Below are 121,896 nucleotides of genomic sequence, written 5' to 3' on the forward strand. Positions count from 1 at the left end.
CCTCTCACAGGCGATCGCTCCACCGTCCCCCTTTTCCAGGTTATAGCAGAGGCAGCTGAGGGTCACCTCCCTGTTCTTGGGTCTTGGTGCCCCATGTGCATCGCCGGCAGCCGGGAGCATGTCCCTGGCCAGGAAAGCCGTGGCTCGCTGGACCGCTTCCCACCGGGATGAGCTGAGCCACTAACACAGATGATGCCTGTGAGATGCCAGGGCTGCAAGAGCAGGTCATGGGCTTGATGACCCGGGAGGTCCCTTCCAGCCCCGGGTCCCTACGTCCCTGCCAGCCAAATCCTGAGGTCACCCTCAGGCAGTCCCTGTTCCAGATTTAGGGGAAAGGGAGAAAAGGCTGGGTGTAAGCCAAGGAGCCAGCAGAGAGGTGCAAGCATGCTTCCCTCTCTGTGTTTCTGCTCTGCCTGTGTCCCCTCTATTTCTCTAGCCCCCCCAGCTACCCCTAAAACTGGGGAGTCTCACTGATATATTCTTACAGGTCCTGAGCAAGACTGTTCATTAAATCCAGCCTTAATAGGGACCAGGGCTACACACCACCCTCCGGCTTGGTACACAACTGCTTATTCTTCGCTTTCACTGCTGCCCACCAGTTATTCTTCCCCAAAGCCCAGGCTTAGCCCAATTTGAATTAATTGCAAGAGTCAGATGTCAGCTGCTTTTATGTAACACTCCTCTGTAATTCCATCTACTTGTTTCTGCTCCCCCACTAATTTATTCACTACAGGTTTGTTTAAACCAGCCCAGCCTTTTTTTTTTTTTCTTTCACAAGGTCTCTTTGTAAACTGTGTTCCTAATCCAAGGACTTGGCATTCCCCAGGTAGCCGGGGTGAGCGGGAGCAAGCCCCAGGGGACCAAAACAGCGGGGCGAGAGCCTTTGCGTGGGTTTCACTATGCCGAGCGCTGCTCGTGGCTTGCCTCCTTCCCTAATTACTTCTATTTCACCGTTTTCTTCTACTGCTTCAGCAAAGAGATAAGCTAGACTTTTGAAACAGAGAAAAGAAATCCCTTGCAGCATTAACATATATATATGTTTTTATTTTTATTTTTTTCAAAGATGTGTTGCGAATTTTTGGAGAACAGTAAGATGAAATATTATCCTATGTACTTATTGATCTCCAGGAGATCTAATACTTAGAAAAACAGTCCTGCCAGAGGAGTGGGAATTGCCCTTCATGTCCTCTCCCTGGCTCGGCACGACTGTGTGCCGAGAGGTGCCGGGACACACCGGCAGTGCAGGGCCATAGCCCCTGGATGCACGAGCTTGCCGGCAGAGCTGCAAAGCCTGCAGAGCACACTGACCCCGCTAATGAGCTGCTTGGCTCTGCACGCTGAGAAGGGCCTACCTCTCTCTTACAGCACTCCTTCAAATAGAAAATGGCTCTTCATTTAGCTCTTGTGTTGACAGGGCTTAAATTAAGAGGCAATTCAGGCGGCTCTCAGAGCAAGAGATGCACGCGAGCCCTTCTGAGCAGGCAGCAGGGCTTGTAGGGAATCCAGTATCCCAAATTCCTCCAGAACTTAGTGGATAATTACCTTGGGCTTCATCTTCACGTTATGGTTAACCCCATCTCGTACTCACAACTTAGTCCAACCCCACCTGCCAGCAAACATCCTGAGCAGAGTTAGACGTGGGCTATCCATCACAACACCGTAAGAGTCTCAGAGTGGGTTTTGCAGTACCTGGGCCCTTCAAGAAGAGCTATGAAGGTATTAGGACAAAAAAAATCATCTTATTTGCTTATCGATTTCCAGTAAAGTCTAATAATTAGAAAAATAGTCCTGCCAGCTTGTGTGTGCCATGCTTACAAAGGAAGGAGGCAAAATCATTCAGAGGATGACAGTGCTTCGAGACTCATCCTGTAATTTCTCTGGCCAGACAGACAAGTCTCCCTGCAGGTGGTATTAGTCTGTGTCTCGAGGGAGAGAGCGGAGAGCATCAGCGTCGGGAGCCCCGGGCATCCCTGGGGCACACGCAGGGCCAGGAAAGGACTTCACAAAAGATGGGACTGCCATAGACAGGACCACGAGGCCAGCGCTGTGGTGTGGGTACCAGTCCCCTGGGCTAGCTGCGGTGACATTACAAGCCCATACACGATCTCGCCCCTGCCAGCATCACCCGCAGCTCCTGTTTGCACCGTCAGGGAGATGCTGCCATGAAAATAGCTGGTGCCATGTCTCTGAGCATGTAGGGCGAGGCTCGTCCTGCCACGAAAGGACCATCCCTGCGGCCGGTGCCGGCACAGTGGTGAAGGTGACGCAGCCGAGGATCAGATGTGCCTCCTATGCGAATAAACAGAATATTTTGCTCTCCACTGATTCCTAATATAGTGCCTTCTACCATCTGTAAATAGCACACTTAAGCAGCAGTTTATCAAAAATAAGGCTCAGGAATTATCTGAAATCAGCCCATGTGATGAAAGGCGTGTGAGCTGGAGGGCCGCATCCTGCATGGGAGTCTGAGAGCTTGAAAATAACAGCAGCGTTGAAGTCAAAACACATTTGCTGCACTTTGCTGTTGTTCTGCTACCCAGACTCTGAGCAAAACACCCCTGACCCCTTGACATTACAGTGCCAGGCACAGTAATGGCTGTAACCAAAGGCTTGCACACTTTGCACGTGATCGACAAAGTAATTGGGAGGCTTTTGCAAGCAAGCTGATATTTTACCTTTGGAAAATCAAACTTTGAAACGTTCTCATCCCAAACAGCTTGTCATTTGTTTTCTTTCTGCTTCCCAACCTTGCTTGCCCTTCCTGCTGAACTGCACTACCCTTCCTCGTGGCTGCTCTGTTGCGCTTCCTTTGTTGACCTGTTTGCTCCTCTACATCTAAGAAAGCTAAAGAAGTGTTAATTGCTGGAGTGCATTGCACTTGCCAGAGATTTTGGGGATCTCCTGGAGCTGGCATCCCAGCACAGGCATGCAGAAAGTGCAGGGCTCCATGCAGCATGCGTTAGCCCAGGCAGGGCAGGCATCACCACTTCCAGCGCTGATGGGCACCATCCTTGGCCTTCAAAAACCATCCAACCTGTTTGGTAGGGAGGGCAAAGAGATAAAGCATGATGGCTAAATACCAGACAGATGGGTTCCCAGTCCCCGGCTGCTGACCATTCCCACGGTGGTTTCACGCTGCGGGACAAGGACCACGTCTCATTCAGCACATGTGCGGTGCTCAGCCCCAGGCAGCAGTCCCCGGCGTCTCAAGGCTTGCCTTGTGTCCTTGGTATTTATCAGAGGAGCAATAATTGGGGAAAGAACTGGGAGGAGGTTCTGCCCAGCAGCCAGGCGTGCTGCGGGGTAGGAGCAGAGTCATTTGTAGAGAGACAGGCTCAGTGCACGGAAAACGCCAGGGAAGGGAGGCTCCTCTCCTTTCGGCTCGAGTTAACTCTTGTGTGGGTCAGGAGCAATAACTTCATCTTGCCAAGTCTCACCGATTAGCATTCTGCTCCAGTCTGGGTTTCATAAGCTGGTCTGACTTCGTAAGATAAAAAAGTAATAACACTGCCCTCTATTATTTATTAGCAGCCTTTATGTCTCCCGGCAAAAAAAGTCCTTCCTCCTCTCTGCCTTCCTTGCTGGGTTGCTCCGAACAAGGCGCGATGCTGCCGCTCCACAGGCCCCGTCACCCAGGCTTCCACAAGGCTCTAGAAAACTTGTCTCGTGGCTCAGGAGTTGTATTCCAGACATGACAGGCGCTCGTTCGGCTCCTGTCCTGCCTTCCTGGATTCCCCGGGGTGGCCTCGTGCTCCAGCTGCAGGCAGCCTGGGACAATTCCCCGCACCCGGCAGGGGAAAGCACGGCAACTGGGGTACGGCTAGGTGGGGTCCCCACGAGAGCACTTGCCTTTTGCCCCGATTTCAGGGCTATTAAGCTCTTACATTTAAATTATTTTGCCTCCAAACTGTAAAATTACTACTCCAAACAAAGCATGCGTTTGTTGTTTGACCTGGGCTGCATGGGTATCTCAGATGAAGCTGGCTGCTGGATTTGTGCTGGATCCTTTGGGGTCCTGTGGATGTTTTTTGAGTAGACAGGAGTCCCTGGTGTCCTGGCCAAGTTTTTCTGGGGTGTTTGCCCCACCTCGGAGCTGTGCACAGTGTCCCCTTCTCTGTGCTCAGCGCGGGCGCAGGGGACTCGAGCTGCCCGGCGTGGCGCCGGCGTCCCTGCATTGCCCGTGGTTTGTGTTGACTGTATTGACTGAATTAATTACAGCTGAGGTTCAATATTGAAATTACTCAGAACTCCAGATAGCCAAGCTGAATCAATTAGTTTATTAGCGGGAGCCAAAGCCAGCCGAACAGCAAAGGGACATTGCACCCTCAGAGAGGAGGCACAGCAGACACCCTTCATCAGAGATCGGCCTCACGATGCGCATTTAAAGAAATCTCTGTGGTTTCGCCTGACACCGAATCTTTGTTTTAGCCCTAATACCCCAAACTGGCAAGTACATAAATTAACCTCTGCTGTTTGCCGAGGCTGAGCTGGCTCCTCGGACAGCTCTGCAGGAGCACACAGCATCCTCACGTATGGCAGTGCACTGAGGGTGCCGTGTAACCCAAACAGAAGGGAGGCCTTGCTGTCTGTGATGTCTGTGACTCATGCATATGATATTTCTAAGCCCCAAATATGGATCTGAATAATGGCAATAAAAAAATATCACTAACTAATATAAAGATGCGGGACTCAGGTTAACGTATGGATATGCGCCATTGGCATGCTTCAACAAGGATCCTGGGATTTCCATCAAGGAAACGCTCTCTCTAACATGCAGATGCTATACTCATTTTGCTTGCTGCAGCATACCCTGGCCATGACACTGGGAATTAAACAACTATTTCCAATTCTCTTCAACTTCAGGTATGTCTCTGCCAGGAGGTATCAGGTAGGAGTTTATCTCTGCTTCCAGTGTGCTTGATGCACAGCCCATAGGTGTTTTAAAACTACGGGCTTTAAAATCCATCACCTTTTCACCATCACTGCTCTAGCTGTAGCTTTGCTTTGCTCTGCTCTAGTTTTGCATATGCAAGCGTCTGGCTGGATATTCACTGGGTTTTTTGCCGGAGAAGCACCTGGAGGGCTGGCTTTGCTGGGGCGTAGCTGGCTCCTTGCAGGTGGCAGGGGGTGGCATTGCTATAGCAATCGTCACCTGGGAAACCGAGAGGTATAGAAATGCCAGAGCAGTGGTATTCTCTCCCATTTCTTGAGTAGGTTGGCTCGGTTTGGCATCCAGCCCTGGCATGGAAACCCCAAGTAGAGCCTAAAAGTAGACCCATCTCCATGCCCCATCCTTGCAGTTGGCCATGGGACGTGGATGGCACAAGCCACCCTTTGGCAGATGGCCACCATGGCCCATCAGATGTCTCTTGTAGGCGTAGAAGAGGCTCAGGACCAAATGGGATGGGCTGTGCCCGAGGGAAAAAATCCCCAAATGGAAACATCTGAGCCCCGCTGAGGTCAAGACTTCAGCTCCTTTCCAAGCAGAGCCTCCTACTTTGAACCAAAAAACCTCTTTCCTCCTCCTGAAACCTCCGGGAGCAGAAATTTCCCAACCCGCACACGGCCTCCTAAGCTGCCAACATGTGTCTCACTTAAATAAGATCTTCACAGGGATGCTCTTTGGATCCTTGCAGTTTTATTTATTTAGTTGGTTTAGTTTAAGATTAATCAGAAATGGGGGAAGAGCCAGAGACACACAAAAGAGGCTCTAAATAATTCTGAGTGATTGAGAGCACCATGATTAATGGGATCTGCCGATGCCATTCGGGTGGAAGCAGCCTTCCGAAAAATAGATTTATGTTAAATGGAAAAATACAATAATGTCATTCACAACAGGAGAAAACATGCGGTGGAAGAACCTGCCTTGAACAGTCGTCACATATAATTCAGGCTCACAATGAACAAAACTTAACTTCTCTAAGCTCTGTGTGTCCTGATTCTAAATTCATTCATTATATTTGATTATCTTCTGTCCTCCCCAAGTGTAATATATTATTTCTTACAGAATTCACCATGCTTCATATCAGGCATGGTTTAATATTTCATACAGTTCATTAAATAACACATTCAGTTCAGCTCACAATGCCTTATTCATAATCCCATATACATCCCCGTGAAACCACAGAGAAACAAAAAAAAATTGATGTATGGAGAAACGTAAGAGCAAAGTGAAATGGTTCTGTAAAAGGACCCTTTGCAAGCCCAATATTTAAAGGAGCTTTGCAAAAGGAGAGGGAGAGAAGATGGTCCTGGGTCCCTGTCTGCTGCGTGGGCAGGAGAAGCAGCGACGGGAAGCGGGGCTGCAGGGCAGGACAGCTCAGAAGAGGACGTCTGGATTTTCCTTTTCGTCTGGTCACGCTGAGCAGACTTACTCTTCCTCCCTCCTTCTGCACTCCAGAAATGAAACGGAGAGAGCTGCCTCTCGTCTCATGCTGACCTCGCAGATTTGATTAAACCAGTAAATACGTATTGCCCTCTCGCTGGAAGCAAGCTAAGAAGATGGTGAACTGATATCCAAGCTTGCTCTGGCGCAACGAAGGCTTTTTACAGGCTGTGGGTGATTTTGGGTGCCTGATTTTATGTTCGGGGTATCTGACCGAACTGAGCTGAGCGAGCCCTACCGCTGCAAGGCACTCTGTCTGCTTTCGTCAATGCGCCGGCTTTGCATCCCGCTTCCATGAACTTTCAGCTCGAGAACAGCTCATCCACAGCTTCACACTGGGAGCGTGTTATTGCACGGCAGCCCCGAGCCCCCACGGAGCAGGCGGGAGCGGGACCATCAGCTGGGCCGATGCAAGATTTTTCTTGGGAGTTTGCTCTCTAAAGCTCACGTGGACCAATCTGAAACAGCAAAGCAAAATTCAAAGACTTTCTCACAGGCTTCCACGCAGTGAGTAGCATCTTCTCCTAAAGGCCGGTTCCTTGATTTCAGGGCAGAACTTTGGCAGGAGGAGACCAAGGGGAAATAATTCACTCCAAGCACAAGAAACTTTTTTTGGCAGGAAGTTAGAAATATCCAGTAGTGGATGGGAATTCCTTCCCTGCTCCAGAACACAGCAAAATACTGCAAATATCTCCAAGGAGGGTGAATCTAGTCATTGCATCCGCAAGGATACTCTGTCTGATGGGCAAAGGCTAGCGTGCGGCAGAGTCAATTATTTCTTTATGTGATTAAAATTAATAATTTATACGGGGACGAAGTGACTTCCTTGTAATTTCTTGTGAGCCGCGATTCCTCCTTGGCAGCACTGGGGATGCCGAAGGAGACCCGAGGAAGAAATAATGGGAATGGATGAAGATGCCCCTGTGAAGGGCAGAGCGAGCAGCCCTCGTCCTCCTGCTACAGGCGGTGTCTGCTGCCCCATGAATGTACGAGCTCCGTGCTGGGATCAGACAGTCACCCCAGCAATAAATATCCCTAGCTAAACTGTGCATACCAAATGAAGATATACATTATACCCAACCCTCAAGAGCTGCAAATATCATCCACTGTTCCCTACCAGTATTGTTCTGTCCTTGTCAGGAGGACCCTGTGGAGTGCCTGAGCGTAGAAAGGAGGACGCGAGGGGATACATCATTCAGAGGTCAGGAAACAGCAGCGTGCCAGGCTAGGACTGTCCATGCCACTGATGGGTGTATATTTTGGGGCATGTCTCTCTACTCCTGCGTCTCATTTTTTTTCCTCCAAGACCTGCTTTCTCTATTTATGCACAAGCTGTCAAGGCGAGGACAGTCTCCTTCATGGTGTCACACCCAGCAGAAGAGGAGCCTGACTCTGTGGGGGCCTCCGGCTCCCACTCCCCTGCAATCCTTCCCGATGGTAACATGCCAACCTGCCAGCAGCAGATAAACCGAATCCTGCAAAAATGCTGGTTTTGAGCTGTTTGCTTATATACATATTCACGCTCAATTCTTTTTCTCCCTTTGCAAAGGCAACCTGTCTCCACCGATAATGCAGAAATAGTTGGGAGTGGCTGTATTTAGACGTCAGGGCCTGTCTGCAGAAAGCATGCCAGCCCTCCGGGTAGAAGGACAGAGACAACATCACACAACGGAGCTGGCCAGTTGCAGATAACTGCTAGCAGAAGCAACAGTTTTATTAACATCTCACTGGCCCAAATCCGCTCCTCGCTCCCGCCTGGTGCTCCATCTGCCGCGATGGCGGCCCTTTCGCTCCGCGTTAACGCACTCCCACAAGCAGCTGCTTCGCGGCGGCTCGCCAGCGCGCCGGCAGGAGCGGTGCAAGGCGCTGCGCGCGCACGAGCCCGGCAGACCCGGTGGCCCCAGCGGCGTGGATGCAGGTGATGCTCGTCGCCTGTGCCACCCTGGCTGGTAACAAGTCCCCAGGGTGCATCTTACGTGTGCCCTTGCCCTCCTTAGTGCCACTTTGCACAAGTGTTTCCTTTGCACAAGTGTTTCCTTGCTCTCGTCATTCCGCCTTCCTGCATCTCTCCCTCTCTTTTCAGCCGTCCGTTGCCCTGATCCCAAATGCCAGAAGGTGTTTGGTGTTGGGTCTCACCCCCCCCCCCCCCCTAAAGATGAAAACTTCCCCCAGTGTCTGGCGTACCCAAGAGTTAGGGCTGGGAAGAGGAATTTGGACTTGCGCATTCCAAATGGTGGCGGATGGGTTTAGCTCCAAACTCTCTTGCTTTTTTTTTCTCTTTCCAGCTTAATAATCCTGCCTCCATCAGTGGGCTGGATTTTCTGCCTTTTTTCCTTTTCCTCCTCCCACCAGATTTGCTTGCTCAGAAGAATTACAAGAACAGAAGGTGAAGCTAGATCTTCCTCCTTTATTTTTATTTTCTTTTTTTTGGCATCCGTCCCTTGCTCTTTTGCCAAGCCGCTCCAATTCCTCTTCCCCAGTGCCCACGCTGCCTGCCCAGCCTGCCCAGTGTGGGGGACGCGCGGCGCCCATGGAGCACGGTGCCGTGCTTGGTGGTCATCAGCTCCTCCGCGGCAAGAGGAGGGGGCGGCAGAAATACCAACCCAAAACCCAGAGGAAGCACCTGTGTGGGCTTGAATCACCCTCTGATGAGGAGCCGCTGAGTCAGGGGCTGAGCCGTGCCCACCTGCTGTCTCCCAGCTGGTGGGAAAGGCTTGTCATCATGGATGGAAGACCATGGTGGAGCTCCATCCAGCCTTGGAGCTCTCCACCTGCATCCTCATTCCCTGCCCCAAACCCATTCAGCGTGTTTAATCATCCTTCCCACCTTTCTTCTAATCCTTCCCAGCTCTGTGACATCCCTTTTTCACCTGTGCAGCATTCAACGTGTAGGTGCACAGGGGGTTTATACAGCGACGGCATCATTTTTTCTGTTTTGCTCTGTTCTTCTCTGAGTAATCTCTAACATTCAAGATGCCTTTTTTTTTTTTTCAGCCGATCTCTGCTGAGCAATGAGCTGATGTTTTCACAGAACTATCTATTATAACCCCAAGATCTTGTTCCTGAAAGTTAATAGTCAGCTCAGAGCTCATCATTTTATTTCTGAAGTTGGGAATGGTTTCTCCCACGTGCACCGCTATTTATCCACACTGAATTTCTCCTGTCATTTTCTTGGCCAGTCACTCATCACAAGGTCCTTCTGCAATTCCTCACAGTCAGCCCTTGTCCTTAATATCCTAAATAATTTGGGAGCATCAACAAAAGCTGTCATTTTGCGCTCCACTCCTTTCCTCTCCTGTTCCAGTAAGCCTCCACGTAGGGTCTAGGAGAAATTTTGGGGAAACCCGTGGACCCACAGGAAAACTGTCACTCATGGAAGGGGATGGGAGGGAAGAGCGCCTACAGCTGCCCATGGTCCCAGTGGACATCAAGCATCTGGGAGCAGTGGGGACAGGCTCTAGGCAATCCAAGCAACAGATACCTGGAGGGACAACTTGTTTTGATACATTGCCCCCAAGATTTATGGGAAATGGGATTGAAGGGCCTTTAATGACCATAACGAGTGAAAACTTCCAGTGGGGGAATGGCCGTGGTTTTCCTACAGGAGCAGATGCTCAGCAGAATGGATAATCTCCAGGGAATTGTTCCAGAAGGTGGATGGAATAAAGTGATTCACAGTATTAAAAAAAATAAAATAAAAAGAGAGACATCAGAGCTCCTGGAAGCTGTTCAGTTGGCACTGCAAGGTCTGCGAATAACAGACGCCCAAGGGAACTAATGTTTTAAGCCAAAGCAATTTGGGTAACAGGACAGGCTTGGGGGGGAAAAACCCACAGTGCCAGATTTTGGATTATGCTGCACATCAATGCTAAAAAGGAAGACACACATGTTGCGAATGTACAGCCGAGGAACACATTTTATAAGCATATTCCTAATGTGGCACGTGGTCTGCTTGTTCCTGTTATTGATAATAACTAACTATGGCTTCTCCTTTAGCTCTTTCTCCTGCTCTTCCCCATTCAACTGTGGGATTTCACAGGCCAGTGAAAACATGTGATCCAGGTTCTGTTAAAAAGCTTAAAAAATTTCCAGGTGAACATATTGGCTATTTTGAGGGTCTGCCTTGAACTCGCAAGGCTTACATTGCAGAGCAGTTGTGTCCAGGGTGGGACGAACCCACTTGGTTCCTGTAGTGGCATCCAAAAGGGAGGGCTGGAGAAGCATCCTCCATCCAAGTAGCCTAGGCATCAGCTTTATTTGATCAATAAGGCTGTGTGGCAAGAATGGCAGGACTCAATCTGTCCAGAAGTACTTTTCTTAAAAATGTGAGATGATGCTTTGAGCCCCCGCAGAGTTGAGAGTGTGTGTTTTCCTTCTGCAAACCAAAATCAAACCTCTCCATTCCCCTTTATCCCCACGAATAAGCCCAGAGGAATCACTGGGAACCTGGTGATAAATGACCTTTTCTCTGGGAGAGGAGGAAGAAATGTTCTTCCCCTTCCTCCCCCCCCAAATCCAGCCTCTGTGCTCTACGCGTTTCTGCCTATGTAATACGACGAGGGGCACATCACTGCTCTGACAGCCCGCTTCAGCAGGACCAGCAGCGCAACCCTGGACAAAAAATTGGGAAGTTTTGTACATCTGGCCAACCCTTAGTGTTGTGTCTGCTGGGAGTGAAGCAGTACAAAATGATTGACAGCCACCAGCATATCCCATGATCCTTTATAACTGTGTTGGTCTCATTCGAGTGAAACATTTTTTTGCATGGCTAGCAATATCCTCGGTGACCTTTCCGTACCTGACCCCAATTGTATCTGAAACTTCTAAAATTTATTTTATTAAAGTTTTTGGGAAGCTTTATCAGGTTGGTAAAATGACTTCATCTGTGTCTGAAATTCATGTCCCAGCCCTGGGGGACCTGGGAGACCGCTGCCTGAAATGCAGACGGTCTGTCACTGCTGGGAAAGGCCACGTTAATCCCGTTGCTACCAGGCTGTGCTTCCCCCAAGAGCTGCTGTAGCACCCTTCTCCCGCGAGATCTGGTGCTGGAGCAGGCTGCTCATCTTCGCTGACGAGCTTTCCGCAGCCAGGTCTCAGTTCAAACCACTCTTTGGGGGTCCCCAGCATCGTCACTGCTGGTTGTGTCCTCGGGTTATTGATACAGACGGTTCTTGTAGCTTGTGTGGTGTTTCTCCTGGAGCTTTCACACACGAACATCTCCCTTCTTTCCACATTCACAGCAGTCCCCATCTGCTATGGACCTCTGCAGCATCACAGACCCCGTGCTCTGTTAGTGTCAGCCTTAAAGGGCAACAAAAAAATCAGGTATCTCTGCATCTACCCATTTCCACTTGGAGCCCAGAGATGTGCTGGGTGATTTGCAGACTAAACTGAAGGGGTTTGATGGTTCTGGTCCCTAAGAGCTGATGCACGAGCCATCGGCTAGTGGGATGGTGAGACCACCCCGAGGAGCAGCCCCTTGGCTGGCCATGGGCAAGGTTTTGCAGGTAGGATGATGAGTTTCTGTGGGGAATGGCTTGGCTACGAGCTGTGTAGTTTCCCGTGTGATGGGGAGGAAAGGTGCCTGGGGGGAGAGGGAGCAGAGCAACGGGGACAGAGCAGCTCCAAGTTGAGTGTCCAAGGTGGATGGCAAAAACACCATCAGATTTCAGGTTCTGCCCCAAATCTCCAATAACTCCATTTTTCATCACCCTACGGGGAAACCCACTCGATCCACTTAATCAGGTGCCACATTGGGCCACCTATCTCCACCGGCCATATCCAGATGGGGCCGAACACCACCCTCGAGAAGCACAGCTCCTCCTAACACCGTAGGAAGGCAACCAGGGCAGCCAGCTCATCCCTCTCCCCGGTATATCCCAGGAGGGAGGCAAGGAGCTGGGCCGGAGCCGGGTGTCAAGCCGGGGGCGGCGCAGGGGGATGGAAGCCCAGCTCACCCCCGTCCCCTGACTCACGGCGGGTCCCCGCAATGCCGCGGGGCTCAGCGTGACAGCTCGGCTGCCTGTGGTCGTCTATAGCAACTGAGCCACCTTGGAAGGCTGCGCTGCCTGTGTGGGCTTGAAATTGTGTGGTTGTTTTTGTTCCCTCTCGGAAAAAAAAAGACAATCTGATTTGTATGTAACTCTGAATAAATTCCTTGTTAACCTTTACAGCCATCTGGAGGGAGAGTCACTCCTCGCTGCAGAGCGCACCGTGGCTGTAGGAGGGAGCGATGCTTCTGCCGGCAGATTTTGCAGGAGCTGGAGGCACCGTGCCGGGTGGGAGCTGAGAGCCCCGACTCAGCCTGGGCAGAGCCGGGAGGTGGAGAATGTTGGAGTTCAGAGTGTCCTGGGGTCGTCAGGAGCCAGCTGGTGTGTTGGTCTGTCCCTTTCACTCCCAGCCCTGGGCACAGGGGAATGGGAATAGCTTCTCACTGCTTGTCTTAGGTAGGAACAGAGATGGAAAACCCCTTTCTGAGAAGTCCCGGACTGACAGCATGCCGGGATTCTCCATTTACTGTTTGGGTCACGCTGCCACACTCCCTGCGTGCCCCTAGCCCCGCTGAAGACCTGAGCTTTGGGGTTTGCATTTGAGGGTTGAGGGTTCAGGTCTGCTCCAGGTACTCAGAGAGTCTCTCCTGTCACATGGGAAGAGCTGGATCAGACCTGAAGGTCCACCCGATCCATCCATGGTCCCCAGGACCATGATTCATCATGCCAAAGCCATCGCCCTCCTTAGACTTCTCTGCCTTGGAGCAGACCCTGCTAAGTCTGCTTTGAACCCGCAGGGCATTCGTTCTCCTCCAAGTGCTTCTTGCAGAGTCTCATCTCTACTGGCACTGTGTCTGGCAGTCATCACCTGCCATCCTTGCTATTCTGTAGACTTTCTGGACTGACAAGACTTCAAAGTTTATCACCTCTCAGCTGCAATTGCAGCATCCAGCTGGGTAGTGACTTTCTGCACGAGCCTGGTGCGTCCCTTGCTAAGCATGTTTGGTGCCGTCTCCTCCCACAGTCGGCTCAGCACCCACGTTTTCCCACCATGTAGATGACAGCTCTTGAAATCCTTCATGCTGGTTCCTCCTGGCTGGGCTGGCATCCTGGTTGCAGCATTGTCCCAGGGACACAGGGTGAACCAGCAGCTCCTAACCATGATGCAACAGCAGAAGTCCCACAGGAGCCACCAGTGTCTGGATGCCGACACTTTCCGGACACTTCTATAGCTCCTAAAGCTTTCTTGGTTTTTCACATTCGACTATGTCAGGCATGAGGAAAACACTGCTTCTCCCTGGCATTTTGGGTTAGCAAGGGGCTGGGAGGGAAGCAGAGGACCCTACGGAGGAAAGCTGCCCGTGCCATCTCTATGGGGGATTCTCTGGTACAGGGATTTCCAGCACCTCCTCTGGGACATACGTGCATTGGGTTGGATTCATACCTGCCCAAAGACCTCAAAGCACTTCCCAAAGCAACAATCACAGTAACTCCCTTTAAAGAAGACCCCCAAGGTGCGGGTCAGTGGGCACGCCGGTCTCTGATCCTTGGTGTGGTGGCCCTTACCCTCAGGTGGGCTGCCTTATCCCAGTGTAGCACCTCACGCTTGGCTGCATCCCTGCCTGGTCCCCCGGCAGCACTGCTCGGCAAGGAGGGATGAGCAGAAGGGAGAGGGGATGCTGGGCATCCATCCGCCTGCTGAAGGCAGCCCCGTGGCAGCCCGGACAATAGGATGAATTACAGTTCCTGCAGATGAGAAAGAGAAGGGGGAGAGCTAGCCAAATAAACACAATGCAACTTTATTTTCTTTCTTTCTCTGCTCCTTTTAAAATTTATAAATATTTTGAAAACTTTCCAAAGGGAGGGAAAAAACAGCAAGTTGCACATTGGTGACTCAATGCAGTGTCACTCTGTTCATTAAGAAAGAAGGAAATCAAATCATTACTGGAATTAATAAAGAAGAATGTCTTGGTTGACTAGGACAGGGGGAGGGGGGTGCACTTTAAACGGGTCAGTTACAACAACAGCATGGCTGGTTTCCAGCCGTGCTGGGCTCTGTCTGAAGGTCTTAATTATAAGCAGCTCAAAAAAAGCCAATGAGAAAAGGAATTTACAACACAAAAGAAATAAATTAGATCTCAGATGCCTCTATACATATTTAATCATTGGGATGCTGATGAAGAGGAATCTTTAATATTAGCTGCCACGATCCAGCTTTGCTCATAGAGGGCTCTGGGGCAGGCACCTTGCCCGGATGCCGGCAGATTTGGCCGGTGGAGGGGATGCTGCCATGGTGCACGGCTCTCGAGGCACGGCCGCCAGCCAGCAGCCAGAGAGGAGAAAAACCCGACCTTTGGGTCTGGGAATTCGGCTGGAACAACGGCAGGATCAGGCACCTCCCTGGAGCGCTCTCCAAGCACGATGACTTGGCCTTCAGAGATGCTGAAGGTCAGCAAGATGCTCGCTAAGTCCAAGAGCATCTAAAGCCCTGCAGGCAGGGCACCCGAAAACCCTAGCTGAGCCCTCAGCTGCCGCGAAGCACAATGGATGATTGCAGCTCTCTTTCATTTTTAAGCCAGTCTCACTAAGTCCTCTCTGAACTCATTTAATTCATTTTGCCATCTTAGCTCTGATAACCGCAACGATTATTCTCCTTTACCCCACAGCAAATTCTGACTCTCCTGAACCTTCTTCTCATTTATTGATCTCCTGCAACCTCCTGGGTAACCGTTTCCACTGTATCTTCTTAAGGCTTGGTTTAGATATTATCTTTCTCTGCTTCTGTTTGTGTTTGCATAGCGCATCTTCATTAATTAGGAAGTCTTGTCGGACAGAGTGTAGTCTTCGGGGAGTTCCTCTGGTGATTTGTTTACAGATGTCAGGTTAGCAATAAATTGGGAGAAATAATTGACCTTTCCTGTAAGACTTTGCTAATCCTGTTTCTTCTTAACTGTTTCCAATTTTTAGTGTACTGCGGTGTTTTTCTTAATCAATTGTTCAGACTGTGAGAACATTAAGGGAGATGCGATCAGGAACACGTTGCGGTGATGCAATTTTAATGATTCATTCTCTGTTTCTCATTAATTCATTGCATTTCATGTTTCTTCAAGTGCTGACTTTGGAATTTTTCAAGACTTTAAATAGGGGTTTTTTTAAAACAATTACAGTAGCTTTCTTGGTATGAGTTGTGTTGCTGTAGCAGGCTGTGGGCAGGATCCACTCGGCGGGCACAAGGCAGGTGCGGAGCAAGGAGCTCGTCCCAGCCTCCAGGACCTGACGTTGTGCCAAAACAGTTTCCAGCTAACGTGCAAGGAGAACAGTCAGCAGAACATTTCTATTAAAAACTGTTACTTTTAAACAAGTTAATTTCCCCCATGAATCAAGCCATGGTAAAGAGAAATCCCCCATGGCAGGCTAAGTATAATTGTGATACTCTCGTTAGAAGTACTCAGGCTGAATTTTTTTTTTTTTTTTTAACTGAAGAACTCAAACTTTTGGAAGTTAAACGACTTGGAAGAGATCCAGCTTTTGTTTTAAAGGAAATTGTTCTGTTGTTACATTACATTACAGAAATTATAAAAATGTTTCAGAGTTTGAAAACTAAACCTGGGGAAATGGAACATTGCATTTCATGAAAAATGAAAATATTGGGGCTTTTCCATGTAAATTCTTTTAAGAGAGTGATAACATCCTTGTTCAACCAGCTGCACTAGCTTCTAATGCTGCTACTAATATGCAACTGCAGGTCCTTACTCCTGATCCTTGATAATTAGCAAAACAATGATTAAGTGTTCTGTAAGGAAATCCTTTCTCCAACTAATCCCCTAATTAGAAATTCAGAGATTGACTTAAATTTATCAGATACAGTCAATTCAGTGCAAAACCGTCTCTCCTACCAACGACAATAACCCACAGCCAAGCAGTTCTGCTGTGGCAGGGCCAGATGCGATGTGAGATCAGGTAACGCGTACCCCTAATCTGCCTTTACGCAGGCTCTTATGTCACGTTAAAAACACTGTTAGACCCATCAGTTTATAAATCACGCGTTCATTAGTACAAGCTGTTATCTTGTTTCACACAAAGCTGTCAATTTAAGGCAACATTGCAAATTATGTGTTATCTCTGGGCTGTAATTGCCTTAGGGATGCTCTGTGTTATCATTTCACGGGGTGGGAGACACCAGCAGTGTCCTCTGCCAGGAGCACCGGGATGAGGAGGTGTGATGAATTTTCCAGTTCCACTGCTCAAATCACCACCACTGATTTGGGGCATCCTGGGTGCAGCTTGTCCAGGAGCAGGATGTGTCTACATCTGCATCTAAATTATTTAGTATTTTTAACTCAAGTATGTCCCCTGTAAGAAATATTTAAATGAAAAGCCAAGCCAGTGGAGTAAGATGCAGCATCTGCCATTCATCAGGTGGAAGGAGACTCTGGATGTTTAGTTTAGAATTAGAGTCATGTTTATAATTAAATAAAAAAACCTCTCCACACATTTCAGGCAGTCTCTCGCCAAAGGCACTCCTGTCCCCTTGGGTTTCCAAGCAAGCTTTGGGAAGACAAGTTGGTGGCTGAGCCTTTGTAGCCAGGAAGTAAATCTAGTTTTCTTGCTCTCATTCAGGAGTTTGGGGCTTATTGGGCACAATTTTTTGAGCGCCGCTCCCCAGAGCACAGCAGCTTCGCCCGGCTGACATGTCCAGCGTGCAAAGCCCCTGACTTTGGACTCATTTCCCAAAGCTCTTCCTTAACTGGTCTGCACTGGGCAGCAGTACAGGTCTGCATGTCTGTTTGCAAACTCACAGTCCACAGAAAGCCACTCTCAAGGGCGCTGAGCACCGGACTGCTCCTGTGCCTGGGCAGAGGCTGCTCACCGTGCCGCGTCCTGCAGGCAGCAGTCCCTCCAGCTATGGCTTTAGTCAGGTACTTGGGGGAGAGAGATGCTAATCAACATGCTTTGCTGGGCCTTTTATTTTATTTTTTTTTAATTTAATTTAATTTAATTTTATTTTATTTTCTCCCCCTTTTCCTTTCCCTTTTTCCCTTTTCCCTCTTTCCTTTTTCCTTTTCCCTTGTCTTTCCCTTTTCCCTTTTATTTTGAGACATCCCCCCATCCCAGGTGGCAGGGGCTTTCCATGCAGCATGCACGCAAAGCCGGGGCTCCGACGGCACCTCCACGGTGGCTGTGCCCCGTCCCCAAGGACAAGGCAGCCTCCTGGGAGACAGCAGTGCCGCCTTTCCAGTGGGCCTTGTGCACCAGCGATGATTATCTTACTCTGTCCTGGGAAAACCTTCTGATCTGGGAATATTTCTTGCCTGTTCAGGTCTACTGTCGCCGCATACATTTGTGATCGCACTGTCACCCTCTGTCCAAAATCACTGTGGGGAGAGATAGACAGAGAGACACATCACTGCCTACGTACTCAGAGGGACGGATGGCATCATTGTCACAGAGATTTATGCTGCTTAGGACAAAAAAAAAAAGCTAACCATGTTTAAAATGAGGCCATTTCCAGCTGTCAGAATAACGGAGCGTGCCGGGAATGCCTCTGCCTTTCTTCAGTTGCTCATGGCTTTGTCATGCTGCTCCCTTTCAGCAGGAACAAAACTCCTCCTCGCCAGCAGACAGCTTGGAAAGGATCTCCTGCCTCCTCCCCAGTTAAAAAGTGTGCTCTCACTCCCATCTGAGAGGGTGATTTTAACTATAAACTAAAACAGACCCATCTGGTTGGGTGGCAGTCCCAAACTAATGGGTTTGGGTCATTTTTCCTCTTAATTTCAGGCTTAGAGTAATAAAAATGATTAAACTCCGGCACCAGTGAAGCCTACCACAAACTGTCCCTCGCTGAGCTGCTTTAGTGGCAGTACCGTCTCTTCTGCTTTGGAAGTACAGAGCAAAAGAAAAGGATAATGAAACCCCAGTCCCATGTCTCCAGCCCTTTCCCCAGTGTTAATTCTCACCCTTCCAATGCGGTGTCATGGTGAGCGGTCAGGTTCCCACAGGCTTTGCCTGGAGGAGCACAGTGGGAGCCGTCCCCCTTTGGGTTTGGGTTCATTCAGGGTTATTTTTATATATTTCTATAGTTCATGCCTGTTTATGGGTGACACTCTCCCATTGGTCTATGCAGTTAGTTGTGCCACAATTATTAAGGTTTGTTTGAGGTTCTCTCTGTACAATATGAGTGTGTTCTTTAATGGAGGGGAAAATCATGCGATTGCACAAAGCTAAGCAAAACTTAGGCTAAAAGAAGTCAGTTGTTACATAACTAAAATAAACCCAAAACAACAGGATAGACAACAGACATCTGACTGCTTTACAGCTCGGACAAGCTGCAAGAGTCATCTGACCCTAGAGAAAGTTGCAATTATAGCAAAAGTTTCTTAAATAATTTCTGCAAAAATTATTAAAGCTAAAATAAGTATATTTTAGGATAAAATACGTTCAAAATGAGACAAGGCCTGAAAACTCCTGAAGCTGGTGTGGCTACTTACTGAAGATGCTTGGCAACACCAAACTGACTGGGGCAGAGGGCTGCGCTTCTCCGGGAGGTACAGTGAGATATTTGCCATCACCAGGCAAGAGCAAAAAGCTCCAAATAGGAACATGGCAGAGAAGCAAAGGGGTTCAGGCCCAAACAGTGCAAATAGAAACGAGAATATTTAACGACAAAAGCCTTTATTCACAGGGCTGCATGCATCTTCCCCAGGTATGCACCAATGCATCTGAGGTCTCAGGTATACCCAGCTGTTTTCACTGCTTGGCAACTCCTTCATGATCTTGCAGGCTCTACTCCTGTGGCATTATTCCCGCATGAGGACCTTAGTGCCTACTTGCCAGCCAAAAAAAGAATTTCCAGGACTGTTGAGGAGGAGGATTTTGAGGGAAGAAGGCCATTAAGCACTGCAGGTGGAGGGGTCGCTCCATCCGTCCCTGGCTCCCCGGCAGGACTGACTGTGCTGTTACATGGCAGAGGACCGCCATCTCTGCACAGATTTAACCATCTGACAAATGGAGGACCCGAGTGAAGGCATGTGAGTTTAGAGCTTGTTTTATGAGATTGACCATACAATAAATCTAATAGTGCTGAGCTCAGCAGCCTTCTCCAAGCAACTGCAACTAATGACTACCTCCAGAATTGATACAAGTGCAGCACGGTGTGATGTCTGAGATGCTGTAAAAACAGAAATCTGCAGATGTAAAAACTGCAGCGAGCCAGTGGTGGGAGCCAGCTCTTTGCCAAGAACCATTAGCACACCTGGGAAAAGTGCCTGAAACTTCTGGGCATGCATGGTCAAATACAGAGAGAGAGGTGGATGGGCCATCCTGGGCAACGTTCAACTGAGACCTGCATCCCCCCAGCTCTTCCCGGCCATCTCCATTGGAGAGGACGTTGTGTGGAACCGGGGCCCTTCCCAGCAGCGGTGACACTGTGACAGTCTCCACACAGTGTTTAAAACCAGTGCCTTGGGCTGCAGCCTCCCTTTAGGATGACCAGAGCCTGAGTGCAGAGCCCTCGGGGGGGGGGGGGGTCTTTCTTGTTGGGTTGACATGATGCAGCTACAACGGGTAGGAAAGGACAGAGGGAAGGACAGCCCTGCTGCATTGCCATTGCCTTGGGAAAGCAGCCAAGAAACGCCAGCCCCAAGCCACAGCTCCTCCAAACCCCTTCGCAACCGTGCTGTAAAGGCTGTGCGCCCCATTCAAACAGCTCTGTGTCCCATGGATGGACCTGAGGGGACCACGGCATCTGTGCTGGCTCTGCCTCTACCTGTCACGAGTGAAAGTCGAGGCTAGGCACACCGTAGCTTGTTTTTTCTGCTTCCTTAGAGCCCAGCAATGTCTTGGGTTGTCTCAGTAGTGTTTGCGGCGGGTGGTGGGGGGGACATCTCTGTCCTCATGATACCTGTGCTCCACAGCTCCTGCTCCCCAGCCAGACCCATCTGACAGATGATCTGAGCTTGACCTGATTGTGGATCTTCTGCTGACTGGAAATAACTTTGTCTGTTGGTAGTGGCGGTGGTAGGAAATGTACCTAACCCCTCCCATCTGAAAATGTCAACAGGCCTTCGGTGGGATGTGTGTTGGGGCTCTTGGGGGGCAACAAGTCCCACGAGTAGTGGCCGGTATGCGCATGGCAATGAGCACCATCTGCATCCTGCAATACGCTTTCAGTTGTTTTCCTTGTCCCCTGTCACTATTAGCATTTGTAGGCTAACAGAATGAGAAAAAAATCGGCGAGCTTTCTGCTCTAATCCTGTTTCCACTGCTGATCCTGTGTAGGTTCGGACACCTCTTTGTCACTTCTGTTCCCGCAAGCTTGCACCCCCCCCCCAGCAACTTGTAACATCTGCGATTTTGCAGACTAATGACATTACAGAAGCAATCAAGCACCATGCTCCAGGGCCCAAGTTAATCTCCTCTTCCCCCTCCAAGGAGAGCCTTGCACAGCTGCCATGTGCACCAATGGAGACCTGCACTTCTCAGGAGCCAGGGTGGACCATTGCCCAAGACCGGACACTCACTTGGTAAATCAGTGCCCTCACCCAGCACGGCAGCGACCTCCTGAGCTGTAACACCACGGTGAGTGAGGTCTGGCCAAAGAAACAGAGGATCCCTGGGGCAGAAACAAATTACGAAAACCCAGCTACCCTCCATGCACAAGCGGAGGGTATGGCAGGGCTCCTCCCTGACTCAGGTACAGCTTCTTCATTAAGGAAAAGCAGCTGAAACTCACATAGTATCTACCAAGATACTACGATATCTATATTCAAGATCTAACAGGCTTCCCCTTCCTTTTCCAGTCTAAATTTGCCCATTTATTCAGCTTCTGAGTGCTGACAATCCCTTGTGCCAGTTACTCGTGTTGGAGAACGAGCCTGTCCAGCACTGCTAGTCCTCGGCCAGAAGCTCTGACCCCACAGAAATAAGAGAATTTGTGCTTCTTTGATTTGTGCTGTGCCTGGCTGGGAGATGCTCTCGCCATCCCTCTGTGTCACAAGCAGAAATAGTAATTGGATGGTTGGCAGGCAATCATCATGCATTTCACATTTTTAATAAGCACTTGCAAGAGAAATGATCCGTTCATCTTCTCAAGCTTTCCATGAGGACACATAAAGCTGTAGAAAGCCTGCAAGCCCCTTCAGCCAAATGCCCGAGCACTAACACTGCACAGAGCAGGCCTCCTTCGACGGTGGGTTGGAGGAATCAAACCAAAACGGCACAGGGATCAGTTCAGTGCAGCGTCCAGAAGCAAATACCAGGGTGAGCTCATCAGCTCTTGCCCACATGAGTGTTACTAAAGGGATAATTTGGGCACTTTTGTTTTAAAAAGCAAGATAATACTGGGTCTGTTTTTAAAAACAGTCAGCAATCATTGTATTAACAGAATGGTGCTGATGATTTCGCAGCAGATGTGAAGATCCCCTAGTTATACTGTTTTAGGGTCATGGCATATTGGGTCTTCAGTGTTGAGAGTGTGTAGCATGTTCATTTTCTGTGGGCATGATAGGACCACTCCAGGGATGTTTTGATTTAGCTATCAGAGAAGCACCATGATTTCAGAAGGTCCTCGATTACACCCATCTCAAAGCCAAGACTCTTTCCAGCTCCTCGTTCTCATGTGCCTTGCTACCTTTGCAGGGCATTCCTGCCTGATCGATGACCACAATGCCAGCTCCACAGTATGAGTTGAACTCTAAGCTATCGCAACACGAAGAAAAAGATTTTTTTTTTCCAGAAGAGTCATGTGTAACCTTTGAGAGGTGTCCTGACTTTTGGATCGCATCTGTCCCTCCATCCCCTGGTGTAACGGTGCATGAAAATTAGAAGGTGAAGACATAAGCAAAGTTTAAGTACAGAAGCAAAGCTGAACTCTGAATTGTGCAGTCATTCAGAGACAGCTTTTCTCTGTGCCCTCTGCGGGGTACTACCTTCTCATCTTCCTTATCCTCATAGCAAAAATGAAAACCAGGGCACATTTTTATTATCCTATGTCATCTCATGCGTTGCACAGAGCTTTGATACAAGTGGGAAATGGGTGTTGTTTTTCTCATACAAGGCTGGATCTGAGATTGCCAGGAGCATCGCTGTGCAGGGCTTGCTTTCCTCACCCATTCCCCCAGCTTTTGTTTTTCCTCTGAAGACTCACCCCAGCCCTTTGGTGAGCTTGTCCTGTTTGCCCAGGAGAGGACCAGAGAAGTGGGGTGGCATCTGTGGTTCCAAACAGTGTGACCCAGAGAGGGAAATCCGCCTGCCTCTGCCCCTGCCTCTTTCCTTCTCCTGCTGAGCTCCCCTCTGAGCAGCTGAAGATCTGCCACCAGTCCCTGGTATACCACAAGACCGCAAAATCAGCCTGGAAAACCACTGAAAAACAGTATTGCATCCATACATGCATATGCACACCGCTGAGCGAAGAAGGGACATTCATGCTCAAGCCTAGTTTTATTTGCTTATAAATGGAGATAGTTATGGCCACTGCTTGAGGTGCTGCACGGCTTTTCATTCAAAACCATGAAAAAGCACTTGAAGAAGAAGGGATGCAACTGAAAGTGGGGCATGTGGTCTAGGAAACAAAAACCAGTTACAAATACTTTGGGGCTCCCCACCCATTTGGCCACAGTTCCCTGGCGAAGGGAAGGCATCTTTCTCCAGCAAAAATGCACAGAATGACAGCTAAGCACCGGTGTTTTCAGAAATCCTTAGGCAGGAGCACTGGCACGTAAAGCTGGTGGTCCAGGGGACATCTCTGCAGCGGAGCGGTGCTCTGAGAGCAGAGCGGGCTACGGCTCTGCTTGCGCTGACAGAAATTAGCTTGCAAGGAAGCAACTGCAGCAAAGATGTGGCCACATGGACTTTGCAGTGCTCTGGCAAGGACAGCGCATCTCCAGGGTACTTGGAAGAGTTTCCATCTGATGTGCTAATGCTCAGCAAAGCCTCTGCACTCTTCTTCCCTGCCGGTGGTATTCTGCTAGCGTAGTTCGGCAAGCACAGGGACCTAGCATGCCTTGTCATCACATCTTTACTTGCTGTGTAGATATGGCCAGGTACCTCACAACACAGTTAAATGGACACAAAATGTGAGTGGAGAGCAGTGGCAAGTAGCACTTCAAAGGTTAGGTGGCCAATTTTGTTTCCTTGTGGAGTCTCAGTATCTATTTACCCCTTTTCACTGGAATACAACAATCCTACATCTGCAGGAGTAATACATTGGCACAAAGGGACCTGAAACCAATTTTTTTTTTCATTGCACAAATCAAAAGCGACATAGAAAATGCAGAATGAGACAAAACACTGGGCAGTTCCTAAGATTTTGGGGCTGATATTTTTGGAGGAGCCTTGTGGAGCTGCAATGCCATGCACTGCTGGCATGTATCCCCCCCCGGGCACGCTTTAAAATCCTGGCCTTAAAACTCAGCTTGAACAAAGTGCTGCTGTTAGTACTTTTAGTAACAGCAATAAAGATTTTTTTTTATTGTTGTTCCATATAGGAATTTCACAGCGTGTCCCTATTGTTATTTTGAGGTCACTCCTCAGATCCAGCTGCTACAGCTGCAATAATTGAAGAGGGCAACGCCGAGCGTGTTCTGCACAGCATCGGGATGGGCTGTAGCCATCTATAAAAAGCTCTGCTGGAGTGGAGAAGGATGCTCGAATTCCCTCGATGTGGAAGCCTTTGGAGCGCCCGTGGCTGCTTCCAGAGGAGGACTGAGCTCTTGGGAAAGAGCTACAGGGCTTCACGCAGTGATTTCTCTAGCAGAGAGCCAGGAGCGTAGAGATGCGTGGCAATACCTGCGCTCCCAGTCGGCTCCCAGTCCCCGCCATGCCCCCCGCCTGCCCCGCGGTGGCACGGGGAGCTGACGGTGACTTCACGGCGTTCATCCAGCCCGGGAGTTCAGCAGCTCGGCCCCTTCACCAGAAGGGTCGGGGCACTGCGCGAGCTGCTCTTTTAACATTCCTGAACATAAATCCTCCCTCTAATACACCGACAATTGATGTGCACGCTGTTTCTCTTGTAGCTCTGCAACGATGCCCATCTGCCAGGGTGGCACCGAGCCCACGAGGGTGTAACGCCAGTAACGCGGCTGAGGTGCCAGCTAAACAAGCGCGGAGGGGAACAGCCTGCGCGACACGGAGAGCCAACAGATCCTCCTGTTTGCAAACAGTGCCAACTTTGGGCAACTCGCTTCACTGCAGAGCGTGCATCTGGAGCAGCTCGCGGGCACTACACCGCTGGCACGCGCCTCGGAGCTGCCGCTTTTCTGTCCGGTTGCCTCTGCGCCGGCATTTCTGCACGTGGGCGGCGAGCTGGGAAGGGAAAAATATGTTGTTCGCTTTTCAGACCAAGGGCAAATGATAACTCATTGGAGCAGAGCTTCTCAGGCAGTTTTTGCCAAAAGCTGGCTCATCAGATGTTCCCGGTGCTTTTCCTCCCTCGTTTCCAGCTGCTAAGCTGCCCATTCTCAGTATTCACTTTCACCGTGAGTTTTTCATGCTGGAGGAAAGGCAAAGGTAGTCCCCGTGGTTGCAGAAGGTGGATTCATTGCTCGTTATACAGGCTCTGCACTAAAAAATGGTCTTCATTGGGAAGCACGTATGGAAATCACTACCTTTGAAATGTAAGCCTTGATGGGAAAGTTGCTCAGGTCCTCATGCCAAGAGCAGCCGCCTGCCCACGGTGAAGGCAGTTTTGAGATCAGAAGGGGTGGCAGAGATGGCTGATGCTATTTTCGGGAAGACTTGAGTTCCCAAGTGTGCAGATACCCTCTGCCAGACCTTTTAAGTTCCAGATAATTGGAAGGGATCATCTTGCTGATGGTGCTTGTTCATGGCCTGGTGCTCTTCACTGGCAACTGGAGATGGTAGGAGTTGGAGCGAGGATTTGTTTGATATTAGGTATCTGTCCCAAATCATTATTTTCTGCATTTGCACTAATCTTTCTCGGAAAGAGGCAGTGCTATGCAGACATAACGATGTTCAGATCATAGCTGGACTTAGGGAAATACTTGTCATCGTGAAATCTATTTTATATGGGTACCAGTTAGCTTGGTCGTGTAGCTGAAAGGCATGAAGGATGAGTAGGAAAGCAACTGTGACTAATGGAAGCTTTTCTCAAATGTATGTAGTCATAGGAGTTAATGAAAAGAGGAAAAAGAGCTGGCTCTTGAACTCTCCATCAGGAGAAGTGAAGTGTAACGCTATGCAGAAAAAGGAGCTATCATTTTCAGATTCCTTTCCAGCAATTATTTTGTATTTTCAAGTCTGTCCGAACTCCCAGATCAGCTTAGGAAACTGTACTTTCTGAATATTTCCTGGAAAGACCCAACACTGCTGCAAGAAATCCTGCTCTCACCATGTTCCTACTCTTCCTTGCAGAAGCAGCAAGCACAGGGGAGGATTAGCTGAACTCCTGTCCTGCTGGATGCTTATCCCAAATGAACTATTTTATCACCCTAAGCCTGGCTCTCGCACCTCTCCCTGCGGTATGTGGCTGCCACTCATGCAATAAGCGGCTCAGCTACCAGTTCGAGCCACCCTTATTTATTGCATTAAGGAGCGTAAGTCCGAGCAGCTTAACTTCATTGCACTAGGAAAGTTTGCAGGAAAGGCCCCTCTATGAAAGCAAACAGAGGAAAGCAAGCAGCACCACAGCACTGAAAAAACTCATGGTTTATGTGAAAAGTTAGAGCTGGATGAATTATTTCTGGCTCTTTGTAAGAGATGACTACATGCTGTACAGTGGATTTTGAGGTCTTGCAAACAAGAGCTCCCTTCCTGCTCTTCAGTCTGGGGAGTAAGTTTGAAGAATTACTTTTTCTACATCTGTGGATTAATCAGCACTTAATCGAGGCTCTGTCCTCGGCGGGTCGCTTGGCACATGGACCGAGCACACAGCTCGCAGCCTGGGAGTCTCTCCACTGCTTCCCGTATCCTCTAGACCCAGACCATGTTGCTCGTGTCATACTGATCATTTAGTTAGCATCTGTTTCAGACATTTAAATGGAAAATGCCTCACATGATGCATTTATTTGATTAATGCAAAATATGTCCTCCAAATCCTGAATTCAAGCATCCCAACTGGAGCTTTGCAGCAACCCCCCGTGCCAAAAGAAGCCTTGGGAGTTCGTGCCTTCCCAGGCTAGAGGCAAAGCATGGGTTTCTCTGGCCTGGAGGGAGAGGAGCACTCAACCTGCTCAGCACCCGGGGTGGACTGTGCACCTCACGAGCCCAAAACCCCAGGGCTGCCGCCAGCCGAGGAACCACAGCGTGAGCGGAGCTCTTGGCACGTCCAAACCCGCCAGTCTGTGGAAAGGCAAGGATAAAAGGAGCTTTCTTGAATTTGGCTCTTTTATTCCAATTTGGCTCTTTTATTCCAGTTACATAAAGCTATTACCCAGCTTCAAGAGAGCTGGCCTATACCCTGCTGGCTTCAGCTTGCATCTACCCTGACAGATAAGAGCAAAGCTGCCTGCTTCCATCAGACAGCAAACAATCTGGGTACAGCAGGTGCTTAAAATATCCGCAGGAAGAAAAATCAATTAAAGGAATGAAGGGCTGCTGAGGGAGGCCAGGTGGTTAAGGACTGGAGGAGGGTGAGGATAGGAGCTGGAAGGGCTTTTATGGGTGGGGGGATGCTTGGGTAGGGTAGAAAGGAATAGGTGGGGGGATGGTGCTCTTGGCTCTGCATGAGGGAACCATCTCTCCGCTCCTATGTGTAAGCTGAGCCTCTGGGCTCTCTCTGTTCCTTTTATCTCCCCTTGATCCCCATTTCAGGTCTGGAAGGCAGCTTGTTTGTAACCTGACTGCCTGGGTCTCTGGTGTGGGAGTAGGGAGACCTACAAGGACTTTCCACCTGCTTTAATTAAGCTGTTTTTTAGCAGGAAATCTCCTTGGGTAAAATCTAGCCCTTATAATAGTTAATAGCAAAACTTTATTGACTATAGAGGAGCTAGGATTGTCCCTAATTAGTCTTTGATAAGCCTGTTATTTTTTTTCCTGGTTCTCTGGACCCAAGGGCTCTGACTGTGCAGCGGGGCTCGCTGATCCTTGCTACAAGAAGATTTGCTCTATCTTTGCTGGGGCTGCACAGCCCGGTGTTCTGTCCCCATGCTGCAGCAAGCACACAGCGCAAGCCCTCGAGAGGCTGCGTCTCTGCTGCCCTTCCCAAACTGCCACGTGTGCCTTGGAAATCCTTGCAGGCACGCCGGGGTGGTGCGTGCTGTCCGCAGCAAAGGTGCATCCAAGCCGAGTGAGATCTCTCTAACGAGTAACTGCTTGAACCCATCCCTTGTGTTTCTACCTTCTTTGCCAATATGGTTTTTAACCTGCACCCTTGTTTGGGGTTTCAGTTTTAAAATCAAGATCACTGCCAGCTGGGAGGCAAGCAGCAGCAGGAGCTGTGGGAAAAGAAAGTGATGGGTGAGGCAGTTTTGGGGATGGGCAGGGCTCCAGCAGTGCTCTGGCTTTATATCACCTTCCTTTGCTTCTTCTTTTATAGTGGTGGTGAAAGAGCCAGGCTGAATGAGGCTGGGGTTTTACTGTTGAGGTTTTTTTAAAGCTTCTTCCTTTTTCCTTTTTTATCAATAAGCCAACTTTGAAAGAGAGGCAGCGAGTTTCCCAGCTGGTGTCTTTGGGGGTTCTTGGTGACTGTGATAACCGTCAGACATTTATACGGTTTTGCATTTTGTACGACTGAACCTACATCCCAGCTTATTTATCAGAAACTGTGTTAGATTCTGGGTGTATATGTTATATTCTGGCTGTTCCTTGTTTTCTAGCTTTCAAATGTGTTGGAGAGGCCCATTGAAATCAACAGCAGCATCGACAATGGTTTTGCTGTGGATTTCATCATCCTGGTATTTCGGTATAGCTGAGATGTATTTGTGGACGCAGCTGAGGAGCGGTGTTGGACATGCACCCTGGGGTGTGTAGCTGGCTGTTGGGGGGATCCAGGGCACCCAACGAGCACAGGGGACACCTCCACATCTGTGGGACCTTTGGGCAAATGAGTCAAACCCTAAAGGCACTGTGGGCTTGGTGCTTCCCATGTGCATCTCCTGTAAATTATGGTCTGGAAAGCAGCAATGTACCTTTGTGGATCTCAATGTGAAAGTCTCAGCTGGCATTGGAGGAAAAAAAAAAAAAAATCTGCAAGACATTGCTAGCCTCTAAAATTGAGGGGGAAATCCTGGCAGTGTGACCTCCCTGGGGTTCAGAGCTGGTGAGCGAGACCTAGCATTTATTTAGGTTTAAACCTTCTGATATTTGAGACCCTCATTTTTTGGGGGAGCTGGATGCTCATTATTGAATGCTTGGAGTCAGGTGCTGCCACCAAAAGCATTGGTCTCCCTTGACCACTGGCAGAGGTGGGGTTTCTGGGGCTGCACTTCTTGCCTGCTCTCTCCCATAGGCAGATATTTACACCAAGACAAAGTGGGGGCAAGTTATGCCCCACGTGAGCCGTGTTGCTGTAAATGACTCCGCAGAGATGCAAAGCAGTCAGTGGTCCATGGGCCCTCTCCATCCCTGTGCCACCGCCGGTCTGGGGCTCTGGGTGGTTGCAGAACTGGGGTATCGTTCCTGCGGTTCAGGTGGCGATGGCCCTGGGGAGGCATCCAGCACAGGGGGATGAGTTTGAAGAGCTTGCTGTTGCATGGAGCTGCCAGTTGTTCAGAACAATGCTGACGACCTGCTACAGCCTGCCCAGCAGCACAACCAGCAGATTTGTAATGACCAGGAATAAACGTTTTGGTGAAATGCCGGGGTGAGCCTTAAGGACATTTCAGCCCTTTCCCCTCGGGAGATATTAAGCAGACTGTTTGCTCAGGCAGCAGTTGATGCCGTGTTGGCCTGGCTAAACAAACAGCTGACTCCAGTCCAGACCTCCTTCACAAAACCATCCATCTCTCTCTCTCCTTTTTTTTTTTTTTTTTTTTTATTTTTAAAAAATCTCTGCACTTTCTCCATGCTCTGCAGCAATGCTCATGCATCTCAGGCCAGGCAGCACACCCAGGCTGCACCTAGGCATCAGATCGCATGGTGAGGGACATCTGAGGCAAGACCCTGCCTGCTGACTTCATGCAGAGCCAAAATTCAGCCCACTGAGTACCGGGTGAGATTTGTCACCTTTACTTTCCAGCAGTGCAGATCAGTCCAAGTAGTGCCAGTGGATTTGCTGCCCTGAGTCCCGGCCAGGTGTTTTGCTGGGGACTTTGCCCCATGGAGGAGGACTTACTGCTCATCACAGCATCATCTGCATTGGGTCATGCCCTCACTGGCACCTCGTGTGCCCAGGACAACCCCCAGAGCTCACCGGTCAGCCCCATTTGTTTAGGGAGCAATCCCTGCACAGTCTTCTCCCCACCGGGCGGGCCCCCAGCACACTCATCAGCTCTCCAAAGTTGATTAATGAATTCACACCAGCAAATATTTATCTCGCTTTCACATCTGCATGTTCTTGCCAAAATAACTTTATTTCTTACGGTCGGTCCGGGATATCCTGCCAAAGGCTGAGATGGGCTGCAGGGGCTGAGCCTGGCTGACCCAAACCCCTTGCCCCGGGGTGCTGCCTTCAGCTGCTCGGTGCAGGGGAGGCAGCTCCTCGAGAGAGCAATGAAACACAGCAGCATCCTCCTAACGAAGGGGTTAACCCACAACCTCGCTGACCAGGTGCTATGTTGCACTACTCGCTGAGTGTCCTGCAGCTGTTTTGCGGCTGATTTCAGACTGATCTCAAAGTTGGGAGACCCCCAGGTTGGTCTGGGTCTCTGCTGTGGTGCAGGGCAGCACAGGGGATCCTCTGGGGCTGTCTGCTGGGACGGGACCCGCTGCACTGCTGGGAGGGTGAAGGCTGCACGTGAACAGCAGGACTTCAGCGGGACATCCCTCGTGAGCCACTGAAGGATCTTCTGGCCGTTCTCAGGACCTCTCTGGACTGGAAGAATAAGGATGCTCAAACCCTCCAAGATCATCAGGTGTCTCTGAAACACATGAAGATGTGGTCTTCATTGAAAGACCTGGGGCAAACTAGCTGGGAGACTGAGACCAGGACATCCCCACGCCACCTCCTCTGCAGCCTGGCCAGCGCGGGTAGGTGCTGGACACGCTCTTGCTGCGCTCTGCTCAGTCTCCAGGCTTTCCTTGCAAGTCACCTTTAAACGTTTCCATCTACATATGCTCCCGACACCAACATGCTGTAGCTGGAATACAACGTTTTTGCCATCAGCCATGGACCTGCAGGTCCCTGATGTCTCCTGTGCCTCTTGCCCATTGGAGGCAGCTGTTTTGGCATCTGCCTCTTGGGGCTGGTGGTGGCTCTGAGCTGCGATAAGCTGCGGCATTTGGGGTGTAGGTGAAGCAGATCACAGCAATCGTGATGGATCTTGGTGGCCTGGAGAGCAGAGCAGCCTCCCATCCTGCCCTCGCTCCCCATGCTGGTAGGGCAAGGGAGCGGGCAGAGGGGTTGGTCACTCTGGGAGAGGCCATAATGAAGTGAGAAAAGTTTCCTTTCCAGTGTCTTGTTGAATTTTTAGGGTTTGATTAAGGGCTCTCCCTGAAGCAGGCAGGGACATCAGAGGCATCTTTAAAAGGGGAAAAATAGATGTTGCCTGCTGTTATGCTTAAGAGAAAAAATGATGGATCCCAGAGACTCCTAATGCTCACTCTGGCCACTTTAAAGCCTCTGAGATGGCAATGTCATTAGCTACACAGCAGGACAAGCATTATCTCTGCCTTCCACCTTCCCCAATGGAGTCATCCAAAACCACAGAAGCACCAGGAGATGATCCCAGGCGGGTGTTCTTGTCACTGATCCCTGCAGCAGGAGACGGTGGGCACAGCTGGCTGAGACGTGGGCTTTCCTCATCCCACCCTCATCGCCAGCCCAGAGCATGAAGGACACTAATGCTCTGTAGTCACAAGAGTTATTTCTGGTTTTTCCCAAATTCAAAAGCATTTCAGAGTTTTCCAACTGCAAATCACAATCATATTAAGGATTGTTTTTCATCCGTACCTGCACAGACTGTTTTAGAGGCTTACAGAATCTAAACCAACTGGCTGCCTGGGTTAACGTACCCTGCAATTTTGGGATCTGGTGAGCAGGAGTACAGTAAATACTGAAAGCCATCAGACCGAGGTTTCCAAAGGACTCTCTAAAGAGATTGATTTCCCCAAACCCCTGTGACTGCAAATGGAAATTTCATGCCAGCTTCCTTTCAACCAGCATTTCCCAGGGAGTCTAAATGTGGAGCTCAGATGTACTTGACAAAGTCGAGACTCGCAGTTCCCCCGTTAGCCGCTGTGCCGAGATCCCTCTCCTTCTTAGCAGTAGCTGAAGTACACGGGCTGCTAGCAACGACATGCTGTTCTGCTCAGACATGCCATGCTGTAGTTTTTTCTGTGATTCAGGATGTCTGATCATGTTGTTTTTCCTGTTGGCTCCCTCCATGTATCCTCCATCTCCTTTTTTTTTTTTTTTTTTCTGACTGAGGGTAAAATCTGGCGTCTCCAGCCAGAACTCCAGCACTCAGAAGTGCTGGGATCTGGGGTAGGAGGAGGCTCTGGCTCTGTTTGGCAGGCTTGCGGGAGGCTTAGGCTGGGAAGACGCCCTTGGCAGTTGGGATTACCCAGCGTGGTGGTGGAGCTCTCCTTCTTGAGAGCTTCCACCTCCGGGCACAGCACCAAGTTGGGCACAACACCCCGACCAGCACAACGCCGAGGCTCAGCCTGCTCCCAGCCGGTGGGCGTCTGGCCCTGGAGCAAAGCCCGGCCCAGGGATACGTCGCCGCGGTCCGTCCCTGCAGACAGCAGCGGCCACGCAACTCCCCTGTTCGCACCCCCGTGACACCCCATCACTTCACGCGCGCTGGGGTGATGTGGCAGGGGGTCTTGCTGCTGGTTTTCAGAGCCTCTTGCAGGGCTGAACCTTGGGTCGTGGCACCAGGAGTTTGCCCGTTTGCCGCCGAGGATCCCTCTCCGCTGTCCTTGGGATGTTCCCAGGCTTTATGGGATGGCTGGTACGTCCCAGGCGGTGGCTGGTCTGTCTGCCCAGCTGCCCCGAGTCCCCTCCCTGGCAGGTCTCTAGTGAGGGAATGGTCTATGATAAGAATTGGAAATTGGGCAGATGATGCATCAGGCACGGATTTGGGGAACCTATGTGCTTTTCCCTACTTATGCAGGTAGCAGATCTGTGCTCTGCTGCTGGTATCTCCCTCCCGCTCTGGTTTGTCACAGCCCTGCGTGTCCCTGCCCAGACAATTTGTGCTCTGTGTAACTATGGTGTTTTTCCAGGGCTGGATATTAACATTAGCGAGGAAGGACCTGATGCCAGGGAGCTCATCGGGCTTCCTAAGTGCATGCAGCAGGTGAGGACCAGAAGGACAGACACCCTGGAGCCTTCGGGTGGCATCCCTGCCCGCCCATCCTCATCTCACCGGTCCTGGTACCTACCTGGAGGCGAGCAGCCAGGTCGCACCAGATGATCAGAGCACATGAAATGCCCCATGGCCATGGAAGGGGTGGGTGCTCCAATGTGCAGGGCAGTGGGGAGCACAGGGGACCCCTGCCTGCATGGGGCACCCTGACCAATTTGGCTTTAAGCCAAAGAAGTATCGTGTGGGAATTTGGATTTCTCCTTGCGATGATAGCGATCGTTCCTGTCTCATGGCAGTGAACTTCAAGAATAGTCATCGTCCTTTACCACCTCGGATGCCGGAGCAGACAGGCACCATTAGCTTGGCGTTGGCGGTAGGGAAATGGGGGCAGAGAGAAGGTGCTGACTCGGCACGGGCTGGTGCAAGGCCACAAGCAGCTCTCCTGGTCCTGGCTGGGACACGGCCCCTGCAGCCGCTCATATTACGGACTCGGGAACCTTTCCCCAGCTCAGCCCAGAAACACTAAAACAGGCTCTGCCTGTGCTTGCCCGAGGCCAAGCGTGCACTCATGAGCAATCACACGCCACGGAAGGCAAACTCTGTAGAATAAGGCCAGAGAGCACCATGCCCAAACCGTGTCAGGCAACATTGAAACAGCACTGGCTCAAAAGAAAAATCAGGCAGGATGAAAAGAAACAACATAATGATGTCAATGCAAATTCAGGCTGAAATGATGTGAGTGAAATCCCCAAAGATGCGATGCCAAGAAAAATAAAACCCAACAGAATGTCAGAAACCCAAATTGCAACAAATAACATAAGGGGGATGGGGAGGAAAGAAGAAGAAAAGGACTAATTTTGTGGAACAGACAGAAGAAAACGCAGGCGATTGGCAGAGGCGAGTGGCATCAAACCAGGTGGTGCAAATCCCAATGCCAGCCAGTCACCGGGAAAAAAACCCAGAGGAGATGATGAGCAATGCAAGGCAAAACCAGGGCAGAGCGACGCTGCGCAGAGCAGAGATGGGGCCACGTGGAGGCACAACGGGCTGGGAGTGACTTGCAAGCCAAATAGCGATTCAAGGGTAGGAATAAACTCGTCTGAAGAGCAGAAGGTAAACTGCAAAGCGGAGCGATGTCATGCCGAGCGCAAACAGCCAGGGCTCCTGGAAATGCAGCTGTTTGAGCTGGATCGACGCTTAGTGACAAAGAAAGCAGAGCTGGGATGAGAGCTGGGGACAGGGACCTGGCTCCGTGCACGCCGGGGCATCGTGACTCCCAGGACAGGGCTTGCGAGGTGCCTTTGCCACGGGGCTGCCAAACACTGCACCCGCCTGAGGGAGCTCAGCCACCCCGTTCTGCAGATGGGGAAACTGAGGCACAGGGAGAGCAGGCAGCATGACTTTCAGGTGCCTTCCTTGATGTTCTCCCAACCCTGCTGTCAGCCCGGGGCCAGGACGGGAGTGGGAGCATCGCCCAGATGCAGCCCTAACATCACCGTCCCGTCCCCGCCACTTCCCCTCCTCTAAACCTCTGGTTGCCTCTTACTACAACTGAGAAGCAAATTATACAGCAAACCTTGATTTCTGTATTTGCCCTGATAAAAAGCACCAGTAAGTGCCTGGCCCAAGGTCAGGCAGTGCCGGGGAGGTGGGAAGGGCAGCGTGGATGCCAGAGCCGGCTCCAACCGCTCCTTCCCGCAGTGCTCGTGCCACGCAGGCAGCCCTCCCCAGCACAAAGCCCTCGATGTTAAATTCATGCTGCATGCCTTACAATAAATGGAGCTGCGGAGACAATAGCAATCCTGGTACATTTAGTACATAAATAACTTTAAAATATCAGTATTGTGGAAGGAAAATCTCTGTCATCTCACTGCAGTACTTTTCCATCAATGCCACGCGCTGCCTGCCCCGTGTTTTGTGGCTGGGCAGGCAGGGATGCGCAGGCAGGAGCAAGGCAGGGCTTGCACGGGTAGGGCCAAGCTCTTTGTCTGGAACCGGGGCAGCCGGGGAGGACGTGGCTTCATCTTCCAACAACTTCACCCAACATTTTGTGTTTGGGTTTATGCTGGGTTAATTTTGTCCTATCACCCTGTAACGAGATGGGGAGAAACCCTCACCCCACCCGTGAGTGGGAACTTGGGCTTAAATGAGGGCCTGGCTCAAAGCAGCAAATATACCAGTTTTCATTCTAATTTAATCAGGAAATCTTTGCTCTTGAAGGCTAAGTGACAGCGTGAAAGCTGAGAAGTCACCTGGGAGGGATCTGAACTGATACGGACAAAGCCCAAGAGAAGCCTCTCCTCCTGCTCATTTTCTTCCTACGCTCTCACCAGCCTGTTCCTGGGGGCTCGGGGTCAAGGACCAAAACCGCCCTGTCCCCATCCCATTCCATCCCCTGCCTCTCAACCTCCTTGCAGTGGGGACAGGCTCATAATAGTGCTACCAAAGCCGTTAGTCATGCGGGGAACATCACCCTGCAGTGGGATTCACCCCTCCTTTGTAAATAACTCCTTCCTGCAACCTCAGTTGGAGGATTATTTGTATCTGGCATAAATCGTCCCCAGCAGGAGAGTGATGGGAGGCCACAATGCTCTGGAGAACACCCTGGCGTGGGAGACGTTGCCTTCCGTGGGGAGATATGATGGGTTGGCTCTGGGCTGGAAACACCCTGGGCCAGCCCTTGGGTCCAGCATCTCAGGCACCGGAGCTGAGCCTGCCTGGGATCGATGCTCTAAAGGAAAAGCCTCTCACGCTGCCAGGCTTCCCAGAGCCCCAAACCCAGACTAAAGGTGGGTTTGGGGGCTGGCAACTCTCAGCCCTGCCCAGGCTCAGGGGCACATAAGCGTGCTGAAGGATCCCTCCAGCGCCAGCACTGCCGGGTCCCCTCTCCCCGTGCTGATCAGGGGCTGCTGCTGGGGTCTGTACTGGCGTTTGGAGTCGGCACTGCCTCTCAGTGCCAGGAGTTTCATCCCCATGGGTCCCTCGGCGCCTAAATGGCTGTGCTTTAGGACACCATAGGAGATGTAGCTGCTATGCCAGCCAGAGAGGGGTCCGGTGGGGCAGCATTTACCAGCTAGAAGTTACTTCCCTTCCCTTTAAATGTTGTGCATTGAAGCTTTTAAACACCAGTGGCTTCTGCAAATTAAAAAAAATAAGCGCAAGAAAAGGAATAAATATTTAAATGGTAAGAAGCCCATTTAGCCTCTCACAAACATCTATATCCCGGAGCAGTTTCTCGACGAGCAATTTGCGTTTCATTACAGGGAGAGTGGACATGTGCTAGCAAAATCCATCCTTTGTTTATACCTCCAGTGACCGAGGCGCTAAGCAGCCTTCCTATCTTCTTACAGCAGCCTCCCAGCAAATCAACCTGCTCCATGGCCCATTAAAACCTTTAATCAGCCACCTTGGTGACTCGCAGCAGCCGAAACACAAACAAACAAATCCTGCCACAGCGTTAAGAGGACCCAGTGCCGGACTTTTGGGAGCGAATCCTGCTTTCAGCGGGGTTTGGTGCGATGGAGGTCCCAGCAGTGTCTCGGTGCCCCCGGGTGCTGCCTCGTCTCTGTGTGCGGGGATGAAGATGCTCCCCAGACGCTCGCCCGGCAAGGTGGGAGGGCACGTCCTCCGCGGAGCCGTGGTGGGACCAGGTATGGAAGGGGCTGCGGACAGGCTTCTCCCCTGGGAGCGAACTCTGTGGCGTGGGCTTTGGGAACGTCCCGCTGATGCCAACTGGTAGGGATGGAGGTCAGGCAGGAGCAGGCAGTTTCATGGGGCTGCATCCCACAGGGTTTTGGATCTGCTATTCTCCTGGTTCCCAACTCCCAAGTGGAGAGCGATGGAGAGGCTCAGGCTGGCAGGGATGGGACTCAGCCCAAATCCTGCCCAAGCCCTGGCTGCTATGGGGGATGCAGGAGCTCGACCCTGTTTATCTTCTGCAATGATGACAGGAGAGGTGGGAGCAGCAGCGTGGCTGGTCCCCAACCCAAGAGTGGCTGGACTTGTCCCCAGCCAAACACCCGCACTCCAGCAGAGCAGCAGGTAAGCAAGGAAAAGCCAGCTCACACTGATGCTTTACACCGTGATGTTTCCCGGAGCCCGGATCCTCTGCCCCAAACGAGCGGTCTAATTAGAGCCTGCGGTACAAGGACTGCCCACATGCAGATACAGACCCTACGTGCAGCTACAGACCTGAGGAGGGGACGGCTGGGTTTAATCAGCCCTCCATGCTGAAGGATTAACAGCAGCAATCTTGTTTCCAGCCAACCTCCAGATGATACAACATAATAAGACATATAACAGCCTCTTGGAAAAAAGAAAGTTATAGTTCCCACAGCAACCGTAACTCAGCCATATTACACACATATATATATTAAGGCATAAATTTAACAACATATATTTTAATGCAAAATACCAGCAATGCACACGGGGACAAATAACAGTGGTTGAGGGATCCATAACATTTGGCTCTCCCCACTTCCCGCTGCTTGAATCGCACCGGCAGCGGCACGGCGAGGAAGATGAAGCTGTCCTGGGTGTGGACCCTCTTCCTCCTGCTCCCACGTTTTGGCACAGGGAGCAGCCCGGGGACACACACACACGTCTGTCTGCGTGCACAGACACCCCTATCCGTGCACCTACAGGCGGTCACCCACATGCGCGGACGTGGCGCAACGTATGGAAAAGCTATATAGTGTAATAGCGCATCTCGTGGGGCACCAACAAACGTGCTTGGATGCAGCAAGGATTTCTCCTGTTGCTCATCAGGCTGAATGCAGAATGAGATCCTTTCAACAGCTTTCTGGGGTTTTTTTTCGACTATCTGGTGGAATTGCACAACGGGGATATAATTCTCTATTACATTTTATGAAATGGCTCAAACCCATGTCATTTTAGCTCATTTTGCCAGCCGTCTTCTGGACGCCGGCAGCAAAGCATGCGCGGTGCTTTCCCCGCTAATGCCACACAGGTTGCTCCTGACGACTTGCAGGGGATAATTGCAGCTGCAGTAACAGAAAACATTGTGCCGGCAAGTGCCAATCTGGTTGCTACCTCTCCAGGTCCCCTTGCAAACGGAGGTCCCCTGCTCTGGTCCCCTGCAAATGGAGTGGTGCAGCCAGCGGGACACATCCCGGCCACACCGTCACTGCTTTCCCTCTCAGTCACCCAAAACCCATCCTGGAGGAAACAATTCCAGCTGGGAAAAAAAGAAGGGGATTAATGCATGTCATAAAAGTGCATGAGAGGCTCTGAGCATCAGGGTCCTGATGTGGCACAGCTGTGACCGGGGCTCCTGCTGCTGGGGGCAGGTGGGTGCTAAGGAGATGGGTGCTAAGGAGGGGGGAGCCGCCTCATTGAGGACCTTCCCCCTTAGCTTGGGAGTTGCATTTAAGCTTTGCTCCTTGCTTGAGCTGTGGGGTGGTTTTGCTAAGTGTTTTGCCAGCTCTGTTTTGTGGGCTTGGTCCCCAGGTTTCTGCTTTCTTCTGTCCATTGCTGTGGCTGGTGCTATCAGAGGGCTGGCTCCGCTCACCTCCCACAGGTACGGTGGGTCTGCGCCCTGTGGGGGGCTCTGCTGCTCTGCGGGGGGTCCCTGAAGCAGGGAGATGCTGGCTTCCTCCTCTCGTAGCGTTTTATGCCTATGTCTTAACTCTTCATGGCTTTATATCATCTTGATATTGCAATAACAGGAGCTGAACTACTGGCTGCAGTTATGTCTGATGTTGCCTGAGTGTCTGTGGTATAAGCACCTCCATTTGCACTTAAATTAGTTTGCTTAATTGCATCATCGCCTATATGGCTGTGTTATGGGGAGGGCTGGTCTGTGCTATGATGCTTTGTAGCACTGCCATGTCCCCTCTCCTGAGCTCCAGCAGGGAGGCAGAGCTGGGACCTCTGCAATTCTGAATCCTGCACTGCCTGATTTAAAAAAAAAAAAACATATATATATGTATGTGCACTGTTTACAAAGCAATCCCAGCTAATCTCTCTATCTAGCCAGGGCTTTAGGATGTCCTTTCAGCACGGATTTGTAGAGTTTGCTACAGTTATTTTCTAAGAATGCATTACTCGGGGTTTTGGATGAATAATGTAGGTCCTTGTTCAGCAAGTTACTTACAAATGTCGAACCTTAAACCGCTGAAGTCAATGGATCTACTTGTGTACTTAAAGTTAGGCACAGGCTTAAGTGCTCCAGTAAATCAGGGCCTTATAGCCTAATCTGGCACTCCTAATAAGGTCTGCTGATATAAATAGCAAATGGTATTGACCCAAGGGTATGTTTGCCTTGGTCAATGCTGCATTCTGCAAGACAAACGCTGATGGTGGCAGCAACCAAACCAAAATGTCTGTGTGGCTCCGCTCCGGGTGTCCTCAGCAGACATGTGGCACAGCCCCCCTTCCAAGAAACGCCGGGTAAACTCAAAGGTGCCAGTGCTCCTGGCCACGGGTCTGTGCTTTGCAACCCTGGGGGGCTTTTCATTCTAAACCCCCGCTCTAAGGAGGAGGAGGTAGTCCCCTCTCTCCCTGGACGTGATGGATACGTGCGCCGAGTGCCCTTCCAGGAGCAGCTGAGTTGACCTAAGGGTTTGCTGCTGCCGGGAAGGGGATGGGAAAGCTTGAGCACAAAAGCTCGAGCTAGCAATACTGGCTGGCCAGGGCCAGGAGCTGGCTGTCCCCTGGGAGGTCCCTCTGTGCTGTGCGCTGCTGTTCCTCCGCCACGGAGGAGGATGGGGCTCTCCGGGAAGGGTTTTGATGCCTGAGCTGGGCAGATGTGCTGCAGAGTCCCTTGGCAAAGCTTGCAGGAATAAAATCCCAGCTCTGCTCCCTGCAAAACCCCAAGGTGAGGGTGCTCCGGCAGCGGGGTCCCCCTGACAGCCGCTGGCCCCGCTTTGGCTGGTGCTGGAGAGGTGGATCTCTGGGCTCGCCCTAAGGCGTGCAGAGCCATCCCATCTGCAGGGGCAGCTTCACCCCTGAAGGCTGAGCTGAATAAATGGGAAGCGCAATAGATCTCTCTTGGATGTTCCTGGCTCAGTGCCCTTGGCGGAGCCAGGGCTGCGGCTCTGCCCAAGTCAGCGGGAGCGTGATGTGAAATACTTTGGTCTTGTCAAAAGTGATTTTTTTTTTTTTTTTTTTTTTTTTTTGGCTCATGTGTGTGCAGCATGTGTGCTGCCAGTGGGGTGGCACAGGCAGAGGGACCCCTTGGAGCATGAGGGACCCATCTCAGAGCACAGCCCACAGGCACAGAGCAGAGGCAGTGTTTCAGCAGAGATCTAATTAGTGGTTCTAATTAGCCCCGATTTCCTTGTCACCTGCAGGTCTCAGCTACTGCTCAGGCTGCATTGCGGAGCTCAGATATCAAGGGCTACATATGGGCAGGGGATCCCTCACAGCAAAAGCACCCTGGGATGGCACAGCCCTCCTCACCTCTCCGTTTCCATGTCCCCTGCTCATCCAGCCTACCCGCAGGGACACCGGCGGGTGCAGGGGAGCAGGCAGCGAGGGAGAGGAGCACTAATTAAACTCTTCTCTAACCTCCGCCGTGCTTTGGCTGGCAGGGAGCTATTCCAAGGGGAATAGAGTCATGGTAGAGTAGAAAAATGAGGGCATGGGGTAGAGGGACAACAAGGCGTAAAAATCACAGCTAGGCAAAAGAGGATGGAAAACACTTGCAAGCTGTGAGCTTTGCTCTCTATTTTTTTCTTCCCTGAGCAGCCCTGGGAAGTGATGCTCCCAGGTCACAGCCAGCCCATCCTTCCTGGCACAGCTTGTCCCATATAAGAAACAAGAACCAAAGTCACGTCTTTATCTCAGACCTGTTGGGAAGTGGCTGGAACAAGCAGCACAGTGGTTGGAATGCCCTTTGGACAACATAGAGCAGGAGAAAGCAAAGCCAAGCTTAAAGCCTATAAACCCATGGTTATCCTGGTGAAGAGGGAGTCACAGGCATGGTGCAAAGCAGAGGGAGAGTCCGTGCCCCCTTGGAGAGGTGGGTGGGCTCTGGCTGCAGCACTGGGAGCCTGCAGGCAAAAGCCTTCATCACCCTCACGCTCCCTTCCCCGCTCTCCAGAGAGGCTCGTGCTTCCCATGATTGCTTGGACAAATTCTTGTGAGCGAGCCAGCAGCTCTCCTCTTGTCTCTTGTAATTACTGTCCCAGTGTTCTCCTTGAGAGACACCATCTGCTACTCCTCCATCACCAGTCATCTTCCCATCTCCCTGGCGTAGCCCTTTCCCTGGAGAACGTGGCTAATCGTGCTAATGGTCCATCTCCCGAGGTCCCGCGCTGCTTGTTACGCTCAATCAGATCAAAGGCGGCTGCTCCATCGGCTGATGCACCAGCCATGCGCTCGGGGGGCTCTGCTGCACCCCCCAGCCTTGGACAGGACACGCTGGCCAAGAAATGAAGAGCCAGGCTGGTGCTCCTTGCTATGAGCAATGGGAGCTGGTGACCCCGTAAACCTCGCCCCCATGCCTTGCACGGCTGCTGAGCGGACCAAGGCTGCGGCTGTAGGGGAACCCCAGGACCTTTTCAGAAGTCAGCTGGGGGGGTGAGATGTCTCCGGGGAGTCAGGGGCTGGGTGAGGATGGGCAGGCTGCGGCAGACATATGGGCACCAGCCCAGCGTGGGGTGGCTGGGAGCACTGGGGTGACACTGGGTGCTGTTTGGGGGTGTAACAGGTGAAACAAGCAGTTTGGGGATCAGAAACAAAATACATTTTGGAGAGCTTTGGGGCTCCCAGGAGCAGCAGGGCCGGGCTTCGAGTCGATGCACCGGCAGCGGTGCAGGCGGGAAGCGGTACAGCGCTCGGCTGCACAACAGTGCCCCGTGCTATTAGTCTCTTGCTTTTAATCAACAGCAAATGAGTCTCTGGGGGCCTATTCTCTCACTGCAGGATACCAGAAACTTTCATTGAAGTCAATAGAAGTTACTTGTACCCTTAGGCAGAAGACTGTGGTCCTGGGAAGTTGCTAGGGAGCCGTGATTTATGCTGCGTGTCGCAGACTCGACCAAAGCTAGCGCCTGCCTCTTGGTATAATTCAAAACTAAATGTACATTTATATAAAAAATACAGTAAAACCATCGCATTTTATTAGGGGAGGGCGTGCGATAAATTTTTACGTCAAAGCTTCCAGCAGCCAAAGATGAAAAGCGTCTTCAGGAAAATCACTGCCATGGAGATAGGCTTTCATCCTGCCGTATCAGGTGGCTCGTTTGTATTTTTAAGGAATCTCATTAGAGCATTAAATGATCTGTAAAGGGTAAAACACCATTTTTTTTCAGTGGCTCTGGTGCTGGCCAAGCTTTGAGCCACCACAGAGCAGGGGGTGGCGGACACGCAGTCCCGGGCACACACCAAGACCATTGAGGCTTGCAGCCCCATTCCCAGCCTGTCCTCAGAGCCAGGTGAGAGCGCTCGTTGTTTATTCATGCTGGCAAACATCCTCCTAAAAGCCCCTATAAAACTGATTTTCTGTCTGTTAATCAAAATTATTGTCTACAAAAATACACGTGCACCTCCTCCAGAATTTATCCCAAAGCTTTAGCTGTGTATTTATATCCCTGTGCCTGCAGATGAGCCAGGTGCCGCCTGCAAGTCTCCTCCGTCCGGTTTGCCCGTGGCTTTGCATTGGCACGTACACGGTCCCGTGTGCCGAGCACCGCGTGCTGGCTCCTTGCAGGCAGCATCCCACCCTCCGGGCTGGGAAATCTGGCTCCTGGCTTTTGCTCCTGCAGTCTCCCCAGTCCTGCTGTCCTCGCTTCATTCGCTTTCATCCAAGAGCTCGCACCCCTTTCCCCTCGTGAAGGCGCCTGCTTGCCCATCTGCGAGGCTTTGAGAAGGGCTTCCCGGGCTCCGAGTGGCCCCTCTGCTCCAGCTTCTGCTTTCCCCTCCCAAATCCCACGGCATGACTTTGTAAGGCAGTTGTATGCTGCAAATGAATGATTTTTAAAGACAACCAAGCACATAACATCAGAAATTCTTAAACTGTTCCAAGGCCAGAAATAAAATCTATACCTGAAGTCATGGAAGTATTTCAATGCAATGTTTCAGGTTTAAAACTGCTTGGGAGCTCGTGAGGACAGTTTAAGCGTTTACAAGCTATGAGGCTCACTGTATGAAGGAAGAAATAAAATGCTCGGGACAGCAAGAGATGAGCGATTTCACAGACGTTTGTCCCTTCTTTTAGCAGCATTTCAAGGACATCTGGCACCACCTGGACTTGAGGAGCTCAGTGAGTGCAGCAGCTCTGCGGAGGAGCTGGGAGACCTTCCGTAACAAGACAATGCACTGAGGGGACACGTCAGCAGCAGGGATCAGCCCTGGTGCAAGGAAAACCTTTGCAACGAGCCCCAAAAGCTCCTGTTCACCCCAGTCTGAAGTGTGCGGTTGTTGCATCTCCAGCGACCCTGGGCCACCCGCAAGAACCAGCCCGGCTGGGCCGGGAGAGGCGCGGGGAGGGAGCCGATCTGCAAACCTCTGTGATATCTCTGTTATTCTCCATGTACTGGCTCCCAGAAGCATGCAGTTAATTCCCGTGAAATCTTTCAATTCATTATTTGATAAGAAGATTGGTTTTCACAAATGAGCAGCTTTCAAAAATGTCTGAGTATACATAATCAGAGCCTCCTGAACTTAGTCAAGGTAGGACGTAAAATAAATAAAGGTGTGTGGTTGCTTTGCTTGCACGCATACCGTATTTTTAAAAAATGAGTAAGTCACAGAAAATTATCCCTGTCCCTGCACACGAAGGACTTGCAAAATTTGTGAAGTACTCAGTATTTTTTATGAAGTGTTTCTAACCCTCTTTTTTTTGTGAAGAAAAGCTTGGCAGAGGAGAAGCTTACCTGTTCATAAATTAGCAGGCAATTTAAAGAGGATGTACAGTCTTTATTTTTTTTCTCACTACGATTAACCCAGCTCAGGCTTTTAAAATATTTGGGGGTGGTAGGCTGCAATGGTGCTGCAGGAGGGGAGATTTGGCTGCCAGGCATGAGGCCGGGACCGGCCAAGCAGCAAATACGGCTGTGCCCGACTTGCCTCCATTGCATCACTTGGGTCCCTGCCCTGCATTTATAACAGGGAAAGGAGAAGCGTCGCTGTGTCATTAGCTGCTGAAGTGCTGACTGATGGAGCCTGGGAGCATGTACCAAGGGCAGGATCATCTTATACGTGGCCTGGATCCTATATTTTTCTGCTGGCTTTTGCTCCCAGGCTCCATGGCACTTGGCTGGGCCATGAGCAGCCCAGCTTTGGCAGCCTTTGCCCCCCAAATGCGCTCCTGGGTTTCACACCGCATGGCTGCCGGCGCTGCCCGCTGCAAAGCTCCGTTAGCTGGCATTTTAGCCTCTCATTAAAAAGGGGGAGGAGGCTGGAAAAAGGAACCTCAATTAAGAGAGGTGAAAGCTAAAACATCAAAAAAAGCTTTTAATTGAAGAGCAGCCCTGCAGGGAAATGCAAAGGCGAGTCGCTTGTTTGGCAGTTTTACAGATTATGATAATGTCACACTTTTAGGAGAAAGGAGAGGGGAAAAAAGCTAGCTGGGGTGGTCAGGAGCTTTGAAGAAGTAGGACGCGTACAAGAAGAATGAGAGGGAAGGGAGAAAGCACGGCTGCGTGTTGGCTGCTGGCTCCCCGTCGCAGCCTGCCTCGCAGGGATGGCCCCATCCCTGGGACCCAGCACCTCCATCCCTCCGGCCAGCACCCTGGTCCTGGGGTGCAGTGGTGCTCCTCGGAGTTGCCCGGCTCAGCCGGCACACAGAGAAGCCCCATTTGCCCTGCTGAATGTGTGCGACTCCCCAGGCTAGGGAAAAGTTTCCCCTATTTAATAAAAAATGTTAAGGAAAAATACAGTTTCCTATTAATCATATCACGTGGTATTGGCGCAGCAGCCCCAGCCAGTTTGCCGTGCCTGCCCGGATGCCGCCTTGGCAGCAGGGACCCAAGGGAGCAGGACTGCTGCTACAGCCCTGCAGCTCTTCTCTTCCCTATTTTCATTTGACTTTCTTTCTTCTCCTCTTTCCACTCTTTCCTCTCTTTTATAATTCTAGCTGCAATTTTTTGTTGCCCTCATCCTGTCCCTGGGGACTCGCCCCAAGTGGGGAGGCACAGCCAGCGGCAGCGTTTTGCACAGAAATGTCTTCTATGTCTCTAGTTTATGACCTGGAGGAACAATTAAAGGGAGGTTTGAATCCCCCCTCTGCATCCTTAGAGAAACCACCCCAAAGCTCCTTCCCTTTGCAAATGGGGTGGGAATAACTCAGATAATTCAGTATTTTGCCATTGCTGGATTTTGTGAGCTCAGATTTTTGCTTGCAAGGATTCACCGCTAATAATTCCTGGTCGGATCTCAGCGTTCACTCTCTGACATCCTGGCTCCCTGATTACTGCTCCCAGGAAACATTGCCTTCCGCCGGACAGGGTTGCAATGGCTTTTGCCCACGAACTCAGAGCTCTCAGGAAGATCAACATTTTATTTTCTTTTTTAGGATACGGTCACCAGGGTTGAGTTTCTCTGATTACGAGCACACTGGCACTACCCCGTCCCTGTGCTCACTCGCTCATGCAGAGAGCACAAAGCCAGCACGGGCTCGCTGATGGGAAGCACCTCGAGGAGCACAAGGTATGGCTCAACCCCAGCTTAATCAGTCTCAAGAACATAAATACTCCCAGGGGAGGGAGTTACGGCCGTGAAGGTCCTGTAGCTCTTGAGATTCACCTAGGTTTTATCTCGGCTCTGAATTAGTGGGAAGCATCAGCTGCCATTCTCATTAGAAAGATGCTTCTCTGAAGGGCACGTCACAGCGAAGAGGTGGAAACCTTGGAGCTGCTGAAATGGAGAGGGGTGCTCCCTTTGGCAGTGCCTATGCCCGGGGCTGAGTTATCATTAATATCCTAGAGAACTGATTTGCAGGCAGGAGCATTAATAAAATTGGGATTCTTTACCAATCTGATCCCGTACTGAGAACCACGAGATCAGTGGAGGATTGTGAAGAATAACACTGAAATCACAGAAATCTCAGGGCAGGCTGGGAGCCAAATCCAATGCCGGATTTGTGGCAGGTCAAATTTTAAGTCATCTTTTCCCTAAAAGCCTTTTCTAGGTTTCATGCTCATTAAATCAAGGGAGGAGACCTCCACATCTGACCAAAACTAATCAGTCCAGCTCAGTTCTCAAATTCTGGCTGGCACACGCTTACAACGAGATGCTGAGGAACAATCTGCAGCTGGGGAGTTATTAGCAAAAATTATTCAGTGAGTAGTTTGGAACAAGGAATAAACTTGAGAAACTTCAGCACTTGTTGGCTGATCACAGGGAAAAAGAAGAGAGAGAACTTGTTGCCTGAATTATTTGTGATGAGTTAATTACGCCAGCAAAGGATGATGGAAGATAGGAACAGCAGTCAAAATTTTCTGCCTTTTTCCACCTACGCAGTTTTCTTAGATCCATTCAAAATTAATGTGGTGTTCAATATTAGACCCTCTCAAGTGCCGGGTGACTCTGAGCCTAAACATTTTTTGATTTACTACTCTGTCCAGTAGTACTGTGCCTTATTTTTTTGGATCTCTCCAAGATGTAAATCAGGTGGGAAGTGAAAGGCTTTGATAATCCATGGTCCTGCTTCTGCAGGGGAAGGTGACAGCCCTCCCCAGATGACCCTAAACACTTCAAGATGGGACACAGCTTTCACCTCGTAAGATCAGCCTAGAAATAATGCAGTCATATGAAACTAGAAAGCAAAATGCAAAGCCCAGGTGATGGGAGAGGAAGATGAGGCACAAAGACCATGAGCTGAGAGCTCCTGGGGACATTTAGGGTTGGGAGACATGAGGCCAGGAGGACCATCTCCCATCAGGGTTGAGATTGGTGAATCGAACCTCCCTGCAGTCCTGAGCAGATTTGTTCATGCTCAGCCCCTCAAGACTGGCACTGGGCAGGGGCGTCTTCTTCCCAGGTACTTGCAGCATTTACACAGCTCTAATTTTCCATCCCACTAAAAACTGCAGATCTCACAGGAAAGCTGCTTTTCCATGAGACTTCCCACTGCATCTTGTACATCCCAGGGGGCTACAGAGCACCCAGCAAGCTCCAGTATGTGTAGGCTATGCTAAATCCAGAAGCACACAGGGTATTCCCCATGGGGGCGGGGGGGCATTACCTGCTCTTGTGCACAGAGCAGCTACCATTCAAGCGGAGATGAAAACCCTGCTGGGATCAGCACACCTTTAATTAATGGCAATTTTGCAGAAAATACTGTATGTCCAAAATGACCCTGTGAAGAATTGAGGCATGTTCTCTCGCTCTGTTTTTTTTTAATCATCACATGCACTGGGATTTATTGAGACATCCAGGCTGTGTTTTCTGAGCTTTAGGAGGCTCTTTCTATTACAAATCCATGGATTTTTATGCATTTGGTAATGGATTTCTGATGAAATTTTGAAACTGGAAAGAAGCCACTAGCAGGGACTCTTCAGGGCATCACTCTTGGCACCTAGAGAAAAAAAATGGAGAGGGAAAAACTTAATGAAAATATATATTTGTATAAACAATCAATGAAGATCGCGTTTGTGTGTTAAACAACCACCTTGAAATTGGTCTGTCTCAAAGGACTGAGCAATTGCAGACTACCTTAGCATGAATGATTTATGACATTCATGAACTTGGCAACTGCATCAGTTTTCCTAAACCTGGCAGCAAACACCACCTGCATATTAAGTGAAGATTTATGATTTATAAAACTCACCTCATTATGCAGAGGAACATGAATTGTCTTATGTGTGCAGTCTATAACTCCTGGGACAGATGAAAAGGCAGCTATGACACACAATTTATGTGTTCTTGCTGCTGAAGTTGGTGAGGGAAAAATAGGGAGAATAACTAGGTCTTTGAGTCGGGTATCTTCAAAGCTGTCCACATCCCTCTCCCTCCCCCCAGAATGATGCTGTGGCTAAAATTGCCTGCTCTCTTGGGGGGGAAAGGGGAGGGGGGAAAGCCTTGCAAGATTAATGGTGGAGGTCATTTGAATCAATGTACTAAACGATGCCCTCCTGCCAAAAACCACAGGGATAGGAAGCATCTGAGATGCCTCCATGGAAATAACATGCTTGGTGTTGAGCTCATTGCTCATATTTCTCCCCACCCTGTCCTTTTCTGATCTTTCTCACCCAAGGACACAGGTTCCCAGCTTCAAGGAGTGAAGAGTTTTGGTCTCAAAGAGACCAAAACGTGGCATGTGGATAGGTGTGGAGCTCATGTCCCCCAGAAGGGACTGAAGCAGAAAGCACGTGAGCCAAGGGTACAGCTGGTTTCCCTCATTTTGGGTCAGGAGAGCATTCAAGAGGCTTGAAAACAGGCAGAGCTGATGGACTGAAAAACGAGTGACATGATCCAAAGAGAAAACACCCCAGGGCAGAATTTACCCCTGATCTATCATGTAAGTTTGAGTGAATCGTGGTTTGTATGTCTCATTTCCTCATTTGCTTAAAAAAACGTGCCCAGAGAGCAGATGCTGGTACAGTTTGATAGGTAGTGCTGTTGGGGAGCTGTCTGAGGGCCCTAGAGCTCGCTGGTTACTGCTGAGAGCAGGAGAAATCCAGTCCAGGGCTTCCTCTGCATGCCCAGGGCATGGAGGACACGGACATCCCCTCCCTCACTGCCCCGGCTTGGGCAGGGCTCCCACAGACTGGACAGGGGTGTCTGCTGTTCCCAGGCTCCTGGATGTGTGCCCATGGAGCGGTCGCTGCAGCAGGGCTAGGACCCCCGCAGGGATGGCAGTGCAGGGACATCACTGCTGGGGGCCAAGGTGTGATGCCTACTTGCCCCACCAACCTCAGGCTGCTCCTGGATCTGGCTGGTGGGTCACAGGCAGGACACAGGGGTGTAACGGGGGGGATCAGGCTCCCTCTGTGCCTCCTGCTATGCAGTAGGGCAGCCACATATGGGTGTATCTGATCTGGCCAGGCGGCACCTTCCCTGCGTCCTCGCCAGAACCATCTCCTTTTGAAGGAAGGGATGTGACCTGTGAGCGGCAGTTAGAGCACTCTCATCTGACCTGGCCCCTCAGCCACGCAGCGTGTTGCTAATTACACCCAGGGGTTTTGGCTTCTCTTGCAGGAGAAAAACATGTGCGAAGACTTTGGGTTTGTAATTGGCTGCAGCACTACTTAAATCAATTTAAGCCACCTCTGTGCCTGGCCTGGCTGCTTGTGTACACCCTGTGCTGCTGTTGTCTGTGCAGGGAAGTGAGCTGGGGAAAGCCAGCCTGGTGAAAGGCGAAGGGGCAGAGAGCCCTCCGGCAACCCAGGTCCCCGCAACCTGCCAGCCAAGCACACCCTGCCCCCAGGTAAGTGGGAGCTCCCAGAGATCAAGATGTGGAGGTCTTGGATGTGTCCTTCAGCAACAAAGGGGTTGGCTTGTGCTAAACATGTCTGTACCCTAGCATAATGACGAGGCTTGGCTGAGCAGGAAGGCTCAGCAGAAGGTGAGGCTGAAGGCAGTCAAGATGTGTTCTCCTGCTTGGGGGGCACATAATTCATTGTTTATTTTCTGCAGTAAAAACCTGCATTGAAGCGCTTCAAAATATATGTTGGTGCTACTGGAAAGGAGGGAGCCAGCAATGTGAATGATTTTATGTTTTCCTCCCTCGTTGTCTTATTGCCAAGGTAGCAGAGAAGGAGCATTTCTTCTAAGCACAAATCAGGCATTTTTCTCCTCCAAATGTTACCCTTTTGTTTCACGCCTGTCTCATGAAGATGATTTCAAAATGAAATTGTTGGAACTGTACGTATTAAATAAATTGCAGGCTCTACCTGGGCCGGGTGTGTTGGCAGCATCTGATCCAACAGGAGCTTCCTGGCACGGGCCCTGCCAGGCAGGGAAGAGTCTTTCCCTCCTGGCTCTGTGTTCAGACAGTCAGCACAAAGCAAAGCGTGTTTGCACAGAGGAGCTGCACGAGGTTCATGGCATTTGTAGCTTACAAAGGAAAGGACATGTATCTAGGAAATAACAAAGGAAATAGCAAGTATGTATCAATGCAGTGATTTATATTGTTTTCAGAATAAAAAGCTGTGTTCTTTCTCAAAAGACAAAGGCGCTGCCTCGGGACTTATGTGCTGGCTGGGGAGTTTGGCATCCTCCAGGCTGCATTGGGAATGGAAAGCGATGGTTCTCGGCTGGTGGATACAAATCCAGAGAGCAGGTTAAATTAGCACGGGTAAAAGGACAGTGGGCAATGGGCACTGCAAGGAACCGCTCAGAGGAAATAGCGTGGTAACACACCCTCGTGATGGCCTGGAGGAGGGAGTACAGAGCACTCTAAGTTCTCACGGCTGGAAATTTGGTGACTCTGCAAATACCAGAGAGGGCAAAAAGAGCAGAGAGGCTGGGGAGGACAGGAGGCTAACAGCAAGTGAGAGATTCATGCCAGCAGAGGCATGCATGTCACAGGGGAGTGATCCTTCCAAAGCCATTTAATGAGGGAGAAATTAGGGAAGCAGAAATGGGGAAACAGGTTTGGGTCTCATGCTGGGATGCTGGAGGGTATGTGGGAGAGCTAATGACCTATTCTGAGTCACTGGGCCAGAGCAGAAGACTGGCATGTGCTGGAAAACCCCACCATGAGCCAGGGGAAGAGGATGAATCCAGCCCTGCTCAGCAAAGGGCAGAGGGGAGATTTGTGCCAATGCATGTGCAACCTGAACCCTTAATGGAGGGGTGCCCAGGGGCTTCCCCTGCCTGCAAGGTTGGCTGGCTGAGCCCCGTCAGCCTTCCCTCTGTGGCACGGCTTGGCTATGGGTGACCTTCAAGCTAGCCTGTCCTCTCGGCAGGGCTGAGACCAGCCTTCAGAGTCGCAGCATCCTTCCCAAAACCACTCTCTCTTTGTACCTCAGCCACTTCAGATCAGGGTAAAAAAATCTGCAGAGTACGGCATTTGGAAGTTTTCACTTGTAATGCACTAATTGCCCTCATTATTATGGTTCCTGGAGGCACCTCAGATCCTTATTAAGGCAGCTGCAATCATGTAGGGGTGAGATGCAGTTTGCTGGTCCCTCCAGTCGCCTGCATCCTCAGCTGAGTGACAGGTCGCTGCCACTTGCACTGTAAGAAGAAGGTCTGGTGAGCTGCTGGCAGACTCACAGGCAGCCTTCGCAACTCTCTTGTTGCTGGTTTGTTGCTTCTATGTTGCTTTCTGATTTATTTTGTGATGCTCTACAGGCTGATGCTTGTTGCCAGCCCCACTGGAATCATGGGGGTGAAACCAGGGAAGCCTGGAAGGATGCTGTGGGGTTCACCAGCTCTGCATTGAATACCTACCCCAAACCCTCATGTCCCTGCTGCGATCCCCCCGAGATGATTACCTAGCCAAGCATCTGGCTGGCGGTTCATTACAATACTGGTGCATACAAACTGTTAAATACCCAAGCCAAAGAGAAACGCCTGCATCCCGTCCACCTCTGCAAATGGGAGGGCTTATTTTTGCCCTGCCGCCCTCTTCTCATTGCTCCTGTACACTGCAGCCCACCTCTCCCCCAGCCATGCCTTCACTAAGCATTTGGGGATAACCCTGAATTCAAATACGACTTTCCTCCTGTGCACCAAGCATGGTGGGACTCAGTTTGTGATTCACCCTGACATAGGGTGCAGGCTGATGCCATGCAGTGTTTGATCCGTCACTGCTTTTTCTATTAGACTCCATTTCGGTAAGCAGGAAAGTGCCTGAAGTGCAGCTGTTTTGGTAGCTGCTTCCATGAGCCTTTTCACACCGGTTCACCTAAAGTCCTGCCATCATCGCTGAGGATAACTCCAATGCACCTAGCAGGCAGCGAGCAGGAGCTGCCCTCAAAACCCTGCCGATGGGAAATAATGAAGGTGGAGAAGCTAATGCAGAGCTCCCCACAGGCCTTGTCACACTGCCAGCAGTCCCGGCCCGCCTCGGCACTGGCAGATGCCTCTGACATACTTCTTCCACTGAAAACTGCATGTAACCTCTTTGCATTTTTGCCATTCACAGTGACATCCTTCTGAGACAGATGCCTACAGAGCTGACAAACACAGCCAAGTGGCTTGAGGCTTTGTAGGAAAGGAGTTACGGCCCCGCTTTGCTCCTATGGGAGTCAAGCAAATGTTCTGCTGCTGATCTCTGTGGGAGCAGGGACAGGACATCCACGTGGAGGCCTGTGTTTGCAGCTGCCAAAGGGCTGCCCCGCTGCGAGACCAGCCTCTGTGGTGCTTCAAGGCAGCCTCACGTCTGGCAACAGTTAACAGGAAGGAAATTAATTGGGTCCCCGCAGGGCAGCTCCTTCGCTCTGTTTCTGTGTCGCTGTGTTGTGGGCAGCTGGTGCCTGGTCCTCGCTGCAGATTGTCCGAGAAAATCATATCGCCTTGCCCTGCAGTCCCCTCCCTGTCAGACCCTCACAGTTTTTCCTCTTGCCCTAGGAAGGCTCAAGGGCAGGGAAGTGCAGGCCCAGGACCGATCCTGCCTGATGCAGAGCATCCTCTGGGTCACTTGAAGGCAGCAAGCTGGAAGCTCTGGATCTCTTGAATGGGATGCTCAATATGTCAACCCACTGCCTGAGCACCAAGGGGTATGGCTGTGCATTTTGCCAGTGCTACTGGCTGCACAGCACGACTTGGGGAGCAGAGAAGATGAGCATCTCACATTTAAGGAGTGGAGACTGAACTTGCCTGCTGGCCTTTCCCCAGGGGGTTCTGAGGGCCCTCGCTGCCTGGAATTTGCTGTGCCTGGAAGGCAGACACACAGGCACTGACACCTAAAGTCAGCCAGACCCCAAGGTGCTGTGCCCAAGGCTGCTGCAGGTCATATCTGTCTCCTTACAAGCAGCCGGAGTGGGGATTTTGCGACCTTCAGAGTGGGAGTGTTTCCTCTTTCTCTTGTTTTTACCACCTCTGCAGACTGCTGAAACAGGTTCGCCTGTTGCTTTGTCAGTAGCTGTCTGAGCGGCTCCTGTCATGGGCCAGGGTGAAGGCCTTGTTTGCTGCTGGATGGGACAGCCTGCCTTCCTTGTCTTGGAGATGAAAGGAGAGCGGGGAGGAGTAGTGCAGACAGAGCTCCCGGAGAGCTGCTTCTAAGTGCGTTAGTGTTTTAATTGCAGCCTTGCCGATACTTGGGAGTTGTCAGTGATGTGAATTAAGCTGTCATTCTCCCAGGCTTATGATTCAGAACAGCCTGAAAGCAGCGCTAGTACGGCTGGCTGCTGCCCCTTTCTGGCGACGGGAGAGGGTGACACTTGTACGTACCCTCCTACCTTGCTGGATTAGAGCTGGCCCATCCCAGGACTCCGTGTTTACATAAGCAAAGATGCCTGAGGGGTGAACTCAGGCTTTTGTGAGCAATGCAGAAACAATCTGACTGAAGGGTTCTCACGGGTGTATGCTAATCCTGGCTCAGTTATATTGGCTGGTATTTACTGGGCCTCAGCGGTGGTTCCTGACCCTACAGAATTAACCTGCTCAGGCAGCAACAAGCAGACACAGCCATACCCTGCCTGCCCTGCCTTTCCCCGCTGCCTAACCTGCGGGCAGATCCCACACCCGCAGTGCTGGTGGGGAAAAGGAGCCACGGCCCAGGCTGCCTCCTCCGGAGAGCCGGTGCTGGGTGAAATGGCGAGCTTCCACGTGCAATCCAGGAGTCACTAGCAAACTAGAAGGCAGCCTTTTGTGAAGCAGAGAGCGAGGGTGAGCACGTGTTGGTGGAGCACCAGCGCTGGGTTGCGCGCTTTTGGTCTTCAGACGTGTTTAGCTGAACGTGCCTTTGAGAAAAGGGCATAAAACCGGCATGACTGGGGAAGAAACGAGGACACAGCGCGGTGCGAGCGGCCTGCTATGTGCCAAACCCACACAGCCTTGCTTCCGGTTGCGCCTCCAGCATTCCTGGGAGCTTTACGCAGGCCCGGGCCCTGCACCGGCACGCCCGGGGAAACGGAGCTCGCTCCCGCCTAGCAGGAGAAGACCTCAGGGTAGGCCCTGTCCCAGGTTCCCGGGCCCCGGAGCACGTTTCAGCCGAAGCAGCAGGCCCGGCCCGCTCACAGCCCCGGCAACTCCGGGACCGACCGCGGCCTGCCCCGGCCCTTCCCGCGGCCTCCCGCAGCGCGCACTACCGCGCATGCGCGCAGCCCTCGGCGCGGCCACAGTAGGATGGCGCCGCCCGCCCTCTCTCCGCGCATGCGCCGGGGAGGGGGGAATGGCAGAGCCAGCAGCGCATGCGCGCCGGCCGCCCTGACGCAAGGCCGCTGCAATCGCCGTGCGCTTTATCCTGTCCGACCTTGAGTGCGCGGGCCGCCCGCAGGACCCGGGCTGTCCCGGCCGTGCCGGTGGGTAGCGAGCCCCTCCGGCGCCCGTGTCTCGCCCCAATCCGCGCCGGCCGAGGTAGCGACCTCCCTCACGGACTCAGAAAGGCAGCGCGCAGCCGCGCCCCGGGTGTTGGTGGCCGAGCGGAGCCCCGAGAGTGCGCGGAAGGATCAGGCGATCCTCGGAACAGCCCGCGCCGGGGGGTCCTGCGCCGCGATCTCCCCCCCCCCCCCCTCCGCGCCCCACGTGGGTGGAGATTTCCAGAAGAGCCGCGGCACCGCACGTCCCCTCGTCCTCCCGCGCCGGCCCGGCCCGGTCCGCCACCGCCCCGCCATGCTCAGCGCCAGCCGCGCCGCCGCGCGCCTCCCTCTGCTCCTGCCGCGCGGCGCCCCCGCGACCCCCGGGCCCGCCCAGGTGCGCGCGCGGGTCGGCGGCGCTGAGGGGACGGGCGGGGGGGGGGGGACGGGACGGGTCGGCGGCCCTGAGGGGACCGGGGAGGCCGGAGGGGGCTGTGGGGGGGGACGGGGGGGGGCGGAGGGGCTGTGGGGGGCACGGCGGGGGCTGTCGGTGTGAGAGGCCCGGCGGGGGCGGGCCCGGCCCCGGGCCGCGGTCCGGCCTGCTGGGCTGTTTCGAGTTCTGGGTAGATTTTATTGCAGCGGGGTGTTAACCGGGGCGCAGCAGCAGCAGGCGGTGGGTGAGGAGGGGATAGCGTGTTTCACGCGGCTGGGTCTGTTTTCGAGGAGTTTTGTCGTAATGGGGCTCGATTCCTCACACACGCCCACCCCGTGTGAAAGCTGACAGCGGTGGTCAGGCTGGGAAAGGCAGGCGAAGGCCTTTTGTGGACGGGCACCGACACCAAATCCTGCAGCTACCTGCGCTGGACGTGCTCGCCGCTGTGTCCTGGGCCGAGACAGAGCAGGTCTCTGTTTCGGACATGGTGCTGGCCTGCTCTGACCGGGCCCTTGTGCCCTTACCCACTCACAGAGTGTGGCTAGGCCAAGTGTCTTGAAGAATTAGCAAAATATTTATGTCTTGGTGTGGTCCCGTTTGTGTTAAGATTAAAAAACTCATTCTCAAAACAGGAAAAGGGATAGTGCTTTCAGAGTTCTCCAAAATAGTGATTTGCACGTGGAAAGTTGTGGCCACTGCAAGAAAACTTAAAGAGTTGCTGCGAAATCTCGACTGCAGATTCTTCAAGGGATGTCATAGGTCATTTGTGGCTGACCACACAAAAAGCTTTGAGAAATGGGGTTAATGTTTATCTGCTGCTGTTCATTGAAAGCTGAAGGTTCAGAGTTAATTTACTGAAATGTCTTTTGCTTGGTAGCATATTTGTAGGCTATTTTGTATGAGTGAAATAGCTCAGTTCTGGTAATTCAAAGCAGGGTTATGCCAGGTGAGTAAGTGTAGTAATTGGGTTTTTTATTGCAACCTGACTACTTCTCAAATTATTTCTTAATTTGCACTTAAGTTTTAAAAATAAAATATTGTAGTAGGACTGTGTCACTTCAGAAGTTGTCTACCTTTGAAAGTCTTGGCTTGAAGATTATTTAATGTTTAAAATTAAATTTTCATTAGAACGTCTTTATTTTATAGACATTCTGGAATGGCCTCAGTCAAAACGTTCTCAGAGCAGCATCCAGCAGAAAATATGCGTAAGTGTTTCCTTGTTTTTTCATGTTTGGCTGTTTGATATTTATATTTACTCTTCTCCTGATACCAGAACTGATTATTGGAGTCAGAGATGGAGTAATGGAGCAAAACCAGTAAGATAAAACTAAAACCTATGCATATCAGTTTTCTAAGGCTGTTTCTTTATCTCTCAGTTTTTTTCCAAGGGGAACTTTAAGAATTGTTCTTCCTCCCTTTTCCCACCACCAGCAGCATCCACAAAATGTGGATTGTTGAGATTTGTTTGATTAAGAGAAAACCAAACAAACAACACAAAACCAACCAACCAAACAAGAATACCCCAAACATTGGTGGAATGACTTGTTTTAGACTGGCATGAAATGAGGGTAATGAGTGGCTCCATTTCACTACAGATAAAATTTATTTCAAACAGCTTGTGCATTTTATTCACTTGTTTTTCTTGTTGCAAGGTAATGGGAAAAGAGTAGCAGTTAGTTGTGTAACTTAGTCAGATGTTTTGTGGCTGATGCTGATTCAGGACACAGAATGGGAAATGTGTTTGTGTTGGGAAAACTGCCCAGTTCTGGCTAGTACAGAGAAAAACCAAGCAGTTGCACATTTTCAAGATCGCTGCTTTATGTTACCTGAACTGGAGTCAGAGCGACTTGGCATCTTGGGGAGTGAGAAGGTGATATCCTGGTAATAAACATGGTCCTGCTCTACCTTCAGTATGCTTTCTTCATCCCAGGACATGGTCTTGTTTATAAGGCAAAACTATGATTCAGGAGTTCTCTCCAGCTTTGAAAGGGGTAGTACACACTTCCTAGAAAGAAGGAGGAGATTCAGATTTGTCTTGTGTAGGGACCACTCCCATTTTCAGAATTAAATTAGTTTGTTGCTCCTCAGGATGAAAAAGATGGTTATCTTGGGCTCTGGCTCAGAGAACCCTGTGTATGGGTTTAGTAATTTGTTGTCTTTGTGTATTCTTATCTTCATGCTAAGCAGTGATAAATAAACCAATACAATTTATTATTAGCGTTTTGACTCCAGGTGGATTTTTTCAGCATGTTCTAACATCAGAAGTAACACAAAACAAGTCCGGGAAACTTCATGTGTGTAGGGGCGAAATTAGTTATGGCTTTGTTTTATGTCAAAATCTTAAGGGATGTGGAGAGTATATGTTGTACAGATTATTCTGGTGAAGAGTAATGTTTTATATGTTTAAATAAATAAGCAGGGATTTAGCTATAAGTGTTCTGATTGAATACAGAGGCACAAGGTTAAATTCCTGTATGAGGCAGAGAACAGCTTAGGTCAGAATACAACATGTATTTTCTTCAACATCTGGTGGAAGAAATCACATTGTCCTGTCTTCAGGATAGAAAGCTTTTTTGCTATCTAGTTAGTTATTTTTCTTTAGTAGTAATTTTATTTTTCCCATAATATTCTTTACAGCTCAGAAGCAATTAAAGGTGCTGTTATTGGAATTGATTTGGGTACAACAAACTCCTGTGTGGCAGTTATGGAAGGAAAGCAAGCGAAAGTAAGTAAAAAATGAACACCAGCTTGCAGTAACAGTATTAGAAGTTGAATGTCCAAATTAGCATTTTCAGAGGCAATGTTTTTTGATGGCATCCTGTTACATTTTTTACATAGGTGCTGGAAAACTCCGAAGGTGCCAGGACAACACCTTCAGTTGTTGCATTTACGGCCGACGGCGAACGCTTGGTTGGAATGCCAGCAAAGCGGCAGGCAGTAACTAACCCACACAACACCTTCTATGCTACCAAGCGTCTCATTGGGCGGCGCTTTGATGACTCTGAAGTGAAGAAGGATATGTAAGTGAGGGTGGAGCACAATTCCATTTCCAGCAGAAATGCATAAAATACAATGGTGTATAACACGACCTGTTTTAAAATATAACCCGCTTTTGGGTGAAATAGTTAAGCCCTCATGTCTCAAAGGTTCATTGCTTATGTTGTGAGGGCCAAGCTGCATTTTGCTGTGTTAGTTACTGATCTTTTTAGGGTTTTCGGAGAAGTCAAAGGTCCACCGTTTAGTCTCTCTTCCCCCACAGCCTTGCTGATGCTGTGCAAGATGGTCAGCATCTACCAAAGGAGACTTCTGTCATTCTTGAGGCGTTTAGAATCAAAGCTGTATGATCATATCTAAGGCTTGTGATTAAATGGTGTAGCTGATTAAAAGCAGTAGTAGTATATTGGTACTTTTGGGACTCCCTGGATCTGAGGCTACTGTTGGCAAGTTCAGTATTCTTTGTCTAGAACTTGTACATGTTCATCTGCTGATACTAATTGTAGGGATTTTGTGCTGTATGCTGATACAGAAATTGAGTGTGGAATTCTTCTGTTTTTTAGTAAGAACGTTCCATTTAAAATTGTCCGTGCCTCCAACGGTGATGCCTGGGTAGAGGCTCATGGGAAACTCTATTCTCCAAGCCAGATTGGTGCCTTCGTATTGATGAAGATGAAGGAAACTGCAGGTTGGTACAGTTTGGTCTTTGCTATCTGTGCACACAAGTGTGACCTTGGTACTGGGCCATGGTAAAGGGAAGTGGCTGCAGCCATACAGATACTTTTTTGGCATGGGAATCCTTATGTAGCAGGCCCTTATATGGGGCAGATCGTGGAAGGGTACAGTGATGGGCTGTTACAAAGCCTCAAGGAAGATCCCTGCCTACCTCAGTCTGGGATTTTTGGCAAGATGTTAGTGCTTTACTTAAAACATATTCTTACCAAAATTGAATACCAATTGAGTTGATACTCAATTTTAATTGAATTGAATGCACACTTACTCAGAAGGGGGAGCTCCTTTTCCTTGTAAACTGCAGTCCTTGTGCGTCCCAGGCTGCAGCTGAGCACGGGCTGTGGCTTTGTTCTTATCCAACTACAAGATATGTAGCAGGAAAGGGAGTGTTCACCGACCCGATTATTGGGCTGAATTAATAGCTTCTTAGCCAATGGCGAGTTTGAATCTTCACTAGCAGAGAATATCTGTTGGCGTAGAGATTTTTTTTTCTCCTTTTCAATTCCTAATGTAGTTTCTGGGGAAATTGAGTAAAATACACAGCAGTAATAGTCATTAGCTGCCTTCTGCAGCCTCGATTGGTAAACGTGCATACAGTGGTAGGTGTTTGGAGGGCAGGACTAAAGTTTATTACTGAAGCTTCATCCAAAGATGATATTTTTTCAGTATTAGGTCCTGGACGCTTGCTAAAGCTCCACCCAAGAGTAAAATATGAGTATGTGATATGTGAGCATCTAGATGTGATGAATCTGGCTTACTCTGAGGATGGTGTTCCTCTGCCTTAAGCAGGGGTCTGCTTCCTGTAGGTTTGTTGGCTTTTGGCCTGCATGCTACATGAATTGAACTATGGAATGATCTGGCTTTGCAAGCAACGCAGAATAATGCAGTATGTAAGATCTGTGTGGGGCTAATGCATAGGCGTAAATCCTGTCTGGATTCTTACTGCATCATGCACATTCTTATTTTTCAGCAGGTCTGAATCTGTGTTTGATGACATCCTTCTCTATTTTTTTGAGAGAAGTTTGTGGCCTTAAGTTAGGGCGTAATACATATTTTTTTCTGACTTGCTACCTCAAACGCTTGTAAAGTTAGTATATATACATTATCTGTACCATATAAAGATTACCTACAGCAGACTCTATGAAGAGGACAAAAATGAGTAAGTTTTAAGTGCATCACATGTTGAACACTCCAAAGAAATGGAAAACAAATTCACTCTCACACACTAAAAAGACAAGCTCTCAGATGAATTCTCAGACTCACTAGTGGCGTCCAGTTACTGATTGAATTGCAGAGGTGCTTTGCTGTTCCGTCAGAAATCCACAAACTGTTCCATGTTATGTGGAAGGACTTGCTTTCTTCACAGCTCCCTCTACATTTTCCCAGAAAGCAGCAGGTTCTTGAGCAGCAAGCCTGTCTTCCGTTCTTAGTTCAGGAAAATTATTTCAAACTACGTGGTAATAATATTGTTACTCATAAAGATAACTTTCTGTTTTGTCTCCTTTTTCCTCCAGAAAATTACCTGGGACATTCAGCAAAGAATGCTGTGATCACAGTCCCTGCTTACTTCAATGATTCTCAGAGACAGGTATTCACCAAACTGTAAGATTTTGGGGCTTATAAATTGCATTGTTTCTCTCAGTACTTAGCATTCTTCCTCTTTTTTCCTCAGGCTACGAAAGATGCTGGGCAGATTGCTGGCTTGAATGTTTTGAGGGTGATTAATGAACCAACAGCAGCTGCACTTGCCTATGGTCTGGACAAGTCTGAAGACAAAGTGTAAGTGCCTGTTCATAACACCTACCCTCTCTTAAATAAGCATGCTGTAATTTGCTTTGTAAATGCCTCTTCTGCTTTCTGTTTTTTAAAATCATTGGTTGGGATTCTGCCAAAGTAGACTCACAGCCTTGAGTCAGTGCTATGTAATGTCATCTCTGTTCTATGCCAACCATACTTGTTAAAGGAAGTGAGTTCATAACTTGCAGCTACAACTTAATTGACACTCAGCTTTGATAATTATGTTACTTACTGGTAGCAGTGATAGGTGTGGCTAAGGACAACTGGGTGAGAGGCTGTCACCTTTGGTGCTAAAGTGTAGCACGAGAGATGTGCTGAGGTTTGGTGCCTGCTATCCACAGCTTGCATCATTTTCCCTGACTGCATTCAGTCACTGTTAAGGGTGGTTATATAAATGCAGGTTTTTTGTTACAGATTTTGTATTTCTGATGTGGATTATAGTGCTGTGAAAGCCTCACATTTTGAAAAACATGTTTCATAATGATTCTGGTGTCCCTGCCCTTGTCATTGGATGCTAGTGTGTCTTTTTTTGAAGATGGAGGAACTGCCCTCTCTGAAATAATGGGCGAGGTTAAGCATCATGCAGCACGTCTTTCAGAGAAGACTTCCACATGGACTCGAGTGCTCAAGGAATGCATATGGTGTATAATTTGTTTACTGCTGTCTTTAGAGAGGCCTTTAACTTTTGTGGACAAGCAACATGAATTCTGCATACTTCATCTCCTAAGGAGAGTGATTTTTGAGCCACACAACTTTGTCTAGAAAGTAATGTTTTTCTGCATCTGTTCTTGTAGTATTGCAGTCTACGATTTGGGTGGTGGCACTTTTGATATTTCCATTTTGGAAATCCAGAAGGGAGTCTTTGAGGTGAAGTCCACCAATGGTGACACTTTCTTAGGTGGAGAAGATTTTGACCAGGCTTTGCTACAGTATATTGTTAAAGAGTTCAAGAGAGAGGTAAGGTATCTCATCAGAATTCAATGTTGTGTTATATTGTTTTTCAACCTTGATTAACTTCTATAGAAGAACAGGAATTATTTTTAAATTATTAGGACTTGGTTTGTAATCTATGGCACAGTTGAAATTTAATAGTATTAGACACCTGTTAGCCTGGCTTCCAGTTCTTACACTTGTTTTCTTGAGGTGGAATATTCCTCCCCTGAAAGACATAGAGTGGCAGGACTTCTGCCTTTTTTTCGTCTAGTGTAGCAGGACTATGCTATACACTATCCTATATACTGCTTACTTTTAATAATAGAAATTTGTGGTCCAATTGAATGTGTCAGCACAGATGCGTACAGTACAGGGTTGGCTGCAGGAAACTGCAATGTAATTCCAACTCCTTTGCCAGTCCAGTTTTGCCTTTATATTCTGTGATGCAGCAGCTTTTCCAAGCTTTAATTGGTTACTTACTGTATAATCACTATCAGAGCAGAGTGGGCTAGCAGATGTTTTTGAAATGGTAAATATATTTGCCAGAAGTGAGAGAGATCAGCAAAAGTGCATATATCGGGCTGTACTTCTACAAACATCTTCACAGTCAAGAGTGATAGGAAGGTGAACTGCAATGAAGAAAACTTCTCCATGACTCTTGTGCAAAAGCTGAGAGTCTGTTAACCCATATCGTTTGTTGCTTAGATGGGTGTTGACCTGACGAAAGACAACATGGCCCTTCAAAGGGTGAGAGAAGCGTCAGAGAAAGCAAAGTGTGAGCTTTCATCATCTGTGCAGGTAGGTGGCTGGGTTCAAAGCAGTCTGGTGAAACATTTTGATACACTGAGTTTTGCATTATTTTTGTTTACAAAGCTCTATGAAATTGCTTTTTTCTTGTGGTGGAAGAACAAGCTTCTGTGCAACCAAATGGCATCACTTAAACAGGAAGTCCTTTAGCAGGGTAGACTGTTTAGGAGCACAATTAGTTGTTGGAAGCCAAGAATGTTAGCGGGTGCTGGGTTTTGCCTTTCTTCTGGCACCATGTTTTCTCATCTTGCAGGGAATGTGACCTTGTTCCCAACTTACTATGTATTTGAGAAGTATGATGGGCATCAGGGAATTTAGCTGCAGCGAGTACTGCTGGGTTACTGGAAGCGCTTGCAACTTTGTGCAGGCAGTTTCAAAATCTTGGTGCTACTCATTCCACTGAAACAGCTAATTTGTCTAATAACAAGAAATAATTTCCGTAAGGAACCTTTGCGTATTTCCCTGTAGAAGTGTTGTCTAGACAATGGGTGACATATAACCCCTTTTTTCCACTGCTTTGTATATTAATGCATTCAAGCATGTTCTTTATTCACTACTGAATAAGGAGCTGGAGAAGCAGCAAGTTGGGGGTGTAATAGTCTTGCCTAAGTGAAATTAAGGTCAATTATATAGTAATTGAAATGGGGACACTGCCAGTTTCTAGGTTCTGAATAAACATATTTTTTTTTGATGGTGGTCTTTTTGTTGGCCAGTGGGGAGCTCATAGCAAGGAGTTTAGGCCAGTCACAATGGATGCATAGTTCTGCCAGAGACATAGCAGGCTCTGTTTTACTAGCTCAAGAGTTGGCAAATACAGTCTGTTCATACCAGGAAAAACTGAATTCCTTAACTCTTTAGCAGTGAAGGGAAAACAACTTGGTTTTGGCCCTATTTTCTGCTAATATTTTTGATCATGCTATTTATAAAGTGAATGCGCACTTCTAGTCAGTAACATGGGGTTAATTCTTGTTGTGTAAACTTAATCTCTAGAGCTTAAAGCATTAATGTTTTTAATGCTTTGCTTTGTAGTATCTTTTGATGTCAGCATGACTCAGCACTTGAACAAGATGGTTTCAGTATAAGGTTTGCTTTAAAAATCCAGCATGTGAATTTGTAAGATGATTCACAAATAGCCATGAAAAGGGGGGATTATGGTCCCTGGCACTGATGAACTTTGTGTGAAATGGCAATGGACTGGCTGTCAAACACGAGTTGTTTGCATTTAGAAAACAGTCATGAGTCACTTCCTTCAAGTAGCTTACCTTACATGAAATGTTAGTCATTTGGCAAAATCTTTCGGAACTCTGAAGATGGGCTTTCTTCTGTGTTGTGCCAAAGGAAGAGGATTAAGGTTGTCACTTCTAATGTTTCAGCTCTTACCTCCTGGCTGTGATAGAAATTAAATTGTTTTTCTTAACAATAAAAGACCTCAGAATAACACAATATTAAAATTGGAACTTAACAGTTGTAATGGTGAGATGTGTAACAAAGTAATTTTCCTATCTGTTGTCTGAAATGTCAAACATATAGGTATACCTTTTGCCACTTAAAGACTGGGCTGCAGAGTGAGCAGGCACGTAGATGCTTCAGTACAGGCAGAATAGAACCTGTAACTTGATCTAAAACCTGTATGTAGCTGCCTTATTTGCCATTGCTGTTTTTCACTTTGTGTCTGATTCTGTGCTGCAGACTGATATTAACTTGCCATACCTTACTATGGATGCCTCTGGACCAAAGCACTTGAACATGAAGCTGAGTCGCTCGCAATTTGAGGGCATTGTAGCTGATCTGATCAAAAGGACGGTAGCGCCATGCCAGAAAGCCATGCAGGATGCTGAAGTCAGCAAGAGTGACATTGGTGAAGTCATCCTCGTCGGTGGCATGACCAGAATGCCAAAGGTATGAGATAAGTCGCTGTTACAGGCAAAGCTGGCACAGCTACCCAGTGCTTTCTGTTAAGGGTGATCTGTAACAGAAAAGTTAGGAATCTGATAACTTCAGAGCTCCAGCAGCTGAAGGCCCCCAGGAGCAGAGCAGACGTGCTAAGTAGTCACAGGAAAGCAGTGGCAAGGGACTCTCCCATCCCGTTTAATTAACTCAGCTTGGATCTGGGGGCTGTAGCTGAGTTGCACTTCACAAAGACAAGTGGGAGGTATCAGGATTTGAAAATTCAAGTTGGCCTTCTGATGTGGGCCAAACATAATCGGCATTGTTCAGATACGCAGAAACACAGGGTGTTTTCTCTTGTTGTGGACTTCAGCGTGTGAAAAAGGTACATTTCAATGACAACAACCTGTCAAGTAATCTTTGCCTTGCAGTGGGTATCTTCCCCGTGTAGAGCACTTAGAGCTAGCTGTGAAGAAACTGCACAAGCAGAACGGCTCTGCTGCCTGCTGGTAGCATGTATTTGGCTGCCTGTTTGAGGCTGGGTGTTGTCGAGCATATTTAACTGGCTGTTCCAAACACTCGTTACCTAATACCTGGCTCTTGTATTCTGTGGTGGTAAGCACCAACAGGTAACTTAGAAGCTTGCTCTGCTGACATGCACAGTCTTGCAGATAAGGTGCTGTCTGCTGGTGATTTACTGTTCTTGTTCATAGCAGTGCAGACTTCTGCTTAGCTCCCCTGAAGTCAGAGCTGAACATGTATGTACACTGCTCTCTTCAAGGGTACAGCTTGTCCTTTTCTGCAGAGATCATCAAAATCTCATTCCACACGGATCAGTCAGGCTTGGACTATTTGTTTGCTGTTAAGATTTGTGATTTGCAGGTCCTTTGTAGGATAGTAGGTGTGTACGCAGTCCTGCTTGGGATTGATTTGGGGTTTGGTGGTGGGTTTTTTTTCTTCCCTGTGTTAAATGAGCCTCGTGGCTGGAGGTGGTATTAGTGAGTGCAGAAGGTCACCCAGGCAGGGGAACCAGAGCAACAAGATAAACAGAAGCTGCTGCTCTGGCCAAAGCTCAAGTGGAGTAACTGTGCTATACCTTCCCAAAGTCCCCGCTGTTCCAGCTGGATAAAGGAAAAACTGTGTGGTTAGCTAGGTATAAAGTGATGAAAAACACTTCTAGAAGTAGTGAATCCCTTCCTGAAACATTATATATCCTTTGCGAGTGGAAGACAGTACTTAAATGTTGATTTTAATTTTTTATTGTCATTTTTACTTTTTTACCCCCTATTTATAAGCCCCAGCATCTGTGGCTTTGAGTTTACATAATGCTTTCCTGAGTGCCTGTAGCTACAGCTCTGGCTCTGAGATCAGCGCCGGCATGTTGCACACAACACAGAGCCTTCTCTCATGTATGTTGTTGTGTTTGCTTCACCCTGCTAGGAGGGGACGTGCCATCTTTGGAGCACTCACGTGGCCAGTGCTCCAGGAAAAGTACAGTGGGTGGTTGGAAATAATGTTTCTTTTGTACTGTAAAATATGCCTCCAGAGGCGGAAGACTTGCACTTAATTATATGCTCATACATAAAGTGTCTTCCTCTGTAATGAGCGCTCCCGGCAGATGTCTCTTGGCTTCAGTGCAGAGGAGTTGGACATTTGCTTACAGCACAGTTTTCCAGGCACATCATGCTCACCTGTGCCGATGTGTGCCTAACAAGCTGCGAGTGGGAACCAACTCCTACACCCTTCTCTTGTAAGGTAGAGGAGTGGACTACTGAGCTGTGCTCTGGTGCAGACACCTTACTGCATTCCTGTGTGGATACTTCAGCAGTAAATCTGTTGCAATCATGAGCATGTCCTTCCAAAAGGGCAGAGCGGTGAAAAGCTAGTAACACAGCTCAGGCTGTCTGCTGACATAGCAAATCTATTTCTCTGGTGAAACAGCCCATTAAATAAAGAGTTTGAAAATACTGTACTTCACACAATTTCCTTTTTTTGTTTCCTTTATTACACACAAACAAGATGAACTGTCCTTCTGCTCTGGATATTTTTTTACCTTCCCTGTGCTCTGCCTCCACAGCTGTACCGTCCTTGACAGCTGTGTTCTGCCCAGTGTTGGCTTGTACAAGTTCCCAGGGAGCAATCCTTGACTCCTGCTTAATAAGCATGGAGTGATCCCTTCTGAACATGGCTGGGCTACATGAAAGGACTGATGTAGGTTGACTTGCAGCTGGCAAACTTGATTGCAAGAAGGTCTCCGGGGAAGGGGTTGTCTAGACTGAAAGGAGTGCATTTAATAGGGCGCGTGGAAGATGGGGAATTAGGGAGCAGTCACAAGCCTGAAGCTCAGTATTTCTATCATGCCACAGGGTTACATGGTAGCAGGAGCATAAGGATACAAACCTTTAGCCCAGGCTGGCACCTTCTTGTGGCCACAGCACTGGGTGGTAATGGCTCACTCTGCATATGAGCTGTGCTTTCTCTTCATTCAGGTGCAGCAGACTGTACAGGATTTGTTTGGCCGTGCTCCTAGCAAAGCAGTTAATCCTGACGAAGCCGTCGCTATTGGTGCAGCTATTCAAGGTGGCGTGTTAGCTGGTGACGTTACTGATGTGCTGCTGCTGGATGTAACTCCCCTCTCCTTGGGGATTGAGACGCTGGGAGGTGTCTTCACAAAGCTCATCAACAGGAATACTACCATACCAACTAAGAAGAGCCAGGTACAAATTGACTCTAGATGGGTGGGTCTTTTGTGGTGGTCTTAAACACCCAGTGAAGGCTACCCAAAGCATGCCAGTAGATAGTCTTGTCTCCTCTCATCTGGCAAGAAGCAGCAGCATAGAATCGGGTTTAATGTCAGCCACTGAGTATCTCTGTTGATTATTAGTGTGCCCAGGAGGGGAGGTAAGTTGAGTTAATGTGTGCCAAGATACCCCAGGATGTTTGTGGCCTGGTCAGGATTGCAGTGTGTATGCCATGATGTTAACTGTCAACACATCATTCTGAAGAAGAATTGTGTGGACGCCTTCTGTAACTGAGCAACACACACATTTGAGACCACCTTGGTCTGCGTGCCTCAGAAGGTGTTATTTTTTTTCCTGTGTTGTAAGGCCCTAGTAGACTTGGGTGTGATCCTTTCTTTCACTTTGCCTTGTCTGGGTCTGCTAGTGTGTGCTCTTACTGATAACGCTTGTTCTGTCTGGGGCGTGGGGTTGGGGCAGGAGCCCTGCCACTTCAGGAGGAAATGTTCCAGTAATGTGGCTGGCTGCCACTGGAGCCTGCTGCTGGCACAGCATTGCCAGTTTTCATGTGGTTGAGTGCATTTAGGACAAGATGCCAGGGAGCTTGGCTATTGCTAGTCTTGGTGCCTTGGTGTTTGTCAGAGGAACAGAGGAACATCAAGCATTTAATGATTCTTTATCTCTTTGAAGTAGCTTCTCGTTATTCCTTTCCTTGTTGTTTAGTCAGCTTGTAACTGCATCAGTTCATGTGTTGCAATTTAGTAGCTATCCAGTAATTTCTTGTTCCTTTTCCACAGGTGTTTTCTACAGCTGCTGATGGGCAAACTCAAGTGGAGATAAAAGTATGCCAGGGAGAGAGAGAGATGGCTAGTGACAATAAACTGCTTGGCCAGTTCACATTGGTATGTTGGCTACTCAGTGTTGATGACCTTAGACTTGACTTTCTTTGAGAAGTTCAAAGCCTTCTCCATTTCAGTTGACCCCTGAAGGCAGTGGTGCAGCAGGGTCATCTTACAGAAGACATTTGACCCTATTTGTAGTAAAAAAGCAGTCTCTAAAGGCACAGCATGATTCTGGGACAGCTTTTCAGTGGCAGGGGAGCAAATAGCATTTAAGATGGAACTCAAAGTTTCTAAGCAGTCTTATGTGGCCCAGGGGCTACTGCAGCTTTAGGGCCTGGTCACCTAAAAGGGCTCTCTACTTCTGGGCACAAAGAGCTAAAAGAGCTCTGTAGTACTAGGCCTGTGCAGCAGATAACCTGAATCATGGCCTCTCCTCTGGTGTTGCAAAGACAAGACTTGGAGCAGGCTCCATGATACCTGCAGTCCTACGATAACCCATTTCTAGCCTAGTACTGCTTTTCTGTGAAAGCCTGTGGAACTGCCCTGCTTACTGGAGAACAGATGTGCTCCAGGGATTCACGTGCACAGTATGTGGCTGCCTAACCAGCTCCCTACGCAGAATTGGTTTGGTCAGTGTTGGCAAAGTTTGGCACTGTTAAAACTGTTTGTCCAAACTTGCTGTTGCTAGGAGGAGCCCTGCAGAAAGAAAGGGCTTTGCCTTTTTTTTTGTACTTTTGAAGAAAGCTGTACTGCCTGTCGCTCTTTTAAAATGGTAGCCTCAGAGGTAGTCAGTGAAGTCTAGTTATGTCCAGAACTGAGGAAACAGAGCATCCTGCCATGTCCATGGAAAAGGGGCTTGTTTAGCAATAAAGCAGAACCTGTGTCACCTTGAAACCTTGGGACTACCTCTTATGGTTTCTGAGCACTTGTCCTGGGTAGAAATCTCTATCATGTTAAATCTGTCAAGATACTACTAATTCACCACATGCTGCCAACAGGTATTTAGAGTACTCTGCTCTGAGGGTTAGTTAATAGTTGATTCAACTGACAGATCACCAAGATAATGTGCCCAACACTGGAGCCTTCTACCCTGAGCTCATGTCTGTGTGGGAGCTAATGGCTAAGTACTTCTCGTTCTCAGGTTGGGATTCCTCCAGCGCCACGTGGAGTGCCCCAGATTGAGGTCACTTTTGACATTGATGCTAACGGTATTGTTCACGTGTCAGCGAAGGATAAAGGCACCGGACGTGAACAGCAAAGTAAGTGCTCTGGGATGCTGCCTAGGGACAAGGAGAAAAGGTGTGGAGCAGCAATGGTGCCATAGCATACTGAGCACTGAGGGTAACACTAGGTGACTCCAGAGGTAATGGAGTGCTGCCATGATGGGCATCCCACAGTCCAGGGGTGGGGACTGTGCAGCATGTTACTTGATTATGAGTAAGGGTGACACAAGCAATCTGTTGCCAGGGCAGCATAGATGTAGTTGACATAATCTTAGCCTAAGTGCCTCCTCTGGAAAGGAGGGCAAAGGGTTACTGCAAAATGAGGTAGGGAAAGGGAGAAGTGACAACTGACCTGTAGTTCAATTTTAAAGAAGTAAAGCTTCTGTAAACATGTAACACTCTGTTGCCCAATCTGTTAGCCTGCTGACAGAGACTGCCACCGATAGATGCTCTGTGCCTGGACTTTAGGCAGAGATGAAGCATCTGCCTATACCAAGGTCAAGGAAGTCCTCACTGGCAGGGTTTTACCACCTTCCAAGTCATTTTGCACTGTGTGATGGTCCTTTCTTCGTCTTGCCCTCTGCTGTGATCACTATAGAAATGTTTCAGCAGTGCACTGCTTCCTGTGGTTTCCTGAATGTATCAGCTGTGCCTCAGTCCCCAGAGAGGTGGTGGGCATACAGGTTGGCTAACTGAAGGCTCACAGGTGTTTGTGGAGCAGTGCTCCTGGTGCTTTACAGGGGTGTCCTGTGTCCCTGAGGAGCAGTTGATGTTCTGCCCTACTTTACCCTGAAGGGACAGAAACTAGGGTTTGGGAATCCAGCACCCTGTGTGAGTTGTTTTGAGCTGCACTCCTGGGCATGGCATTCCTTTGGGAATGCCCTCTGCTAACGCAGGAAGAGATTGCTGTCTGTTTGAGGCTGCCTGCATGAAGGTGCCAGCTTTTAAGGGAGAAATCAAACCAGGAAGATCTCTGTTGAATCCAAGGCACGTCACATACAGCTGGACAGATCAGCCCTGTGCTGAGGCCCTGTTTTGTTTCTAATTACTCCATTACAAAGGTCTTGAAATTCAAGTATTTTGAAGCAGCAGGTATTTTGCCTAACCACCTTGTATATTTTCATCCATTTAGGCTGGAAGCATTTCTAAATGGCAGGAGGCTTGGGGACTTCAAGCTGTCAGTATATTTTGCTCCGTAGTGCAATGAAATGTCAGGCCCAGTGTTCTGGGGTAATTAACAACATGGTTGACATTTTCGAAAGCTCTGTTGTGGGCTCAGAAAATTAATTTGAAGCATTTGTAGATTCCCCTGATACAAAATAGATCTCTTTTGTGCCTCTAACTGGGAAGCCTCTATACTGCCCTTCAGTTGTTTCTTGGAGGCAACCACTTGAGCAATCAAATGCATGCTCCGCTTAAGAAAAATATTGTTAACTCCGTCTTGGCAACTTGGAGGTATATGCTGGTCTTCACCATACTCCTTGGCTTTTAGCATAAATTTATTTCCAAAAACACTGCTTGTTACTTTGATTTCCTTGTAGATTTTCCATGTGTGGCAGCCTTCTAGCTCTGAGTAAATGTCTCCTGATAACAGGCAACCAGAATTTTTCAGCTGCCTATCTGTATGCAAATATGGTCCTAATTATAAAGCTGAACTACTCATACCATGCCTGCATTCAAAGGACATGTGTGTCTGTTTAGAGTTTTGTATTGTACTATGGACAAATACTGTGTAGAAAACTTACTACTAATGAGGATCCTAGTATATCTTTTTTTTTTTTTTTAACTTTGCAATATCCAGGATCTTGGTCCTCTCTTTCCCAATGAAGTTCTGCTTTACTGCAGAACTTAGCTTACATCTAGGCTATGTTTTTTGGCACAAATGGAGAAAAATAGGGGACCTTTAGGACCCCACCTGTAGAATCATGTCATGTTGTCTTATCCTGCTACCAGCCTGGGCTGCTTTCCAACAGTGAAAGGAATCTCTGCCCTGGTAAAATGATTCCGTCTGTTTTGGTGGGGTTTTTTGGTTGGTTTGGTTTTTTTTTTTTTTTCTTTGCTGTGTTTTTCAGTTTGTGTTTTTAACCTGCTGGAATGCCCCTTTGGTTTGGGGGCTTTGTGTCCTCCATTTCCAGGAGGAGTAACTGAAGAACAGTCAAAATGACTTGTAGATCAGTGGACAGGAAGTGTCTGGCAGAGCTGGGGAGCTCATAGATCTAAGATATCAGGCTTTTATTTTGCCAGCAGCATCACTGCCTCTTCAAAGATGGGCTGCCTTTGTACTGCCCACGGGATCCTCACAGGTGCAGAGTCCCTGAGCAAGGCTGCTGCTGTTGATCGGGTTTGGGAAATAATACCCTTCTCTCCTCAAAGATGAGAGAACATTCATTATTAATGTTTATTCTCTAATGCAGTTGTTATCCAGTCTTCTGGCGGCCTTAGCAAAGATGAAATTGAGAACATGGTGAAGAATGCAGAGAAATATGCAGAGGAAGACAGGCGAAGAAAGGTAATGTGATCATTATGGTATCTTGCAGCCAGTAGTGTACCTGCTGGTTATTGCCGTCCTGTGCTATTAAGTGTGCCCACCTTTGAAGGAGATGTAGGCTCTGGTCTGATTAGTCTTGAGCTGTTTGCGGTTACCCAAATATCTGCTTGCTTCCTTATATTCAGTTTACACTCCAGAGTTGCAAGAAGGTGTATGCAGAGACATTTGGATTTTGGGTTTGGGTTGGGTAACTTGCCCTGTGTGACTAGCATTTTAATTCCTCCCTGAAGAATTCCTGGGACATGGAGGCAGCAGTAAGCAAACTCACCTGCCTGTTGTGACAAACAGCTTTGCAACTCTAGTTATGCTTTTTGTCATCAATGCCCTTTACTGTCCACCTGCCTGTTATCTTGGCTGTGTATTTGAAGCCAGCCTACTACAGCTGGGTTCTTGCAGTGATGTTCCATTTAAATGGAGGCAGTATGGGGATATTTAAGCTACTTTCTCTGAGTTTATTTTAAAGCTTAACTTACAGAACCTGCCAAGTAAAGTTGCACCTCAGCCTCTTCCTTCATAAGTGGGAAGTTGCTTTCCATAGTGCTTAAAATCTCACTGTGGCATCTTGAATGCTAAATTCATCTGAGTGCAGTATTTGCCCTCGGAGCAGGTGAAGACATCAGGAGGTGTTTGAAAGCCTCACTGACTTTGTCAAGAGAAGGTGGACACTTGCCATGGTTGAGTGACTGAACCTGTGATATAAATAGAATTAATGGTTGGAACTAATTGGTTTAATGAGGGTAGTACTAATAAATTATGCTACTAAATATAGAGCATTGATTTTTAAAGCAGGCACAGCGCAGGCCTACTCTGGGATGTGGCACCAGCATGTGTTTAGCAATTGTTGAAAGGGGCACACTGAATTGATCCACTTTGTGTTCTCCTAGTCAGTAGAAACCTGTCTCAGGTGTTCAGGCAGTGCTGTAAATCTCACCCTCCATAGTGAAGGGATTGGAAGAGGACTGAAGGGGAGGATGCATGGAATAAATTCACGTGAAGAGCATTGCCTTGCCTCACCTCAGAACATCTAAAGCCACAAAGCATTGGCTCATTAGCATTTGTAGGTTAGATGGAGAACCTTTAAAGACCTTGGTCTGAAAGTCACACTGTTTAAATAACTGCATGTTTGCCATGAAGCGTAGGTGGTGGCCTAGCATTTGAAGAGGCTGTGCTGAAAACTTTCCTGTAGCCTTACTTCAACTTTGTGTCTTAAACTGCTGAATAAGTTCTTCCCTGTTGTAGTCCTGAAGTGAGACTCATCTCTGTCCAGTGACCTATCAGGTGAAGGTGATTAGGTTATTTCCTTAACTAACGCTTCTCTTTACTTGACTTGCGTAACTGTAATTGTCAAAAATCTCTTGTTACACCTTTCTGATCATGGTTTTACTGCTATGGAAGTATCATGAATGCATAAACAGAGTTATCACTGTGTTGGACTCAGCATCCTGCTGTGAATTTTGACATCCCACAAAGAGTTGAAGTCATAGTGTAGAAACAAAATTATTTTTCATCTGCTTTCCCCTGTAAGTGGTTAGTCTCCTGAGAACATTATCTCACCCTTGTTCAGGTAGACTCTTCTTTCAGATGGAGAGGGCTGGGTGTCCCAGAGACTGTTGCTGGTGGAATAGTTCATGTTGACACTGGGACTGAATTTTGTCTCAGCAAGACTACTGCTTCTCTGTACTTAGAGCCTACCCTGTGCCCTGTTGGTTGTCTTTGCAAGAGTAACATTAGGAACTGGTCTTTCTTACCTAGCACAGTGGGGTTTTTTCCACTGTTGAAATGTTATGAGCATTTGTAATAAGGAGACATGAGTAAAACAACTCAGCGTTTTACTAGTGTCTAGTGCCCTTGTTGCTGAAAGAGCTCAAGAATATTTTCCAAAAGGTCTGTTGCTTTCCTGAGGAGCAGAGCAGAGAGAGCTGTGCTGTCTCTGCAGTTGCTGGCTTTTTCAGTGTGCCAACAGTCATGGTGCATTAGTTGCTTCTACTTCCAGGGAAGTGAGTTTGAGTGTGAAAGCGTGAAAACTGACCCGGTGCCAGGATGCATCTAGAAATGGTTTGCTTGCATTTCTTCTTGCCCCTTTGCCATTGAGAAGGACACTGTGTAGGAACTAGAATGGAGTTTAGCAGTTTGGGGAAAGAAATGTCACCTGCTAGATCATACGTACGCAACTTGTATCGCCAGTGACGTATGCAGCAGGCCCTTACGAGCTCTTTTACCCAGGAACGTGTGGAAGCTGTAAACATGGCCGAAGGCATCATCCATGATACAGAGTCTAAGATGGAGGAGTTCAAGGATCAGCTGCCAGCAGATGAGGTAGGTAGTTTCTGATCCCATAACAGTAAAGGAGGTAAGATTCCTTACTAAATCTTTGCTCAAATTCTCACTTAACTCACGGCTGGCTTTGGCCAGTGGTAACAACTATGTGCGTATTTCCATGCTGTGTAAAGATGGCACAGTCATCGACTTCTGGTTTTTGCACTTGATGAGTGGGCTGAGCATGGCTGGTAGGAGGATGTAAGGACATACTTAGAAGAACATGGTTTGGATAATAGCAGATATCCTATTTCAAAGTGAGAGTTCAGTGTCACTGAAGATCTGAGAGCCTGGAAAGCTGTTAATGAAAGGTTCCGGCAGGAGTTTGTCCTTGACTTGGTGTTGCAGTGATTTGATAAGAACTGTACTGTGGCCTGTGTGAGAGGAGAATTCTGCTCAAAAGCTAGAGATTATGAACAGTGCCTACCAGTGTGTTAGCAGAGGGACAAAGGCAAAGCTGCTGTGTGGTCCCAGCAGTACATACACAGCACCCAAGAACTTGGAGGCAATGAAAATTGCTGTATCCACTTAACTCCAATTTTTCTTCTGTCTTTGGAGTGAAGTAGATATTTAGCATCAAAAGAGTGCTTTTCACACCACTCTTAACAGTTTAAACTCTTGACAGTTTAATTTCTGCGTTATGAATTTCAAAAGCCAAGTTTAAAACAGATTGCACAATCTTCAAGTTAACAACTCTCAGAAGCAGAATAAAAGGGCTCCTAGGGACTCCGTGAGGCATTTGAGAGAACAAGATTATAGTTTATTGGTAGGTAGCCTCTGATGAGTTTAAATGTTGTTTTTGAGCCCAGCTTCTCTCTCTAGGATGGATATTGGCTGACTCTGTGTTTGAATTTATGATCACTGGAGTTTTCTCTCACAGGAGTACAGAGCCTCAATCCCTGTTCCCTGCGGGGACTGTTCCCTGTAACATTTGGGGGGGGAATACCAAGGGAAAGTGGGTAGTAGTGCTTGGAAGAAGCCCTGTGCTGTCTGGGTGGAGATGGTGGCCTGACATAGAAGGCATTGACCACCTTCCCCTTCCTGCGGGTCTGAATGAGAACTCTGCCCACGTTTTGACTGCGAACACTGCTGAGCAAGCACTGCCGGCACAGCTGTCCCCCAGTAACCTCGCTTCTCCAGGCCTGCCTCTCCAGCAGTGTGCCAGTCTGACAGAGAAATGCCAGACTGTGTGGAGGGTTTGACAGATGGCTACAGGGGCTGGGATGAGACCATATTGCTTTGGTTTGCCTCTCTGCTCCTTCTCCCACGTGCAACAAAGGGATTAAACAGGGTGGTGAACAGCCTTACATGTTGGCTTTCTGACAGTGCCTTAAATATAGATGAAAACCAGCTTTCTCTTCCCTTTACCCCTGGCTCCTGGGGTGACTGACTCACTGGTGAGGTGTGCCAGGGAGAGCAGCGCTCATCCTTGGCGGGCTGTTCAGTCTCTGCAGGGCTTTCTGTCCTTGGCGCCTCTGCTGAGACTGCAAACAAGGGGACCGATTAATGCCAACTGTGGCACATTTAGTGAAGTGGACAGGTGCCCATTGGGAACTGAGCACTATCCTAGTCCCTGCAGATGGTATGGGTCAGTTTGAGACTTAACTTCATGCCTTCTGGAAAAAAAGCGGTACATTTGCTGTGGCCAGGAGGTGGGTTAAAGGACAGGAATGAGATTCTCAGTGAACAAAGTGCAGGATTTCATCATGTTTGTTTGTGACTTAATTGCAGTGCAACAAATTGAAGGAAGAAATTGCTAAAATGAGGGAACTTCTGGCTCGTAAAGATACTGAAACAGGAGAAAACATCAGGCAGGCAGCAACCAGCCTGCAGCAGGCTTCCCTGAAGCTCTTTGAAATGGCATACAAGAAGGTAGGTTCACGGTCACTTCCATTTTATAGCCGTCAGATGGGGAGGGGTGAGTCGGGACACCAAACATTTGAGTAAGATCTGTGCTTGTAGTTAATGCTGAGTCTCAGTGCAACTCCCTTGCAGTAAGGTGACGCTTGCTGAAGGGGCAGCTGTAGAAAGTCAGGAGGAGTCGAAGGCCTGAAATTTTGGCCATCCTGCCATAGGTAGCCTGCCTCCCAGGCAATGTTACATTTCTGTACAGTGTTGTATGGAAAAGTACTGGAAGCTCCTAATAGGGAGCATCAAGAAGAGCACGGACAGGGCTTTCCTCTAGGTGTGTGGAGGGCCTAAAGAAGTAAAGTAATGTCTGGACTTACTTTAAGGATGATTGTAAAACAGGCTGCATGTTCAGTCTGCCTAAAATTACAGTAGTAAGGCCATCAGGATTTTCTTCTCAATCTCCTTCCCAGTGAAAGGCCCACCCATTCAAGCCCTGGCAGATGCGTACTTCACCAGGATGGAAGTGGCACACTCTGCCCAGGTGACCTTGGTGGGGCTAAGCTGTCCTTCCTGTGGAAAGCTGCTTTTCTAATGTCAAACTGAAAACATTCAGTGCTGCAATGCAAGCTTGTTGCATCCACTGGGCAAGTGTAAATAATGGGAAGATAATTTCCTCCCTCTTAGTAGCAGTCATGCAGAGATGAAGATTGTTTCCATTCTCCAGTGGACAGTTACCCTTTTCACTGAAGGAAGGGTTTCTTCAGTCTAGAACTAACCTAAGCAGCTAGCTAGGAAAAAGATGTCTAGGAGAAGCATTTTGTGGTTACTACAACTAATAAGCCAACTCTCTCACAGATGGCCTCCGAACGAGAGGGTTCTGGAAGTCCGGGGGATCAGAAGGAAGAGAAGCAATAAGAAGTCTCTGTCTTGCCTTGACTAGAGTATGAAGAGGAGAGCGATTTTCTTGGCGCTTGGGAGAGAAGGGACCTTCCTGAGCAGCAATGGGCAGAATTCAGACTTACTGTGTTTTGGCAGTATTCTATATATAAAATTCTTTAATGTATAAACTTAGTGATGTGTCTGCTAGATAAATTGTCACTTGATGAAAGTTAATTCACGCCAGATGAAGTTCTAAGTGTTTGGCCCTGTGGTATTCAACTGAGGCACCTGGGGATTCGCTGATCATTTATCTCTGATACTTGACACAATGGTGTACTAAATCTGATATCAAAGTTTGGAAACCATGTCACTAAATTAAAGGGTGGAGATGGAAGTCCTGCTGGAACTGGGAGGAGAGTAACATCTGTATGGACCCTCCTTGTGGATGTGAGTACTTGTGAGCAGGTAATAAGGCCTGCGAGCAGCAGTGACAAGGCTGGTTACATTGCTAGAGAACATTCAGATCTGCAGCTAGGTTAGTACCCTTGTTCTGAAGGAGAAGGGTGACTTCAAATTTAGCTGTAACATTATTTCTTACGAAAGAGGCTATGTGGAAGTTAAATTCTTTGCTTGTCTGAGCCTTCTGCTCCATCCTGTGTCTGTTCTCTGCTTATGGTAAAACAATTTCCTTGATAATAAAACTGTTATTGGATCCATTCTGGATTTTTTTTAAATAAAAGCAGAAAAGTATCCAACATGGAGTTCTTGGTATCCTGGCCTTTGATGAAGAACATGAGCATGTTAACTGCCTGTGAGAGCTCCTGAGGGGGAACAGTCAGCCAGCTGTAGTGGCAGCAGCTTTCTGGAATTTGTGCTTCATTCATGTGCAAAAAGAAAGTATCTGGTGTCAGATTAGGGTCCATCCCTTCGGAGAGTATCGCTGCTGCACTCGCACGAGGTGCCTGGAAGTCCTGCTGTGACCTGCAGTAGCAGTGGGACTTCACCTTCAGGCACTTCATGCTTGGGCTCAACCTTCTGAAACAGGCTGTAGACTTGGAGCAGCAGTTGCCCACTGCTGCTTCTAGCAACCAGCTCTTCCAAGGAGGTGCAATCTCCTTGCCGCAATATGTTTCTCTTTCTCCTTTTTCCTCTTCTGTTACTCTGTGTGTGTAATCAACTGGAAAGAAAATGCAAAGTTTACAGCTGTGTTGTCCTGACAGCTCAGACATTTAGGAGGGAGGAGAGGATTCTTTTTTCTGGCACTCTAGGCAGTTTCTTCAGTAAGAGAAGCTATTAGGGAAGGCTGCAAGTCCTGATTCTGCGAACTTTAAGTTATGGACTGGAAGGGACCAAGACTGTCTGCTTCAGACACTTGACCTCTCCCCAGCAGTCCTAGCAAGAAGGACTGTGAGCAGCTTCACTTTTGAGTAAATCAGCCTAGCCCATTGAAGTGGACAGAAGGAGGGGGAAAAAACTAGGGAGTGACCTAACTGTAAAGTGAGAGGGAGCTTGAACCGTTTGGGCCTGGGCGTACAAGAAGGTGAGGAAGGGGCCTGGTGCAGCCATAGGAGATGAGCGGCAGTGCCTTAGGTGCCCAGCCTGTGGCACGCTTGGTGTGCCATGGGGAGGGAGGCAGGCGTGCAGGGGGGTCTTAACAGCAATTTGGAGTGTTAAGCTGCCTGACTTCAGGTGGAGGGAGGAGTTCCAACCCAAAATTCAGTGCTTGGCTTTCACCAGGGGAGTTAGTGGGGTCTAGGGATCCTAACTGTTATGGGGAGGATAGCAGAGTATGGTGCAGCATGCCAGCTTGTGGGGCTTTTGTCTGGCTGGTTTTGTGAATGTAGAGGTCTTCCACGGATGTTGAGTGACACAAACAAATTGATTGTGCGTGGGTCTGGGTCCTGTTTTTTTTGTTTGTTTGTTTTTTAACTGGCAGGGCTTTATTTGTCACAGGCAGGTAATGACAGGCTGAGGTGTGCTTAGATCATGGGACCAGCATGGTTTCCTGGAAGTTTTGAGGAATGTGTGGCTAAGGACGTGCATGTTCACAGCAACTGCTGCTCCCAAGAGCTGTTTGTGCCACCTAGGCTTGCAACTCTCTGTGTGTCTTACATGTGAAGCGATGTGCTTCATTCTGTTGCGGTGTAACCCTGCTCCTGTTCTGTATGTGGGGTTTTGTAATGGCGGGGAGCACCTGGGAGAATAACCTCATTTACAAAACTCGATTACAGGTGACTTCTGTCCTGAAATTTCCCCCTGATGCTGCTTCTGTCAAAAGTAACCCCCTGTATAAAACTACAGTCTGAAAAAGAGAAGGAATTCTCCAGCAAAGCGAGTTGGGCATTTCACATGCTGAAAGGAAATGTCCTTAAGTAAAATAGTTTAAAACCCATCCTCTGTGGAAGCTTTTCCTGCTGCCTCCCTGAAACTGCAGCCAGATGTTCCTTCAGCAGAGCTGGGGGCAGCCCAGGACAGGGCTGCTGCCTGCGGGGGCTGCTGCTTGCACACTCTTACCTCTGTTCTGGGCTTGTAGTGGCCGTCAGGGCAAAGGTGATGGATCGTCATTGCACAGCCTCCAGGGTCCTGAATCACTGATGGGGGTTGGCCTTTACTTATTCAATGAATTATTTTCCCTGTTACATTTTAAATACATCTTTCATAGATGTTCTTTACTTTTTAATGTGCTGTTCTTAGCTCCTCCTTTAGAAGCTAAATGATTGAATTGGGGAGGGAAAAGTGAAATAGGGTGATGTGTGTCGTGCTGTGAACAGTTTCTTGCTGTGAAAAACTGCCAGGAAGGCAGGACATGCAGCAACTGGGCTGTTACCTCTTGTGAAGAGGAGCGACTCCTGTCCTGAGGAGTTAACCGCTGCCATCCTGCTGCTGGGAAGGTATCTGTCAGCACTGGGAGAAAGGGTGTTTGGGCTTCATTGCCTGCTGTCATTTTCCAAGTAGGCTGATACTCAGGAAGCCTGTAGCGCCAGCAGTGCTGCAGCTCTGGAATAAATTACTGGTCTGTGTATGACAGTAACTAAGAAAAGTTTTGCACGTGTTCTTTGGGGGAAAAAGGCGACCGAGCAATGTTTGTGCTGTGTTCCTCTGCCTGCATGCATTCTCTCATGGTGTCGTCTGTGCGTGGGAGCAGGTCGGTGCAAGGCACGGCCTCCTTGGGCTCAGTAAGTCAGGCTGCCTTAAAATAATAACATTCAGTAACAAAGAGGACTGGGATAGTAGATTCCAGTGTCACAGCTCCTGCCTGACTTTAATAGGGGAGGGAAGGCTGAGATTTCAGTCAGGTGCAGGGTATCTCCGCTTGCCTCCAGTGGCTTCTTTTCCTTTCTTAAAAGCATTTTTCCCCAGCTCAGGACAGCCGCAGCGTGCCATGTTTGGGGAGCATGGCTGGTGAGGACAGCGACCTGCTGTGTTGCCTGTACAGGCGGGAGATGCTCGGCTTCCCTGGGGATTGCAGTACTGCACGGGGGGAAAGTGAAATGGAGTCTCTCCCCCTTCTCCACAAGACAGTGTCTGGCAGCACGCTGTGAAGGCACGGCTCCTTTTTAAAACTCCTCTCTAAATAGCGCAGCAGTGTATTGAAAAAGCGGTCCCTGATTCAGTGGCTCTGCCCCCGTCGCTGCTCTCGGCTCCCTCCGCGTTCGGCGGAGCTGTGCCGGCTGTCGGAGACAGGCGCTGCTCGGCATCTGTGTCAGCCAGCCGGCGGGAGAGCTGCGGGGGGAACTGACAGCGGCGTCTGTCGCGTCGGGAAGGCTGGAGCAGAACCTGCCACAGCAAAGTGTGTGCATCGGGCTGGGAGGCGGTAACTGGGATGCTCAGTGGGCACTTTTTGGAGTCGAGTGCCTGGATTGAATTGGAAGGGCAGGATTGCCAGGAAAGCACGGGGTAAGTTGTTGTCCACTTGCACTTGTTTTGCAACTTGTTTTACAGTGTTTGCACTGTCCCTGTCATATCAAGCCCAGAAACTTCCATCTCAGCAGATCATCTCCTAAAGCCAGGCATAATCCACTGTCTTACTGTTCTGAGGAGGATTATAAAGGGCTGTGTGGGACCAGATGCATGTGGAAAAAAATACCTCTAAGGGTTGAAATTGTTACTTGCTCAGCCCAAGAGAAACAGGACTTTAAATCCAACCAGGTAGTTCAGAGATTCACAGCGTCTCCCCGGCATGACCCTGTCACTAGAAAAACCCAGCTTCAGGCTGAGTCCCAGACCAGTCTCTGCCCAGGTGACCGTGCTGCCCAGCTGTGCCCAGCTCCCGGCAGGGCTTCGGTGCTGCTTTACCGGGCAGGGGGCCACGCTGGCCCGGGAGCCGAGAGGCAGCAGCGCAGGAGGAAGAGGAGGCTGCAGCGGGCTCGGGCTACGGCAGCGCTTGCCGTCCTGGGAGCACGATCCCCCCACGGCGCAGCACAGCGCAGAGGCCAGGCTGCCCCCGGGCAGGGCAAGGCTGTTGACCAGGCTGATGGCAAACACCGGAGCTGGGATGTCCCAGGGAGGCAGATGGGGGCTGGAGAGACACCGTGGCCACAAACCCCCCAGCATCCAGCTGTTGGTGCCTGCTCAGCATCACCGGGAGAGCATCACCTCGGCGGGGGGGGGCAACAGGGGAGCAGCCTCCCTGCTACCACCGAATAAAAGAAACAAGTAAATGCCTTCAGTGTCATTTCATCACCGTGTTTCCAGCTGGTCCCGTTTTGGGCTGTCCCACAAACAGAACAGGCAGGTGCTCCCTGGGCCGTGGCACTCCCAAACCCGCCGCCTGGCACCTTTGGGGCAAAAAAGGCAGGTTGTGGGTTTGCAAACCTGGACACCGAGACTGTGGATGCGTTTAGATGCAGCTCTTGGACGTGTGCTCAGACAGACACCGCGCAGGACGGGGCTGCGGGGGCACGGTTCCCCCAGCCGGCCACTGCCACCCCCACCCTGGGCTCTCGGGGCACCATCTCCCCAGCCTCTCCTAAACCTCCGGCCAGTCTCGCTGCCCTTCTCTGGACATTCGCCGTTTCGTTGTCACCCTCAGAGCAGCACCCTGAGCACACGGCCGAGCTCGGCCGAGGCTCTGCAGGCGTCACGCGTTGCCCTTGCCCTCAGCCGTCCCCGGCAGCGATAAGGACAGCGGAAAGGTGACGTTTCCAGGGAAAGGAGAAATGTGAGATAAGCCTGTGGCTCCATAAAACGCTTCCACGTCCCCCATCCCCTTTCCTGGTGCCTCCTGCCCAGCTTGGCTTCCTCCACACGTTGATGACCGGGCTGCGGGCTTCGGCCGTGCCGCGGGGCAGGGACGGGGCACAGCGGGAGGGAGAAAAACCCTATCCGCAGCCTCGGCGTCCAGGTTTGCGAACCCACAACCTGCCTTTTTTGCCCCAAAGGTGCTGGGCGGCGGGTTTGGGAGTGCCACGGCCCAGGGAGCACCCACCGGTTCTGCTCGTGGGACAGCCCGAAACGGGACCAGCTGGAAACACGGCGATGAAACGACACCGGAGCCGTTTACTTGTTTTACCCGCTGCGAGGGGGTGGCCGCAGCCCCCCCAAAAGCGGCTGCTGGGGGCGGGGGGCGGTGGCCCAGGGAAGGGGGCCACGCTCTGCTCCCCGGCCGGGTGGGCTGCGGGGCTGGGGAAGGGGTCCCGGAGGGTGCCGTTCGGTGTAAAACAGGTGGCACATGGCCCCGGGGCGGGGGTGGGTGGTGGTGGGGGCCCAGGGGGTGAAGCCGCCCCGGGGGTGGGTGACACCGGCGCCAGGCGCAGGGCCCGGGCAGGGCGGCCCCGTCGGGGCAGGCCCGGGGGTGCCACAGGCGGGACCCCGCCCCCGGCCGCGCCGCTCCGCTCCCCTCCCGCCCGGCGGGCGCGGTCCCTTTAAGCGCGCCCGGCGGCCGGCCGCGCGGCTCTCGCGAGAGCCGCCGTTGCGCCCCGCCCCGGCTCCGCCGAGCGCCGCGGCCGGGCCGGGGCGGGCCGCGGACTACGCGCCCCATAGGGCCCCGCGCGGAGCAGGGGCCAATAGCGCCGCGGGCGGGGGCGGGGGGGCGGGGTCGGGCGGGCTGACGGCCTATGGCGTGGCGCCCCGCTCCCGCGCGGGGAGGGGCGGGCGGCCGCCCCCCGCCCCGGTCCCCCGGAAGTGATGTCACAGGCCCCATGTGAGCCGATTGCAACACATGCAGCGCGGAGAGGGGGAGCGCGAGCAGCCGGTGTCCGACGTCAGCGCCGCCGCCAGCCGCGCGCCGCCGGGGGGGGACCGGGCCTGAGGTGAGGGCGCGGCGGGCGGCGGGGACGGGACGGGACGCGGCCGGGGCCGGGGCCGGGGTCTAACCGCTGTGTCTGTGCCGCCGGGCCGCCGCAGGCCGCCGCAGCCGCCGCCGCAGCAGGAGGAGGAGGAGGAGGAGGGAGAAGATGGCGGACGATCCCAGCGCTGCCGACCGCAACGTGGAGATCTGGAAGATCAAGAAGCTCATCAAGAGCCTGGAGGCGGCCCGCGGGTGAGCGGCGGGGCCTGCGTCGCCCCGGGGGGCGGCCCGCGGCGGGAGGGCGGCCGCGGGGCGGGCCGGCGGCCGGCGGGGGTCGCCCGCCCCGGGAGCGTTACCGGGGCGGGGGGGGGAGGGGGGCGGGGGCGGTGGTCCTGGCCGGAGCGGGAACCGGAGCGAGGGGGCCCGGGCCCTGCCGCCGCGGGGAGGGCGAGGCGCGGCCCCGGCCCGGCGGCCCCTTCCCGGGCCCCCGGTGCCCTTTTGTCTCGCCGCGTGGTGAAGCGGCCGGGTGCCCGCGGCCGCTCGGGGCCTCGGGCTCGGAGAGAAAAGCAGATTTGCTCGGGGTCCGGCAGATAGGGCCGGGGAGGGAAGGCGGGGGGGCCTGCGCCCCCCCCCCGGGGACACCGGGGAAGGCTTAGTGGCAGAAAGGAAGCGTAACCGTATTTCCCGCACGGGAAGAGGGCAGCGCCTGCCGCTGAGCTCCCCGCTGGCCTCGGCCGGGTGGCGGCTCGTCAGCTGTTCCGCCGCCCTCCCCGGCCCCGGGCGGACGAGTTCCCTGCGGGGGTGTCACAGGTGGGTGTCCCGGCCCCGCCGCGCCCGGCGGAGGAGAGGGGACGCGCGGGGCCCGTGGCGGCTGCCGAGCTCCGAGGCCGTGCTCCCCCGGCCGCCCCGTGCCAGCTGGCAGCGGGGAAGGGCGGATTCCAGCTGGAGCAGACGGCTCCTCTGCCCCCCGAGCAGGCCCGGGCTCCTCCCGGGGGACCAGCCGGCTCGGGGAAGGCAGGAAGGTAAGGGCAGGGGGGCAGCAGTTACTTTATTCCTTCTCTTACCGACGCTTATTCGGTCTTCCTCCCCCTTTCACCTTCCGCTGTAAGTGCTGGGCTCCATTTCCCTGAAAGCACGTTCTTCCAAAGTTTGGATAGTGTTAAATTTAATCGTCCTTGTGCTTCAGTTTCTTTTTTCCCCACCAGAAGTAAAATCGGCTGGATGTTCTTATAGCTTGCCCCATGCCAAAGGTGACATGGCGCCTGTTTCCGTGGGTAACTCAGCAGTGGCTTCTTGCGTGGGTCGGGAAGGCACCCGGGTTAGAGTAATTGTAAGAACTATTGGTACTGGAGCTGTAAAATAGCAAAGAAAGTGCGTGTCTCCGTATGCAACGCAATAAAATAAAAATGAAGGGTGACTCCTTAGCCAGCCTTGTGGCTCCGGTTTCCGTAGGCTCATCTGAACCCGTGGTCGTCTAGCTGGGGCAGCGCTGGCATCGTACTGCAGCCACCCAAAAGGCAGGTTGCCTTCAGACAGCTCGCATAAGCCAAGACGCTGTTTTGTTCTTTCCTTAGTGCTGGCATTTGTTCTGGCGTGTGGAGTAGGCATGGGGAATCATTCGGCTGAAAACTAACCCAGGCAGGAGGGGAAAGAGGACAAGAACCCAAGCCACAGGTCTCCCTAAATTTTTGTGATCTGACTTGTGATGTAGCTGTGCAAGGGATAGGGGTGTGGGAGAAGGGAGTGGGGAGCGAGGGTTTTCCCTCCCTGCAGCAGAGTGAACTTTGACTGCTGCAGCTGATCATTCAGCTGTGTCTTCGCACAGTGTTGACAGCATGCCTTGTACTCACGGGGAGGTCCCAGCAAGCACGGGAGCGTGTAAATGACTTCTGCCGTGAAGTTGAAAGGGCTTGGGGAGCTACGGGCATCCGTTGCAGCTTGTGAAAAACAGCTATCGGTCCCTGTAACAGCGCTGAGGGAGGCTGGGCTGTGTTTTGGAAATGTACAGTTAGCATTTTCGCTCCCCCTGATTCAAAATGTGGTAGCATAAGCACGTCTACCTTTAGCGGCAGCACTCGTGTTGTTTGGAATAGAGGAATGTTGCAGAGAACAAGATTAAAACTGGTATTGGAGGGCTCCTGGGAGAGGCGAGGCTGAAGGGCTAGCTTGGAGCGGTTAGGGGCTGTTAGGGGTGTCAGCTTCTTGGGGCCACAGCCCGGGTATCTCCCCTCTTCCCCATCAGTGATACCTGGCACATCTCTACTTCATGGCAAAGATGCTGCAAGCGCAATAAAATGCGTGTAGGAGGTTTAGCTGAGCCCTCTGGATCCAGCATATCTCCTAGATGTCATGATACTGCTGTTCCTTAATTTGATATGTGTGCTAGCTGCTAAACCGCCACCTGACGAAGGCTGCTGATGCTAGCAATCCTTGCTATAAGCAAGGTTATGCTGGTTATGTGTAAATGTGTGTCGTGCTTCCAGGGAGTCCTAGCTAAAATTATCCTAGTCTGCTTGGGCCCAGTAAGAAGAAGAGATGCTGCAACTTTTGCCACCAGAAGCATTAGGCTCCCCGGCACAAGAGGTGTGAGGCAGTGAAACAGGCTTTTCCGGCCTTTGGGAGAGTCGCTTCCTCTTCCTGCGAAGTAGGAAGACCTGTTCTGGGGTGGATTAGGGGGCAAAGCCTTTAAATAGGGTGATGTGGAGGGCCAGGGACTCCTTGGCGTCTCCACCTTCCCTTACTCATGTGCTCCTAATAGTGACCCAGCAGCAGTGTCCCAGTTTCATGTGCTGGTTGTTCCTGCAGTGGATCAAAGGGACGGGAAATGGAGGAAGCTGGAGCTAGATGTTCAATTCGCATGTGGTGGTTGGGGCAGCTCTGCTGTTACCCAGATATTTTGGTGAAATCTCAGTGAAATCTGAAGAATGTTATCAAAATCTTAAGTGAGCATAAGAGCAAGGCAATGCTTTTATTGTGTCTGGGATAGACGAGGTAAGTGGCAGTATTTGGTCAGAAAACTAAGGGAGAAGATGAGAGCTTCAGCTGTACCAGAAGCTGATCAGCTGGAGGCCAGTGAGGGTAAGACTGCTTCTCAAACTTTAAGGTAACATCCTAGCAAGAATGTCCTGTGTTATTTTTCCAGCCGTGCTTAGGAAAGCTGTCTTTCTCGCTGATCTCTGGATAGCAAGAATCTGGCAAATGAAAACAATGAAAAATAATTTTTAAAACCCCCAAACCCTATCTCTGCTGGCAGGGAGTAGAAGGAGCTTTTATCTCTGTATCTTGCTTCCTAAAACAGAAGTGTCTGTTATCTCCTCCTAGCTCTTCCGAAGTTGTGTTGCAAACTGTCTGATACTGTACAAAGTTAATGAGTTGATTTTTCTGATTTGGTGAGAAGGGAAGGTGGAGTAGCTGGTATCTGCAGAGTATGTATGAGTGAGAGCACATGGGGCCTGAGTTCTGCACTACAGGCAATTAACCTTTCTAGCCAGGAGAAGATGAGGGTAAAAGGCTGGTGATAAGCAAGTTAAGCCCTTGTGAGAAGTCTAGCCTTGTCATTCATCTCTGATAGCTTGGAGTGCTCAGACTTTCATCAAGCATCTCTTTCAGTCTACAGTTAGTTTTTGTAAAACAGAGTCTTGGTGAAAGACTGTGTCCCCCCTAGAAGTTGCAGCCCTGTCTTTGCATGTGGATGTTGCAGCAGCTCAAGTAGAAGCGGCATTAGCCACTATGTTTTTCCTTTATGCGCTCTCTCTCGGGGCTTTTCTGCTGTTGCTTGATGCAGTTTTCCAGTGTCAGTGTTAAACTGACAATCACTCTTTGTTCCTTTGGTCTTTGCAGTTCTGAATAGTTAGCAGGGCTATGGTCAGTTTTTTCTGCTAATCTAAGCTGTAAATGCTTGGCAAAATCAAGTATCAGCAACAACTAGCAGTCTCCTTGCAGGCTTAGGCCTGAGATGTCACATCTGAATCATGTTTGGAAAACTTCTCAAAGTCTTAGAAATGAGGGCTTGCTTGCTTCCTTCCTGCAAATGTCTCTGCTCAGAAACGGTTTACTAACACCTCTGCTGGCCAGATGGACTTTCTGACCCCGAGTGAGAGTGCAGCAGGTGCTGATGCAGGGTGTGGAGCTGCATTATAATGGTAAAACTTTTAGGAACCTGCTCCCTAGAGACATCTCTCCTGCCTTGAACTTAAAGGCAGGGCTAGAATTCTGTTCAGAGCAGCAGCCCTTATGAGTTATTTCACTGAAACAGGGAAAGAGGAGGCAAAGAGAATGGTGTCTTTGAAGGCTCTGTCTGCAAGCACAACTAAGGCTGACAAACAGACTGTGTCAAAAAACATTTTTCCAAATTAAGTATTTTGGAAGGTGGAGGGAACAGGGCATATGCAGGCTTCTGAGCAAATGCAGAAACTAAGTCTGAACAAGCAACTTACTCTGGTTATAACTGGAAGAAATGTATCAAGGTAGGAGAATGGAGAAATGGCTAGAGAAAGGGAAGTCTTGGTATCTCCAGAGGCATGGGAAAGCAAAGCGATGCTGTTTCCTGCTGGGGTCTGGATTCTGCTGAGTTGAGACTTCCATCTGCTACATGGGAGAAACCAAATGTGAGACAAATGAAAAGTCACCAGGAAGGGCAGAGACCTGAAAATGTGTGGGAATTCCTGCAAAATGAAACATATACTAGTTTGGCTTGAGGGTGGAAAAGCTGACCTGTTGCTTAGACATACATTATTTGCCCAGCTTGTGTTACAGAAGGCATTGTTTGCAGCTGGGATCTCCTGCAGTCCATCTGGAGCCTTGCTGGTCCTGATGGAAGGGCCCAACTTTGGAATTAGCCTCGAGCTGCTGCTGCTTCCCACCTTTGTGTGACAGGGACGGGAGGCTGCTTGGGAGAAGGTGGGTGGTAGGCTGTGCATCTCTGCACCTTGTTCTGGTGTGTCCTGGGATGATGCTACGTTTGTGACCAGGGAAGCTGGCAAGGCTGAGACCTGTATGGACAACCTGGTGCTTCTGGAGAGCAAGATAGTCTTGACCTGTTCCCCTGTTAGCATGGTGGGCCTTTCCAAAAGTGACAGAAAAGCCTGCTTTCTTGTGAGTTAACACTGCAGCTGTGAATGCTGCAGCAGCGCTAGCTGCTGGGGTGCATTTAGGGAATAACTGGGCTCAGTTGCAAGTAGATGTCCTGTATGGGTTTGCCTTGTTCCTGATTTCTTTTGAATAAAGTGCTGGGAAACTGGCGGTGCTGGGGTTATATTGTGCCACATCGGTGAGCTGTATTTCTCTTCGGAATTAGGCAGCGCAAGTGCTCAGTCACTCCTGGGAGCATCTGCAGCACTTGACTGTAGATGGCTTGTTCTGCTGATAGCAGGTGCTGTACAGCTTCGTTGCACTAAAGTTGCAACTGTGCTGGAATAACTGTTGAATAGTTGAATATGCTAGAATAGTTTAATCTTAACTCCAGTGTGAATTTCTCTACTGCACCATATATGCATATAAGATACAGTACACCACTGTGTACTGTATCTTGTGTGATTGCAACAATACCACCATGTCTAGGCAAGTACCAGTATAACTATCTTGTCTTTAAGTGATGTCATACATCAGGAGGGGGATTTGGTGTGGTCTTTCATCGCTGTGACTGGTTTCTGGCCGTGCTGCCGGAGATGTGTTGGTTCAGAGGCTCCCTCCCCTGCTCCCAGGCTGGCAGCAGATCTCCTTCCCTACCTTCTTTATCGGGATCTGTTTGTCGTGGCTGTGTCGTGGGTCTGGGCTCTGGGAAACAGTTTAACTGTTGATACAGGATCTGTTTCTGCAGAGCTGAAGCTTTCACCTTAGGACGTGGAGTATGATGGAGACCTTGAACTGGGCCTGGGTGCGCTGGTCGATCTGTGAAGGGCAGTGCTGCGGCAAGGTACTACTTGGCTTTCCAACTTGTGCTGTGTTAATTACGTTGCAGTGCTGATATGTCATGCTAGTGCCAGTCATGGTGTAGCCTTGAGGATCTCTCCACAGCAAGGTGATGTCTCCAGTGGACCTACCTTTGCTAAAGTCTTTTGCTTCTGCTGGAATCAGGGCTGGGCCAGCCTTGGGGTAAACAGCTGTCTTTCACTCGCTGGAGAATGTGAGACAGATGAGTGGGGCAAGGACTGGAAGAGTAGCATCTGTGGGGCGGCATGTGGAATTTATCTTTATTGACGAGAAGTTTTCTGCTTTGGCTTTATGATCTGTCATTAAAGTGTGGTGTATTTAGGGAAGAGGTTATGATTTAAGTTCTTACCTAAGCTGAATTGCTTCCTCGAAGCAGTGCTTTCTCAGCCCGCTTGTCTTAAGGGTAGTTTCTGAAGGAGGTCACGTTTCTGTTACAGAGGTAAAGGCTATAATATTAATACTGCCTTTTGCTTCTGGTAGTGTGAGGAGGAGGAGACATTTGCAGAGAGGCTGGAATAGAAGTAGTCCAGGGCAGAAGTGAAACCTGAGGGCTCTGTGGCAGGTAATCGCGTAGGACATACTGCAGCTGCTTACGTGCTGTTTTCCTGCTTTGACTGTTCGAGTCTCTTCAGGCAGCTGGTCTCTGTAGTGCTGGCATTAGAAGCTGAATATGGATTTCATGTGAGCAGGGCTGATCAGACTTCTCGGGACTAAGGCAGTGTCTCTTAAGAAATTGTGTTTTGATGGTGTGGAGGGTGGATGGTCTGAGAAACCTGGCACAGGGAGAGGGCAGCTGAGAAGGCAGCTGGACCTGGGGAGAATGTCCAAAGGGTTGTTGACATCCTGCTGGTTGCCTGTGTTAACTGTTGTAAAACATTTCCCGGGCTTTCTCATTTGCCTGCTCTACCTGTTCCTTTTGAATTATAGCAACAGTTAGGAAGTGCTGTTTTGAGAGTATGCGCTAGCAAGTGGCAGAAAATGACCTGATCTGGGAGAACGGTTACGTGTCAGACAAGAACTCCAGTGAGTGTTTTATAGCCCTTGGTAGTTCAGCAGCCTGATACCCTTTTTTTACAACTGCGTGAATCATTAGTGAACAGTGTGATTCATACACAGATCATCATTGACATAGAGCTAATGAATGAGCCCCTGACTGCTGAAGACAAACAACGTGGTAAAAGATGGAAATGAGCACCTCAAAAGAGGACAGGCTTTTTTGGCTCTGTGGCAACTGGATTTCTTTTTCCCCCTGTTAGCTCCCTATTCCCATGTAGCTCTGAGGCATTAACATCTTAACAAGCAAATCTGGATTTGTTGCTTCAGTTCCTCGGTGTACATCTTGTACCCAACTGGCCCATTAGCGTAATGCAACAAGTCTTTTAAACTTGGAGCATTAATAATTGGAGAGGGAGGAGGGAGAGTAGGGGAGCTGTGGCAAAACCGAGCCTCCCAGTGAGTCACAAATGTCTGAAGTGCAGAAATGTCTGTTCCACTTACCAGTAATTGGGCATCCGGGCTTTCTGCATGAGGTCAGATGCAGCCAATAAGGCCTATTCAAAACATGCCTACGCAATTATGTTTTGTGATGTGTTGCCTTTGATCCAAGGATTTCAGAGTGGCATTGATTCACCTTCCCTGTGGGGTGTGCAGTATCCACTTGTGCTGATTCAATGCTCTTCAGAAATATGGGATGAAGTCAGGGCCTGCTCCTGGAGCTGCAGACCTGACTCGGGAACCGGGTGCTGGTGGTTCCCTGGCTCCAGCTGGGGATGGGAGGAAGCTCGGAGGATGGAGCTGCTTACGTTGACCTCTGTGCAGGTGGCGCATGCTGGACCAATGGGCAAGGGCTGACTGTTACCTGCTACCTGTGCAGCCTTCGGACACGTGATACCTGGCCAAATTCTCTGCTGTGTGGAGGAATAGAGGTCTATGACCTGATTCTTCTTTCACCTCCTTTCTGTCCCTGGGGAGTGATGCATGCTGAGCTCAGGAGGCAGATCCTGGCAGCAGGCCAGTGACTGCTGAGGGGGGGAAAGCACTACCTTGCCTGACCCTTGGTGAGACACTAGCCAGTCTTGCCTCTGCTGCTTTGCTGAAGCAGCCATTTGCTGCCTCCCTGTGGGAAGCTATCCCTTGCTGCTGAAGCAGGGGGGGCACTGAGGAAAGCAGGCTCACTTCTCTTTTTCCAGGGTGGGTTCTGGCTTGGTGCTTAGCTCCCTAGCTTGCACTTGGTAAGCTTGCTTGGCATCTGGGGGCTTTTCCTCTTTGAGAAGGTCAGTGGGTTAGGGTAAGAGGGCAGAATGCCTTTTCAGGACAGTCTTAATGCCCATGTTCAAGCTGTTTCTCGTTGCACGAAGTAACCAGTAATTTTTCTATAACATCTGCCAGCATTACAGGAAGCTGATATACAAGATTCCTGTCTAGGGCTCTGGGACAGAACTACAGCTTGAGAGCTTGGCATTGTGTGAGCCACGGTGGCAATAGCTGCATGGTCTCATGCTGTGCAGCTAAGTGATTTTCCTTTGTCCAGGGTAGAGGTGGCATTCAGCGACTGACAGGGGAATTAGCTATTGGAGTGTTTCTTCAACTCAGGGGAGGGGGGCTCGCTTTCTCCAGTTAATGCGTAATCTGAAAAGTACTCTTGAGGAAAGAGTAACTTGGTCTCCTGGCTCTGCGATCCTCCCCTCATATCCACCCTGCCCCCATCTTGTGCTTTTTCTGTGCTTCTGAGGTGGCATTTGACCCAGAGAGGTCATTGCTGCCTTATTTTTCCTTGGGAACTGGTCTCTTCCATATCTTCATACCTGTCTTTGGATGACCTGGAAACCTTTGAGGAACAACTTGTGTTGATGTCACCTTTTGGTAGATGATCCAGAGTTCTGGTGTATGCTGTGGCGAAATGCAGAATGCCTCCGAGGTGGGGGTTGTGAGGTTCTTGCTGAAATGATGCTGTAAAAAGTACTGCCAACAGCATGGCTTTCAGCTCAACTTTATATTAAACTTCAAAGGAGCTAATGGTATGTCCCATTGTCAGCTGACCAGCGTTGTGTGCTCTGTCTAGGTATCCATGCAGCATTTGCCTCCTGCTCGAGCTGTGCTTTGAGCCCATCATCTGAACAGGGAGTGGGATTTCATCTATTTCTGATGGAGACATCACAAAAAGCTGTTGCTTCTCAAGCAGCAATTAGATTGAGGCATGTTGGCTGTGTTAGTTGCAAAGTGTTCAACCGATGTTCTCACAGGCAATGCAGTCTTTGGGTAAGCTTCCAGATGACCTTGCCTCTGAAGTGCTGAAGGGATCCTAGACTCTTGTCTCTGCTCTTTTGTAGCAGGCTGACAGGATTTCTGGGAAAAGTTATGTAGCTTTTGCATCTGCTGTTGTCTCTCTAGGTTTGGCATCTCAAGTGGACTTGAGCCACTTCCTATTTGATGGAGGCTTTCTCTTATTAAAAGACATTAATTCTTTAAAGGGCACAGCTATGACCTGTTTATGTACTTCACAGCCATAATTCATAAGCTGTAAGAGCAAACGCGTGGAACTTCCCTACGGCAAGGTCAACGCTGTTGCATACAGGGCTTGTATGAACAGGGAGTGTCTAATGGCCTGTGTTTTGTAAGAGAACCCAAACCAGCAATTTTGTACTTGCCTATACCAAAGGACACTTACTTTTTATAGTACTTCATTCAACATCTCTGCTCAGATACAGAATCAAAAAAACCCTGAAATATTCTTTACTTACATCACTGCTTGTGTGGACTGTGCTCTCAACTTAGTCCTTTGCTGAAGTATCATGCGCCTGCAGCGCTGTGTGGATATTTGTTCAGAAGTAGCTTTCTTCTCTTAGACCTGTGGTATGTGCCTGGTGCGGTTCTGCCTTGGATTACATAGATATTGCTGGCATCTATCTTGCAGCTGGCTGTGGATGTCTCAGTGATGGAACTGGTCTAGCCATTGTGTAACTTCAGTAGTCTTGGCTGTCCAGGCAGCTTGGGCTCCTCGGCGCGTGTGATGTCTGCCCAGTATTCCGCAGTCCTCTTGGATGGAGACCAACAGATGTTACCCTGGGAAGGTAACATCGCTTGAAGCAGTATGTGGCAACAGTTACTTCATAGAAAGCTTCCTAGCTGTGGTATGTGGTTAAGATCAGATTATCTGAAAGCTGTTTGCTCCACGGTCCTGCCAGTCTCTGGCGGTCACATACCGGCCTCCTGCTGCCCTTGGTTCCTGGGGAAAGCAAGGTGCTCATGAAGATAGTGCTCTGTAAGAATAAGCTCATTTTGAGTCATAGAGAATGACTGACCTTCCTTGCCTCCGTATCTCCACGTTACACAGTGTGCTATTAGTGTAAAATGTTTCACTGTGGAACAACTACAGCTGAGCTGCTGTTTGTCAAGTCTCCTCTGATACCACAGGGTAGTCCAGTAACTGCTATTTATATAGCAAGTCTGTTAAATTAATGCTCTCTCTTGCCAGCGCATATCCCAAATTCCAGGAGACAGGTTGAGTGACTGTTCCTCCTCAGACTTCTGGTTGGGATTGCTCTTGTCTGCCAAGTCAAGGGTGGCTACCGTTGATGCTTGCTGGTTTGGTTTTCTTGTGGTATGCGACCATGCAGGTAGCCATTTTACTGACATAACATGGTGTATGATGGTAGGAGTCTTTTAGAAAACTACTAGACCGGTTTCTAGTTTCAGCTGAAAGCTGCACGTCTAAGGATCTGCTCGGCTGTCCTTCTGATGGGCTTTGAAAGAGCAGAAACCGAATCCCTGTCGATGAAGATGGCCACCCAGAACAGGAGGCTCAACTGCCAGCTGTAATGAAAACTGTCCATGGGGTATACTTGGCAGCTTATTTCAAATATGATACACTGCTCGCTTTGTGCACTTGCCTTCTGTTGTGGTGGCTTCCTCATGCTGAACCGTAAAACGCGTACACAGTGGGCACCGCTCCTGGTGCCAAACGTGGCTTGGGACTCGCACAGCAATCCAGCTGGTGTAAGTGTCTTCTGTGAAATCCCTGCTCTTGCTTCTGGAAAGAACTCAACGGTTCTCTTCCTGGTCTGCAATACCACAGCTGTCATCAGGCACGGTGAGATGCTGTTGGATGATGCCTCTTAGGCAGTGCAGGAAAAACAAGCTGCTTGGATGTTGTAGTACCTGCTTGCGGGAATATTGGCAAAACTTTTCCCTTCAGCTTTTTGGGGCTAGGTTAGCAATGATTCAGCACCACACATACTGCCGCTCACTGTGATAACTTGTTAACGTTTGCTTTTAGGCCCCTCTGTGACTGGGAAAGCTGTTTTGTGGTACAGTTGTCTGAAATTCAAACTGTAGTAACACTGAAGTTTTAATAATAGAACAGGCTGTCCTATCCACAAACCTCAGTTTTCTAAAGAACTTGCTGTCTTGAGAGAGCAAAATGTGTTTGTTTCTGCTTCCCTCTTTCCCCAAAACAGCTCTCTGGCAGGTTGTAGGAGTAAGGTTGGAGCCCACCTGCAGTGGTTTAGGAGCAAAGTTGGAGCCCTGATCATCATCTTCTATCCTAGAGATACCTAATGCTGGTACCTTCCAGGCCATGCTAAATCTGAGCTAATTGCCAATTACTGGCAGGGCTGGCATAGTGTGAGTAGTAACCATAGTACCCAGACAGTGAAGTGTTTCTACCTTTCCAGAGGTTGGCACTTAATTGTCCCCTTGTTTCTTTGTAGTGTGCGGACAGGTGCCCTTAATGCTCTTAATTGTTTTCTCCTCTCCAGTCCCTTGTGCAGTGGCACTGGTCCAGGATGCTGGTGGCACTGGTCCGGGATGCCAGTTTCTTACAAAGCAAACATCTCTAAGCGTTTCGGGTCTCGATGCACGTACTTGCATTACAATGGCAGCTATTTGGCTGCCGTGCAGGCACTCCTTAGCCCAGAATAGGGACAGCAACTGTCTAGCTGCTTAAAACTTACTGGCTCAGTTCAGTCTGAAAGCATTACCTTCCAGCTGATCTCGTATAATTTGTCTTGGGTGCACTAAAACTGGGGGGGAAACCGCTTAGCCACGCTGCATTTTGCAATCGGGATCCTGCTGAGCAGAATATAATCTGGAGTGCTTCGGGTCCATCCTTCCTGCAGGAACACTGGGGATAATACAGGGAAGAACCAGCTCAGTGCACGTTCGATCCCGAGCTGCCAGTGTGAGCACTGCCCTTAATCTGGATTGATTACTTAATTGTTCACTGTAACAATTCTGTAATGAAGTTCTGTCTGGCAGCGTGCTCACTAGGGGATTTGTGGTTGGCAGCAGCCTGCCAGGCAGCAAATGTCCCATGTGCTTCATGTGCAGCAGAGCCTGTTGGTTTTAGAGGTCTGCTGTTTGGAAAGGCCCCTTTCAGGAGGTCCTAGTCAGCATGATTTCCCCTACCTCCTTCCCAGAAGAAATGTACTCAAGAATCTGGTGCGCAGTTCATCTAGCAGCTGTGGAGGAGGTGTGCGATTTTGCAGAGCTACCTGTTGTCCTGTTCGGGCACAGTGGCTGCAAAGACCAATAGGAAACCTGGAAATTGTATTACTGTGCAGAATAACCTATTTTTTTCTAAGTGTTTTTGAACAGCAGCTTGCTTAGAAACTCTTAGCTACATTTTGTCTTATCGTGGTCAGTTTAGCAGATGCAGCCACAGGTATTTTTAGACCTTGCCATCCTGTGGTAAGGTCGCATACAGGTACAAACTTTCTTTGAGAGGGGAAAACTGCTCTTCTGTGGTAGGATAACAAGGTCTTAGTGGTGTGTGAGGGAGTTCTGCAGCCATCCTGGTCACTTGTGTGCAGATCTGCTTCAGCTGGTGTCTTGCTGGTCTCAACCTCTCTGGGGCATGATCTAATTTAGTGATCAGACCCTGACTGTGCTTGTTTAAGGAAGAGGGAGATGAGCAGGGGGTGCTGGCTGTTACCTTCAATTAGCTGGCTGCCTAATGAACTACTTGGGTGGATTAGCTGTACCCAGCAGGCGGCAGCAGCAGCATGCTGGCAGGGGTTGCCCGCCCTTGGGGTTCTGGGTGCCCGGGGACACAGGGTGACAAGCCGGCTGACTCGTGTGCTCCAGGCTCCAGCAGCCTGGGATGCCGTGAGGTGCTCTGGCTGCCCGCGGCAAGCTGCGTGCCTCCTATTTTGCTGGATTCCGCAGGAGTCGGTTAGTGCCTGAAATAGCTTCGGCTGTGTAAATAGTGGCGAAAACATGTCAAACCCAAGAAATGCACTTGATGTTGGTAATGGAAGGTGCTTTTGGGTATAAAACCAGGGTGGAATTTGCTGAAGGGTTGGACTAAGCACAGTACTGTGCTGTGTTAAACTAGTTTGAGACTTAAATGAGGGAGAACACATCATCTAAGAGACCCATTTCATTTATTTGTTTGCGGTAATAAATCACGATGGCTTGTGAAGTCCACTGTATTACCTCAGGTAGGGTGCTTTGGGCAGGGTGTTGCTAAGGAACAGTGATTTGACTGACACACGTGACTGCCTTATAGATAAGATGCTGTGTATAACACAGTCACCAGTTACGGTGGCCCTTTCAAGGTGCGGGTTTGGCACTATCCAGCCAGCTCACAGTACGCGGAGCTGCGCTCTGGCCAGCGGCTCTGCTAATGCCGGTGTTTCTGGGGCGGTGGAACATAACATGAGGCCAGGGGCTGGGATTTGAGGGGTGTCTTGCATTTGAAAACTGAAGGTAGCTTTAGAAGTGCTTTTTTACTGAAGAATTGGTCTTGGGAGGGCACACCTGGTCTTCCTTTTGCTATTCCTGCCCGCTCCCCTAGCTTGCTGTCTGCTCTTTCCCCTCTGTCCTCAATACAGGAAAAATTGCATGAAATCTCTTCGTAGCAGGAGAGCCATGGAGTGCCCAAGGGGCATAACGGTCACATCTCCCACCTGCCATGTCGGGATGCCCTTAGTTTGTGCAGCAAGTTAGTTGTGATCTGCAGAGCTTTCTAATCTCTGGGAAGCCTGAGAATCTCTTCTTTCAGAGGAAGAAATGAACTGCGTGAGCTTGCCTCAAGAGTGCTACTTTCAGAAAATTCGGGAAGAGTTGCTTTCATTCTGATCAGCCTCTTACTCAAAGGAGCCTGCTGGGAATGATAGGCCATTATATCTTCCCTAAGGCTTGTGCCATTCACTGGGGTAGCTAACGGCTTTAATTGAGTGGTATATGGAGTATTCTTGGCTGGTGTGACCTGGAAGTCTGATAGCTGTCAGCATGGCTCAAAGCTCCTTCTGGGAATAATGCGTGCAAGTCTCTGTGACTTTCTTGATTAGTGTGTATGGGGATCTTGGATATTAAAACCAATTAGTTGTCTTTAAGGTCAGGGACTTATTTGACCTACCAGCATCCATTTCAACTTGGCCTGAATTGAAGATCTTTGGAAGAGGGCTGTACAACTTGTAAAGAGGCTAATGAAGTGCTGCTTTTTAAAGCACTTCCCTGCTGTCTCTGTAGCCCAAACACTTCAGGCAGGACGCTAGTGCATGACAATCTGAAACAGCAGCAGGCAGGTACTGTGTTAGGCTTCTCCTACCATAAGAAATGTAAAAGAGCAAAAACTTTTTTTTTTTTTTTTTTTTTAAGGCTGAAAAGCACTTTGTTGGTTCTCTGACTCAGAATCTGGAGTAGAGGTTTTTTCAGAGCTTAGCTGGTTTGCCCTTGAGAGGGCTAGAGGACACCATGAGGTATTTGATTTTTATGCCATTACTCTAATGTGAAGTATGAGGTCTGGGTTAAATTTGAGACAATGCAGAAGCAGCAATTCAGACATCTGGGATACTTCAATGGCAAATGGGAGGTACCTGCTGGAAGGCAGACAGGAACTTCCCCGATTTTTGTTTTGGCTTTGGAGGGATTTGAACCATGAAGCTGCTTTGGGGATTAATACCTCTGCAGGACCCACCCTAAAGCCATAGGAAAAACGAATATCATACTTACTTTTTTCATTTAATTTAAGCCAGTTCTGTGATTTGTGGGTTCTTATCTCCTGACTCTGTGCCTGGGGTTGGTGCTTCTGAACTAGCAGTCATGTGCTTAAGCATGCTTTATTTAAAGCAGCTGGCAGAGTTGGTGAGCTTCTCTATAAAGGAAAGTGCTAGTGGGAAAGTAGAAAAGACTAACTGCTACAAAAGGATCCTTGCAGTTGAGTTTTCTGTCTTAATCTGAGGAGAACAAAGTGTTAAAACAGCACTTGGGCTGGCTAGTGTTCCAGCTGTCTGAGAACAAATGGAATGGGCTTAATAATGTCCTTAAAGTATGTGGCTGCATTGTTTTGAATAATCTCTGCTGGGGACTGCTTACATGCCTTTAGCTTGCAGCCCTTAGCCTGCTCTTCTTTCCAGAGTAGTATCCCAGGTTAAATGACTAGCTTTTGGAGGACTTGCTTGGTAGTGACTAACCTGAACACTTGGTTATGGAGTCAAATCCTCTGAAGATCGTGTTTTGTTTTCTTTTCTCTCCCATTATTGTCCAGCAGAAGGGGAATTACACCAATAACAGTGAAGTGAAGCTTCCTTGGGGGGGAGGGAGGAGAGACAGCTGTGTGCATGGAATATGGTATGAATACACTTGTTGCTTTGGCTGGTGGCTGCTCACAACCCCTCTTTTTTCCTTTCTCAGCAATGGTACCAGCATGATATCGTTGATCATTCCCCCCAAAGACCAGATTTCGCGAGTGGCAAAAATGTTAGCGGATGAGTTTGGCACCGCCTCCAACATTAAGTCTCGAGTGAATCGCCTTTCAGTACTGGGAGCCATTACATCTGTACAGCAAAGACTGAAACTCTATAACAAAGGTAACTTCTAGCTTGTATGGATGCTGGCAAACTTCCCTTACTTGGAAGCAGCCCTAAGTTCCTGCATTATGCAGTTTTCTGCTAATCAAATCTATTGGCCTGTGCTGCTGTTTTGCACTGATATTCCAGGTATGTTGCCCATGGATGGCTACTTCAGGGGTAGACCTTGGGACTGGAATAATAAGATGGTCCTTGTCTTTAATAAGCGGGCTCATGATTCTGTCCTTAGCAGTGCTGACTCTTCTAAACTTGGCCAGCCTTAAGAGCTATTCCACAATAGTTCATCTGCATTAAACTAGTGATTTTCCATCAGGCAGAAAATTATGTATGCCTTATGCATGCCACTATGCAGCTACCATAGGAAGTACACCCAGGTCATCTAAAATGAGGACTGGAAAAGTTTGTCATTACTGTCTTTACACTGGCAAGTGGCCTTCGTTGAGATGGTCAGTCTATAAATCGCTGTATAAGAACTAGGAAAGCTTCATGGGGATGTTCAGCCTTTTTCTGGATTCTATGAGCTTGCAAGCTCATGGGTTTAACAGACAGGTACATGTTCTTGCAGCTTTGTTGCAAGTCTTTCCATCAGTGTTACCTTTAGCTTCCTGCTCCAAGCTGTTCAGTATAGGTGCGCTAAATTAGTTTGTTTTCCATTGTAGAGAGCTGGGAGGGAATGAGGTGGGGGAAATGGAAAGTAAAAAACTTGGGAACTTCAATTTCAACTCTGCCTTAAGTCTCAAGGCCTAGTAGTTAGGTTTTGATGGGTACAGCTTGCAATATTTCTTAGTGATCTAAAATTGCATTGTGTCCTTTATAGTACCTCCAAATGGTCTGGTTGTTTACTGTGGAACAATTGTGACAGAAGAAGGAAAAGAGAAGAAAGTCAACATTGACTTTGAACCTTTCAAACCAATCAATACGTCGTTGTATTTGTGTGACAACAAATTCCACACAGAGGTAAGAAGTCTCCTATTGCCTGCTGGTCTTGCAGTAGTCAAAGTCAGACTGCTTTGCTTGACTCGCTGGAACAGTCCTTGGTGTGCTTGGGTCCACAGTCTGTAGAACAGCAGGCTTTAATTAAGACATCCTGCTGGTGAAGCCACTGGATGGCTTGTGACTGGCTAGTATTCAGAAATGTGTGATATTTGCTAAAAGGAGTTGAGATGTTGTCCAGCTCCTACTACAGCTGACTTTATGGCCCAGCTAGTAACTGCTGAGTTTGTGTAACCCACAGACATAAGCTTTTCTCTGTAACTGGAGGCAGGTTTTTTTTCTTAACCTTAGAGGCCCATAGATCTTATTCCAAGTCAGGCCTTAAAGTAATGCCAAGATAATATTAGTGTTGCCAGTCTTGATATCAGATGTGTTAACTGAGTCCTGTGATGGAGAACTGGCATGTGCCTAATCTGTCTGGGGTAAAGTGGGATTATTTTTATCCAACATCTACCTATCTTAGTTAAATGAATGGTTTGAGGCATATTTAAAGTAATGTGGATTACACTAGTCTCGACTGCATGAAGTCAGTTTATTGTGTCTGTTTTGGCTCTGTTGGCCGTTGCAGAGGTCTCAATATTTGTAGTAGATGACTGGCTGCCTTTCACGTCTATGGCGTTCACCACGATAAATGTGTGGACTGAGACTTAATTGCCTGTCATCAAATCCGTGTGACGTGGGCTTGACAGGCCCTTCAGTGATGTAGTTCTGCTTGTTTGCTTGGGGTTTTGGAGGTCTGATCCATGATGGGGTTTCAAAGGGTAAGAGTAGTGCAGGAAGGAAGGGTATGCTTGTTGCGCAGGCGAGGTACATCCCTATTATTCTGTCTCCCCACCAAGGATGAAATCCCAATACATCTTTGACCTACCAAGAATAACAAAACTGCACACAGGTACAGCTCTTGAGTTCTGCTGAGCCCACACTTCCATAGGCAACTGAAAGCAAGAGGTAAATAAGAGAATTCAGGAGAGAGCCAGAGGTGCAAAGCCAAGGGAGATGTTTGTCCCTGCAGTTGTTGGCAGCGGGTAGGTGGTGGTGGGTTGCCTTCTGCCCTATCAGGAAAGGGATTAATTTGGTCTTGGCTGCAGCTACTGCCTCAGGGCACTGATTCAATGCAAAAAAAGTAGCTGCTGCCCACTGGGCTGTTCCCAGGAGGCAGCTGTAAATACACTCTTGCTGGTGTGTAGCATTGCTCAGCAAGAGAGTGGCAATAACTTGAGAGGAATTTGTGGTAATTGCTGATGATGATGATGTGATTACTAGCGGCACCTTTCTCCATGGGCTGTTTGCTCTCCTGTGTCTCTTGAGTATGTGATTATTTTACTTGGTATTGTCTGCACTGCAGAATCAAATCTAGCTGTAAAAGCCTTTCGTATACTATGTTGAGCAACGAGATGATGTTAGCACTGAAGTCTTGATTTATCTGTCTGTCTCATTTGGTTGTAGAGCCGTGCTTTTAACCCAGTGATTCCCCCCAACATGCAACTAGAACTCAACAGCTAGGGCATCTGGCTCAGTACATCAACAGATTTCCTATGAAAGTGAGGGTGTGTCAAGGAGCAGAAAAAGGATGTGGTCTTCACCTTTAGGCTGAAGCTGGAAAGAGGAAACTCGGCCCAGGCTGAAGGAACAGAATAAAAGCAATAGTCCCTTTTTTGTGCTTGATAAGTCAAACAGTGGAAGTGCTGACATAAAACGAATGAAGAGGAAACTGAGGGAATCACTGATCATTGGATACTTTATTAAAATAAGAGGGAACCAAGAACATCAGAGCTGTAGTCATCTGCTGCCTGGCAAGAGTATCTGATAAGATTTCCTCTAGATATTTTATTGCCTGTGTGAAACCGAAGTAACTTCCCAAGAGGGATATGAACCCTGATGTGTGTCTGAAGGGTAGGATTTACAATGACTTATTTTGATACCTTGGCTGGAGCGTTCATTCCAGTCACACGATTTGCTTGGCTCTGTCCCAGTTAAATAGATTGCAACGTAATATGCCACTTCCTCCTCTCATTCATCCCACTGCTGAGGAATTAATACAGAATATTTATTTTGGCCAGTAGATTCCATTAAACCTTAGTGTCTGTTTCTTTTAAGCTTGAAAGCTGTAGACTTGGTTGTGTGGATTTTGGATAAAGATGACTGATGGTTTTTATTCTTTCCATTCAGCCCAATAATCAAGCTGGCAGGCGTGCAGGGAGTTAAAGGTCCTGTGCAGTAAACCAACACCATCACTCTTTTGGTATTAAACTGGTGACTTAAAACAACCTGGAATTTGACAAGTTCTCCGTTCTGCTGATGTGTTTTTGCCAGCCAGAAAGAGGATTCTTGCTATTACGTTTATTGGGCATGTATAAGTGAAGCGTGTGTGTGCTGAATGTGCCTACCTGCTCAGGCTGCCCTTGAGGCAACAGTAGCTGACAGATTCTCTGGAAAAAGGAGTGTGGAGTTTGGGTAGTTGTGGGTGTCCCACACCACCAGAACCAGGACTGGGCATGAAATTGAACAAAAGTGACTCAAAAGCCTTGATGCTAAGCACTGCTTTAGTTGTTAGTCAACTTAAATGACCTTACAGGATGAATTTAGCTGCCCTTTCTAAAGGGAAGAAAATTGAAGGATAACTTCATTATCCAGCAAATATTATTGCTGTCTTCTCTATAGCCAGTTATGCACAGGATAATTATGGCTGCTGTTACTTAACTCTGCTTTGTAAGGCTGAATTTGTCATAGCCACTGTTCATCATTCCACTGTTGGGACTTGAAGTCAGCAGGTGGAACAAACCAGTATTTGTGGTAGCTGGCAAGTTGAAAGCTGGTCTGTATTGGGGCTTTGTAGTATAAAACTGACTGACCAGTGAACTAAGCAAGTTCTGCTTTCCTGGCTGGAATGCTGGGAAAATTACTCTTCCAGTTTTGCTGACCAGAGAGGTGATGCAGCCTCGTAGAAGTGTGATCTGTTTCACTAACGCTTTCTGGAGCTGATATTTAGGGTTTTGCTATTTACACCTCCCTGTGATGTCATATGATGAACTGGTAAAGCTGTGAAAATAGTTATCAAGCTTAAACATTAGTTTTCTTTGTGCTCTTGGCAGCATTGTGTGAGAGAGTAATCAGGGGTAGTGTCAACTCTTGAATCTGCTGCTTTTCCTATAGTGTATTTGTAAAAATAGCAATGACGCCTACGGAACTAAAATTTATTGAGGTATATTGTTTCTGGTAGTCTTTCTGAACCAGGGTCCTTAATAAACTGGTGCTTACTGCTGACAGCATCATTTTCTGTTCCAGGCTCTTACAGCGCTACTTTCCGACGACAGCAAGTTTGGCTTTATTGTAATAGATGGTAGCGGTGCACTTTTTGGAACTCTTCAAGGAAACACAAGAGAAGTCCTGCACAAATTCACTGTGGATCTTCCAAAGAAGCATGGTAATGCACCAGTCCATCTCTAGACCGTTTGCAGCAGAATATCACAGGGTGGGATGCGAGGGTAGAAGCAGGGAACTTGGCCTGTAGATGTTTAGTTCTACTCAATTCTTTGCTCCCCTGAAATCTGACAGGAAAGCCTCTAGTCTGAGCCTTCTGTCAAAATTAATGAATCACAGTAATGTGCAGTTGATCTTCTTAAAGTGGCTGCTCTTATTTTTTGGCACATGTGACCCTTTACTTGGTTTTGGGACAGTCTTAACTAGATATTATTAGCACAAGTAGTAATACTACTTGGTAGCATTTTTAAAGTTTGCATCTGATGGTGTTGCATGCAACCCACAGTGAAAAGCAAGAAGCTGTTCCTTGCAAGAAGCACAGAAGTCTAATGGAGGAAGCAAAATTCTAGTTCTGTTACACGATGCTGTATTGTAGTGAGCCACTGATGAATTCAGCAAATTGTCTGTTAGCTACTCCTGGGTTACCGTCCCTCTCTGTAGATTAGGATGGGACAAAATGAAATAGAAACGTCTCCCCCGTTAAGTCTCTGCAGCAGACACTGCTGGAATGCATTGCAATGGCAAGAAAAGTATATGAGGCAGTGTAACAAAGGAAATTGCTTTTAATGAAGGTACAAGACATAGAAAAATGTGTACAGATGTTCAGAATTTCTACAGAGAGTTGCAAGTTTGTATAAAAAGAAAAAACAAAAAAAAAAAAACCCAAACCATATTGCCCTCTGTGGGATATATGGAGAAAAATCTCTTGCTGTGAATGAACCCTCTTTATTCACTTGCTGTTTCAATGAGTGCCCCTGGCTCTGCTTGTGGCAAACTAATTCTGAAGGCTGCATCTGCCCTTGGCTTCAGTTATTCAGGGCCCAGTTGGGACCACGTACTAATAATCTTCCTGAAATGAAATGACTTCTAAATTGTTACCTCACATCTGTTCTCTCATAAAGGTAGAGGAGGTCAGTCTGCCTTGCGTTTTGCTCGTTTGAGAATGGAAAAACGACACAACTATGTAAGGAAGGTAGCAGAGACAGCTGTGCAACTGTTCATTTCTGGCGACAAGGTGAACGTGGCTGGTCTCGTTTTAGCTGGATCAGCTGACTTCAAAACTGAATTAAGTCAATCTGACATGTTTGATCAGGTGAGTGGCCTTTTCTGAGCAAAGCCCAAATGTTTAAGCTGTCAGTAGTAACATGGTGATATTAGTAGTAGCTCTGGTTTAAGATGCATCTCAGGAGGAATGTAACTTTGGTGTCTTAAGTGATTTGATCAAAACTAAAAAACTGATGTATCCTAGAGAGGTCTCCCTTTCCTAATACCTCCTGCAAGGAGGTAGGATCTCCTTTTCTTAGTAACAGTGCTAATAAGAAACCTGTCCTCCCCATTTTGGAACCAGTGTTCATGTTCTCGGTGTTCCCAAATCTAAAGTAGAAGCTTTATTGGAATTAAACTCCACTAAACCTAATCTCTGTGGCACTGTTGCCTGAAAATTGTGCTGCAATATTAAGCATTCAGAGGTACCTCTGACTCAGAATTTCTGCTTGCAAGTGAAGCAAAATAGATTAATGCTGTGACTCTTGCCAGGCACTTATTCCTGTGGCATTATGAAGTAGTCTTATGGCAGTGCTGTGTAACAGACTCTTTTTCATGTCTCTTCTTTTTCTTGTTTAGCGGTTGCAATCCAAAGTGCTCAAACTAGTTGACATTTCATATGGAGGAGAAAATGGATTCAATCAAGCAATTGAGTTGTCAACTGAGGTCCTCTCCAATGTGAAATTCATTCAAGAGAAGAAACTAATAGGTACGTGACTACATGCTCAGCCTTTTCCTGAGCCAGGTATGCTTGACTGAATGTGCTGATCTTGCTTAAGACCTCCTGGTAATGCCTTTGTGTGTTGCCTCAGTCCTGCAGTGCTTTCTGAGTTGAGCTGAACATGACTTGTAGTGCTTCTTTCTGTTACCTGGACACCTTCTCAAATGCTGCAGGACTTCAATGACACTTTAAGGAGTGGGGTTTTTTGTAGTGGGTTCCCCCCCCCCCCCCCCCCCCCCCCAAACTTCTCAGATCTTCTCTGCTTAACTTTTCATCAGAGATCACCTTAGTTTCAGGCATTCTGGTGACATTTGGGCGAGAGGGGAAAAAACGCCTCCTCAGATTGTTTGCATCTTCTGCAAGATGAGAGTTAAGATTTATTTTGTTTTAAGATGGCAGTAGAAATGATCCTTTGTTTGACTGTCAGCAGACACATGTTGCTAATCTGAAAGCACAAGAGGGGAATAGTAACAGTAGCTACCTTATACACTGAAAAGAGTGAAGTTAAATACTGCCTGCTGGTGGCTTAGTTTAATTGATTGTTTCATAGCTAAGGTAAGCCTTTCAATGGGGTGAGATTCCCAACAGGACAGTGTTTGATGGAGTTGACTTTCTGCCGATGAATGTTGTAAATTACATGCTTTGACTTGTTATCATATCCCTTGCTTTCTTCAGCAGCATTGCAGTCTCCTTTTCCAGTTTCTTCTTGCATCTTGCATTCAAATCAGGCTTGTTAAAAATCCACGTGGCATGATCATTGTTCGTGACAATCTCTTTCGTTGTATCCTGGCTGCAGGACGATACTTTGACGAAATCAGTCAGGACACGGGGAAGTACTGTTTTGGCGTTGAAGATACACTAAAAGCTTTGGAAATGGGAGCAGTAGAGATACTGATAGTCTATGAAAACCTGGATATAATGAGATACGTTCTGCACTGCCAAGGCACGGAGGGTAGGTAGCACTTCTGTGAGACTGAAAGGTCCATGAGGGTTTAACACCTAAGCCATCTCACTTGGAAAGATTACACTGGAGAAACTCCCTAAGCAGATCTTTAAGGACTTAGTCAAGGGGGTGTTGTGTAGGCAGGTCACTAACTTGCAGCTTCCCAGCTACTCTGGGGGGAAAGTCAGAAACTAGCAAGCTTCCACTGTGGAGAAAGAATTGCAGTGCTGGGGTGGCAAGTTGTCACAGAGCTAGCACGAAACCTGCCTTTCAGTTGTGTAAGTTTAAGTGTGATACCAGTGCATTACAGAGGGGAGACTGACTTGACCCTTGTGGCCAGAAACACAATTCTTACTGACTGCAGACAAACCATATGCCTACAGCACAATCTCTGCCTTTTTTGGGTTTGGCACTACAGTTATTCTCTACTGGTGTGCCCTGTTTGGTTTCCCATAGAGCTTCGGTTAGAAAGGAAGGCAGCGTCAGTGACCAAACCCTCTGCATTGTAATTGCTGGTTGTTGTCAGTCTCTTTCTGTCTTTAATCTGTATCCGGTAGTCTTATCCAACCTAATTTTTTTTTCTCCCTTCTCAGAGGAGAAGATCCTGTATTTGACACCAGAGCAAGAGAAGGACAAATCCCACTTCACAGATAAAGAGGTATTTCAGCTTTGGGGCTTGTAGATTTATTCTTGGTGTACTGGTGCAGCATTCTGAATATCTGAGCTTAGTTTGTCATGAGCATGTGAGCCTGATGATCTTTCTGGCACTCAGATATCTGAGACTTCAAGACAGTAGCCTGTGGTTCCTCCTGTTCACCTGCAATGTAATGCCTGGATTCTAGACTTGCTTTTCTCCAGTCTTTCTTACTGCCAATTCCAAGGTCGTGTAAATGATTTGAAGTGACAGGCAATACAAGGTCTTTGACTACCATCAAACTACCTGCTAGAAGAGTTTGGTAGCCACCATACAACATGCAGGCTAAGGTCCCAAACTATTATTACTCCCTGCTTATTGTGTACTGATTTGATCAATACAAAGCAACTGTGAGGCTAGAAACTATTACGTGGATGTAAGTGCAAGGGAGGGTTTGCTTCTAGATATGTTTGAAATGTGGATCTGTCACCGTCTGTGAGTTTCTTGCCTGGGCAGGTCAAAAAACCCTGACAGGGCGGGAGGGGATCTGTATTACTTTGCAGAGTAAGCTGGGCAAAAAAGTGCAAAAACAGTGGTGATCTGTCTCATATTAGGACTACCAGGGTAGCTGTTTCCAGCTGCTTTCCCTCCTGGTGGGGTAACTGCTAATTCCTTCTGTGCACAGAAGGTTTCCAATGTTATCTGCAGTAATGTAGTGTTTCTGTGCCAATAATCACTTGACCTTCTACTTAACAAAACTATGCTTTTTGCCTCTGTATTTGCATAGAACAGTATTTCCTAGAGTAAACAGTGCCTGGTTAGATGAGTGGCGATGGACTGTTTGCAGGGTATAAAGCAAGTCTAAAGAAACAGTGAAAACCAAGGGTGTAGCATGAGGTGACAGGTGAGCATTAGAATAAACAAGGCATTTTCTCTCCAACTTCTGCAATAACTTCTGTAGTATGGAGACCCAAAACAAGGCCTGTCAATATCTAATTTCTTAGCACCAGAGCCTTCTGCTTGTGCCAGCAGTTGTCTGATGCAGATGTGTCAGGAATGACTACCACCTGGACCCTGGCAAGTGGTTGGGCTGCTCCAGCCTGTGGAGCATGAAGGCTATTGTCTGTGTCTTAAGACTGAAAAGACAGTGGTGATGTTTAAGCCAAAGACAACTTTTGGTATGAATTTTCTCAAAACCTGACATGCAGTGACTGTAACTTTTTTTTTTATTAATTTTTTTATTTGTTTCCCTCCTCAAATGTCTACATAGACTGGACAGGAACATGAACTGATAGAAAGTATGCCCCTTCTGGAGTGGTTTGCAAACAACTACAAGAAATTCGGAGCAACATTGGAAATTGTTACAGACAAATCACAGGAAGGATCCCAATTTGTGAAAGGATTTGGAGGAATTGGAGGTAAACTGCAAGAGAGAAATGTGTTTGTATTTTTTAATGGTTGATTTGATAATCTGGTGCCAACACAAGTGGGATTAATTTTACTCCTATTAGTCACAATATCGGTTCAAGAAACTATCATGTTCATCAGGGATCTCCAGGTGAATTCATTCCATATTCAGCAAGATGATGCTGCATGTTAGGCAGCTGTCACTTTCTGTCTGTGTTCCTCGGATCCCTTTGTCCTTCAGAAGGGCTGTGAATGGCTTCACTCTGTCTCTGCACAGTTGTTGTTTTGTGGCAGAGCGTGCCCTGCTGTGTAGAAGTCAGGTATGACAAACACCAGCCTAGTTTCTGAAGCAGTTGGGTATCTGTTATCCATCTCCTGGAACTTCCCTGTACTTTGCTCCCCAGTCTTCCGCTTCTTTTCAAAATAAAAGTATTTTTAGCCCAACCTCATGGAGAAATGAGGCTTCCGAAATCCTTCGGTCCTTCCCTTGAGCTCACTGACCAGTTTCAGCTAAGTCTGGCAGAGGTGGAGATAGCTTATGTGCTTCAGTCTGACAAAAATCATTAGCAGAGTAGAGCGAAAACACCTGCTGTGCACCTTATTCTCCACAGATTAGGCATTCCAGGACAAAGCTGTTGCTTATTTGCTGATAAGCCAACTGTTGCCACTTGCTGTGTTTAGATTGATGGATGTAAAACAGAGATGAGTGTATTGTAAAGGGGAATTTCTAGGGGCCAGAAAACACCGATCAGAAGGAAGCAAGCTTGAATTGTTTGGCTACATAAGGAGCAACAGGTTTCTAAGCTTTCAGGGTTTGTAATTCCAGGAGTCATTCCTGTCCCCCCAGATCCAGCCTCTTTGCATGGAGGGATACTCTTTGCTACCATGCTCCAGCCCCTGTAGACTTGAAAGGAAATACTCCTTGAATACCCTTCACCTAAGTAAATGTTTCCAGGGGTAAAGGCTTCCCAGAAACCCCAGTTGGTGTTTGGGGTAGGAAGAGTCCAGGAAGACAGCCACTACCTACTGCTTTCACTCCATTGTAAAAGTTACTTCAGTGCCAGCTGCCTTCTGAATTTAACTGATAGGCCTTTGTCTGAGCAGTTGTATTAGGACAAATGATCTGTTACTGGTGGTTTTTTTGGAGATACAGTCCTCCTAGAATAGGCTCAGCTTTTCCAGAAGAAAGCTGGCCTATGCTGGGCAGGTAGGTATTTCTTCTTTTTGGCAATAAATTACATCAGGCTGTGACATGGATGTGGTGTTTTCACTCTAGCTGCATGTCTGCTGTCGATCATCAGTTTGAGCCTAACTTGCAATACAAGTGCTAAGGCAGTTTCTGAAGATTTAATTGAGAAACTCTTGACTTGTAGACAGGGCTCAGTAAACTGTTTAAAATGCCTTTCTAGCTCTTTGAATTTTGAAGAAGCTAAAGTGTGTTGTTTTTACCAGGTATCTTGCGGTACCGAGTGGACTTCCAGGGAATGGAATACCAAGGAGGAGACGATGAATTTTTTGACCTTGATGACTACTAGGTAGTCGACCTGGGTCCGGCAAAACGTGCCTCGCCCCTCCAGCATCCAACCCAAGGAGCAAACTCATGGTGGAAAACACAACAGATCCCTGCCTTAGAATTGGAACATTTCCAGAACTTGATCCACAAGCATTGGATTTAAAAAAGCAAAACCCTACACTTTGATTTGTCATAGTGTCAGTACAGCAGCAAACTACTAAGTTCCTATATGCCACTTTGGACTAATTTAAAATGAATCCCGGTTTTTACTTTTACTCAATGGTGAAATTGGTTGCTCTTGTATTTTATGAAAATGATTTTTTTAACCTTCATGATACATTAACTGCTGTAAACCTCTTCCTTCAAAAAGTAATAGAAGTAAGATCCTACTGGTTTGTTTCTTTTTACTTTGATTGGAGAAATCAATTGCTGCATTTTGCAGCAACGTGACCCATTTACATGGCATTCTCAGCGTAGACTGCAGAAGAAGAAATGTAAGGAAATTGGAGCCATTCATTCTCTTCAAAAGAATGAGAAGGCACTTACCTAGAGTGCTAGCTTATAATGTGTGGCTTGCAAATTCAGATGGTTTGGGGAGGCTTACCAGCCAAACGTGCTTTAACCTATTTGCAGAAGCACTGCTCTTACAAACTAGGAAATGCACTTCATTGATTGCAATGGAAATGCTGCTGAAGTCTTGGGCTTAATTTGGATTTGAGCAGTGCAGCCTTCAGGATTTATTTTTTTTTTCAGTCTTGACACAAATAAACATACAATTTAAGTGAAGTAAGGTACACTTTGCTTTGTTTTGTTCCTCAGTAAGTTTCTTTTTGCTTTAGGACTGCGTAAAGTTTCCATGATTATGTGAATTTGAACCCATGGTTCTTTAATGGAAGCAAGTGTTTTACAGGAATAATTGGTAAGAGGAGTCCTTGACTGAAACCCTTAGTACTGGTGCATTTGGAGCATTTGATACTAATATGGTGAACGTTAGCACAACCCACTGGAGACATCCATCTCCCAGCACTAAGGTGGTCTGTTGTATTGGCTCACAAGTGTCCTGTAAATCTGATGCTGAACTCTAATGTGCCCTTAATGGGTTAAAACTTCTGCTTGCATCAAGACTCAAGAAAGCTTTTTGTCATGCCTGCTATATACAGTGCATTTCAACCTGCTAGAAATGGTTAAGGGTTTTTCAGATGGTCTTGCAGGCAGAGGGTGAAGTGAACATTGGCATGAGATAATGCACAAGTCTTGCTTCTTTTGGGGGGTTTTGGGGTTCTCTGACGGGCGCTCTGACATCGCGGTGCCTGGTAGTTCTGTTCTTCACTGGCTCTGTCACTCCTGGTGCATCGGTCAAAAGCAGCTTCTGTTCCAAGTTGCATACCTGCCTATTTTTCCAATAATCCTGTTTCACTTGAATGGAGGGGGAGCTTGTCTTAAAATTTCTGCCACGCTGTTCTTTGAGGTCCAAAATTACTGTCATTGTGAGCAATATCATTTGTAACCCTGGTTTATAACCTGGCAGATGGCTTTGCTGTTGTTTTCACATCAAAGCTGGAATCTCTCACGGAAGGTGTGACTGGGTCTGCCGTAGATTTGCGCAAACCCAGGTTTGAGCACATTTGCGGTCTTCACAGCGGTATGTTCTGGATTTTGCCATTGTAAATGGGTCTAATGTGACATGACAAGACCAGAAAAATTGGATGTAAATTTACATTTTTGAATATACTGCTTGTTGTTTCACATGATACATTAGGGTATGCAGCTCCTTTTTGTAGTTTTTATTTTTACTATTTAAGTTTGGAAATGATGCCAAATTTTTGTATTTCTTTAATCAATGTGTTCTCTTCAGTGATATATATTGCATTATATATTGATGTGTATATCAATATATACTGATATGTATTACACTTACACATACAAACACGTTAAATGGGGGTGAAAAATCCTAGCCTTCGCATACTATATAGCCTCTGCAGAGAGATCCCAAGCAGTGATATCTTGGTGTTGTGATGTACAGAAATGGAGAAGAGTATTAAACCATATTTAAGAATATAGTACGGACTCCTGATTTATTTTCTTTAGTCCAGGAAACACCTGCTTTACTCTCAGCTTGGTGCCACCTTCAGGTCAGTACTTGAGTTTTGAGGTAGCTGTTTTATAGCTGGGCTTGAACATTGTGTTTCTTCATCATACTGAGTTGCTCTTTTAAGCCCTAGCAGAAATGTAACTTCAGAAGGGGGGAAAAAAAAAACAATCAAAGTTGAAAGAAAGTTTTGCTGTGAGTGTTACCTGAGGTGGTCTTCTGAACAACTGAGGCAGGTGGAAAAAATATCCTGCAGGTGCAGAAACCTGCCCTTAATATTCCAGTCACAGGACACCTGGGCACTCTTTTTAACAAGCCTTTTCTACCTGCCTCTTCGTGTGGGACAAATCCAGATCAGAAGCGTACTTGCTGCGTGGGCCTGCCGCCTCTGGTTTCTCCTGTGTCCAAGCTAGATGTATGGATGAGTTTCCCAGAGAGGACCTGCCTCCTTCCCTAGCGGGGAAGGCAATATGTAAATGACATCATTAATATCAGAAATTCTAATGGATGCTTTTAATCATCTGCCAGCTGGTCTTGCCTGGCAGTGATTCTCTGGCTGAGGCTGAGCATCTGCCTTCTCATGCCGCGCTACCAGAACAGAGCAGGATCTGTGCCGTGTAGCTGTTCGCCTGGTGCGGTGACATGCAGGCTCCTACAGCAACAGCTCTTCCAGGGAGCTTGGGTGGACTTCAGTTTTTGTACTCGCTGCCTCACACTGTCTTTGATCTGCAGTTGTGGCAGATGGGAGAGCATGGCTCACGGTCCTCGGGTCTCCAGATAGCAGAAGTTTTGGAGATGTGACGTTTCTGCTGGAGCAGAAATAAATGATGCACAAAACCACTTTGCTGTCTACAACCTTGGTACAGAAAACTGATCACTATTCAGTTCATGGTGCAGATAAAAGCATCAAGCTGAGATCAGCACAAAATATAAATAATAAAAAAAAAATAATCCCATCAGTCAGCACCTGTCATGGGAGAAGCTATTGCTTGCAGAAAACTACCCATGCAGTCTCACCAGGTGGTGTAACCAGGCATGTGTATGTATATTGTTTTCAAAAAAAACCAGAGATATTTCTCAGTTAACCCTTTACTGGCAGCAACAGCAAACCTGGTTTCTGCTTTTCAGTTTTGCATTCCAAGGGAAAATGAGGAGCAGCAAAGCCTGGCTGCTGTGGAGGGATGCCCGAGAGCTGTCTAGTTCAGCATCACAAATACTCCACGCCAGACGTGCTTGGAAGCTGCTACTTCCTCACGTACAAATCTTGGCTGGTTGTCATGTCTCTTCCCCTTCACGTTTCGGTGAGAAAACACAAGTGCATCTAGTCTGCAGAGCAGCCGCGGGAGCCGTGTGCTGGGGTCCCCTCTGTGCTCGTCTGGTCCCGTCCCGCTGGCTGACTGCGAAGGTGCTCGCATCTACCTCCTCCCGGAGGCACTTCACAGTTACAGAAAGACGAGGCCGCTGGAGAGAAACGTGGTGAAAGTATTTTCTTCCTTGTAGCTGCCAAAATAAGGTCGCGGGGTCCATTTAACCCTTCAGAAAGCAGTTTCTGTTGCAGGCTTGCTGCTGACAGGGGTCAGTGTGAGCACTCGGATTGTCTCCTATTTGAAAGCGCTGATTTACAGCCGTCTTTCTTCGCATCAAATATTGCAGAGCACCGGGTGGGTTCTTCCTGGCGTATAAACGTGAGCATCACCTTGCAGCGCGTTCATCCGGGAGACTTGACTGCCTTCGGCACGCTGGATTGCTGCAACGTGGAATTTGGGAGTTCGGTGGGGCCAAGTTTGCACCCTTTCAGGCACACGTGATCAGAGGAGGCAGGTTTGTGTTTGAAAGGTAGGCAGGGTGGCTTTCCACGTGCCTCCTGTACTGTGGGCTGTTAAATAATGATGTCCCCAGAAGGGATCCTATCTTGATTAGCTGGAATCAAATGAACAAATAAAGTGTCGTTTCCAGTATGACGCATGGAGCTGCTTCTGTGCACCTCAGAGAGGTTTAAAGCGCACCCTGAGGGTCCTGTCCCTGTGCTCCTTCCACACCTGAACTGGGAAGCGGCGAGCCGCTGGGCACACGCTGCCGCAGCCGGCTGCGAGGAGGCTCGCGTGAGCGGTTGGAGCGGATGATCAGCTTCTTGCTGTCTGAATGCAATTTTTTTCTTGTGCCAAAGGGCTTCAGCTCTTCTAAACGCTTAACTGCGTGTGTCTTAATGCCCTCAGTAATACCCCTGAATTTTTATTTTATGTATAGTAAGTCCATACCGCTCTTACTGCATTCCACGGTTCAGTTTTAAGTTGGCACTGTGTGCTCAGATATTCCGATAATGCTCTTTTTAAATGCTACTTTTTGTATAGCTGTAATTAAAGACAGAATTTGCCCTTTATAACTTGTTATTTTGGGAGCTGGAGCCCGGCCTGCACTGTTGTTGCTAGCGGGCTACAAATGCCATTGTCCTGGGAAGCCGAGCGCAGCCGGCGGCGCTGAAAGGCAGCTCTGGAATTTCACTCAGCTATTTTTAGTCGGTGGTGAAAAATTGCGCTTCCAACACTTTTGAATCTTTCTCGGTGCTTAACTAAATCAAAAGGGCAAATCCTGACTTCTCACTGGCGAGCGGGACGAGGAGGTGACCTTAAGCTGCTGCGGAGGCTGAGCTGGTGAAAAGGTGAAGTGTGGGGGGGGGAAGAGCCCCAGCTCTGCCCTTCAGGAGGGGAAGGGGCTGCGAGGGCGGTCGGACATGGCTGCGCGGCCACAGCCACCGGCCTGTCCGGCTTTCTGCAGGTTGCCTGTGGCCATTGCTACACCGGGGTGGCTCCCGGCTCCTTGCTCTTCTCCCCGTGCCCCTTTTGGGGCCAGTCCCCCCCGTTTCCCTCTGCCTCCCCTGGGTCTCCTCCCGTGTAGCTCCGTGACGGTGCCGTTGCGTGCAGGTCTGCTCTTCGCGGAGCCGCGGCAGTGGCCACCCTGGACGTGGCAACTCTTGGAATGCCGGGACCCGGAGGCAGGAGCTCCTGAAGGGAACGGTGCGTCAGTCCAGCTGGCTGCACATCAAGCTGTCGTGTGTCGGACTATTCCCTTCAACCCCAACCACCTCCGCAGCTGTTAAGGCAAAACCAGCTTCTAATCCACAGTTTCTTCTTTTTAATGCTAGGGCAGGAGTTTTCTGAGAAGCTGCTTCACCTGTTTGGCCACCAAGTTTCCGCAATGGCACAAAAAACCTCGCTCTCTGTCAACGGGATCCTCACAGCTGAGTTTCCTTGCCTTGGTGTTCCCTGCCATGGGCTTGGAGAGTCCCGGGTGGCTGTTTTGCCGCTTTCTTTCCCCTGTGCTCTGACTTCAGGACTTGGTATGAACGGGGAGACCTTCGACTAGGCTTGGCTGCGGCTTCCAGTAGCCTCCGGTTACCCAAGAGCCGCTCCGCACACCGCCCAGGCTCCAACAGCCCGGTGAAGGTAAGACGGTACCAAGCACTAGCTCCTGGAAGGACGTTTGCAGTGACCCTGGCCACGCGCGGGCTGCCCAGCGGCCAGAAAAATCACAGCCGGCTCCAGGACACCCTGAAGCGTCCCCGGGGGGGGGGAGGACGCCCACGGCTGGCTCCAGTCCTGGATGCGGGCAGGAGTGACCCTGCCCACGCTGCCGGGTGTCACAGAGCCGAGCACCCCGCGGCCAGCCCTGCCTGTGCCGGCTCCTGCCCTGCCGCGCTCCTGCCGGCTGCTCCGAAGCGCCGAGCTGGAGGATGCTCCCGGGCGGTAAAGCCCCAGCGTCACAGTAGAGGGTACAGCACAGCAGGGAAATCCGGGACGGTAATGGCTTGCCGCGGGATCGCTGATCACCGACGGCCATCCCGTTACGCTCGGGACGCCGCGGTTCGCTCCACCGTACCTGCTGTTAGCCGTGCTGAGGTTCCCCCGCAGCCCGCCCCGACGCGCTCGCCCTGTCCCCGTTCCCAAACCCACCCCGCGGCACAGGACCGAGGAGACGTGTCCCAGCCCATGAAGCCCCGAGCCCCGAACAGGGCCGACGGTTTCCACCTCAGCGGTGGTTGCCATCGTGCCGCGTTGTTCACGCGGGTGCCGACCCTTCTCCTGGCTGCTCCTCTGGGGTTATCTGCCCCTTTTGGGGATTTGCCTGGGTTTGCAGGCAGGGGGGCTGCTCTGAGCGTCCGAGCGTGGGGCCCTGCGCCGTGCTGGGAGGGAGCTGGGCCCCCGCAGCACCACGGGAGGCTTGCCCTGTCCCCGGGCACGGCCCTGTGCGGCCCCCGGGAAGCGGGCTGCCGGCAGAGGAGCTTCACCCAGGCTCACGAAACCCCTCTGCTTCTCTCTAGCTGGTTTCGTGGGAGCTGCTTGCAGCCCGGGTTGCTGTAATTTAGTAGAAAAGCTGCTGAATGCTCCCGCGTTGCTGCTCAGGCTGCTCCTCGAAACCTCACGGGAATGCTCAGGACACGTCGGACAGCCGTGCCAAACTGCTCTCCAGTTAAGCACACTGAAGGGTGTTCAACCATCTGATTTGGCAAAAGGAATTACCTCTTGCTTGAGCACTTCTCCCCGCGTGCAGCCACGTGAAAGCTCCGTCACGTGTCCCTCCATCTTTGCTTCTCTAGCCTAAACAAACCAGCTCCTTTGGCCCTTCCCCGGGGATCAGGTTGTGCCACGAGGTGAGTGTCTCTCCAGGCTGCGAGCCTGCTCGAGGATTTCTTGCTGTGAGGGGCCGGGCGCAGGATCTGGCCAAGGCTGCGCGGGGTACAGCCCGTGTCTCGCACGCTTCTCGGCCACGGGTGGTTTTGGGATGGATTTGGGGTTGCACAGGAGGACGCTGACTCGGTGGACTGGTGTGTGGGAAGGACATGCAGTATACAGACCTCAGCATCACCCCCAGCGGGTCGGTTCTGCACAGTCATGTCTAAATTTACCCAAAACAGCAGAAGTTTGTATTATTTGAGGACAGGAGGGGATGGAGGCAGGCAACTTGCCTGAAAGCTAAAAGCCTGCGAAAAAACTATTTTCCTAGCAAGGAAAATGGAAAGTATAGAGGAATTAAGTGGCATAAGAGAAGAGGGAGGGATGGCTGATCTCATCTGAGCGCTGCTGTAGCTGGACGCCATCCTTCAGGAACACCGGGTGGCTTTGACTGGTTGCAGACATCCCCGGTGGTGGGGGACGCTGGTCGCGGGGTCCCCAGCCGCACGGTCGTGGTGTCCCCAGCCGCCTTCTCGCTGCTGATGCCCGGCTGAGATGGAGGTGCCTCCCTCCTGCATTCTCCTGCTTTTTTCCTGCTGATGTGGTGCCTCCGTCCGGGCGCGGGGAGGGGACACCGCAGTCCTTATCGCTGGATATTTTGTGGGTATCTCCCTTTCAGCACGGCACATGGCTCCCGCGGCTCCCAGGTTGCTCCTCTGGGCTGAGACCTGGGTGATGCTTAGAGAAACCAGAGCTGTTCAGAGGCCTGGAAACATCCATGGTTACGTTAGTAAAAAATCATTTTCCTAAACAAATGTCATCCTACAGGTCACAAACTAAATGCTGTCTCCAGGGAGGGGTGGAGCGATGCGCAGAGGTATTTCTTTTGGAGTTGTCTGCAGGAGCCCACCGCAGGGGCTGACGATGGGGACGGGCAGAGGGACCACTCACTCTCCCGGAGCTAGTTTCCCTTAAGAAAAATCTCCATTTCTACACTGCCTGCAAGGACAGCCTAAGAAAGCTCCCATTGACTCATTGCCTGTGGAATGCGGCAGGTAACCAGCCAAAAGGACAATGTTCGTGCTTTGCATACAAGATCAAGCATGGGGACTTTCCGCGTGAAACACGAGCATCAGGTGTAGCAAGCGGTTGCCATGAGCTGAAGTCGGCCGCCTTTGCTCAAGCGCCCCGCTTGGGAGCCAAGAACATATTTCTGGAGGGTGGGGAGGGAAGGGAGGATGCTTTAAACCCATGTCACGGCCGTCGGGCCATCACGACCGTGGGGACACCTCACGTACCTCCGTGCTGGGGATTCTGCCGTCATTTCTCCTGTTTCATCACACGTCAAGGTGCCCTGTCTCTTCCTCGCCGCTCTGCCTTTGCACTTAACCTGCTTATTTTATTACACCGGGATGGATTTTGGTTGCATCTGCGGCCGAGTGAATCTTAAATACCTCCCTCCCGTGTCCTCTGTGCATCCTGGGTGTGACCAGTGTCCGTGCAATTTTCCCGAGCGCATTTAGGAATGGCAAAGACGTGCTCTGCAAAGCCGGGGACAACGGGGGACTGTCCTTCTGTAGACCCACCTTTGCATTTCTATTTTGAGATGAGCCTTGCTGTGCTTTGGCCTGGCTTGGTTTAATGCCTGGGTCACGCTCTTTTGCTAGAGGAGGAATGTTCCAGGAGGAACATCCCGGGGATGTAAGGAGGGTGCCGAGGGGGAACGTGCTGCGTGTGGCTTTGGTGTGAGGAGCATCGGGAGCTGCGCCCCAGCTGTGGCTCAGAGCCGCTCCAGCACATCGGGGGATGCCACGGGTCTGGCTCTGATGGCTCGTTAGCTTTTGTGTAACATCTTACTTATCTCAGGCATATCAGAACTTATTCGTGGGGAATGCAGGGGCTGGGTTTGAAAGTGATACATGTGGGAGGTGAGTGGGGATGGGACTGGGACAAGCTCCTCTGCGGTGAGCGTAGCTGAGGATAATCTACATTAAATAAAAATTATTCTCCTGGCCTTTTCCTTGCTGAGGTCGACATCCTCTCACCCCACGGGCGCAGACCCCAGCGTGTGCCACTCCGACGTGCCGTGGTTTGAGAGGTGCCCCTGTGCCACGTCACCCACCGTCTTGTCTCCCCTGGTACAAGCCACCAGGGAAATCAAAGAGCTGCCATAACTATGTAAAAGTACACCCGAAACTCAGAAAGAACTTTTGCTATTCCTAAGTCTCTGTCTGTGAAAAGCTGCATTTCCTTTGGTTTCTGGCCAGACGGGGATGTGGGGGTCTTCAGGGCTCTGCATTGCTGTAGCCTGGGGGGCTCCCGAGCAGGGTCCTCCAGCCCGGGCTGCACTGCCTGGGGCAGAAACCCGGGCTGCTGCGTGCCAGCGGGGACGGCAGGTCCGGGGGGAACCCCAGGGCACTAATCCTTCCCAAAGTCCACGCAGGTGTAATATGTGGTAAAAAAAATAACCTGGAAATAAATTCCGATTAAGACCAAAAAAAGGGCTGGGGCTTTCCCTTTCACTTGCAAAACCAAGGGGTGGTTTAATCACTTGCCGAGCGGTGCTGGGAATAAAGACCATGTGTGTGAATTGCTTTTGTTCTCACATTCTTATTAATGGGGTAACTGAGCTACTCACAGTCCCTCGCTGTTTTGCTTAGGTAGGTGAATGGGCCTGAAGGGTGCTGCATTGCAAAGCAAGGCTGTTCGTAGCTTTATTGTCATCTCCCAATGGATTATTGGCTTCATGAGGTTGTTTTCCAGTTGGCAGGACACCGGCGGCCCAAACGTCACCTACTCCCGTGCAGGACGGAGAGCCAGCACCGCCTGCTTCCACACGTAGGAGCTACTGTCCTGCTCTTACAGTCAAAATCTTGTTCTGGGTAAGTTGTCTGCTTCCAAGCAGTCTGTTGTCAACTCTTCTGTCTTGCCGATGGGTCTGTAAATTTAATTAAATACTGAGGACTGAGCTCTGGAGCATATTCACCACACATGATCCAATTCTCAAGGGCAACAACCACGTAATTGCACAAACCTAAACCGAAGCTGGGAGCGCAGCGAGCCACCGCTCGCCTGATGGTCCGCCAGCTCCGCCGTTCCAGCGAGGAGACTTCATAGCACCGGTGGGGAATACGGTCATGTTCAAGCCGAGCCAAAACAAGCTGAGGCCAAGACGAGTCCTTAGGGTTTGTGGTTGGCTGACAGTGATGGCACCACCGCATTTACCGTGCCACAGCCCACCTCGGGATTGACACCCCCAGGCTGAGCCTCAGTAAAGAAGGTTTGGTTCTGTTTTCAAATCATGCAGTGGCAGCAAAATGGAGGGTGATGTGCCAGGCAAGGGATGGGGCAGCTTTTTTTGTCCCACCTGAAAATACAGGCGAGAGCCCTGGGAAGGCTGCAGAGCAAGGCTGGCTCTGAGGTTAGAGCGGGGATTTTGGTGCTGGCTTTGTTCTCTCCATCTAGCACAAGGTGAAAATACATTCTAATTTCTTAAGTGTCCAAAACACACTGAAGGTGTCGAGAAAATAAAGACAGTGTAAAATAACTGACAGAGAATAAAGACAGAGAAAATAACCTGACAGCATGTCTACAGAGAATATTTCCCAGTGAGTACGGAAAAAAATGTTTTGCAGACATCCAAGACATGAAATAAATAATTAGAAGGGTGCATAGGGTTTGGGTTTGGTTTGGTTTGGTTTTTATATTGGGGCACCAGAGCTTCAAAACAGCATTTCGATCACCCCAGGGTGTCTGTGAATGCTGCAGATAAGTCAGGAGAGAAGCCAGGCTGGGAGAAGCCGGCGTGGGGGCTGAGGATTGCCCAGGGGTGTCTCTCTGGCAGGGGGTGTCCCCCCGCCGGGGCCAGGGTGGGTTCTGGCAGGGAAGGATGCGTGCGGTGGGGCTGGGGGATGCCGAGCCGCTCGTTTCCCTGTGCTGGGCTCACACAAGGGGCTGGGGGTGACTCCAGCTCCAGAGGTGCTGGCCAGGACGGCACAGTTCCCACACCATAAGTGCAGACCATTTTTTTGAACAAAGTGAAACAGCGTCAAAAACCTCAATTAAAGGGGTGCTACAGTAGGTGATAGTCCTGGGGCTGGGCAGCTCTGGTGAGCCAGCCAGTTCCAAATATGGTTTATTAAAAATTTGGGTTTTTTTTCTTAATAATCCAAAGCTGACACTCTCTAAACCATTCCCAGTTTGCAAATATCCTTCTGAATTGTATGAGCTGATGGGTTTTTTGTGATTTTCGTATGACAAGCAATTTTATTCAATATTCAAGACCAAGTCCCATCATACTGGGGGGTATTATATTACTGGCTTCACCTGCCTGTGTGTGAAAAGAGCAACTATGTGCTGTTTTCCTTCATCTGAGAAATGATTTCTGGGTTTTTTGGGAGACCTGAGGAGCGGTGCAACGTCTGACCTGGCTGAGCAGCAGTCTGTGAGTAGAAGGCAAGAGGGTCTGTGGAGGAGCGCGAAGGGCAGCGGTGCTCCTGTGGAGTGCAGAGGGTCAGATGTTAAACCACGCTTTGGAATGGGATCTTCTGGTTCTCTAATCTTTAGACCACAAAATTACGTCCTGCTTTATCACGCAGGACGTGCCAACTGAAGCGGCGCAACCCAGGCGCTGTGCGAAAGCGGCACGCGTGTCGCTGGAGAAGGGGAGCTGCAGCCGTGAGTCACAAAATCCAGGCGCTGCAGCTGGCAGCCCTCTCGCTGCCCACGCCTGCTCTTCCTCCTCCTTTCTCCGTTCCTTATCTCCAAACCTTGAACAAGTGAGCAAAGCCACAGGGAAGAAAAATTGGGGTGCTGGATCCCATGCTTGGAGCGTGGGTACCGAGCAAGCCGTGCGCTCTCTGTGGGTGCCCCACCGCCCCAAAGCAGCAGCGCCAAGAGCCCCGTGCCCACATCCCCGTGAGCCGTGGCCGTGCGAGACGCTGCCCTCGCACCCCCGGGACAGCCGTGCGGGTTTTGCTGCTCCGCGTCCCGCATGGTCCTATGGCAGGTGGTACCTCCTCCTTCACCCCAGGATGTGGGGGCTTTGCATTGATTTTTTTTTTTTTTTTCCCTTATTTGCAAATAGCAGTATTTTGACCCCCCTCTCACTCCTAACTTCATTATTTTAGGGGCCGTAGCAAAGCTGGATAAGGACCGGCTGCTTCTCTCTGGGTGGCGGCAGAGTTAGCGCGTTTGTTATTGGGCAAGGGGGAAGAATCCTTCTGAATCTGCTCTTTCTTTCCAGATCTTTAAAAAAATCATCAAACCTAGTGTCACGCCATTTTGGCTATAAAATATTTGTTTGAAGGAAGACTAAACTTTTTCATACTTCAAGAGCAGCCATCCCTGCCCAAAGAAGAATGTTTATTTATATCTTACTCCTATCTGCTGTAAGTTCAATAATTCTTCTTCCAGCAGGAGCATTTGAAATGTATCTGCCCTTGCTTTTCTCGCACTGTGACTCGTTACTGTCCATTGAGTAACCGCTGATCCCTATCCAAACAGCCAAATAAACAATCGTAAGATCCTAAGATGAGAGTTTTAGTGAGTAGACTATGTTAGGCTGGGGATTTCGGAAAGGCATCTGAAGTTTGGGAAATGAATACCCACGGAGCTGCTGGAGGATTTGAGCAGCTACCTCCCACCAGCTCCATAGCAAATCCCAGAGATTGTGTCGTTTTGCCACTGCCTGTCTCTTATTTTTCTTTTTTTTTTTTTTTTTTCCACCTGTCTTCAGCCTTGCTGGATCCGTGGTGGGACTGGGGGCAGCGCCCTTGCCTGCGGGTACAGAGGAGCCTGCCTGGGAGGCACCTGTGGCCGGTCACTTTTATCCTCGTCCTGTGGGTGTTTAACGTCAAGGGGGATCCCTGAAATAAGGGACATGCTGACAGGATGACTGCCATCTGACTGGGCTGTTCGAGGCCTAAAAAACATGCAGAAAATGGACACAGGCTTAGAAATAATTCACTTTATTATACAGAAAAGGTATGGGGAGAAAAAAAATCAAATCGTGTTCTAACTGGCAAATATTTCTATACTGTGTCAGTCCTAATACCGTCCCCCAGGCGCTTTGTGGTGCCGGTTCGCGGCAGCGTGAGCTGCAGACAGACCTGCCCGTGGGGGAGGAGAGGTTGGAGAGGATTAGTGAGCAAATCCTTCCGTGGGGCTGGCAGCATGGCTACCTGCCAGGCTCTCCCCATGCCGCCCGCCTGGTCCTGCCAGCAGTTCGCCCTCTCCGCCTGTCTCTGAGTGCAGATGATCACAGGTAAGCACAGGGCCCGCTGGAAAATACCTGCTGGAAGAGGAAATCGGTACATCACGCCATGAACATACAGAAAACGTGGACTCATCGCCAAGTTTCGGCAGAGGTCCCAGCCCAGAGGCGGTGGTTTGGG

The 121,896-nt window shown here is 49.2% G+C and overlaps 2 protein-coding genes, 2 long non-coding RNA genes and 1 other non-coding gene across 6 annotated transcripts; 4 read left to right on the forward strand and 1 right to left on the reverse strand.

The window, feature by feature from the left end:
• The first annotated feature begins 39,038 nt into the window (after positions 1 to 39,038).
• Positions 39,039 to 43,353, forward strand: LOC115334324. The gene is made up of 3 exons (XR_003921085.1): positions 39,039 to 39,149; positions 42,017 to 42,139; positions 42,925 to 43,353. It is a non-coding gene; the product is annotated as an uncharacterized LOC115334324 (long non-coding RNA).
• Positions 43,354 to 54,269: 10,916 nt separating this feature from the next.
• Positions 54,270 to 76,796, forward strand: HSPA9 (heat shock protein family A (Hsp70) member 9). Its single transcript, XM_029997926.2, has 17 exons — positions 54,270 to 54,452; positions 55,635 to 55,693; positions 57,126 to 57,213; positions 57,327 to 57,508; positions 58,046 to 58,170; positions 59,729 to 59,802; positions 59,887 to 59,993; positions 60,806 to 60,968; positions 61,650 to 61,742; positions 63,441 to 63,650; positions 66,128 to 66,355; positions 67,174 to 67,278; positions 68,360 to 68,477; positions 70,856 to 70,950; positions 73,213 to 73,305; positions 75,037 to 75,177; positions 76,012 to 76,796. The coding sequence occupies exons 1-17, from the start codon at positions 54,372 to 54,374 to the stop codon at positions 76,069 to 76,071; spliced, it is 2,022 nt and encodes a 673-aa protein (XP_029853786.1). The 5' UTR covers positions 54,270 to 54,371; the 3' UTR covers positions 76,072 to 76,796.
• On the reverse strand, positions 64,163 to 73,127 carry LOC115334113. Its single transcript, XR_003921037.1, has 3 exons — positions 73,019 to 73,127; positions 72,354 to 72,357; positions 64,163 to 64,176 (listed from the first exon to the last, which is right to left on the reverse strand). It is a non-coding gene; the product is annotated as an uncharacterized LOC115334113 (long non-coding RNA).
• Positions 66,607 to 66,677, forward strand: LOC115334473. The gene has a single exon (XR_003921131.1). It is a non-coding gene; the product is annotated as a small nucleolar RNA SNORD63 (small nucleolar RNA).
• A 5,359-nt stretch (positions 76,797 to 82,155) lies between the features above and the next one.
• On the forward strand, positions 82,156 to 110,802 carry ETF1 (eukaryotic translation termination factor 1). Of its 2 annotated transcripts, XM_029998158.2 has the most exons (11): positions 82,156 to 82,286; positions 82,381 to 82,516; positions 97,832 to 98,007; positions 98,825 to 98,964; positions 102,286 to 102,424; positions 103,383 to 103,573; positions 104,104 to 104,233; positions 105,042 to 105,197; positions 105,782 to 105,846; positions 107,093 to 107,240; positions 108,682 to 110,802. In XM_029998158.2, the coding sequence occupies exons 2-11, from the start codon at positions 82,431 to 82,433 to the stop codon at positions 108,762 to 108,764; spliced, it is 1,314 nt and encodes a 437-aa protein (XP_029854018.1). In that variant the 5' UTR covers positions 82,156 to 82,286; positions 82,381 to 82,430; the 3' UTR covers positions 108,765 to 110,802. The 2 variants fall into 2 exon arrangements, with proteins under 2 accessions (XP_029854018.1, XP_029854019.1); XM_029998159.2 differs by lacking the exons at positions 82,156 to 82,286; positions 82,381 to 82,516 and adding an exon at positions 89,995 to 90,013.
• Positions 110,803 to 121,896: the final 11,094 nt, after the last annotated feature.

This window comes from Aquila chrysaetos, chromosome 22 (assembly GCF_900496995.4).
Source record: "Aquila chrysaetos chrysaetos chromosome 22, bAquChr1.4, whole genome shotgun sequence".
Lineage (NCBI taxonomy): Eukaryota > Metazoa > Chordata > Aves > Accipitriformes > Accipitridae > Aquila > Aquila chrysaetos.

What these genes read in the sequence shown, in the direction of transcription:
- HSPA9 (XM_029997926.2), top strand. Translation starts at nt 54,372, where the DNA reads ATGCTCAGCGCCAGCCGCGCCGCCGCGCGCCTCCCTCTGCTCCTGCCG. An exon ending in GCATCCAGCAGAAAATATGC is followed by an intron (nt 55,694 to 57,125) that starts GTAAGTGTTTCC and finishes TATTCTTTACAG; the next exon opens with CTCAGAAGCAATTAAAGGTG. An exon ending in ATCAGCTGCCAGCAGATGAG is followed by an intron (nt 73,306 to 75,036) that starts GTAGGTAGTTTC and finishes ACTTAATTGCAG; the next exon opens with TGCAACAAATTGAAGGAAGA.
- ETF1 (XM_029998158.2), top strand. Translation starts at nt 82,431, where the DNA reads ATGGCGGACGATCCCAGCGCTGCCGACCGCAACGTGGAGATCTGGAAG. An exon ending in AGCCTGGAGGCGGCCCGCGG is followed by an intron (nt 82,517 to 97,831) that starts GTGAGCGGCGGG and finishes TTCCTTTCTCAG; the next exon opens with CAATGGTACCAGCATGATAT. An exon ending in ACTGAAACTCTATAACAAAG is followed by an intron (nt 98,008 to 98,824) that starts GTAACTTCTAGC and finishes TGTCCTTTATAG; the next exon opens with TACCTCCAAATGGTCTGGTT.